This window comes from Lygodium microphyllum, chromosome 28 (assembly GCF_053477565.2).
Source record: "Lygodium microphyllum isolate KBCC chromosome 28, Lygodium_microphyllum_v1.1.10, whole genome shotgun sequence".
NCBI classification, from domain to species: domain Eukaryota; kingdom Viridiplantae; phylum Streptophyta; class Polypodiopsida; order Schizaeales; family Lygodiaceae; genus Lygodium; species Lygodium microphyllum.
In genome coordinates, this window is record NC_141162.1 from 37,843,103 (window position 1) to 37,987,281 (window position 144,179).

Consider the following 144,179-nt stretch of genomic DNA (forward strand, 5'->3'; position numbering starts at 1 on the left):
CTCTCTCTCTCTCTCTCTCTCTCTCTCTCTCTCTCTCTCTCTCTCTCTCGTTTAATTCTCTTGAAAGTTGGCTTTTGAGTCTTTCGAGACTGAATACTCAACTTCCTCTTTCTCTACACATTATAATTTTGTGATTGTAGGTGGACCCCTCAAATGTGGTGCAAGTTGTTACCAACAATGCATCCAATTGTTGGTGCATGGGCCGTTTGCTTGAGATCGAGTTTCCTAGCATTGTGTGAACTCCATGTGCAAGTCATTGTTTAGACTTGCTCATGGAAGACATTGGAAAGCTCAAGTAAGTGAAGAGAGTGGTCCACAAAGCTACATTAGTTGTCACCTTCACAGTAAAGGAGAAGGTGCTTGCAATATATCACGAGCATAGCACACTTAAAGAGTTGAAGAAGCCTTCTTTAGGTGAGTTTGCTTACATGTGGTGGTGGTTGTAGCTAGAGCGCCTTCATGTGATGAGCATGGATAGTCTAGAGCCGATAAACACTTCAACCATAAAATATAAATCAATGTACATTAGGAGGTTAATAAGGAGGAGGAGGATCTTTGTGAAGCTCTATAGAGAGCTTGTAGCAACAAACACTTGTGACACTCGCAAGAAACGTACTCATGGCCAAGGAGTTCGAGTAGGTGGCAGTAGGGGAGTGGTCTTTCACCACCCTTTGGCATTGAGGAGGGGTGGTTCAAGTGGTTTGTAGACATGTGAGGTGCAACTCTAGTAGCTCTCATCCTATGCCTCATGATAACATCCTCTCCTTTACTTACACAACCATTGCCTAGGGAGCCATAATTTGATGACGATGGTAACCTCATCAATAAGGATGAGTATCTTTAGACTCTCTTGATGAGCACTTAGATGGTTTTGATGATGATGATGATGATAGTGATGCCTCATCATAGGCCCCTCTTTTTTTTGTATTATTGTATCCATTGTGACCCGTGTATGAACTAATTGCATCACTTGTTGTGCATGCAATTGCGAGGGCCTAGCATATGCGAATTCTAGCTTTTAACCTCACGTATTCATCTTATTTTGTAATTGCATTGTTGTTTTTACTTTAAACATGTGTTCTATTATTTATAGTCTTTTTAAAAATCAAGTTAATTTCTTTTTCGTATGAATATCATATTGTACCTTATAAAATCTGAAGATACCGTTTAGTACCATATTTTATCGAACTATACGGTATCGCACCTTTCGTATTTGGCAACTATGATAGACATGTTGCTACTATCATCAAAGTATCAAAAGGCCATAGTTCTGCATGTAGCCCCTGGAGCTGTACATATGCAAGTTCTCTTAGAGTGATGTGAATCCTTATGCCGACCTAAATCTTTCATGAAGAATAGTGGTCCTTTGACAGTCATATTTACATGTATTCTTACAGTCTCTACGAGTTTCTACCAAAGGTGAACTACTACTCTGATCTGGTTATCCATGCATGTGTAGCATTGAAAACAATGTAGATTCATTGAGAGCTCATTGTCCATGCAAATATGTTTCCAAAGCATCTAAATGCTGTTGTAAGGCCTCAGGAGAGTCTAAGATGAGCACAACATCATTAACATAAACAAGATGGGTGTCAACAATCCATGGAGGTTTGCACCAGCAATCTTCTCAATGTAAAGACTGAAAAAGGTAGGTAATTGTGGGAACTCCTACTTCACCCTAATAGTGCTAGTCATTTCATCTCCTTTTGATGCACGCACCCTTCCTGTCACTGATTCCTAGAATGCATATATATGTCCTTGTATATCATTTGGCATCCTGCTGTCCTTCTCATAAAGCTAACCTGTGGTACCATGTCAAAGGCTTTGCAGAAATCTACAAAATAAGAATAAATCCCCTTCCCATGTGCTTGTCCCTTAATGATCACTGTGAGTGTAAGTAGATGATTTGGCATGGTAAACCCTTTCCTGAAACCAGTCTGCCCTGTATCTCTTTGTCAGTTTCTGCCTGTGTTCAATGCCTCACTCATGCTCAATGACAGAACCATAAATTTTTGTCAAAAAATGGCGAGTCATATAGTCTGCTAATTGCTGGGAATCATGGGGTCTCCATCCTTGAAAACAGCTACAGGTATGTGATCAACCCAACTGCCTGGAAAACCCTTGCAAATAGTCCTATCAAATGTGTACCAAGACTAGATCAAACGTATCAGGGGTGTGCAGGAAATGCTCTGCCACTAAGCCATCATGATCTTGGGCTCTCGCTGTCTATGGTCCAATGGCATCTATGACCATTTTCTATGTAAGGGTGCTATTGACTGGCCTGGGTATCACAGGGGTTGCACAAGGAGAAGATGCCTATAAGGGCTGTTGTAAAAAGGAATCCGACATAAAGGGGCTGAGGTATGCGTCTCATATGGCACATGGCAACAGCTCTTATCTATCAGTGGTGGTGAGGTCATGGGCACAATCCTGGTGGGCATAGACATCTCAGCTGACACAATGCTACAGATTTATCCAAGGTAACTGACTGGCCTGGGTATCACAGGGGATCTATCAGTGGTGACGAGGTCATGGGCACAATCCTGGTGGGCATAGTCATCTCAGCTGACACAATGCTACAGATTTATCCAAGGTAACTGACTGGCCCACCAAACACCCACCCAGAAAACACACACAAACACAAACAGAGTAAGCAAGCCATATTAATGTTTACACAAGGAGAAGATGTCTGTGAGGGCTGTTGCAAAAACGAATACAACATAAAAGGGCTGAGGTATCTTGGCAGGTGTCTCATATGGCACGTGACAATAGCTCTTATCTATCAGTGGTGGTGAGGTCATGGGCACAATCCTGATGGGCATGGTCATCTCAGCTGACACGATACTATAGCTTTATCCAACGTAACTCCTCTTGATGATGACTTGCTACATGCTGAGGCTAGCATGTGGGGAGGGGGAGGGGGAGGGGAGAGTGCTATGGGGCTTGGGAGTCTAACTGAATGACTGTAAAGAAGCCTATGAGGGCTCTCTGTTTAGGTGGGTCTAGCTGTGCTGCTCTTCTACTCATGAGTATCTTTGTGGCATTTGAGCTCAAACAAGAAGAGGCCCAAACATCTCTGGTTCTGAAGTTCTGTGACCAATGTACACGTCGAACGCCTTCCGAGAAGAGGCAATGGAATCTTCTGCAGATCTCACAACACATGTGCAATAGCATATATAATGCTCCTCTCTGACTGAACCTGCTGAGAGCATAATGAACATCCAGTCCTCTTGGGTTATCCCCTTGTATTTGCGGAAGTGTATCTATCCAAATGGCATTCTGGATATGGTGTGAGAGATGTGCCCATATAAGACAGGCATGTGATAAAAGCCTCTCAGAAAAGATGCACAACATCATTCTGGGAACAAGCCATCTTCATGCCTTAAGATTGAGTGTCCCATCCACGTCCTTTCTGCATCCAACTTCACAATGTCCATTCTGATCACCCTGTTCCATTGCAAATGCTGAGATCAAGACTGGGGCAATCAATGTCATAATCAAAGGGCGAGTGCATCATTTCTCAAGCCATGTAGGCCATTTTCACACCTGGGTGTACCGACATTGGGCATCATCCTCATATCTGCTAAACTGCTGAGATGATGTGGGTACAGTGAGACTTTCATGATGGTTGGCAGCCTATGGAGAGTGCTAGTCATGATGATATCATGAACAAATTGGAGCAAGCTGTTTGTCAGACGTGATATTCAAAGCAGAGATGGGTGCTGCCCTTGTAGTTAGTAAGGCTTTTTTCCATGCAATGACTTGTCTTCAGTGAACATGGGAGCTCCCCTAGCAGAGATATCCACGTTTTTGTCAAGCCCCTGGCTTCCTCGTATGCAAAGGTGGGCCATTGGAGCATCATATAGTAGTGTTGGTGTGAGCGATGTGTCAAAGAGTGACAATTTGGTCTGGAATTCCCGAAAGTGTATGCGTGCACACACTCTCAGGTGCACCTAGGCCTGCAAACCCCCTGTTAACTGAGCTTCAGTTGCTTCTTTGATAGTGAGCTGTGATCCTCTTGGAAGGCAACCCCATGTATACACATAGGATCTATGTAGCTCCAATGGCCCCCCTTTGCATGTGAATTGATTCTCAGATCTAGTAACCCATACTTCTGTCATGTTGACGTCAACTATCTAAGTTTTCTGATGATTCACTGTGATTTCTATATCCATATAGAATGATTTTAAGGTATCTACGCAGTTCTGTAACCCCTCAGGAAAATTTGAAGTGAGCTCAATATTGTCCACATACAACAGAATGGATATATAATCTCATCAAAGCTCACCCCTAGTCTGTCTAATCTGTCTGTGTAATCTGAAACATCCTAAATGTATATCCTAAGCATCCCAGCATGCAATTTGTCAATGACATCTAATACCATCCATAGGGTGGAAAAGCCACTATGATCTGGCTGAGTTGCTGGCGGGTGAGGTAGATGGTGATGCTTTGGTATACCATGTCTTTGTCTTGCATAATCATACCATGCCTCAAGTTTTCTGCTAGACATACGGTTGTGCCTGCATTCGCATTTTGCATGGATCCCACATGAGGTGCATTCATACATGGTGATCCACATGTAAATGGTGTATTCACTCATCAATATGGTTTGTGCAGTATTCTTTATTTCTTGAACATGAAAATAACCACTGTTTGGGAAATTTGGGATGTTTTTGGTGTTGCCACATAGGCTTGACATGATTGTAATGCTTTGGTAATTATATAGTATACTTCTTGGTGTTGCCACATAGGCATGGCATGATTGTAATGGCTCAGTGATTACTGAAATAATATGAAAGCATACTTTCTGCCATAACAATATTACATTGTGGGAGAGACTATTAAACATCCCTTGAACTCTAATAATTATTGGGTCCAAATTTTTAAGAAAATCCGAAAAGTTCAAAATTTTCAGATAAGGCCTTCCAAGGGCAGGCCAAAAACAAAATCTGAATACATAGAGCACACACTGAAACTTTTACAATGCAAGCCATAATTTTTCTTTTTCCCATGAAGAGAAAATTCCATTAATGGAACCTCAGCGATAATCATCATGAAAGAAAATATACACAAATTGAATACATGAAATGAAAAGAAGCATAGGGGTCAACAACCTGAGCCATGGTTTGTGGTCAAGTCCAATCATAAATGAATGCAAATTCTACAAATATAGCAAGCCAAGACACAAATGGCCTATTTCAAGGAACGAGAAAAGATTTGAAACAAGTTAGATCAAAATGGCACAATTACAAAGGTTCTGTAAGAATTTAAAACTTGTTTCAATATTAAAGGAAGGTCGGAAAGGTAACTTGACCTTTCTTTAATATCATCTTTGCAACATGATCAATCCCTTGGAGCCTCTGGCTGATTCAAAAGCACTTCTATTTCTTCAAGGGAACGACCCTTCGTCTCAATAATAAAGGTGTTACTGAATAAAATTGCCAAGAGAGAGACGACTCCAAAACTCTTGTACACAGTTGAAAGTCCTAGATGCTCGACAACATCCAGAAAAAAGAGACCAATTGCGAAATTGCAGACCTGTACATCCAAATACTAGTCAATGGTCTCTTGCTTTCCTGCAGGAAGATCACGTTCTAACAAAACCATTGTATTCACAACAGAACAGTGTCCTCTTCAACAAATTAGACCATAAGCATTTTTCTTTAGAAGGATTTGATCTACACTAAGTTAAGCGTGACCAGTTTACCACAAGACCATGAACTGCTTGGAAAAACTGAGACCAATTCAGAATGTACAATAGTGTCAGCCCAACGTTTTCCTTCTGCTATTAACTATTAACTTCAGCTATGCAACACTCCAAGCAAAAAAATAGAGAGGGAAATAGAGCCTTTTACCCAATGCACACAAAGGCTTACAGCCATTGTCTTTGCTCGTGCTTGTGTGCTAGTTAACTCTGGAATGATCAGTGCTGTAACTGGACCTGCACCTAGAGCAAATGTGTAAACGTACCTGCAACACCAGTTTCCGTGAGGTTGCAACTCAGGAATGTTCCCAAGTGTGAAACCAGAGATATGTAAAAAATAAATTGGGACACACTGGAGTGAAGATATTGTGTGTAAGACCTGACTTGTTGGGCAGTTTCAAAACTGAGCAAAACATTTCAATCACTTGTCTTTGTTTCAAAAACGTGCAGACTGACCTTGCCATACAGTAAGGTGAACGATCTCTAGTGAAAGAAAATAAGTTGTTTGTAGGAGAAATATTTCAACAAAAGTAACTCACTACATTGTCAACCAGAATTAGAAAGGAGTACAATTATCTTGACTAACAAATTCACAATCAATGAAAATGATAACAGGGATGAAAGAATTGGATTAATCTTGCTGTCCAAATCATTAATGATAGCAATAGTCTACCAACTAGCAAGGGCCCAACATAAGAGGAGTTGGGATCATCTGCAGACAACATCTTCAGACTTTGCAATTGATAAACCAGACAAGCTATATTGCTTTCTTCAATGTGGGCTCTAGTAGAGGACTTCCCAGACGAGTGGACCATGCATACCATCATACCCATCCACAAGTCTGGAGACCCCCTAGATCCAGGTAACTACAGAACCATCATGGTGGGCCACACATTGGCCAAAATACATGGAGTGGTGATAGAGGCAGAGCCGAGTGCATATGCAGAGAGTTGAGAGTAGTAGGACCAGGCTGGGGGTTCTCTACACTTGACCACATCTTCACCTTGAGGAGAATGATTGAGCAGGGAAAAATGAGAAAGAAGAGATTTTATTGCTGCTTTGTGGATTTCTGGAAAGCCTTTGATACAGTTCCATGAGATAGACTATTACAGAGGTTGTAGACATTGGGGATCCCATCAGATATGATTTGGGGCATCTATGCACTATATAAGAGGGTTGTAGGTCGAGTGAGATGCTTAGGAGAACTTTCAGACATGGTCTCTATCACCATTGGAGTGAATTAAGGATGTCCCCTCTCCCCCACACTCTTCGGTCTCTACAAAAATAGAAGATCACATCACATAAGGAGGCGGCGATGGGGTGGAGATAGCAGGTATACTTTCTCCATTATGCTTTTTGCAGATGATATTGTTCTAGTCTCTGAATCATAGTAGGGTCTACAGCAACATCATCACACCCTTCATGACTTTTGTACATAGTGTGGATTTACGGTTAATCTTGGGCAAACCAAGATCCCGATTTTCACACATCAGCTCCAGTGAGGAGGAGATTAGTCTTCACTCTAGGAGCCCAATAGGTGAGGTTGTGGACTTACATGTCTACTTAGGGATCACTTTCACTACATCTGCTGGGAGATTCACCATAGCACATATAGCCACAGACGGACTCACACGAGGGTACGCAGCATCCGCCATGATGAAGAGATAGTACCACCATGCACACTTCCAAGAGCCTCACCATGGAGATGGCTATTTGACACAATGGTCACACCAACCATGATGTATGATGCACCTATTTGGATCTCTAGCTATGGACACAGATCGGGAGACCACAGATCTATGGACACATAACGGGAGACCTTAGATCGTTATGCTTTCATGGATGATCTGTAGCAAACCATCAGCACCACATGAGATAATTAGAGACGAGTTTGTTGCACCCCCCATGATGATGGAGGCCCTTTTTCAGACCATAAGCTTCATACACAATGTATGTGACATGCATTCGGATAGACTATCTAAGAGGGCCTTCAAGGCCTCTAGGCGGCTAGCTCAGAAAGGACAAGAGACTTCATGCCCCAAATTCATTGATTTGCTTGTTCCTCCACTTGAATTTTACTAAAACCAGCTTCAACCTTGTTGAATCCAAGTCTTGGAGCTTCCAATTTCTGGTACACTTCTTGATGCTGCTGCTAAACCCTGATTTCTGCTGCATATTAGGGTTTATAGCAAAGAAATCTGAAATTTCTCAGCCTCTGGTGATCTCAATGCTGTAATCTTTGGAGCAAGGCTGTAGAAAGGCTAGGAGATGAGAGAGAATGCTAAGGAGAGAGAAAATTCAAACTTTCTTCATGAAGAACTAAAGGAAATCTGTCATTTACTGCTACTGCCCCGTCTCAACAGTTTGTAGATACAAATAACTAAAGAAAATCAGTCATTTGCTGCTGTTGCCTTGTCTCGACAACCTAAAAATGTTGTCACCTGCTGTTGATTGGTCTTCTCCCCCCTCTAATGGCTGTAAATCAAACCAGCAACATCTCCTCCCCCTCTCTTGCAGGCTAAATACACTAAAATGCCTCTCCAGCCTCTAAAGACGTTTTTTAGTCTTGCATGGGCATTTTTGACAAGTGGCAGCCTTCCCAAATGGTTTTCCCAACATTATCCATAATTAAATATTTTCAATCTTTAAATACTAAAAATTAATCTGATAATTATTTTGGTGCCTAGAAAAATAGTTTGACTAGCCAATAATTAAATTGGCTAGCCAACTTACATTCCTGAGTGTCTCTGTGCCATCTTTGACCATCAAATTGACGTTAGCTACCATTAAACGCCACTTCTCTAGTGTCACCAACTAACACTTATGGACAAATGAATAACCTAGGCCAACAACTAACACTAGATACCACCAAATACCTATGCGGCATAACTTATAGTAACTTTTGTCTTTGACATCTCGTGATTTCCTCAGGTCCTGGGCTCGTAAATTTTCTCTAACCCTAGTTACACCTCACATGTGCAACATTTACTTAACCATGCGATTAAAAATTAATCCACACATTAAGTGAGGTTTCAAAAATACATGTCCTCATGATAGCACACCTGAAGACCTTCCATAACCCGTAGACCTATGTAATCTGCTGACTTTTGAGCTGCACTCCAATCGGTGTGCAAACAGCCCTACTCCAGCTAATGTAGTAGACTCCGAGTGCTCCATTAGGTGTAGATAGGCAGGAAGGTAAGGGCCCTGAAAACGAGGTGACTAGCAAGGTGTAATCTTTGTCATGTGAGGGCAATGGCTGATCTCAATATGTCATTTATTGATGAAGCAATTAAAGGAAGAAGAAATGGTGCCATGTATGGACTTGGATCTAGTAGGTAAGTGCAACAATCATACTGTAGATGATCATATGCAGGATGTTGATGGTCCCAACATGTCATTTATTGATGAAGCGGTGTCAGCTATGGGTCCGGATTCAGAGGAAGAAGAAATAGTGCCATGTACGGACTTAGAGCTAGAAGATAAGAGTAATGATCATGATATAAATGATCATATGCAGGGTATTGATGGTTTGCCTTCTAACGCATCTTACACACCTGAAATGCATTCATATGCTCAAGTTGCCAATTAGCCGAATGACTCTCAAGATTTGGATTGGGAGCATTTATTAAGCTTTGCACACTTTGTGTTGGGAGAATTTGTGGAACACAAGCAACATAATCTTACGGGTTTTGATGAAGGGGATGTTTTGGATATGCATGTGGATACCAAGATGTTACAGTCTTTTTCTACCTTTCACTAACAAGGTGTTATTTTGTTCTTTATTGCTAGCATCCCATGCTCTCTTGGATTCATCAATGGTTGCAGACTATTTTTCAAGAAGATTGCATCATAGTCGTTAGGTACAAAATGTACGATACCATACAGTACGATAAAATATGGTACTAAATGGTACTTTAAGATTTTTAACGGTACAGTACGATATTAGTACAAAAAGAAAAATCATATTGGGTATTTCAAACTAAAGATGATAGAATAAATGTGTAAAGTCTAAATAGCAATGCTATTAGAGTATACAAGATGATTACTTGAGGGTAACATGCCAACACCTTTATGGTATATGTCTCACATGCAATATGCGCTACAACAAACAAGTTACAAGTACATAGATGGGACTAGATATATTACGAGGACGTGAAATTTTGAGATGCTTTACTCTTGTTGATAACAGTTGATTAAGTTATTAATCGAACATGTAAGGTTGTTTAAGCACATGCGATACACATGGCAAATATTCCATAGTAGCAAGCTAAGGACCCCGAGGATACAGTGGATATTGAGCTAAAAATGCATTAGCTTGACTTAAACAACCCCAAAACATGCTTAATTAATGAAGAAGACCTCTTGTTTTTTTTTTTAAACGCAATCCTAGAGAGTTTTTTTTTTTGCAAATAAAGTGTGACTAATTATATTACTTCAGAACAAACCTGAATACAAAGAAGTGTTCATGCTCAACAGACTAGCTAGAGCTAATGATGAGCTACTGATATATCAAGTGTACAAGCCTCTCAAGGCGGTCTAGGGGGAATGGGGGTAAGAAGCCATGGAGGGGGGGTGTATCGCCATCTGGGGCTGCCTGTCTGCATCATGAATAACAGGTCCAGACCACCCCAGGTGCGCATGAAGTGAAAACAGAGCTCCTGACAAGCTCAAGACTCGCCCTGCACCTGGTCCCATCGGCCACGGAGGGAATGGATGATGGAGATCTAGAGCTCTGCCAAAGTTGCATGCGCTGAAAGTCTCTCCCCGCCAAAAACCTCCTGACACCGCGCCTTCCAGATGTGCCATCCAGTAAGACTCCCTACAATCTCCCATACCTTAGAGCAGTCTGTTGTGGGCTCAGTACCTAGCGGAAGGGTAGAGCCTCCAAGCCGAGCACTGGGTATGACCCAACCTCAATGATGAAGATTGTGTCCTACATCCCAGTCTCATACAAAATGTTACAGCCCTGGCTGACTGCCTGCCAGTAAAAAAGCACCCCAAGAGATACATCCAAGGCTGGGTGCTATACGGCGGAGAATGCGGCATGCTCCTCGCCACATGAGCTGCGTCGCCTCACGACCAAAGGCAATGCTTGGAGTTTCCAGAGACTACTACAGGCAGCGTTTACAATCGTCATCTTTCTGCATTTGGGCTAACCAGCTCCCCACCGCTAGGCCTCCATGTGCCAACAATCGTAAGAAATACGATACCCTCCTCGGCCTCCACCTATCCCATAGACGACGCCAGAAAATCCATCGGAAAGCATCCGTGATGCTGTGCTCTGCCCAGTACCTACTACGCGAGGGCGCCCAGTCCATGTCCTCCTGCATCAGGGCGCGTCTACCAATCCTGGTTGTGTATTCCAGGAACCTCGGTGGCTTCTTGGCAACCGCAGAGGCCGGCCATAGCCACTCTCCAGGGTCCCACTCTAGCTCATTAAGTGGCCTGCTCTCCAATATCCAAAGGTGCCACTCTCGGAACTCCTCCTAGAACACATAAGGGTTCAGATGCCATGTCTTCCCCTGAAGGCCAAACCACCCGAATCCTCCTCCAGAAAAGCCATTTATCCCCTCATCCTACTACCCTCTGTCAAGAACCAAATGCCCCTCCTGTACAGTGAAGAAGGTCCCCTATGGAGCACCACCCACTCTACGTGCCACCTTTAGGGAGATATCTACCTCACCGAGCTCTACCGGCTCTCGTAACACGGGGTTAAGCCACTCTTTAGGTATCGCAACGTCAATCTCCCTCCTCAACTCTGCTCCTCTCTGGCAACCTAATGCTTGCTGCAACACCTCCTGCTCCACCATCCTGTACACCTCCCACCAAGTCCTGATGGTACAAGCCGGGCCGACCTCCCAACCAGCACACTGGATGTGGGGGCGCTCGCCAATCTGTACCCCCTCCTAATCTCTTATCTGGGGGTTCCATATCACCGGCTGGTGGTCTATCTCCTCCTGGCACCCTGGGGAGCTCTAAATAAGAGCCTTACGGAGACCCTGCCACACACGAAGCAGGCTGCGGAGGAAAGAGGATTTGGGGGGCTTGATCTGAGCCGTCGTGAAGATTCATCTCAAGGACGGCCTCCAATTACCGTCGAGCCTCGGTCTGCACTCCTGGAGGCCCTCCTGCAATATGATCTTCCATGTCTATCCTCTTGATGTGAGACTACGGACTACTAGCTTGCCTAGAAGGGCCAGACTCTAATATTCTGGGTCTATGATTCCAAGCCCTCCCTCTGACCGATGTCGAATGATGGTCGCCCACGCCACCTTGGCCTTGGAGTCCCTAGATCCGTCTGACCCAACCTAGAGTAAGTTCCGCACTAGGCGGCGAAGCTGAACTACACAGGACGAGGAGAAACACCAACACGAGGCGATGTACCATGCCATCACTAGAAGGACCTGGTTGACCACTAGTGCTCAGCCTGCTAGGGAAAGGCGAGCAGTACTCCAATAGGTTAGCTTCCTCCGAATAGAGTCGAGGACTGGAAGAAACTGCTGGGCTGGAGTGATGTGGAGTCCCACCTGGAATCCTAGGTAACGGACGGTCTGCCCTCTGCACACCCATCTAAATCCCAAGCGAACGCCCCACTCTGTGCTAGAGTCCAGATCTATAAGGAAACCGACTGACTTTTACTAGTTGATTTTCGCTCATGGTGCAGTGCAGAACACCTCGAGAGCTAGTCTCACTCTCTCCAGTATCAACTCATCGTCCTCTATGTAGGGTGCTGCGTCATCTGCATACTCTGAGTCTAACAGTTCCGTCTCCTCTCTCACCGGAAGTTGGAGGCCGCGTAACCCGCTCACACGTAACCTGAGAAAATGGGACATCGCCTTTGCAAAGAGTAGGAACACATACGGGATCAGAGGACAGACCTGCCGGATAGATCTCTCTAACTGAAACTCCTCCCCTCACTTGCCACCTATAAAAACCCTGCTGGTAGCCGATTTGTTAAGTGCAGAGACCCCACGGATCCATGCCTGGGGGAAGCCCAACCTCACCATGGTGCCCTCTAAAAAGTCCCAGTTCACCTTGTCATAGGCTTTCTCGAAGTCCAAGAGTAGTACCGCCAGTCGTTGACCACTGTGCTAGGCCCACTCTATCGCTTCAAAGAAGGTGAAGACATTGTCTAGGATGCTCCAATCCTGGACAAAGCTTGTCTATGTGTCATGAATAATGTCTGGAAGCACAGGGCGGAGACGCCTACAATCATCTTTGCCAATGCCTAATAGGCCACTGACAACAAGGTAATCGGTCTCCACTAGGATAGCTCCAAACGGTCTCCCCCTCTAGGAAAGAGACTGATAAGACCTGCCGATAGACTCCCTGGCATCCATCCTGAGCTGAAAATCTCTTGGAAGCCCAGCAATAGGGGGTCCTTTACCACCTCCCACTAGGTAGTGAAGAAGGCTTTATTCTGCCCGTCTTGTGTATGGAAAGCCTCCTCTAGTTCTTTCTCTGTGAAGGGGGCTAGGAGGGAGTGTCCCATCTCCTCTATGACGACGGATAGGATGTGATCCCAGACCTGCTGTCTACATCGTTGTCCTTTGGCTAAGGCTGTCTCTTGTTGGAAGAGACATCTATAGTAGTCGGTGGCAATCTCCATCACCTCGTCTGGGCTAGAGCAAATCCTCCCATACTGATCCCGGAGGCTGCGTATCTACTCTCCTGATTGCAAGGCTAGTGCACTTGGAAAAACTCCTTGCACATCGTGTCCCCCTTCCATGTCCAAAAGGTTGCTGAGGTGCGGAATGAGAACTGCGAGTGTCTGTCCTCTAGGCCGGAGATGGCTGCTCGTACGCGCACCTCTTGTGCGTGGAGGATGAGATCCCCTGGTGCCTCCTATAGTAATCTCTGTGTTGCTGCTAGGTCCTGCCGCAGTGCTCTCTCCTCCTCCCCGCTCTGTTGCCTAACCTTTAGGACTGCCTCCTGGCAGATACTACTTGCCTCGGCTAGGACCTCTGCAACTTCCTTTGCGATCCAGTCCCTCCTGCCCCACTTCCTAGTCCAAATCTGCTCAATCTAACTCTTTACCTCCTCCCTCCTGTAGACCAAATCAGGGATCCAACATGATCGTGTGTCTAGGAAAGATGCTGGGGGGTCAAGTGTCAGGAGAACCAGGCAGTGATCGGACACAGTGGTGCCAACCAACTGCCCTACCTAGCCTCCGCGAGAGCATCCCCACTCTCCCACATAGAACCTGTCCAGCCACTCCAACAGGACTCCTCCTAGCCGCCTATATCCCCAAGAGAAATCCAACGACCTCTCCCTCCTGTGGAAAGCTGGGTCTCTCCAAGCATCGCGTGCTCCTACTGCCAATAGGAAGACCTCCCATGCCTCCTACTCCTCCCCAACCATGCCCTGGTAGTTTCTGCCCCTGCCCTGCTGGTCCTCTAAGGCTTCCCAGTTGTTGAAGTCTCCTCCAACAATCCAAGAGTCCACCTCTGGGAGTCCTGCTCTGATCTCCACCTAGAACTTGCTACATGCCCTAGCCTCAGTAGGGGCATAAACATTGAGGACTCCAAGGCACGAGTCCCCAATTTCCAATCTGATCCAGAGCACTCTTCCTGCCACAATCGTCCCATGTCCTATACATGGGCAGTGAGGCTCGGGCCAATAGAGATGCACACGCCTCCACTCCTATCGTGGGCACCAATGGCGTGCTCCTAGTAAGTGTGTGAGCTACCTGGGAGTACCTTTCCTACCCGCTGGGCCTGGGCAAGAGTGAGCTTGTGCTCCTATAAAAGTAGGATGTCGATCCGTCTGGCAAGGGTAGGTTGCAGCTCTTGCCGAACAATCAATTTCCTGGAACCCACGTGCTCCACTATAGTGGAGACTATTCACATTCCAGGATGCAAGATGTATACTCGTGGAGAAACCTACGATTAACCGAACAAACATCTGTTCGGTGTGGAAGTTGCTGACGAAGAAGAAGAGCTATGGGGCACGCAGGTTTGCTTTGCTATAGGCCTAGACAGTGAACTCCATTCCCCCATGGTGGACCTTGGGCGCGCGGACCATGGGGGCATAGAAACAGGGAACGCCCGTTCCGGGCCTTAGGAACGGATTAACGCGTTCCGGCATGTGTCTACCAGCGAAATGCCCCTAGAACGTTCCTGTCCGTTCCCAGCCCCGTTCCTGCCCGCATTCCGGGCTGTTCTAGTAGCCGTTTCCTGTTTGGAACGGTCGTTCCCTGGAATCAGACTGCACTATCCCCAAAATTGGGGCATTTCAGATCAGGGATTGCCCCAAATTTAGGGCTTTTTCAGCAAGGATTTGGGGCATTGGTCTTGAATGCATTATTCCCAATTTTAGGGCATTTTAGATCAAGCATTGCCCCAAATTTGGGGCTTTTTGAGCAAGGATTTGAGGCATGGAATTGGCTGCAATGTCTCCAAAAGGATTGCCCAAAATTTGGGGCTTTTTCAGCAAAGATGTGGGGCATTGGACTTGGCTGCAATGTCCCCAATTTTGGGGTATTTCAGATCAAGCATTGCCTCAAATTTGGGGTTATGTCAGCAAGGATTTGGGGCATGGCATTGGCTGCAATGTCCCCAAATTTGGGGCATTTCCAATGTGTTGACTGAATATATATATATATATATATATATATGCCGTTCCCCCCATTCCCGTTCCCCAATCCTAAGCATTCCCCCTGTTCCAAGGGGGTCCCGTTCCCCGTTCCTAGTAACTATGCATGGGGATGATGGATGCACCTGGTGGTACCACCAGGGCATCTATCAACCAGGTTGAAAGGTGGGACTCTGTACACTGATAGAACTGGGCCGCCTGTGCCAGAGGCCACTCGATCACATCTATTGGAGCTCTCCACTACGGAGGGGCTCGAAAGATAATGCTTAAATGTGGGACCTTGGCCCCAGCCCACCAATTAATGTGCATCATGCATCTTGGCCATTGCTGGGAAAAAGTGTCAATTCTCCTTCTCCCATTTCTCCCATCCGCTAGGAGATGTGGTTGCCACCTGGCTCTTCACCTCCTCCTCTATCTGTGTCATCGTCAAGTCTCCTGTATGAGCGGTCTGACATAAGAAAGTGTAGTGGTGCTAGTAGATGGACCTTGCCGCTCCTCGACTTGTGTACCACGAAGACTCCCTCCTCCAGAGGTAGTGGGAACTCTCTATGCTCCACAACTCTCAGGTAAGACCACGGCCCACTACGAAAGAACTCCTGTGGTAGCAGCTGCGCCCGTCTCGGGAAAGTGTGTCGGGCAGCCTTGCCGGATGAGCTGGTAGCGGTATGGGGAGGGCTAGGCTACCAATGAGAGAAGGATGTCGGCGTGTGGGGCTCCTCACCTCCTGTGGTTTTGGGGGGGGGGGGGCGGGGGGGGGGGGGGGGGGGGGGTGCGGGGCGGGAAGGGTGAGGGGGATGTGGGCCCTGGAGTGAGAAAGTCTGTGACGCCTTCGTGGGAGATGGATGTGTAGGCCTATGGTCCTGCCGTGTGGGTCGAGGAGAGGGGGCCTGTGTGGTGTTCTGCCGAGGGGGTGATGCTCGCCCTCCTACTCCCTGCTACCATGGCTGTGTCTGCAGGGCTGACTGTGGCTCCCCCTACTATCTCCCTCTCTCACGTCTCTCAATCCATGTAAATACATCTGCGTCCACCTGTGGGCCTGTCAATGAAGCTGCCTTGGTTCCGAAGCGCACGCAATCTGTTGCCCGATGCCTAAAGTCATGGCAACGCAAGCACTGCCCTGGCTGCCCAGTCATAATAACCTGCTGCCTGAAGGAGTGTCCTCCTGCCTCGATCTCTAGAAACTGTGGTATATTCTTTGTCTCTTCACTCCCAGCCGTACCTTTGGGACACCTGCAACTGTCATTGCATCCGCAAAAGCAGCACGAAGGACGGCGCTGCAGAGTCGTCCAAAGTCTTCCACTAATTGGCGATACTCTATCGCCATTCTGGGGAAGAGTAGAGTGACCGGTGTCTAAGGAAACTGTTGTGGAGCACGAATGCCTCCATTGTGAAGCCATTGTACCAGGGGACCATGTAGATGACCCCCTTCGTGGAAGCATAGGGTGAACCAACTAGTAGCTCACGGGCTGCATCTGCTGAGGTGAGTCGTACCATGAAGATCCCTTGACCCATGAGAACCGCCTCCACGATCTGCAATGTGCCGATGCGCAAAGTGAAATGAAGCCAATCTCGAAGCTGGGCCCTGGATGGGAAATGTCCTACTACCTGACCAAAGATCAATGTTTCTTCTAGCTCCAGCTCTGTGACATGAACGGCTAAGAGCTATTCCTCAAAGAGGATGACGCGCAAGGTGTCTGACTGGGGGGCACTCGCAGAATGCACCAACGTCTGACCAGAGGTTTCCATTGCACATCCCCGCTGAGGACCTACCAAACACTCTGTTGTGATGCCGGAGAGGGGAGTATTGCTGCAGATGGAGGGAGCAACAGGGGAGGGATGTTGTTTTTCAGGCGGTGGAGGGGTGCTGGACTCCACGTATTGCTGGCTCCCTACGAGGACACGCGGGTGGCCTACCGGGCGGGGCTGCCAGGCGAGGGAGGCTGGGACAGCATTGAGGGGGAGCTGGGTAGGGGGGGAGCAGCGCATTTGGAGAAGTTGGGGCGCAGTGCGATGGTAGCCAAGCTGGAGGAGGGTGCGACATCAAGCAGGCTGGAGGAGGGGGGCGCCAAGACAGGCAGGCGAGGGGGAGACGCTATGGAGGCCAAAAGGGGGGGCGTGATAGCATGTCGAGCGGGGGGAGGGTAGACGCGAATGGCGAGCAAAAGCGTTGGGGGAGGGCCGCGATGGCAGGTAGGTGGGGGGGGAAGGGGGGGCAACGCGACGGCGTGACAGGAGGTGGGGAGAGGAGGTGCGATGGGAGGCATCACGTGTTGGCAAGGAGCTTCTGGAGATAAAACATGTGCGATCCTAGAGAGTTAATAAGTTCCACATGCAAAATCCTAACTTGGGTGCCTCAAACTTTCTATAAATATGCATGCAGCCCACCACTCTTCATCAATCTCGTTTTTGCAGGTTTTAGGAGCTATAACTTCGCTGCCCACACCCCATTCACAGAGTACACTGCGGTCAGATTTTCCACCAGCCACCTACCCATCTGGCGCCCGATCCCAACCTTCTTCGTAAGTTTGTTGTTGTTGCCAGGTCCTAGGAGCTGTTGCCTATAGTTGGGTGTTGTCACCTACAATTGGATGCTGTCACCACCTATTGGCAACTATCACCATCATCTTCTCTCTCCTTTGAATGGTGCATTTTGGTTTTCTGGCTGCTGCCTTGAGATTCTCTCACCACTATCTGCTGTGTTTGCACCTAGCAAGCTATTGTGCATATTTTCTCTCTCCTCAAGTACCTACGTTTCTAGTCTTTCTCTCTCCTACACTACTGTCTGCATCAGATCCAGCCTACCTTGGCAGCACTTGCTAGTATTCGATACTCAAAGGTTGCCTTTTGCTGCAATCCAAGATCCATTCAGAGTACAATACACTCTACAGCTCATAACCTCTGCCTTGATTCCAGAGATACGAGAGTTCGAGATTTAGTATTCATTGCATATTGTATTTGCTGCATGTGCATTGTATATTCATTATTCATTCACTTCATTATTCATTTTGTTCATTGTCTTTGAGTTATCCTAATCCTAAACCTAACTATGTTCTGAGTTTATCAGCCTGTGCTTTGTCGTACGATTGGTTTTATGCTTTTTGCATTTAGAGCATTTCTTCACATGGTATTAGAGCTAGATACTCTTTGAGAAACCTTGGCCTTTGATTGATATACTTTAATTGCGAAAGCAAGAATAACAAAAGGGTCAAATGACTTCGAACACATTCACAAACACCACTTCAATCTCCATAGCCAAACATGGATAGAAACGATCAGGAGTGGACCTCCCAGCTTGCTATTGCCCAATTTGACATGGACAGAGAACCATTGAACCACCATGGAGTCCATAGACTATATCGAATTTCTCCCACTAAGTGTGAGCTCATCCTTATGCGTAGGGCTCAACAGGAGGTTGAAGGTAAACCTTAGTTTTCTTCTTTAGATTTGGTGCAAAGAACTAATGATCTTGCAGGACCTTCAGAATCTCCACTATGAACTAGCCATCCGCAAGTGGAACCTGGCTAGGATTACACATCACTTCCACAATACCACTTTTCTCCAAAGCTAGCTATAAATCTTACTATTTCAAATTCTATGCAACTGATTTTGTATTTTCTATTGGATTAGGAGAAGCTCATCAAGAAGGGACTCTTCAAAACAAGCTTTGGTTTGTGAGTAATGAGGAAGACAGGTGTTTCTTCGTGAACCCAAAACTAGGTAAGAAGCTAAAAGAAGAACTTGTAAGTATTATTACTCTTCCTTTTCCTTCAAATGATTTTATTTCTCATGGTCAATATGGAGTAGGTGCTATTGAGCTAAAAATGCATTAGCTTTACTTAAACAATCCCAAAACTTGCTTAATTAATGAAGAAACCTAGTTTATTTAAAAGAAACACCATCCTAGAGAGTTTCTATGTCCCATAAGCACAAACCCACTTGGGAGGGCCCAAACTTTCTATAAATATGTATCCTGCCCTCCATTTATTCCACAATCTCGTTTTTGCAAATTTCAAGTGTTTCAGCTTGTTGCCCACACCCCGTTCGCGGAGGACATCTTAGCCAAAACTGTCCATTGCTGTCTACATCAGTTGGCACCTGATTTCCAGCCCTCTTCACGCAATTTGGAGCTGATTCCAACCAAGCGATTGTTGTTCCTACACAGGCCTGCTGCCATACAGCCTGCCACATCATCACAGCCCTGCGTTTGCTTCCTGCAAGTTGTCGCCCAGCTGTCCTGCTTGTCAACTGGCAATTTTCTCTCTCCTGCAAGCTGTCCTACTTGCATTTTTAGTATTTCTCTCTCTTGCTGGCTGTCCTACCTACGTTTTTAGTTTTTCTCTCTCCTGCAACCTGCATTTTTTAGTCTTTCTCTCTCCTCACTGCCGTCTACATCAAATCCAACTTCTCAGTGCTGCGTTTGCTGGTGTTCAACATCCGGAGGCTACCTTAATGTGATTCGGGATCCGTTCAGAGTACGACACACTCTCCAACTCATTACCCCTGCCCTAATCCTTGAGATATAGGAGTTCGATGTTTAGTATTCATTCACTGCATAGTGTGTTTGCTGCATGAGCATTGTATATTCAGCAGTAATATCACTTCAGTTATTTTCTGAGTTCATTGTCTCTGAGTTACCCTAACCCTAACGGTGTTCTTTTATCAGTCTGTGCTTTGTCGTACGATTGTTATTTGTGTTCCTGTGTCAGAGTTTTCTTTACATGGTATCAGAGCCTGGTACTCTCTAAGAAACCTAGGCCTTTGATCTGAAAGCTCTCCGCAAAAAGCAAGAACAACAATAGGTTCAAATGACTTCGAACACATCAACACCAATTCAATCTCTAGAACAACCTATGCTGAGAATCGAGAGAGAGTGGGCAGAACAACTTGCTCTACAAAGTTCCGACATGGTGAAAGACACTTCTGATTCTGATTGGGCAGGAGATCGTGACACCCGACGTTCTCATAGCGGTTACCTCTTTACCTTAGGCATGGCTCCCATTTCTTGGTCAAGCCATAAGCAAGAGACGGTGGCGGCTTCCACAGCCGAGGCTAAGTACCAAGCTCTCTTCGATGGCACCACCGAGGCCATCTACCTGAGGAGTTTACTGGCGGCACTTCATTTCCCATGTGACTCCCCCACCGTTGTCTATTGCGACAATCAAAGTGCCATTGCCCTTGCGAGCAATCTGATCATTACACCACAGACGCGGCATGTGGGAGTCCACTTCCATTTTTCTAGAGAGCAAGTTGAGCGAGGCACCATCCGCCTAGAGTTTGTGCCTACATCTGACAATTTTGCAAATATTTTGACCAAAGCAATCAACCGACTGGTTCTTCAGTACATGTTACCTAGGATCGGTTTGGGTATACCCTCCCCTACTTCTTCAGCTTGACAGGGAGAGGGTGCTTCCCTCTTGCTTTCCCTTCTAGTTTGAGAGGGGGCAACTTCTACTATTGCTAGTAACAGTGATGATACTTAGAATTTTTTTAGACATTCATTCACTTATTGTATTATGGACATTTGTAACTTCATCTGCACTGTCAGGATGATCTGATTGTAAAAGGGCACTTAGACAAGTTAACAATTTCCCTACGAGGGCACTGTCCAAGTGGCACTGTTGCATTGCATCTTGCGTGAGCATGACATCTTGCATCACCCTTTGCATTACTCCATGCATTGGCATTCTATTCATGTGAACATGCATCTATGCGCATTTATCCCTTTTCGATCTTTTGGAGTGGTTGACTCTGGATCAACTATTTCGTAGCATTCCCCATGGCAGTCTCCAAGGCAGTTTTTCCTTAGCTTGCTTGCCTGCTTTACTTGTCTTGCTTGCTTCACATATTTACTATATCCTCAGCCTTTTTTCTTCTTCACCGACACCCAATAATGGTAGGGATAGTGTGCTTGTTTTGTGAAGATCTTGGGTCTGACAATCCTTTATCATTCTCCCGTTTGGGGCATGGATACTCAATAGGACGAAAATTGATTTGAACCTCCACTAAATGCTAACCTATCAAATTCCAAAACAAACAAAAAAAAACCCCAAAAGATGAAAAACAATCCATAGCTGATTCCATCCGCCTTTGTAGGGCTTGGTAGGCCACTGGGCAGTTGACGTGCAACCTTTGTTCGATGCCCTGTCCTCTCCAGGGTGATCACTTGGGTTCCCTTGGTAAGATTACCATCGCCTCTGTAGTCTTAGTAGGCCACTGGGCAGCCGACACACACCCTTTGTCCAATGCTTTGGCTGCTTTGGGGTGGGATGCCTTGGACTAAAAGATCTTTCTCGTGGCATCAATGTTGGGCCTGAGAGGGGATGCTGAGCTAAAAATGCATTAGCTTTACTTAAACAGCCCCAAAACTTGCTTAATTAATGAAGAGACCTAGTTTATTTAAAAGAAACGCGATCCTAAAGAGCTTCTGTGTCCCATAAGCACAAATCCACTTGGGAGGGCCCAAACTTTCTATAAATACGTATTGTGCCCTCCATTCAATCCACAATCTCGTTTTTGCAAATTTCAAGTGTTTCAGCTTTCTGCCCACACCCCATTCGCGAAGGACATCTCAGCCAAAGCTGTGCGTTGCTATCTACATCAGTTGGCGCCTGATTTCCAACCCTCTTCACGCAGTTTGGAGCTGATCCCAGCCAGGCAATTGCTGTTCTTGCACAGACCTGCTGTCGTGCAGCCTGCCACATCATCACAGCCCTGCGTTTGCTCCCTACACGCTGTCACCTAGCTTTCCTACCTGTCAACTGGCAGTTTTTTCTCTCCTACAGGCTGTCCTACCTGCGTTTTTAGTCTTTCTCTCTCCTCCAAGTTGTCCTACTTGCGTTTTTAGTTTTTCTCTTACAGCCTGCGTTTTTAGTATTTCTCTCTCCTGCAAGCTTTATTTTTTATTCTTTCTCTCTCCTCACTATCGTCTGCATCAGATCCAGCTTCTCACTGCTACATTTGCTGGTGTTTGATATTCGGAGGCTGCCTTGTTTCGATTCGGGATCCGTTCAGAGTATGACACACTCTCCAGCTCATTACCCCTATCCTGATCCTTGAGATACAGGAGTTCAAGGTTCAGTATTCATTCACTGCATAGTGTATTTGCTGCATGAGCATTGTATATTCAGCAGTTATATCACTTCAATTATTTTCTATGTTCATTGTCTCTGAGTTACCCTAGCCCTAACTGTGTTCTTTTATCAATCTGTGCTTTGTCGTACGATTGTTATTTGTGTTTCTGAGTCAGAGTATTTTTTTACAGGTGCATCTTCATCTAGTGCATTTAATGAACAAAAGGAACCTACAATATTTCCCACAACAACATTTATCACATCCATTTTGGCTCCCACACATCCCTCCCTCATGTTCCACTATACGTTTCTTTCAGCCTCCATTAAGTGCACTATGTTTCCACAACACACCACACCAAGGGGTCCTTCATTAGGCACAACCTTTAGGACTCCTTTCTCTCATTCGGGTGATGTCCCTTTGATGGGAGTTCATTCTCCCACGCACACTTTCGAGTTTTCCCCCTCCAAGGCATTCTTCGAGTGTAGATCATTTGGTATCACAATTTGCCTCTATGGCATTACCCAATGAACCATTTGATCATTTTGTAGTGCCTACCTCCGCAATAATCGGCATTCATTGGACATTAGCAGCCTATTTCGTCGCATCAATTTGGATCATGAGCTCCAAATTTCAAAATCATAAACAAGGATGACTTGAAAGTCAAATTGACTGAGTATCGCCGAGTTCTCAACCACTAGGGCTCCTAAGTCCCCGGACGACCAGCTTACCCTGTTTCTTAACAAGCTACCAAGAAAATATTTCCATTTTGTCCAGCAAGTGATTTCACAGCCTCAAATGCCCACATTTTATGAGTTTGAGTGTCAGCTATTGCATTATGTATGGTTGTTCGATCAAATTCATAACACATCCTCTATAAAGGGGACTCTTGTTGCATCTTCTCAGAGGAGGCAACAAGACAACGATACCCAAAACTCGAATCAAAATCAAAATCAAAATAGGGCTAAGTGAATCCTAAGGAAACAATCAATCTACACTTAAACCGGGATGGCCTAATGTACCTAAAAAGAATAGGCATTGTCAACATTGTCAAAAGGTTGGCCAATATTATGAGGAGTGTCACTCTAACGCAAGAGACACATAGCCCAAATCCAAGAATCAGATCCCCGCACCCCACTCGAGTAACCCCCAACAAGGAAAGCAGGGTGGTGATAACCCTAAGCAAGGGCAATGGAGTGGCTAGAGCCACACCGCCGTCATCACAGTCGGTGAAGCAATCAACTCCAAAGGGTTTGTCTGATTGGTCTGCACAGGTCCATATCATTTCCTTAGAGACATCAGATGCGAGTCTCGTTTACATTTGTGAGTTGGCTCCTGATGAGGAGCCTACAAAGGCCCACTCATCACAGCCAAGCACGTTAGTACATGTTTGGCTTGTGGACAATGGAGCTGCCTATCACATGACCCCTAGAGCGGACATTTTTATTTCCCGAGCCCCTAAAGCAGCTAGGAGTGTCCATGTAGGAAATAACTCCTCGGTCAGAATTCAGGCCCAGGGTCACATCAATTTTCCCATTGACCAAGGTCCAAATCTCGCTTCACTGGATGAAATCTATCATGTCCCCCAACTTGGGGTGAGCTTGTTGTCCGCTCAGCAACTTTGCCGATTGGGGCGAGTAGTTTCCTTCACAACGACCATAGTCGAGGTCCTAGACTCTTAAACTGTTTTATTGATTGCTCGCGGCAAGGCATAGCCTAATGGCCTTTATCACATGACCCACTTTCTTACTGAGCATGATTCGAAGTTCCATCGCTTCCAGGATTTGGCCACCACACGAGAGCGTATGGACTTTGAGTGTCTTTGGCATTTTTGCTTAGGACATCTTGGCTGCGACTCTCTTTATGAGTTGTCATGTCAAGGGATGGTTGAGGGTCTTCCATGCCTCAAACTATCTCGAGAGGTCTGTAAAGCATGTTAACTAGATAAGCAGCATCATACACCCTTTCCTCAACAATTTATTACTCATGTTGCAAAACCCCTTAGACTCATTCATGTAGATCTTTATGGTCTCGCATCCATTGCCACCTTAAATGCCACACTGTACTTTTTGACAGTGAATGATTTCTCTAGATACATGTGGGTGTACTTCCTCAAGCACAAGTTTGATGCTTTCACTTATTTTAGTGCTTGAGTGCTGCTGGTCCACAACCAAATTGGTCGTTGTGTGAGTACTATGAGTGATTCTAGTGGCGAGTTATCTCCCAGGAGTTTTCTAAGTTTCCATAGGAGCATAGCATTGCATGCTAGCTCACCTCTACCAACTCCCCTGTACACAATGGAGTCGTAGAGTGTAGGAACCGAACTATCCTCAATATGGCATGCTCTATGCTGTTCGCAATAGAGCTCCATGTGCGCCTTTGGATCGAGGCTATTAACACTTCAATGTACATCCTCAACCAATGCTCGACTACGATGGTCCCTAAAAGGACTCCATATGAGGCATTCTTTGGCTCTCGGCTTGTTATTTCACACTTCAGAGTTTTCGGTAGTCGTGCTTACCTAATGACAAGATAGGAAAGCTCACCCCTTGAGCAAATCTCTTGATTTTTGTGGGCTATTCTTTTGAAGCGAAAGACTATCGTTTGTTTGATCCTCGAACGAACAAGGTCGTCTTTGATGAGAGGGACATCATGCAATCCTTTGCACTAGACTCTTCATCCTCCCCTTCGCTCACATCATTGAAGATCGTGCCTACTCATTTGGATCTACTGCCCGCTCCTAACCTTCATGCAGATACTTAAGCTCCCTGGCCTCCTCTGCAAGACCCATTACCTCGTTGGTACCAATAGACCATGTCGGATTCAAGGATCCTTCTAGAGGATCTCACTCCGAAGAGCCCTAGAAGATCTGCTCGGCTCACCCCTCATCCTTTAACTTAGTCCTAAAGATCCACTTTATCTCGATGACCTTCTTGTGACTAGGATGATCCACCAAGGTCTAAGTCTCATTCCGGTCAATACTATCTAGTTCCTGTTCCATAGCCTCACACCATAGAGGGTCCTAAAGAGCCTCCTACCAACTGTCAGCTTAGAATGTGTAATGTATTGACTATGAAGAAACCTTCACACCTATTGCTCAACTAACATTATTTTGTCTGTTGGTTGTGCTCGCCACTCACCACAGTTGGCCAATCTATTAGATGGACATCAAAAGTGCTTTTCTGAATGGTTATTTGGAGAAGAAAGTCCATGTGGAGCAGCCTCCCATCTTTTCTTCCGCTAACCGAATTAACAAGGTATTTCCCTTGTAGAAAGCTCTTTATGGGCTAAAGCAAGGGCTGAGGTCTCGGTACCACAAGATGGACAAGTTCTTATGGAATCACACATACCATTCTACCCCCTAAGATCCAAATCTCTACGTGTATACCACTAGCGCGGGGGTTAGCTATATCTTGCTATATGTTGATGATATACTACTCACTGGCTCAGATTCTTGGCTCTAGCAAACATTAAGGCATAGCTTTGCACTACCTTTGAGATAATAGATTTAGGATTGTTGTCTTATGTCTTGGGGATGGAGATTATTAGATCCGAGAGAAATATCTTTCTGTCCCAGTAGAAGTACGCCATATAGCTGGTGGAACAATATTGCACTGATCAGACAGGCCAATAGCCAGAAATACGCTATATAGCTGGTGGAACAATATTGCATTGATCAGACATGGCCAATAGCCATGCCTCTAGATCCCACTGTCCATCTGCACAAGGATATCTCAGGTTCACCTTTTGATGATCATACTTATCGTTCTACTATATAAAAATTACTTTGGTTAATTCGTACTAAGCCAGATCTTGCATTCGCAATTCGTTTGCTTAGTCAGTATTTTAATGCACCTAGAATGTCTCATTAGACTGCATGTCTTCATGTTTTAAGATATTTAAGGTGTCTATAATTTTGGACTAACTTATGGTCATGGTTTATGTTTACAAGGATACTCTGATTCCAACTAGGCGGGAGATCTTAACACTAGATATTCTCATGGAGGCTACCTCTACACCTTGGGCACGGTACCTATCTCCTAGGCCAGCCGTAAGCAAGAGACGGTGGTGGCTTCCACAACCGAGACAGAGTATCGGGCTCTCTTTGATGGCACTATGGAGGCCATCTATTTGAGGAACTTGCTAGCTGCACTTCAGTTCCCTTGCAAGTCGCCTACAGTTGTCTATTGCGACAACTAGACTGCCATTACCCACGTGCAATCCTATTATCTCCCCTTAGACACAACACGTAACGGTTCACTACCATTTCATCAAAGAGCAGGTTGAGCTAGGCACTATTCGCCTAGAGTTTGTCCGTCAGGCGATAATTTTACAGACATTTTGACCAAGTCGGACGGTCAACTAGCCGGTCCTATAGTATCTTCTATTGCGGATCAGCTTGGGTACACCTCCTCTGTTTCTTCAAATTGATGGAGAGAGGGTGCGTCCCTCTTATTTCTCCTTCCAATTTGAGAAGGCACGGTTTCTTTCTCTTGATAGTGACCATGATGATGTTTACAACTTTTTACTTTTAGAAATTCTTTTATTATGTATTATCTATTATGGACATTTGTAACTTCATCCACACTGTCAAGATGACATGATTACAAAAGGGTGCTTGGACAAGTGAACAATTCCCCTACGAGAGGACTGTCCAAGTGGCACCGTTGCATCACATTCTACATAAGCATGAATATTTGCATTCCCCTTTGCATTACCCCATACATTGGCATTATGTTCATGTAAATATACATCTATGTGTATTTATCCCTTTTCGGTTACCCTTGGAGTGGTCAACTCTTGATCCACCATGTGGCATTGCATATGGTAGTCTTTGAAGGCACTCTTTCTCTATGCTTACATGCTAGCTTTGCTTGTCTTGCTTGCTTTCTCATCTTACCTTTCTCTCTATATACTCTCCATATGATTGGCGCATACACACACACAGAGGAATCCCTAGGCAATTATCCTAGTAGTGTGTGGGATTGTTTTTTGTATGAAGATATTAGGGCTATCCATCCTTATTTTCCCATACTTCGGGATACAATGACTCAATAGGACGAAAACTTATTTGAAACCATCACTTAATGCTAAATCTTTTAAACAGATCACACCAACTGCCCTTCACAAAAAAAAGAAAATTAAAAAATAAAAATAAAAAAGTACATTATTGATTCCATCCACCTTTGCAAGACTTGATAGACCCCTAGGCAACCGATGAGCATCCTTGGTCCGATGCCCCGGCCTCGCTGGGGTCATCACTTGGGCTCCCTTGGTAAGATAACCATCGCCTCTATAGTCTTGGTAGGTTACTGGGCAGCCGACGTGCACCCTTTGGCCGATGTTGTGACTGCTTTGGGGTGGACGCCTTGGGATAAAAGAAAATATATATCAAGGGCCTATTTCTCATGGCTCAGTTTTGGGCCTCAGAGGGGGTGTGTAGAGAGCGATCAACCGCCAAGACCCATGGACCGCTTATTGTTCAAGTGTTCCAAGCCGAGCACTAATGGCTACCTCTCACACAGCTAATGCGCCATCCATCTTTACGAGTGTAGTGAGCTTACCTCCACGCCCAATCGAGTTGCCTCCTCTCCCGAGCACTCGGTAGCTCCACGATCCAAGTGCAAGCTTCAAAAAAGCTCCAGCCTCAAGCTCCACGCTCCAAGCTCCATCGTCGCGAGCAAGAGAAGAGAAGAGAAGAGAAGAGAATAAGAGAGGAGAAGATGGAGAGCTTCTCCACCACGGTTTCTCACCCTCACACACTCACTCCCTCACACTCTTACACTCCCTCTCTCAAGCACAAGCTCAAGCAAGCAAGAATAAGCAGAAGAAGAAGAGGAGAGCTACTTTTGGCCACACACAATAATGAGCTTCTCATTCACTTTTCAACTTTATATACAAAACCCTAAATCCCTTTTGGGCGGTCATCCCCTTATCCCCTTTTTTACATGGCCGGCCGTAGCCTTAGGCAATTTTTCCCATTGTCCTCCTATCTTCCTTCCTACTGCCTTTCTACCTTTACAAATTGCACAGGTGAGAGCTCGGCACTCTTAAAATGAATCATGGTGCGTCTTGCGCTCTTTTACAAAAGTGTTGACATACACTTTTTCTTGTACACCTTTCTCCTTGATTTAGGACTATTTTGCACTTCTTGTGTTTCCATATTCTTCTTTGGCGCGCCTTTGCCTTCCATTTCACTTTCTCCTTGCCTTGTCTTTTGCTTTAGATTTTCCGGATTTTCCACCTTGTTCATTTGAGGGTTAACATAACCCCCTCCTAGACGAGTGCCAGTCCCATGGCACTCACCGTCGTAGATAGCAGGCTTTGGCATGCACTAAAGACGTGGGTGGAAGGGACTGCTGTGATTTGTCTTGGAGTTTTTGTGGTGCAGATGGTGGTTGGTGGCACTTTGTTGGCCTAATTGGTTGGTGATAGGGTTGTTGAAGTTGGTGAAAGGGCTGGTTTTTATTGGGAGTTGCACTCATAGATTGGCACAGGTGATGATGTTCTGGGGATTCTACGGCAGGCGACGATTCTTTGGTGCACTTGCATGATGATAAAGAATAAGAATTCAGAGTTGAGTGTTGATGAAGAGCTGATGGTACTTTGGTTGGAGTCTGTAATACCTGCAATAGAAAACCTCTCATATATGGTCTCTCCCTGGGGTAGTGCTAGTCTTCTTATCGTGCGCAAGACATAGATTGATTACCTTGGGAGACAGGTCGAACTCTAAGTAAGCTGAGAGTATTGTCCTGCACTTAAGGACCCAAACTGTGTATATTGTGTGGGCAGATATTATGTGAGTGCACATGCATACTTAGATATTACATAGTTAGAAGACTGTTGGTTTGTTCCTCGTAGCAATGGGTAGATGAAGAAAGGGTTTGATAGGATGGGAAAAATTGTCGATGTTGAGAAAAACTACACTTGAAGGCTTCTTGAGACATCATTTGTGCTTTTGACAACACGATGTAGCATAATTGAGCTCATTGATGTCTTAGCTTTGATGGCTGGTAGCTCCGTATAGTGGGTGATGAGTACAGTGTACTTTCCATGGTCTTTCATGCATTGCTTACCACAATCGATTGCAATGGTATTGAGGTGGGGTGCAAAAAAGGAATCGTGCAAATGGGTCAGGGTGGCAGGTCTAACCATGGGCGAGACAAGCTCCCTAGGTATGTCCTGCCCTTGATATGCCCTGAACAATTGTGGGGAATGTGTAAAGGGCTAGGGGACTAGGGACGGAGCTAGCGGACCAAGGTCACTAGGCGTACCTAATTTGAGGACCCCTAGGTGTTGTATTGTGATTGTCAGTGCTTTTTTTTTTATTTACATGAATACAACCATTGCAATACGTTGAGGCTATCAACCTTTCATTTGGATTGGGAAATATCGAGATTCAAAGGCTGTGAAAATGGATAGTACAACGATGATTGTGTTACTAGCCTCGTTGCTTGGGGAACAGTCGTTGAGATGGGAAGATACACTTGAGATTTTGCAAAACCTCTTTGTAACGTGCGATGTCGGTACAATTGAGGTAACAATTGCCATGAGCCAAATATAGAGTTTGACCCAAAAGGAGAGAGTAGTTAATGACTAATTTGGGCCGTGCGATGTGGGCGGGCTGCAAGGGTGATTTTCGCTTTCGGTAGTGAGGTTTCCATCATGGCTCTTTGTGGGGTTGGTGTTTTGAACACTTTCGTATAGAGACATGTGTCATCCTGTCTCCACTTGACAACTCGTGAGGATACATGCAAGTCATACGTTTCAACTATAATAAACAGGTGTAACGCAAAGAGACATCACTTATCTGAATCCCATGGTGTTGACTTAGATGCATATCGCCTATGCTTGATTATCTCTTTTTGTTAAAGGCATGAAATATATTAAAAGTAGATATGAAAAGTTTGCACAATTGGAGAATCTGCCCCTTTTAACCATCTAATGACAAAAAGTCATGGCCAGATAGCACTTGGTAACCATCTTATACAAAATAGGGGGTATTCTATTTGTATGAGGCGGGATGAGTTCGGGTGACCAGGCGACTGGGGCGTTGAAGGTAGGGGATTCCTATCAGGCCGGGCAAGGGAGATATTAGCTGGGACCCAAATGGTGTAGTCCCTAGCTACTGTCGTATCAAGAATGCTCTGAAACAGTTCAGCAAATTCCTTCTTGTTTTTAGCTTCCTTCTCCTCTTTCGAGCATCTGGTGCCCGAGCGTCTGGGGAGGGTCTGCACGTCAGTGGTCACTACCCCCCGGGTATTCCCTTGAGCCTTCCTCTTCCGCACTTGGGGAGTGTTCAGCCAGAGTCTTGGGTGATATCGCTTTGGGCCTCATCTCAGCGCATACCTATTTAGGGCGGGCAGATAGCGTTCCGGTGGCGGAGCTTGTGCCGCATGCTACCTTCTACGGAGGAGAGCTTCTTTGCAGGCTAGATGCATGGGATGCTCCATGTCGGGATACTGTGGAGGAACCTGTAAAATTTGAACCAAGGGTTAGACCTTGAGACAGGGCAGAGCTATTTCCATGAAAGGAATTAAACAGTGAATTATCAAGCGCATATGACGAGACGGGGTGAGATGAGGCATGTAGTGTTTGCTGCAGAGGGACGCCCCCGTGATGATATTCGTCCTTCCTCAAATATGGGGCGGATTCCAGCCGGTAGCAAATCTTTGCTCATGCCAAGTTGCACAGACTGGTTGTGATGGAATGGCGCAAGGCTCATCCCCAGAAGAATAGATCGAAAAGGGGGAAATCCTGTAGAAGGGGACGGCGCCCCGTCTACACCCTCAGAGATGTTTGCTAGGGCTTCCCATGGTGGCAATGAGAGTTGCATGCCCTCCACCTGGAGGCAGAAACGGTCACGACTTCTAGACACGTGGTGAGGGGAGAACCTAAGGAGCTCAGCCTGTCAAACCCAAAATTTTCCACCTATGCTTGACTATCATTGCTTGTGTGTGTTGGTATTATTTATACACAGTCACAAAACTCATTGTTTATTTATGTGCAATTTATGTCTCCATGTAAAAACCAATTGTAGAACTCAGGATTGTACTGGAATGTGGCACACGCATCCAATACTCGTAGCAGCTTACTCAATAACAATAGATATTTTGCAACATCGAGTAGCATGGTACCTTGTCCGAGTCTACTCGCAACATGTAGCTCCTTCTCAGTGAGAATCTTATCAACCATAGAGCTTTCTTGGCTAGTTCCGGCTAAGTCCATACCCCTAATGGCTATCAGTACTCGAAAGGAAGTTGGCACCACATAGGTTAGCATCCAACTCAGCCAAGCACTCTGTGACACTTCTATGTTCTATGAAGACTTGCTTGGTTACTATCTCATACAAGGTTCTGGGGGTTTCCCTAGGCTTTAGCGTAGTTGGGGGCTTAGGCCTAAATAAGCAAGATTGGTCAATGCTAGGATTGCTTATGTCCTCGGGGTTTTTATGTTTCTCCTGAGACTTTGTTGCTATTGTGTCATGGTTCTCCCTAAATGTGACTGGTATAGTTTTGTCACCCTATTATGACAGTGTTGTATCCACTCTTGATTGGTCAATGCAAATTCTGCTGTCGATGGATTGAGTATTGCAAGCAACCGTTGATGGTAGTTGTTGCTTTGACTTATCAAAACACATGGATGCGTTTGAGGTTTCACCGCTGTTAGGAGAGATGGCAATGGATTCATTGGTGGATGGACTCGATGTTTTATTCCTCAGCTCTTTAGTGCTCTTAGTCTCGATCCTCTTGGCATCTACCGCCACTTGCAACTGCCGTTGTTTTCATTGTTTTCTCCTCTTTTTCTTGGGAAATTGAGGTGTATCCTTTACATACTTAGAACCCTGAACTAGGTCAGCTGTTGATGTGCTTGGTTGGGCCTGAGCATTCTCTTTTTCTAGTGTGTCCTCATGGGACATAGCCACAGCCTGCTGAACAACCTCGCTAGGTTGTAAGGGTAAAGCCGTCTCTCTTTTTGGAGAGTCTAGCTCTTTAACTAATTCTCCTGCTTTTAGCCCCTCATACAATTGCATTGGCAGTTACTCTTAGTCGGGGGACATTTGTTCTGGGCTCTTGCCCTTACCCATTGGAATATGCCTCCATTGCTTCTTATCAAAGCGGGTGTTGTGGTTAGAGCTGTTTTTCTCTTGCTCTGGGGGTTCGGTTGACTCTAGTGTAGAGCCAGGAGATGGTTTAGGGTTCCTACCATATAGGCTTGGATGAAACTAGTTGAAGAAGCCAGGGTTGTATTGATGGGAAACATAGAGATCTAGGATTGCAGAGACTTGAGTGAGGCAAAAGACATATGCACTAACATCAAGAACCATGCTCTCTACTCCTAGCCTGCTAGCCACGTGTAGATCTTCTTCTAGAAGCAATTTATCATACAAGGGATGTTTTTGGACAATGGCACAAAGCTGAACCTCATGGACCGCTGCCAACACTCGTAATGAGGTTGGGGCAACGTACGTGGGATCATGTATTGATGTCCAAAGAGCTTTCCTTTGCTCAGTGAGTGTCATTGGTTGGTGGCCAATTTTGGTTGCCAAACTTTGGTCGGAGTACCATTTCTCCGCAAAGTTACCTTGTCCTTTCCCTTTTCGTTTAATTGCTTCAAGCCTTTCCTTGTTTATCTCACATTGAGCAATATAATGTAAGGGTATCAAGCGCAATTCTCTATCCGTGGCCTTTGGAATGTTCTCTATGACTTCCTCACCAACAACTACATAGCGGGAGCAAACGTGTTGTTGCTCGTCCCAAGTCAAGGGTTCCGCTATGAGCTCTGTGTGCTCTGGTGTTGGACTTCCAATATCCCCATGGACGTACGCACGTGTGATGGCTGTCAGCTTGTGATCAAGCTTCATCAAGCACTTCATCTCTAGTTCATTGGTCAGATGAGCCATCTCCTTGGCCAAATCTTCAAGAGATTTCTCCTAAAGCCTAGGCTTTAGGTGCTTCGGCAGTGCTGGAGGTGTCAAGGATGTTGGTTGCGACACCTCTTCCACAAGTGAATTGCTAAGGACACATTCTACAAGAGGCATCGTCACAGCCAAAGGTTGTGACTGCTGCAATTCCTGATTGGAAGGAGCAACGGCTAGTTCGATGGACTAACTACTATTGGTAGACTGCGGTGTTAAGTCCTCAGGCAGATCGGAAGTGGTCGTGTCTTTTTTTGCCCTTTGAGCATTCACTTGTGCAAATCGAGTTGAGCTAGTCACAATGGATTGCACAGGCATGTCCTTAGGCTGAGAGCTAAGGGCGGTGTCATGTCCCACCTCTTGGACATTTGGAAGCTTAGATGGAGATAGAGATCGGGATTGAGTAGCTGCACTTGGCAACTATTGTTGTGCTTCCTGTGTCCGTTTAGGGGAAGAGGATGTAGGAGATTTAGGACTCCTAGGTGGACTTGGCACTGGCTGGAAGATTTGCTCATGGCTGTTAGATGATTCTGCCATTTGCTTTGTTGAGCAATCAACCTTACCATGAGCAATGTTGCGCCTATGATGCTCATTATCCTCTTGGAAAATCAAAGGCTCCTTGGGCACTAGTGGCTTTTGTGTACCCTCAACGATTACATATAATATCTGCTTATTAAGCACACTAGGCTAAGGACTACCTTTCGAATGGTCCTATTTGGTTTCTTGATTTCAATCGTGAGAGGCTCAGTCACTCCAACGTTATTGACCCGAGACTTGGATTTTCATTTAGATTTCCTCCTTCGCTTCTTTGCTTTTGATACAATCTGGCCTTCAGCTAATAGAGGTGGTTTAGCAGGGGGATTTGGTACCCAAATCCATTGGTTACCTGCATAATACCCTTGAGCACGTAGCAACACTTTGGATATCCATCGTTGCGTTGTGCTAGCTCTCCACCATCGATACCTTCGTCTATAAGGCTTGGGCTTCTTTTGCGATCTTCTATGATATTTGTAAGTCCAAAGCCTATCCTTGGCATTGTGTCCTAACCTTCTTGTTTCAAGCATAGCCTCGCTCACTGGTTCTCTCTGATCAACATGTGCTTGTATCAACTCGTTCAACAAGTCCTTGCTCTTGTTACTAGGCTTGCCTAGTATGTTAGAGCATTCCTTGTCTTTTCCTCGAGGTTTAATGAGGTCACCCTTGCTAAAGGTTGTGATTATCCTCACACCTGGTAGTGTCAAGTGTATCATCTGCTCTACATAATCAACCTCACACTTCGTCGCCCTTTTGAAGGGTCGTCCTAAGAGGGTTTCCTTTCCACAATCTGCACTATTTGAAGAAACATGGAATAGGATAGGCAAGCTTTCAGTTCCAATAGTTACAAGGATTTTGCACTTTCCTATAAGTGCTTATGGGTGTCCCCCATAAGGACTAAGAGTTACATTAGTCGGTGTGAGCTCTAGTTGGCCTAGTAGGGTCCATGTTTCATAGGTCAAGATATTAAAATCAGCTCCTTCATCAATGAGAGCATTGATACTATCCACTCTTTTTGCGGTGAGTTTGACCCTAAGATAAGCAAGCGGTACTATGTCTTCATCTTCTGGGTCTTGGCTTGTAAATTCAAGCCTTCTGATACATGCCTTAGAGTCCCCAACTGCACAACCAGATGTGGATTCTCTACTAATGTCTTGGGTTGTCTGTGCAGTGTCATTCAAGGTGCATCTATCGTCAAGACTGTCATATCTACTCATCCTCGCAACTGTAGCTTAATGTTATTGCATTCTGTTTTGACTAGATACAATCCGAACGCAACCTATACATGTTTTTATGGTATGGCCTTTTTGCCCTTGTTGGCTAGATCGGGCCATTGAGGTTCTAGGGTTTCTGTTCGGGTGTGGGCTTTTGGTGGTTGTTTTGCAAGTGAGAATCTATGCTTGTACAGAGCCCTTAATACACTAGGATCTAATTTGGAAGACCCGTCCCGGCGCACGTTTTCTCTCCAATCTACTTGGGGAAGGTGCTGAGGGGACTGAGCTTCCTTTGCGGAGGTTTGGGGAGGGCAATTCCCCCCGGCCCATAGGGCCATTATGTTAAATACCATGCATAATCTGAAGGACCATTTGTAGCCAAGTTTTGAACTACTTGCTCTAGATTTCAGCCCAGTCATAGATCTATGATGTGCTTTTGGCTCTATATGGTCTTTGGGTCTGTATTTTTTTATTCTAGTTTGTTGGTCCGATTCCCAGAATCGGACTGACCGATTCTGGATGGTCGGACTTTCAGAGTCGGACGGTCCGACTGGACTAGGTCCAATTCCGAAGAGTGGTCCGATTGGTAGTTGGGTCCAAGTCCTATGGTTGGTCCGACTATAGAGTGATCCAATTGTTGTGCACGTCTGACCGGACAAATGGGGTGTCCGATCGAATGGCGGACAATGGTCCGATTGGGGACGGTTGTCCGATTTGGACGGTTGGGTATCCTCGATTCTGGAATGACCGATTCTGGGTAGTCCGATTTCGAGTGTTCGATTCTGGAATGGTCCAATTTTGAAAATCGGAGCGGGTATGTCCAATTGGACAAGGCTGCTGGTCTGATTCTGTGATTTGAGTATTGCAATTGGATGGGTCGAGCGTTCAATCGGACGAGTTGTGTGTTCGATTATGGATTGTCCAATTTTCAAAATCAGACAGGGTGTCCGATCGGCCCAGGTAGGTTTTTCCGAGTGGTCCGACTCTGGGAGTCGGATAGATCACTCAGTCCGATTCTGGGAATCGGACATTGTGGGGGGCGTCCGATTCCGCGGCCGAAACACGTATCAATCACTTATTTGCCCAAAAAAAATCTAAGACATGTCGCTAGTGGCTACCAGAACTTCTACGAATCAAAGAGGGGTGTGGGCCAAGGGCATTCCATACCTGAATCTCATTGGAAGTCCCGATACACTCCGATCAATCTGATATAGACCTGGACCTGCGAGCTCTCTCTCTCTCTCTCTCTCTCTCTCTCTCTCTCTCTCTCTCTCTCTCTCTCTCTCTCTCAAAAGCTCTCCTTAACCTTTCAAATGCAAAATAAGGTCTTCCTTGCCACTCCTGGCCTCTCATTAACCTGCCCAAGTCTGCATTTACCTTAGTCTTACTCCTCTCACCAACATTTGACCCAAATTTTTTTTTTTTGCCCTTCTTTTCCCTGTTTCGGCCTAATATAGAGCAGCAAAAACCTTGTTGTATGCTCACACTATTTTGCTCCTATCCTACCTAAATGTAAACAAAAATCATAAAGAGAACATCTACACTACTCCAACCTTCTTTTCCAAATCTGAAAAACCAAAAACCTGCTTGCTAAGGAGATCCAATACCTCTTCAAACTCCCTCGCTTCCTACCTATCTACCTCAAGCACCAATTCCGGGAAAACCCTACTTCAATGCTCAATTCAAAGCGCGCAAGCGCTCAAGACTTGAATCCGTTGGTCCCGACAACTAAACCAAAATGTAGAGGCGATCAACCACCAAGACTCACGGACCACTTATTGTTCAAGCGTTCCAAGCCGAGCACTAATGGCTACCTCTCACATAGCCAACGCACCATCCATCTCTACGAGGGTAGCGAGCTTACCTCCACGCCCGATCGAGTTGCCTTCTCTTCCGAGCACTCTGGTAGCTCCACGATCCAAGTGCAAGATTCAAGCAAGCTCCATCCTCAAGCTCCACGCTCCAAGCTCCATCGCCGCGAGAAAAACAAGAGAGGAGAATAAAAGATAATAAGAGAGGAGAAGATAGAGAGCTTCTCCACCACGGTCCCTCACCCTCACACACTCACTCCCTCGCACTCTCACACTCCCTCTCTCAAGCACAAGCTCAAGCAAACAAGAACAAGCAAAAGAAGAAGAAAAGGAGAGCTACTTTTGGCCACACACAAAAAATAGCTTCTCATTCACTTTTCAACTTTATATACAAAACCCTAAATCCCCTTTGGGCTGTCATCCCCTAATCCCCTTTTTTACATGGCCGGCCGTAGCCTAGGATCTTTTTCCCATTGTCCTCCTATCTTCCTAGCTTCCTTCCAACTGCCCTTCTACCTTTACAAATTGCACGGGTAAGAGCCCAGCACTCTTAAAATAAATCATGGTGTGCCTTGCGCTCTTTTACAAAAGTGTTGACGTGCGCTTTTTCTTGTGCACCTTTCTCCTTGATTTAGGACTATTTTGCACTTCTTGTGTTTCTAGATTCTTCTTTGGCGCACCTTCGCCTTCCATTTCACTTTCACCTTAGCCTTGTCTTCTACTTTAGATTTTCCGGATTTTCCACCTTATTCGTTTGAGGGTTAACATGGTGTTGAGCTAAAAATGCATTAGCCTAAATTAAATAGCCCCAAAACATACTTCATTAATCAAGGAAATCTCTTACTTTAAAAAGAAGCGCGATCCTAGAGAGTTACTGTGCCCCACATGCAAAACCCTAATTGGAGTGCTCCAAACTTTCTATAAATATGCATGCAGCCCACCGCTCTCCATCAATCTCCGCCAACATGCAGCTAAGTCTAAACAGGTTGCTTTCTTGGCCATCTTCCAGTCTCTAATCAAGAAAGAAAGGGGTCCTTACAAGCTATTTAAGGCTGGGGAATCGATATATTTCAAAAGCTCCTTCAATGTCCATCTGAGGATCCACTACTTTCACCCATCGTCAAAAAGGGTGCTTTGGATTGCTTTTTTAAATCGATGGCCTTCTGGTCATTTCAAGCTAATGCTAAATTTTCACACAACAATATCGCTGCCTACCATCTCTACTACTAAAAGTTCAAGTAAAAGTTGAGAGGGTACTTCAAAAAGTAGATGACATTGAGTCATCCACAAATACTGTAGTCTGCTATCATAAAAGGCTAGAACCTATCACATCCAAAATATTACCACATCATGAAACTAGGAATCATCTAATGTTAGCTAACTTAAATCCAAGCATTTATCACAACAAACTACTTCTGGAGTTTTTGATTTACAAATAAACTACTACAGAGTTGCTGTGGCGAGAACCAACTTACTGGACAATTCATCTTGGGTGATACTAAGAGAGATGCTCATAAACAGGGATGCAAGACAAATACTTGCACTTGTGTGAAGGGTTGCACTGCTCATGTCCTCCTGATTATTGATCCTAAAAGCCCTTATGCTTAGACATACTAAATCCACTATCAAGGCCAAAAAAAAAAAAAAAAAACATTTAACCAGGTGCCTCGATACTTTGTAATAATATAATTTTCATTGGTTTGTACATCCTCTAGGAGAGTATTGTAATCTGGCCACGTCATCCTCTAGAAGACTTTAAATTCAGGAGGCTTCATCATTCTGATCAATGCAACAATCTTATTTCATGTAAGGAACAAATTTATGAATGCCAGTTCTGATCATTTAAGAATCAATGCTACTGTTAGTCGGTTCATAAATTTATATGTCAAAGAAACTGAAAATATCAGCTTGTAACTTACAACAAGGTCCCTGCAATAGCAAGCATATGAGACATTGATTCGTCTACTTTTCCATCCAGTGAAAATACCAAGATTGCCATCGAGATTGCCTACAATAATACAAACAAAAACATTCTTACATTAAAAAAGCCATTGAAGTGACAGATGTTCAATATATTAGATAATTTTACTTCCAAGCACTTCGATCTGTTGAGAAAAGCCATATTTTACAGACTAACGTCATAGCTATCACCCTACGTGCATATAAGGTCAGATATTTGTGTCATGTTAGTATTTATTATGGTGCAAATGGAGCTGAAATATTGTTTAATAGCATTGCATGGCTTTTTGCAGGCACCTTATTAACATGTATCCTGCTTTAAGATTCATCTTGCAAATCATGCCAAGGTGCGATGTCTTAATGCGATTGAGAATTTGGAAGTAACAGTGTATGGACTAAGAGCCAATCTGCAAAACTAAATGCCTGTTGGGATGGGTGCTTTCCATCTTATATTAGAAGGATGGCTTATGCTAGTGGGAGTTGTACATGACTGGGATAAATGTACAATCACATTGAGTGGAGAGGGATGAGAAAGAAATACAGAATAGTTAATAGGAAACAACTATGGAAGGAGGATAAGGAAGATGAAACATATGTTGAAAGTGAGCATAACAAGAAGAGTGAAGAAGAGTTCATACTCCGATCCTAGTGATGCTGATGTATCCATATTATCTTTAGAGCTTAATGAAACAGAGAGCCCACATTTCAATTGAATTGTTCTAGGAGAAAAGAGCTCATTGGCGGAAATTAAGGAGTTTCTTGAACCTAAAAAGCACTTGAGTCCCATAACCTGCCTACATTGTGCTTCCAAATATGCCATGTAAAGATACTACAGACTAGATCTTATTGGTAATCAAGGACTACATTGACGTTATACAACTTTCGTAGCTCATGCCTGTAAGGTAAGGCCCCTATTGCCATGGCCCATAATAAGCAGCTTTGCACCTAATCCTAGTTTGTTAGTTTTAAAGTTGGGGAGAAACAAGATCTGTCTATTAGTTATTATGCTATCAATGAAAGGGCCAAAGGGTATAGAGCCAAAACACTAGACTACATAGGGTGCTAATAATTATTGGACCATATGAAGAGATTTAAGGGGGTACTCACCAGGATTTGAAAGGGGTGGCTGCCAACAGTCAAGACCCAAGGCCTGGACATGATCTCTCAGTAAGATTACCACTTGTTCAGTAGAGTGATTGCCAGTTTTATTATGTGCTAACTGCTTGTGTGGTCTACCAAGTGTTACTGTAGCTGACATGTTTCCCACTTGGTTGCTTTGGAAACACCGATACCTTATAATGGGTTTTGACATATGCCTGTAAGGTTAGCCTAGTAAAGAGTACAAAGATTGAGTGAGGTGACATGAGCCCCCACAGCTCCCACGGCTGATACTATCCCAGATCAAACATCTAGGACAGCGCTTCACTTGTAAGATGGTGGACCACCTTGCAGCAGATTGCCCCAGGATGCAGCAAAGGAGGACTACTAGGCCTCACCGAGACTCCTTTAACCCATGCCTTGTAGGAGCGGCAGAGGAGATGAGCTGCTAGACAGAGAAGATGACAAAGACACAGACAAGGAGAGAGAGAGGGACAGGAGCAACAGTCTAAGGGATGAATCACAACATAGAGTTGTTAGGCACCCCAGGCCTGTTGCATATAGGGACCTGACTGTGCCACCCCAGGTGACACATAGACTGCCTGAACCCCTTTCTCCGATGCTACAAGTGACAGAGGAGCAGCCCATTCAGTCACCTGTGATGCCACCTAATATAAGATGCTCCTATAATTGAGGCCTCCACTGAGTAGCTTGTATCTTAGGTCCCTGATACTCAGCAGGAGGGAGAGATATCGCCAGCGCCAAGAGAGATGATACCATCTACTCATGAGAGGGAGGGAGGGAGCAAGGAAGAGTTTCACACATATTCAGATGCTTCCTTAGACTCCATTGAGTTTCCCTCTCTTCATGAGGCTGCAGAGATTGCAGCAATGAGACACAACCGTCTATGATGGAGGGTCCTCTGTGGGAGGGATTCAACTGGCCTCTAGGGAAGAAAAGATATGATATGGGAAAGGGGCTTGAACTATGAACATGGTACATATCATGCCATCTGAAAAACCAAACACAATCACAGTACTTACCTTCAAACAATAAAGATCAACTGCAAAAACAACCATCTACAAGCTACTGCAAAAACAACCATCCAAAAGCTACTTGAAGAGGTAATCTTTATCAACAAAGATGTAAAGAAGAAGAGGTGAAACTTTTCTTTTCCAGTTCAGAAAAAGGCAGGACGGCAAAAGGATCCTTCTAATAAAGAGAAGCAAGCATGAAAGGAAGCATAAAACTACCTGTTCCAAATTCATTGTATATTTGATCATGTATAGCTTACCATGCCTAGATAACTCCCCATGAGACACTTTCGACGCCCTTGCTTGTCCATCAAATATAATGCACTCAGCGCCCCTAAAAAATAAGCCATGTAGTTTTCAGAACACATGAAAAGAAACATCTTGAAGCACTGGTAAACCACTTACCAAGAGAATTTGCAACCGCCACAGTTGCACTTGCAGCCATGCTGTTTGTGATACCAGCATCTCGGAAAGTCAGGGAAGAAAAATACAGTACACCATTAATGCCTGCAAACTGCTGCAGTGTAAAAAGTGCACTACCTATAGCAGGAGCTGCATTAAACAGAGCATACAGAGCATAAGGGACTGTTGATAAAAGAATCCTGAAATTTCAGGGGAGAAAGTACAATATGCTGTTAATCTATACATACTGCTGTACTGCACTACTTCATAGCAGAAACAGCACTATACACAGCACAAACTAGGATGTTGTCTATGCGCATGCGATAAGATTGAGTGGACACTCCAATGTTCCATAAAATAAATAAAAATTTCATTAGCCTTGTACTCAACATGTCCTTTGTGCATATATAGGGAGATGCTATTTGCCATGATTTACTGTATTACTGTGACCTTTGATATAAAATGTTGTGCTTTGTAACTTGGTGATAATTTTTAGGAGGAACTGGTAGTTTTAATAGAATTTATCTACTTGGAACAAAAGGGAGATAAAGTGAAGTGCATCATACAATACGACTCTGCAACCATGTCATGTTGAACCTAATATTTGTCTAAGAATTTCCTTGAGTGATAGGTGTCTAATTTCATCAAGAGAGGCACTTTTAAAATGTCCTTTGTAACGACGCAGAGTCTACTTTCGCAATGCAAATGCATTTTCAAGTTGTCATGACTTACAATGTCAAAATTCACATCTAGCAAAGGTAGATGACTGCTCAAGGAAATTGGTGCTGTAGCAGATATAATGTGACAAAAAGATTGCAAAAATGACTAGAAAGTTAGGTGAATGATAAGCATTATTTATTAGATTTTTAATTTGTTTGTCTGAGCAAAAGATCCTTGATCAAGCTTGGCAACTATTTACCCAAGTTCCAGATCAAAAACATATGGAGAAAATTTCATAATCTCTGGAAAAAAAACCAGGTCCTAGGTGCTTCTATACCCAAAAAAAAGGCTCGTCTCTCTACAAGCAAAAACACCTAGAGCAACTAGAGTTATCTAATTCAAGTATAAATCAGGGGCAAAGAGTTGTTCCTAGGGCAGCTACATAGAAGATGTAACCAACCTTTTGTGTATCAACTATTATCAAGATGTATTGGCTCAATGATTCAAATTAATTTGATACTCAATAGACCTTGAAAGGCGATTTGTAATATTATATTTTTATTCAAGGGTAGCCAATGGCCAAAACGCCCTATAACTACACTTGGGTTGTCATCGACAAGATGCCCAAGAGAAATTAAAAATTTTAGTTAGGCAATTGAATTGACCAAGAAACCCAACTAGCTAAGGCTTTTTCACTCAGGTAGTCACATTGACTAGAATTTCACATAATGAATGGTTTCAAAAAGTGAAACTAGCAACGCTTTGCTTGCTTACATACCATATGGATTCAAGCCATACATACCCATAGATGGTCCTTGACCAACTATTGCATGGAAGACAAATCCACCACCAAAGTATCCTCCATGTCCCACGTTAGTATCCATGCCTCACTATCCAAAACTCATTGGAATGGCACTAGCAAGTTAGCATTGCATTTGCAGTACTTGCCCCATTGGTATCATTTGCTTTTGGTCATTGCTAACATTATGTGCATCTTGAGGTTGAAGTGGCTCTTCTTTTGGAACCTCATGCTATCCCAAAGCTTTGGAAGACGTTTTGCGTTTAGGGTTTGCAGCCCCAAAAAGGGGTGCCACCCTAGACTGGCTGTGCCTACTTATAGGCCACTCTCTCATTCATTCCTCACGGCTGATTCATTCAGTCCGTCACCTCTTCTCTCCAGCCTCTCCACTACCCTCACATCCCTTCAGGAGGATATTGCAGGAAAATGCATCCACAAATAAATAGGAGTCTTCTATTTGTGCATCCTTAATCCCCTAATCCTAGCTAGCTACTCTCTAGAACTCTCATCTTCCATGGCCAAATTATACCTCAAAGAGAAATCAAAAAGAGAGGGTTGGTATAAGCTTGAGCACATGGCCAAGCTATGAGTGAAAGAGATCTCAAACAGAGAGGGATGATATTAGCTTGAGCACATAACCAAGCTCTGCCTCAAAGAGATCTCAAGAGAGTTTAATCTATCTTGTCCATAAGCCAATCTCTCCTACCTCAAATAGATCTCAAAGAGAGGTTGTTATAAGCTTGAGCACATGGACAACCTCCACCTCAAAGTGATCTCAAACAAAGTGTCAATATAAGCTTGAGCAAATGGCCAATTCTCCACATTGTCATACATTTTGCATTTCTGTGTTTGCTATACCATGTCTTACTTGGTATCACAATAGAGGTGTTCTAAGAGCTAAAGATCGTCACTCTTCATGAAGAATGAAGTTTGGCTTGCCAAAGCAAAAGCACACCTTCTAAAATGTCTTCCACATTTCCACCAAAGCAAACCCTTAGAGCCTATGACATCGGCTCCAAGGGATTGGTACTCTCAGTTTACTCTCAAGAATGAAAAGACTGATCTTCCTCCAGCAGAGATTCGACTTGGAGTTACCCCCTATGCTCGTAATCCCACATCACCCTCGCAGACCAATCCACTGACCGAGTCTATGACCTGGAGGATGTTGCACATTGGCCAGAGATCTATGCCAATGTGGATCATGAACTCCCAACTGAAAGAGGACACATCAATCTGGGAAACATGAGATATCCAATATCAACCATTCCACCAAATATAGTGCAAGATATGTATGATACAACTTTTGCAGGTTCTTCATTTCATTGCTTCTCCTCAAATGCAGGTAATGGGTGTAAGTTATCATGAAGACCCAAGCCCATACAAGCATCAGATAAAGCATCCGGAACATTCTCTACTTGTGGCACATCACATCTATCATCCTCTATAGGCATATCCTCGAGATCATGAATTGTCTTAGAGACTGCAACTGTAGCCTGCAAATCATGTGCATCAAGCAAGTCACCAATCTCCCTGTGAATCCCTGCATCAAGTAAAACATGAGCTTCATAAGCCTCTCCATACGCACTAAGAAAATCTGCATATGCAATGGCTGACTCCTCCATCACAAGCTTTTCAAAGGCATCCATGGTATGACTAGTCAATACGTCAATAGTTTCTATTGCATCCAATAGTACATGAGCCTCATAGGCTCCCTCATAAGCACTCAGAAAAGCTGCATATACCTTTGTGTCACATGCTTATTCTGATGAATTAGCTTGCAGTGCTTCATCTGCATTTAATAAAAATCACTCTTCACAACTTCAATCCCACCATCCCACCCATTACCAAATCCCTTCTGCTTTCACTACATTCACAAACTCATCCATTCCACAATTCACCACACTGGAATTAGGCACATATCCTATAGGTCATATTCCTATCCCTCAACTGGGTGATGTCGGTGCAATGTTGGTGGGAGTTCCACCCCTAAACCAAGCACCAATGGGGACCTACACACCAGGATATCCCACCCATGCATCTGTTCTCCTAACTTGGTACAAACAAACAAGTAGACTCCAAGTAACAATATCACTGTGTAAATGATGTACTAACTTCCTTAAATATCAGGCATACCATAATTATTCTATCTGGTGCCTTTTTACGTTACATCTGTCTTTTGAAAGGAAAAGCTTGAAGGAAAAGTACTTTACACAATAGGTGTGCACCTTTATAATATCGTTTTGAAAGAAGCTCAGGCCATGATATCTCCATATTAGGATTTGCAGAGTCTGAAGACCTCCTAAGTTCTTCTAGTGCATTGTCTACTTGAGACTCTCCCCATAGCCTGGAGATTATCTGTGCTGCTTCATCCCACCTGCCAGTCTATAAGTAAATAAGCTGTGTAAAAACTTTCAAATATGCTCTGATTCTTAGAAAACGTTGCTATTGCTATTTGCTATTTTAATCGTTCAAATTTCCTCCCAGATCTAAAGACCACAAACATGCCTCTCCCCCTTTGAAAAATCATAGAAACTACCAACCTTACTGAGCCATCGAGGACTCTCCACTGCAAACTGCATGCCAACTATGATAAGCACTGCCGGTATGATTGCTAACCAAAAGAGTGTTCTCCACCTGTATTTCAACAACTGATACGATCTGACTCATTTTTTTCCTACAAATCAGGTTCCCTCAAAAGTCAACTGCACATTAAAATCCATTACCACAAAACTTTACGCATGCAGGAGTTAATCGTATTATGTCCAATTGTGACAAGCACTGCTGCATGATTGCTAACCAAAAGAGCATTCTTCAACTATCATACAACATACGGTACAAACTAACTTATTTTTTCCTACAAATGGGGTAACTCAAATTTTCAACTACACTTCAAAATCCATAGTCATATGACATCACACATCCAGGATTAGTAAAACTTAATTCAAGCTTGAAATAATCCTATTACATTTTATCAAATGAATACAGAGAGGGGGACGTTTTTTTCACCTTTTATGAATAGAATTTTGCTAGAGGACAAGAACATTGTTCATCAGGGAATTGGTAGAAAGTTTCACAGCAAGCACTACTTTATTACAGAACAGGACAACAGAAACATATATTTCCATCCTCAAAAAATCATGAAGCAGCATAGAAATTGTGGAAACTCATTGCAAAAGGACTATGACAAGAACAAACCATACTCATATGCTTGTAGATGGTAGCCTCTCACATGACTTCATATATTTTAGTGAACACCTCAAAAAAAGCTCATCCCACCTTTCTCCCCCTAAAAAGTAAAATTCCACAGATGTACTGGTTTTATGCTTCCTCCTTTTGACTATGCAGCTGATCTTCCACTTGCTAGGACACCAAGGCACCCTCTATGTCTTTTTTTGGCTGCTGCCTCAATTTTGATTTAAACTAAGATTACAAGTGTTCTCAACCCACACATGTAACTTAATTACACCTAAGTCACTATTCATGGGCCTAGGCACTTCAGTCATAAGGACTCATAGCACATGTATCCTGCACATAACCACATGCCTTTAGTTCGCATCATCTAGCATACATACAGGTGGTAATGTGTACATCCTTCAGAATTCCCATTGTGTTTCCTTTGTTTGCCACATGAGACATGCACTAGCATTTAACATGTTATAACATCATTACAATACCCCTGTCGTGCCCCCATACTACACAACTGTTGAGCAGAAAACCAATCTGTTCCTTAACAGAACAATTTGGAAACCATAACATGTAGAAAAACGTCATGGCAAGAAGGCTCTGGGCTGCACGGCAGTTTCATACCATCAAGAAACAAGGCCAGAACAGCAAGAATAATAGGAAAACATGCAAACTAAAGTCAGTACACAATAACACCCTCTTCTTGTTTGCAATGCTAGAATCAGTATAATTTAAAACCATGAGAATACAGAAGATGCTGAAAAATCTAGTTAATGCCTGTTTAGAATGACAAATACTGACTTTCAGCCTTTTAAGTAAGCAAGTGTAGGTAGCTTTCATCCTGGCCGGAATATAAGTTAATAAGTAAAAAGAAGTCGTCGGTAGACAGCTAGAGGAGCTGGAAATTCTTGTTAATATCTGTCTAGAATAGCAAGTACTGATTTCTAGGCTAAGCAAGTGTAGATAACTTTGATCCCAGCTGGAACACTTGTTAGAAAATAAAAAGAGTGGCTGGTAGACAGCTGGAGGAGCTGATAGTAAAGTTGCTAGGAAAAATGCATGTACAGAGACCAGTTGGATAGTGAAGATCTTGTGTTCACTAAAAACAATTGAAGCATTTGTTTGAGACAGCAACAACATCTGTTATGCTTTTTAATGTTTATTTAAGAGATTAAGCACAAAACCATAAATGTGGAACTTACTCAAAAGAGGACTTACCAATGTGGATCAGTCTCTGATGGGATTCCTAGCAGTAAAACTGCTACCATGCCTAAGCATGTACCAAGCTGACATATACTTCCAAGTGCACCTCGAAATTTGGTTGGAGCAATCTGTGAAAGCCATTATGATTCTCGAAGTCAAATTGTGATGGCAAAATGTGAACTTTCCAATAAAAATGGCTTCATAGAAAAAACTTAATGGCAGTGGTAAAAATGGAGCAAAGATGTTATGAATGTATTGAGGCCTTCCTCTATTGAACCACTTCTAAACAAGGACAAAATATGAGATACATCTCAAAGTTGCAACTTTATTTGGAGGCACAAGATGCATTCTTTGTCTAGAATACAAGATCGGCAAAAACATCAGTAGCTATATGCATGTCCATATGTTGGTATTAAAGGACATCAACTACATATTCAGTAATGAAGAAAATGAGAGTGGAGTAAAGGGACTTGACCATGACATCACGCCATTGAACATTCCCTCTGATTGGCTGTCACTATTTCTGGTTCGTTACACATTTTCAACCATGGCTAATCATGCTCCACCATCTTCACCACAAATTTTTGCTGCTCCCTTAGTCAATGGAATTTAATAGATTCGGAGTTACTTTTGGGGTGTATGATTATGCCTGTTTGCACTGATTAGAGGTGCTAGAGCAAGTCGTTTGGACAGGCCATGTGAAACTTGTGTATATTGGAGTAGGGTGATCCCCTCACCTGGGGCTCTTGTCAAGAAAAGTAATCCTTATTTCTCATTTTACAAGGTATTCAGATTGTTGGGAATATGGCAAGTAACACTCGCTCTATAATCTCTCTTCCTCGACCAAGGCATAGATGGGGTTTTTGTATGCAATGATACACAACCATGTGCTTGAGCCTTGCATCTTGCACAGCATCTTCAGCCATACTTGCCTTGTCCTCCAATACAAAACTGGAATTGCTGTTCCAAAAGTGATGGCCTAGCAGTTAACACTTGGCCCATAATCATGAGGTTGTGGGTTCAAGGTTTGCTGGGTGCATGATGCATCACTTAGTTTGACACCTTACATTCACATGGTTGTCCAAACCATTGCCCACTAGAACACTTGGTCGGTTCTCCTCCTTTGTAGGGGTCCCAGTGCAATCAAGCTCCACTGTTGGCTTCCCAGCTATTCTGTTTGTGCATAGGAAAAACACCAATGTGGCTCTTGCCCACTCTCTCAACTAGTATTTGGAGGAGAGTCCTAGTTGATCAAGCTCCATTCTTCATTCAGCTTGCTAGCTATCCTATCTACACATAGGGAAAAATGCCAGCATGGCTCTTGCCTAGCCTGCTGCTCATTTACCTTTGAAGAAAAGGGATTTTCTTTGAAGTTGTCTCACAGGGTTCTACCTAATGGTATTGAATTGGCAGCTCAGTCAATTCCTCTAATGGTATGTTTAAGATATTCAAATACCAAGTAGATAATTTCTCACTTCTTGTGGTGGTGCCTTAAAAGCCTTCATTTTAACTGGAGGAAATGCTGGAACTCTCGCTATGTAGCTCATTAAGATAACTCTTTTCCACGAACCCCTTCTTACCCGCTATCCTTCTCAAATTTTTCTTTAAAGCAACCTATCTATGACTCTACATTTGAAATTACTTTAAAAGAGGAATTGTTTTTGTACCATTGTTGTTTGCATTAAATTTCATGGGTGCTTTACCCCATATATTGGGGACCTCTCATTGTAATATAATCTGTTGGTTCCATAAAAGAATGAGGACATGAAAATCTATGTGATTTGTGCACGCATGTTTGTGCATTTGTAACAATCTTGGGAAGTTGACCTATAAATTTGGTGAGCTCCTAATGTAATTATATACAACCTCGTACTATTTTTAGGCCAACTATGTGTTGATGCCCTTTGATCCATGATCTAGGCTTCCTAGGCATTTAAACTGTCATTAAATGTAGTTGTTGCCCCTAGAATCCTAGGCACTAAGTGACACTAGGGTTAGGGTTTCCTGCGACGGTTAAGCCGTTTAGGGTTTCATTTTATTACAAAAAGACACTATGTGCATCATTAGCACATAAGTGTGGCATTTTCATCGTGATCACCTTGAGGGTCATACTCTGTCTCATTCATTAATACATTGCTTCTCATTTGCAATCGAGTGTTATTGTGCATTGATTATATCTTTCATTCTCGCTCATTCTTTATTAAATTAATTGCACAATTACTCCATACTTGGGCCAACAGTGGTATCAGAGCAACTTACCTCCATTGCCCATCACTTGCAACCTTAGCCAGCTGCAAACCAAAGCCATTGCCATTGCACCAACTTTCATCGCCCCAACCAAGTGGTCCTAACAGTTGCACATCAACATGCCACCACTGTCACCTCCACTTGGTCTTTTCAGCAGATGAACACCATCAATATCAAGATTCGACAACCCTCTGCTGCAACTGTAGCTTGTGCACCTTTATCACCTACAAGAGTTGCCACTAGTCAGTCAAGTACTTTATTGGCTATCCTACAAGTTTGTAGCCACTGTTGTTGCCGCCTGCACCCAACAGCTCCTCAAAAGTCGCCTTGTGCACCTCTACCTTGTGCCCATAAGCCTATCATCTTGTCTCAGTTTGCAAGGACAACCACCTACCACCTTCCGCATCGCTGGCCCTTGGACCTACTTGCAATGTCACCTCCCTACTTTCACGTATAGCGTGCCTGTACACAAGCTGCAGTGATCAACGACCTGCCTCCTCAGTTCCAAGTTGTCGCCACCTACAGGTGGCTTACTTGGACCTATCAGGTACTTGTCATCTACTTCACATCACCCATGCCACCTCAACCAATTGATACACTAGGCTTCTACCTTTTGCATTACGTCAAATCATGAATTTCCATCTTTCTCTTTTCGACTAACAAATTCAATTTCTACATTTCATTCAAAATAATATGTATTATCTTTTCTCTTATACCATCGAGTCCCTGTTTCCATTTGAGCCCCTTCACAAGCACAAATTTAGGGCTTTTCTCAATTTGCATTCAATTTGTGCCCAATATGAAAATTTGGGGCTTTTCATCAATTTTCTCAAATTCATCATTGAATTGAATAAATTTATCCCTGATCGTCATCAATTTGGGGATTTTTGTCACACATCTTCAATTTTATCGCCAAATTTGCAGCTTTTCCAAAATTTGACATCTTCATCGAATTGAGGCCCAATTCATCATTAAGCACAATGTTCAGCATCATCCAAGTAAAAATTTCACAAAAAATTTTTAAATTTCTCTTCAATTTCCTAATAAAATTTGCAGCTTTTTTTCATTCGAGCTCAGTTTCACCCAAATTTCTTTGGAAATTTGGGCTTTTCTGAAATGCATCAAAATCAAGGCTTCGTGTGGCTTCAAATGCAGCATTCAACATCAATTAGGTAATGATTTCATCCAATTTCGGTAGAATTGGGGGATTTTGCCCAAATTCACCTCTGAGAAACATGAAATTTAGGGCTTTTGCCTCAACTTTCTTCGGCCTCTCAACATGCTTAAAAATCATATTATTCCACTATTGCTCATGTTTTTTCCTCACATTGAAGACAAATTCTATTATTTCAGCACATTTATTGGAGAATATTCTGAAATTCTACTATTGTTTCCAACATGGAGCATTTTAGTCATTAATATCTGATTTCATCATATTCTTGATTGCTGCCTTGTTCAGGTGATATTTTGTTTCTGAAAAGTAATGTTTTCAGCATCTTTTTCTCTCTCCTCAACAGGAAAAGAGCAAGAAAAATCTATTTATTTTCATATTATTTGGCTCCAATATATCATCCAACATCTCTTCTATCGGCGGTCTATCATTATTTGGGTATTTATTTTATCTTTCTCCACTTGGAAATTGTTATTTTGTTGCTGATTCCGACTCATGGCTAGCAATAATAATGATTTATTGGGCATGCTTGGTGCCGACGACAAGCTTAATGGCACCAATTATCCTACGTGGACATATATGATGTGGCACGTTCTTGTAGCAAAGAATCTATGGCATATTGTAAATGGCACTAAGCAAAGGCTGGCTTCTCCAACATCGGCACACGTGAGCTTTGAAAGGAAAAAAGATCCATAGAGGCTCAATTAGAGCCCTTAAAGGAGACATGGGTAAAATATGGATGCACAATATTACGCGATGGATGGTCGGATATACACCGAAGAAATGTTTACAATATTTCGGTGTCTTCATGCAAAGGCGCCATGTTCATTAAGGCCATCAATGCCTCTATCTCAAGCCTTACCATCACAAGAGCTTTTATTTGGGAGCACATACAATAGGTCATCATGGATGTAGGAGTCCAAAATGTGATACAAGTGATGATAAGTATTGGAAGCAATTGTGTGTCTATAGGACGTATGCTTGAGGAGGAGTTTCCTAACATAGTATGGACTCCATGTGCATCCCATTGCCTTGACTTGCTTATTGAAGATTGTGGGCAAATATCTTAGATAGATGACATTTTCAAGACGGCAACAAGTATGGTAAGATTTGTGAAGAAGAGGCCATCCGTCACAAGCATATTTCAAACCAATAGCACACTTGAGCTATTAAAGCCCTCTACTACTAGATTTTCTTATATATTTATTGTATTAGAGAAGTTGATACGGGTCCGTCCAAATTTGATACGGACCATTGCATGCCAAGAATGGCTCATATGGAGTAAGAGAGAGTCTCCAAAGGCTCTTGCTTTTAGGCGCAATATTTTAAATTAGATTTGGGGGTTGAGGCAAAGGCATTTGTGAAAAGTTCCACTCCTATTTACACTATATTGCACATCACTGATATGGAGAGGAGTACTTAGGGCCTTCTATATGAGTATATGGATAAAATTAGCGAGGCCTTGCTTCGCAACAGCATTTTGCCCCAAGACAAGTAAGTAACTTATTTTATATATGATCCATCATCCTTTGCTCTCAAGGATTGATGAGATTCGTGCAATGTGAAATACGCGATGGGATTAGTTCCATAAACCAATCCATGCTATCGCACATATCTTGCATCTCCTTTAGCGTAGCGAGGAGCAGTACACTAGCGAGAAGTTAGAGAAGGGCTTCATGGAGTACATGAGGCACCTCACAAGGAATGATATAGATATGATGAGGAGAGTACAGAATCATAGCAACTAAGAAACGTGTTTCAATTTAAAACTTACAAAACATTCCTTAAAGTACGAAACATTTTTTAGAGTAAAAAATAGGGGGTTTTTTTTCGCAAGTTGGAATCCAAAACATGGTTTTTTTGACAAAAACTATTGGGCAATGTTAAACATGATGAGGATGATATATAATGACTTATGAGTGCTTAAGATTTTGAATGAGAGATTGATTTTCTTGTAATTTTGTTTAGCTATTGAACATTGTCAATCTAGTATCTGTTCTTGACTTGAGAGTTTATTATTATACGACTTTAGTCTCATTTATGAGTTATTTATAATGTATTATGATTCATTTTCGATTTTGACATTTTGTCAATTTGTTTTGAAATGAGAATCATGATGTTGCAACTTGACTCAGTCCATATTGTAGATAGACCATTTACATGTTTATTTCAATTTTCTTTGTATGATATATATGAATCATAATGTTTGAGTTCTAATCCATAGTATAGCTTGTCCAAAGGCTAACTTTGACAAGTGACAAGTCAATAACGGATCATAGATATATAACATATTATTCTCAATTGACTATATAATCACTCAAGCTCAATTGATCATTCTTTGTTTAAGAGAGAGTTCCATAGAAATTTAGAATCTCTTTCCCTAGTCAAAACTATTAAAAATCCCTATATAAAAATATCAGTGTTTCTTATTTTACCCCCTCTTAAAAGAAACTTATGAAAAATGTTTCTGAGGTCTCGTTTCTGACTTCTATGTAGAGGATGATTTGCTAGCATTCTGCAATTATTCTCTTCATTTTGGCCGACACACAGCTAGGCTTCGAGAGACACAGCTTCAACCTATCTCTTAGTGGGAGAAATACGACAATTGTGCTTCTACTTTGGTGTGTGACTGGTGACTTTTATATTTTGAATCTTGATAATATAATGCATTATGCAACCTAGGTAACAAGTTCTATAATCTATTGCTTACTTAAATGTTGATTTTGTGGCTTGCCTATTAGCAATTGCCAATTACTTAACCTCAATCTCTTAAATTTAAATAGAAATGCATTGTCATTTGTGTTCTATCGCAAGATTATAGTTCAAGGCTTGCTGAGAGGAACTGGAGCACACGGACCCTTTTCCATACCAAAAAGAAAAACAAGCTCACAACTACCCAGCTGGAGCATTTAGTGTTTTGCCATTGCAATCTCTAGCTTCTTGAGAGAATTGCTCTATTCCCCAGGCCTTCACAAGCAAATTGGTAATTATTAGTATTATATATAATTAACATTTTAACCTTGACACTTGACATTGCTTGGAAGTTTACAAAAGTACATAAAATCAGAATTATTCAACATGAAAATTCCACGTCAGTCCATGCATAATTGCTTGCTGTAATAAATTACAGCCAGGTACAAAGAGAGCAAACTGTAGGCAAAATGAATGCACCAAGTCAACCAGTGACTATCAAAGCATAACCAACATCAAGCAGGCATAAATCAACATGTGACAGTCATACAGACATCGAGCAAACACCCAAGCATATCAAATGAATCCATCAATAAGCTAGCACACCCCCTAGTCGGACGAGAAGATGGTGCACGAATCCTCAAAGTCTAGATGAGTCGTGACTCATGATACACGGGAGTCAGTTTAGCGTTCCAAACTGCAGTTGCCATATGTTCATTGATGCGTTGATACTTATTACCCACTAGTTACTAAAGTCTAGAGACTAGTATACAGCGCTCAGTGCTCACGAGACTTTGGAGTTTTGACAAATTGTTCACATGACATAGTTACATGTATCATTGTATCTTGATTTCACTTATTATGCATCTTGTTCCACTGTTCTTGATGTCAGTCTCCACTGTTCTTGATGTCAGCCTTCACTGCTCTTCAGATCATAGATGATTCATGAAACCTAAATTATAATTCATTTTGTTGCCTTAAGTTTTGAAAACTGAGTCTTAATTGTGTTAAGCTATCTTAAGTTTCAGCCATTGAGTCTCGACTCCTGAATCTTCACTAGTAAGTTGTGACATGTGTAATGAATCATCATTTCAATCATATGACATGAAGACCCAAAGTTTTCCATAAAATTTCGATATATGTTGTAGGCATTGATATATTTATATACCCACATAATATTGTATTTATTTTAGTGTACGATGCGAAATGTCATTTCCATGTTTTCAAAATTTGGCAAAAACTCTGGTTTTTCTTGTTTCCATTTTTCTTGTTTCCGAAACTCCCCTATACTATGTTACGCGCCATCGCTCTTATGATGGCATGGACTAGCTCCAAGTCTGCTTTCTCAAATATGAGGACTTTTGGTCCCCCCATTGGCTGCTAGACAATCTTCAAGACAGCAAGCAACTTCTTTCTGTAGCAGCCCGCACACAAGTCTCTGCTCACAAGGAACACGGTAATCTTCTTGCATGTGCATTGGTGGCTACAGCATGCAATGAAAAACCCTTATGCTATAAATATGCTTTTTCATATGATCGTTGGGTGGAAGCAATGAAGGCAAAGATTGATTCCATCCATTAGAATGACACTTGGAAGCTATGTGATTTACCTCATGGCAAGTATGCAATAGGTATCAAATGGGTTTACAAAATTAAAAGAACGTCAGATGGTTCTATTGACAAGTACAAAGCTCCACTCATTGCTAAGGGCTATGCCCAATGGCAAGGAATCGACTTTGAGGAGATCTATGCCCCTACCTCTCGCATCACTACCATGAGGAGTATCATTGCCTTTGCCACCCACTTTCATTGGGAGGCGCTTCCAACTAGACATCAAACCACAAAGTTTGTCATCTCAAGAGGGCTTTGTATGGTTTAAAGCAAGCTCCACGGGCTTGGTATGCCCACATACATTCTCATCTATTGCATCTTGGATTTTAGAATAGCCCTACTAAGGCTACTCTTTACATATGACATCAAGATTCTGATTTTATTCTTCTATTACTTTATATTGATGACATGCTTATCATGGGGATCAATATTGGTCAAATTGCAGCATTGAAGACTAATTTACTGCAAACATTTGCCATGACAAATCTTGGTCTACTTCACTATTACTTGGGTATCTAATTTGCCACCATTGTGAAGGTCATCATCATGACACAATCCAAATATATGGGACAGCATTTTCAGCACTTTCAATTTGAGGACTACAAGCCCATGTCTACTCCCTTGGAGCCTCGTTTCAAATTCACTTCTGATGATGATAGTGGATCCTTTGACACTAGTTTATATCAGAAAGCTATTAGATGCTTGATTTATCTACGTCACACGAGACCCGATCTTCAATTTTCCGTCTCCCAGTTAAGCAAGTTTATACACAGCCCTTCAATATTTCATTGATAGGCAATGAAGGATATCTTAAAGGCAGCCAAGATCTTGGCCTTTTCAACAAGGCCGATTCTTCACTCTCTTTGCATGGATATTCAATAGTGATTGGGCTAGATGTTCAAATTCTCATGTCTCTCATAGTGGCACCTGCTTCTTCTTGGGTACATCTCTTATTTCTTGGTTCAGCAAGAAACAAACTACAGTCGCTACTTCCAGTTGTAAAGCCAAGTACAAAGTAGCGTTCACAACCACAGTAGAGTGTGTTTGACTTCGCAAGTTACTTGTAGATCTTTATGTGCACCAGACAGCTTCGACACTACACTGGCAACCAGAGTGCTTGGCCTATTACGTGGACCCTAGACCCCATTGTTCCATGCCCACACAAGGCATATAGAAGTTCATTACCATTATATTTGCCAGATAAAGAGTTTTCTTACGTACCACTCGAAGACACCTTGGTAGATCTTTTCACAAAGGCTCTTCCTTGGCCAAGGTTCTAGGCTTTTCGGAAAGCCTTAAACTTGATTCCATTTGTTCCATGATACTCTCTTAGGTTGCTATATCCACTTGGATGAACTCGTGCAACCATGGCCTTATATTTTCTTTTATTTTCTAGGATTTTGTCATTGTTTCTAGATCACTCTCTATCCAATTCATGGAGGAGCATTTGTAGGCCATGTCATGGGCTACACATTGATGCCCTTTAATCCATGATCTACACTCCCTAGGCATTTAAACTATCAATAATGCAATTGTTCCCCTAGTGACACTAGGGTTATGGTGTCCGATGACAATTAGGCCATTTAGGGTTTCATTTTATTATAAAAATACATTTTGTGCATCATTAGTACATAAGTGTGGCATTTTCATTGTGATCGCCTTGGGCATTGTACAATGTACTCTCTCTCATTCATTAATACATCACGTCTCATTTATGACGGAGTGTTGTTGTGCATCGATTAATTCTTTCATTCCTGTTCATTCTTTATTAAATTAATCATGCAATTACTCCACACCTGGGCCAACATTAATCTGGTTGTTAGACAGAAGGCTCCCAAAGATTGCATCCTTGTCTTTACATACAATTGTTTTAGCAACCATCACAGCCACCCACACATTGTTCTTATCCAAGAACAAACAAATCATTTCAGTATATTGACCAAACATTTCTCATTAATTGTAATGGTTCAAACTATGGGATCAATGGTGCATCACTGCATTAAGGACAACTAGTATTAGCAAAAATGGTCACCAATGTGGCATGCTCTACTAAAGTTTAAAGCAAAGCAAGGGAAATTCAAAACACTAAGCTCCTTGGCCTTAGTTTGATGCCTTAGGTAGAATTTTAGCATAAAACCTGCAAGATGTTTAAACATGCCATGCAACAACTCAAGTTTTACCTCAGATATATAAACAGGTACTAGGCCAGTATTGACCCCAATGCCTATGCCCACCAAAAAACGGCCCACAATCATTGGATAAATGGATTCAGCACTGGCACTGCATCCAAATCAAATTATTTTCTCAACCACTTTCAGTTCCTGCTTCTGACTTCTAATTCTTGTGAGATTTTCAAGTTTGAAAGATAAATATGTATTGGTTAGAATGTGCTAGCTTTATACCCTAACATTCCAAGAGGACACAAACTCTCTTTCTTTCATCATTTTGGAATTTTAATTAAAGAAAACACAGCACTCAGTGAAGATGCTTTAAAAAAGGGCATTGAAGCCATACCTTAAAGCAGCTCCCATTATAAGAGGCAGCATATCAACTTGGAATGTCCTCCTACGCCCAATCTTGTCTGCAAGCACACCGCCACTTATGCTGCCAAGAAATGCACCAAGTAGAAACGTACTTACTACAAAGCCCTCCATGATGGTGTCGCCTTCAAAATGTAAATCATGAGCTATAGATGTCAAAGGACCATTCATAATCCTGTATCATAACATGGAGAAAACCAGTATCACATTCGTAAACATTTCTGGATTATATGCAATCTTAGCTCACTCACAAAACTTGCAGCAACTTATAATACTGAAAGACAATTCCAAGTGTGGTACTGTTTGACGCACACTAAATTGGTTACTCACATTAGTAACACAAAAGTGAAGAGAATCTTCAAAACTGCACAGTAAAGGCAGCATTGTTAAGAATTACCCTGTAGCCAAAAGTCTTTCTTTATAACAGGAATAATAAAACAGCTGATCAGAACAACTAGAATAACTGCTGACCATTATTAAGAAATCATTTCATCTTAAGAACAGTCTTGAGAATGTTGTAGTTCACTTGCTTGTGCTAGAACTTACACTAAGAGATCTTGTAGGTGTACAGGATGCTATATGTATACAAGAAAGAAGAATGACTTTTAGATACTAGGTTCTTAAACAAGTTTCCATAACACATATTCTTCTTATATGAAGAGTTTCAAACATACTAAGTCCAAAAAATAAAGTTCTATTCAAACCACCTTAGTGATTGGATCTGGTTCAATACCACAGTGAGTTACAACCTAAACCTTTTGATGGAGGCAGCCTGGATATGTTATCAGTCATGTTATTTCCTGTCTTTCTCCCATCTCTCCCCATGTCCATTCTCTTGGTTGCAAGCATCAGCTTGAGTCAGATGAGGCATTTGGCGCTCTAACACCGATCATATCTATCAGATCTTTCACCTAGGCATGCCCCTTTCGGGCAGCCTCTTAGGTACCTTCCCTAGATTTTCCACCAAGCATGTATGCTACCCTTTTTCTTTTTGTGGCCGATCTGCCCTGCTTTGTCCCTTCGGACAGCCAGATGACCTTTTCCTTGCTAGTTAGATGGTCCATGAGTAGGTGGCAGCATGTTTGAGCCTCCATTAGGCTAAGCAACACCTTTCTGAGACGTCCAACTTGTTTTACATTAAATGGACCATCCTTGGTTGCAGGTCAGCTATATTGGCTGCTGGAAAGCCAGTTTTAGACTACATCATCTCTTCTATACCCTACTTGTTATGCCCTTGGACATCATGGATGGGGCCCCATAGCATTGGCCACTAGGGATCACTGAGTGTGAATATTGTTAGGTTAGGATTCAGCAGCATGCGTGCACACGCGCACTTGCAGTGAACAAGTGAACAGCAAGTGAGGAGAGTTGTTGGAAGGTCACATCCACATGAGAATGATAATGGAAGTACAATCCCTAAGGCACTAACGCATTGGCGGGTGTTCACACCTGTCTTCTAGCATCAACAGCCTACTTCTCAGCCATCCATCACAGATTTGGACTGTTTCTAGCCATCTCTACACTGCTGCTCAACTAGGCAGGTGCTGTCATCATCAAATTTCTGCATTTACTGCTGCATGCTTCCCAAGAACTTGCGTTTCAGCCAGATCCACTGCCGCCTGCAGCTAGCAATAGCCTGGACAGCTGCATTTTACTCATACCGCTGCCACTCAGCTTGTTTTGGACCTCCAGGAGCTGCATTTGCTGCATACTGCTGCCACCCTTCCTGTCCATGAACGCATTTTTAAAAAATGGAACAGGGAACGGAATGGAATAAGAATTGCCATTCCTTGTTTACATGAGAGGGAGCTGAAACAAGGGAACAGAATAGGAACAGTAGGGAAACCAACATGAATGGAAAAATGGCCATTCCCTGTCACTATGTCATGAGCTTCCATGCCATCATTTCCCTGCTGTGTTTGCAATTTACAGCCTGTTTTAGGCCCATGACACTAATCCAGCATGCTACTGCTATGTTTGCTGCTACCAAACACATTTGGAGGCTGTCCTAGTGCATTACGGGATCCATCAAAGTACAACGGTCTCTCCAGCTCATACTCTCTCTGCCCCAGTCCTAAAGGTACAGGAGTTTGCGGGTGAGTATTCTTCACTGCCATTGTATTACATTTAGTATTCATTCATTATCTTTCATTGTGTTCATTGTCTCTATGTTACTCTAACCCTAACTATGTTTCTTTATCAGTCTGTGCATTTGCCGAACGATTGTGTTGTGTTTTTTGTGGTAGAGCATTTCTTTACAATCTGTGCAAGATGGATCCTAGTGGGGTGGAACATTGGTATCAAAGCCTCTTCTTGCTCTCCAACATAGGTCATGATGACATGCACAAAAATAAAGCTCATGGGACTGTGATGATCCAACCTGATATGGCCTCTCCATTCCTTGATAGGCCAGTATATCATGTGTGGAAATGGTTTGCATTGTTGTTAGTTAAGTTTGCTCTCCACTACCATCAAGTGTTTCAAGGGTGTCCTTCAAAGTTTTCACCTAAGGACATGGTAGTACCCTCCATTGGGCACAATGGTGAGAGTTCTTTTTCAAATAATTTTTGGAATTTATTACGCAAGTTACAAAAAATAAGGAAGAGAGAATGGCAGTCCTTCAAGTCAAGCTAGACAAGATGCATTACACACTAAATCTTTATTAGCTCATTAAAACAGCCTCAAAACTAAATTTTACCAAAGTTTATGTGTTACATAAGCAAACATCTGAACTTTGGAAGGATCCACATATATAAATAGGAGGCTACCTTGCCATCATCCCTTGTTTTGCAGGTTATCCAAGTCCTTCCCAGCCTCCATCCATCAAGCACCTCATTCAGCCTGCTGTCAAGGTCATCTCCACCTATATTGCCCTTCAGCCTGGCAACTCCTCTCAGCCATCATCATCTACAGCATGCCATTTTTGTGTTTTCAGCACTTCTCTTTGTTAGTCTCTACTCTAATTGGTGTTACTCAACTCGGGATCCATCTCCAATGGACAATACACAATGACACCTCCCTCAGTCCCCCTCCCACAAGAGCCATATGTTGTTGGATAACTCTACTTCTCAGCATCTTGTACACTCTTTTATTCATTTACAACATTCATTTATTCACTTCAATGTTCTCTTTCTTCTCTGCTTGTATTTTTGCATTTTGCGTTTGTGTTTAAGTTCTGTATGTTTCACTCATAGACACACACTCAATGTTTTCTTTTGCAAACCCTAGCATATCTCCAAAGTCCACATGGTATTAAAGTTGGTGCTCTTCTAAAGAGTTACCTGAGGCTATAGTAGATTGCTTGGTTTGATCTTGATTACACTGTACACCACGTGTTGATTCACAATAGCTCAGTGAAACCAACCTTCCTTCTCAAAGAGGTTGATAATGACCTGATTAATCAACAATTACAGCAAGTAATTGATCTGATAAAAATGAGAGACACAATTTACCACTTAATCTTGGACAATGGACAGCCGGTTGGCCCCAAAATTGGCGCCCCTTGCGGTATTTCTTTAACTTGTATTGAAATCTGGATGGAATACATTGAGATTCCTTGAATCTCCTTCGCTCTCCAATTGCCTCTTGCTGTCAAGAATGACCAGCAAGCTTCCAAACCAATGTTCCCCTTGGTTTCCTTGAGGATTGGCCTTCAATTGTGCTGCTTGGTAACAAATTTAGTCTCAAATGTCTGCTGGCTGAATGGCCACTTGAATCTCCTAAAATTAGCCCAATGTCAATTATTTAAAATCAATTATTTGGGCCTTATTTCTGAGTGCACTTCCTAAGGTGGTTGTTAAACCCTAATTTCTGCTGTAAATTAGGATTTACAACAGAGATTAGTCAATATCTCCACCTCCAATGGCTGATTTTGCTAGAAATGCTGAGCAAGAATGGGAATACTCTAAAGGATGACAGAAATGCTAAGGAGAGAAAATTCTGATTTTTACCACAAGAAAATGGAGAAAATCAGCTGCTGCCCTGTTTAGACAGCCACGGAAATTGTCGCAGACGACCAACACCTCCCAAAACTGTTGTCGCCTTGCAACAATAGAGCCTTGGACTGCAATCACCTTGTCTAGAAGCCTCCCCTATGGCTGCAAATGGTCTCCAACAACAAGTGACCTGATCACATAGCCTCTCTCCAACTAACACATTGCAAAATGATCCTCTGTGTGCGTGTGCGCGCGCGCACGCATGCTAGCCTCCAAAAATGTGATGTAATAACTATTATGGCCTAGAAAAATACTTTGACTGGCCAACAATTGAATTGCCTAAGCCAATTTATCACCCAAGTGATCCTGAGCACTCACTAACCCAAAACTGGCATTAATTAATTAATTAACGCCAGTTCTCTAGTGTCACCACTAATATTTATGGCTAATTAATTGTTCTATGCCAAGTTTTGACACCAAGTACCACCTAGTACCTATCCAGTATAACTTATTACAACTCTTACCTTTGGCATTAACTAATATCTCGAGGTCCTAGGTCCCACATTGTGAAATAACTGACCTACACATGTGCATGTCACATTTGCACATTTGATTAACTTTCATTAGATGCTAAGAAAAGCATAAAAATTTCACGTCCTCATGATACTCGGACTATTCCATCTTCAAATCCTCTAATGTTTTCTTAGGCTACTCTTACAATGGAGGCTCTGTTGAGACACTATGATTTTAACTTGGAGGACAACACTCCATCTATTAGCCTTTCTTTTAGAGATCGTTAACCGAGGCCTAGCTCTTTTCCATCTCACATTCTTTCACAAGGTGCATCTTAGTTGGAGCACTTTGTTAACAAGACTAATCAACTCACTTGAGGAAAGACTATCTGCTTGGGACAACCAAAAGTCCAAGATCTTCACAATCAAGCCCAGTGCACAAGTTCATATAATCAATTTTTGTGGGAATCTGATTACATCTATACTGCACCTTTAGTTATGCAGTGACCAACTATAAGTCACCATGCAGACCCAGATTGGACCAATATGGAGTAGAAAAAAACTCTATGATCAAAGATGTTCCACAAAGTAATCCTTTATATTCTATTTCACTTGTGTTTGAGTTTGGTGCTTCACATTCACCTTCACATTTCCCTCCCTTCCCTCCTCCCACTTTCACTTCACATTTAGATTCCTCTACATTCAATCTAGACCTCTATTTTGGACATACCATAGGTTATCATATCTTAGCAACCTTTGTGTATCTTTCTTTCTTAGGATGGCGAAACATTGGATCATCAAGCCGCAAGTTATCATCCTCAAGATCGCAAAGCAATCAGGTCGACTATGCACACGCAAATCATAGGGGAGCCGTATAGGTGAACTCACTTAGGATCTTTTCCTTTGCATATGCTTGCCATCTACATGAAGAGAAAAGGGGGGGAGGGGGGTAGCAACCCCCCCATCATCTGTGTGCAGGTGGAGGATGGGGGGCTGCCACCCCCCTTTTTTTACACATTATGATGATGTAAGCATTTTATGTGAGACGATTGGCACATAGGCTACGATATGAGAGAGAGAGAGAGAGAGAGAGAGAGAGTGTGTGTGTGTGTGTAGACATTTCATTACATTTTGATTTTAGGCCATCCCGAGACACTCAAAGTGTACCACTTTGCACCTTAGTACTTTGTTGCCAAGAATGCCATATGTGCACTATGCATCTCTTCCAAGACCATCATGGCATTACATGCCTAAAAGAATAGACTTTGTACATTTTGCTAGAAACCCCGGCCATGAGATGACAATTGTCACTCAAAGGCCAAGGGTATTAGACCCACACCCCAAATCACTCCATCCACAACTAATGATATTCTTGTGAGATGGAAGGATCGAGGTGCAGCTGAGATTCAGTAGACAGTGTGAGAGTGAGAGACAGAGTGAAGCACGACACCCAAGAGAATAGACTGAAAGAGTGTGTCCAGAAAAGTACAAAGTACAACCCTTAAACCTTAGGGTTATAGGGGGTGTTCACACCCGACACACACTAAGTGCCCATAAGTGTGTAACATAAGCACATAAGAACATACGACAATAAGACTATAAGTCTGGGGAAAAAACCTCTCCTACCGAGAGTAAAAAGTGCCCCGGTGTCCTACTAATCACCGACACTCCCATATGAGCATAGGCGTAAGTGAGGCGTGAGTCAAATACCCAACAAACCCCCCTGGAGTGAAGAGTGATCAAAAGTACAAGGATCATCCGCCACCAAAGGATATCAAATTTAAAGCATCGTGAAATGCTTCAAATTTGTCACGAGGAAGAGCTTTGGTGAAGATGTCTGCCACATTACTGGTGGTAGGACAATAGACAAGGCTGATATCACCTGCATGTAGCCTCTCTCTGACAAAGTGATAATGGATCTCAATGTGTTTCGTGCAAGCATGAAACACTTGGTTCCGTGCCACTGCAATGGCACTCTGACTGTCAGTGAACAAAGGAGTAGGCTCCGTAACAGATACATCCAAATCAGCTAGCAAGCGTCTAAGCCATACGCATTCAACTGTGGTAATGAAAGCTGCCTTGTATTCAGCTTCACATGACAATGTGGCAACAGTGGATTGTTTCTTGCTAAGCCAAGGAATGCAAGAAGAGCCAAGAAAGAAACAATTGCCACTAGTGGAGTGACGTGTATCATAATCACCAGCCCAATCAGAATCACTGTAAGCATGTAACTGCAGTGGTCCCCCCCTTGGCATAAAGCAACCCAAGAGATCGAGTACCCTGCAAGTAGCGAAAAACACGCTTGACAGCTTGCCAATGTGACATACGTGGCTGATCTTTCCTATACGATTAATTATATAAGCACCTGCCTAGGAACAGCTCATGATAGGCATCGTAATATAGGGCAAATTGACCCTTACTAAATTTATACTTCTTAGCGCAAAGATCATGAAACATTTTCATCCTCTTCTTCCCTACTTCTTGATGTAACAAGCCTTATGATCTAATCTTGTTAGGATGTGCAAGGGAAGTAAACCTTTCTTGCAATGCTTCAAGCTCTAGGAGCTTGTTTCAAACCATATAGTGCCTTTTTGAGCTTGCATACCAAATGTTCTGAGCCTTCAACTGCAAAACCAATGGGCTGCTGTACATAAACTTCCTCCTGAAGTTCTCCATGTAAAAATGCAGTCTTGATATCTAGGTGATGCACTGTCCAACCATAATGTGCAGCCAAAGCAATCATAGACCTGATGGTCGTCATACGGGAAGTAGGAGTAAATGTCTCCTCATAATCAATGCCCTTTTTCTGTGCGTAGCCTTTAGCTACAAGCCGTGCCTTGTATTTATCAATGGATCCATCTGCTTTCCTTTTCAGTTTGTAGACCCATTTCGTTCCAATGGCTTTCTTCCCAAATGGCAAGGACACCAAATCCCAAGTTTGATTCTTAGTAATAGAATCTAATTCAGCTTGCATTGCTGCCATCCAATGCACACTGTGTTGTGCATCCTCATAACATTCAGGCTCTTCATTATCAAAAGTACTTGCTGCCATAATAAACTCCATGGTATGTGCTGAATCATGCAAACGAGTTTGCCTTCTACTACGACCAACCATGGGTGCATCCAAAGGACTATCTTGCATAGTCTAGAAATACCATCTAGGTAACTGTCTAGCATCCTGACTGTGTGCAAGCTCTTGCTGAATTTCAGTTTCAGCATGATGCTGAATATTCCGATCAGCCAATGGCTGAATTTCTGCACTTTCCATAGGAGCAGCTGGTTGAACATTAGGTTCATTTTCTGAAGCTCCAACTGAATCACCAAAAGTAATGGGCAGCAGCCCTTCAAAAACATCACGCGCAGCCTGATATGTGTCCAAATCAGCCAAGGATAATTCTGATTTTTCATCAAAAACAGCATCCCTGCTGACAAAAACCTTCTTTGTAACGGGATCATAGAGTCTGTAGCCTTTGCTTTCATTGCTATATCCCATAAAAATGCACTTAACAGCCTTGTTGTCCAACTTTTTTCTAAGTACCTGTGGAATATGGGCATAGGCAAGACACCCAAAGGTATGAAAGTGACCAACAGAAGGTTTACGGCTGTTCCAAGCCTCAAAAGGTGTGATGGTCTTCAAGGCTTTGGTAGGGCATCTGTTCAAAATATGGCAAGCACACATGACTGCTTCCATCCAAAAACTATGAGGCAAGCTTTTTGCCTTCAGCATACATCTGGCCATCTCCATGAGTGACCGATTCTTCCTCTCTACTACCCCATTCTGCTGTGGAGTATAGGCAGTAGTATACTGATGGACTATGCCTTTCTGCTGCAAAAAGGAATTCAGCATAGAGGACATGTATTCCCCCCCTCGGTCCGAACGGAGAGTCTTAATCTTGCATCCAGATTGATTTTCAACAAGTGCACTGAAAGCCAAAAATGCATCATACACTTCTGACTTCTTTTTCAAATAGTAGACCCAGCAAAAACGTGTAAAGTCATCAATGAATGTCACAAAATAATAACAACCGCCCAATGACATGGTTTGCATAGGCCCACAAACATCTGAATGCACCAACTGCAATCTGGTTGTTGCTCTGAAAGCAACATCACGAGGAAATGAGAAACGATGCATTTTCCCTAAAATGCATCCCTTGCATAAGTGCTCAAGAGGTCTCTCCAAGAGAGATAAGCCATTCAGCATCTGAGTACGCTACAAGAGCATCAAGCTACCAAAGTTTACATGCCCCAAACGAGCATGCCATAACTCCGCCTGTATCATAGCAGGAGTAAGAGTGGATGTCAAGTATGCTGTCTGATCTACTAAAAGAGCATCCAACTCATATAAACCATGACACAAAGATCCTGTCAAGACCAAAGTCATGCGTTCTTTATCTCTAACCATGCAACGGTCATCATCAAATGTGACCTGCAAACCACAACGTGCCAAAGAAGAAATAGAAAGCAAATTCTTCTTGATTCCAAGCACAAACAAAGCATCCTGCAGGCGGAGAATAGAGCCATCAATGGCTGTGAGCTGAATCTCCCCAATACCACGAACAGGGTATGATGCATTATTGGCACACTGTACCGATTTTCCAACGGGGGGTGCACTAACTGAAGCAAACAAATCTCTGCGAGATGTAATATGTCTAGAAGCACCACTGTCAAAGAACCAAGTGTCAATATCCTCTGTAGAGCTAAGTGCTCTATCGGCCCAAGAGATGTCATAACTGCAAGTGTAAAAACAATAGTCCTTGTCCACAACAAAGGACGCGGACTCACTAGCAGTGGAAGGAGTAGTAGAAACAGACATTCCTGACTCCTTCTTCTCTTTGGCAATGCGCTTCCTGCACTCAATGATATAGTGGCCGGGCTTCTTACAATAATGACATTTTCCTTTTTTAGCTTGCGTCCCCCCTTGTGTCTGATTCTGCAATGTGCCCGAAGTGCCAGAACTCTGTGGAGCATTTTTCACCTTGCTGTTTTTGCCTTTCTGTCTTGCCACAAAAGTCTGCTCAGAGACTATAGCATCCACACCACTATTTTTCCTTGTTTGCTCCTCCTCTAGAAGCAAACTAACCAGCTGAATAAAAGTGAGTGGGTGCTCAGCAATCCTCATGGTGAGGTTCAATGCAATATGAAAAGACAAGTACGAAGGAGGTAAGGAATTCAAGGTGGTGGATATCAACTGTGCATCCGAAAAATACTCATCTACATTCATGAGCTGCTCCCTCAAGTCCTGAATCTTATTTAAGTGATCCTGCATAGAATCACCCTCATGCAACTTCAAAGTTTCCAACTCTTTCTTCAAGAAAGAGATCCGAGTCTCATTCTTTCCTGCAAACATATGCTCCAAAGTCAACCATGCATCTCGTGAAGAAGATGCCGAACGAATGTGAGGGATGATGAACCGCTGAACTGCCAGAGCAATCAGCGACAAGGCCTGTGCATCACGTGTATCCCAAGCTTTTTGAGCTGCAATTCTTGGAGGAAGTGGTTGAGGTGGAGCGGACTGAGGTCCCCGTTGTCCACGTGCACCATGGGGAGGAGGAGTAATGGGAGCTACAACTCCCGGTTGAGTTTCCTCTCCACTGACATAATCCCATAAATTCTTGGCCACTAATACATTCTTCATCATGAATGACCATAGCGAATAATTGTTTCCGTCCAATCTGTCTTCCTTGGATACATACGTAAAGACATCACCTCCCCGATTTGCCATGATGACAAATTTCCAAAGACAAATGAGCAATGTCAAAGCAGTATGGACTGAAAATCTGCAAATTTCTAGAAATTGCAGCAAACACACTTCTGCAATTAATGTGCAAGGGCGTACTCTGTCAAAAACTGTCTTTTAATGCACGCTTCCCAAGGTGCAAACAGTGCTTAGCAACACTGTTATATCAAAATCCCCAAAATTTTTTGCCAAAATGTCTGTCAAAACAGTCTTTCTGTGACTGTATCAGCAGTTCATATGCAACTGTCCTCAAAATACACAAAAGCCCCAAAATTTCTGATGAACCACTCCAGAAATTTGCATCAAATTTATCGCACACCTGTATCCTGTGCTGTGCCTGCCGTGTATGAACCTCCTCTTCCAGAACTTTGTTCTGGACTAAAAATAAAAAATTTTGTTAAAAAATACCTGACGTGGACTGCAGGCTGACGGGGCAGTGTGGCAGGTCGCTATCAGAGCGGGCGGATGGGACGCTCTAGCAGACGTTGACGTTGACTGGGCGAGTTTGGTGACGTCTGCAACTGGCGGCGCAAACTAACAGTCCGTCAGGCTGAGGGGCTGACAACTGACGTGGCGCCTGACGGCTGACGGTTGACGGCGCTGGCGATTGACGAGCGGGAGGCTAAAGACGAGCAGGCTTGTGGCGACTGTGCGCTGGCGACTGGAGGTGACGACTGAATCTGCGTGCTGGCTGACGGACAGACACAGAGACAGGTGGCGTGCCACAGGCTGGCGGAGCTGGCGGAGCTGGCGGAGCTGGCGCTGGAGGCTGACGACAAGCAGGCGACTGTTGACGGACGGCACTGGCGAGCTGGAGGCTGACGACGTCCAACCCTGCTGGCAACTGACGAGCGGGAGGCTGGTGTCAAGTAGACCTGATGGCGACTGACGAGCGCCCTGTGCACGCTGAGCAGACGCAAGGCTAAGGCAGCTGAGATGGCGGCTCCTCCAGGTGCACTGGAAGCACGCAGGTACAGGGGGAAACTGATGGGGGCTGCAGAGAGTGGGAGCTTCAATCTGCAGACTACAGACTGCTCTGATACCAAATGTGAGATGGAAGGATCGAGCTGCAGCTGAGATTCAATAGACAGTGTGAGAGTGAGAGACAGAGTGAAGCACGACACCCAAGAGAATAGACTGCAAGAGTGTGTCCAGAAAAGTACAAAGTACAACCCTTAAACCTTAGGGTTGTAGGGGGTATTCACACCCGACACACACTAAGTGCCCATAAGTGTGTAACATTACATAAGAACATACGACAATAAGACTATAAGTCTGGGGAAAAAAACCTCTCCTACCGAGAGTAAAAAGTGCCCCAGTGTCCTACTGATCACCGACACTCCCATATGAGCGTAGGCGTAAGTGAGACGTGAGTCAAATACCCAACAATTCTACCCATACCAAAGTTGAATCCAATACCCATCCCCAAACCAATCTCAACCCCTTTCGATAGTGGTAGTACCACTTCATGGCAATTGAGAGGAGGTCTTCCCCAAGGAGATAGCACAGTTCCTCCACCCCCTGGTGCCTATGTTCACCATGCTTGCCATTGGTGAGGTGGATCTTGGATCTCCCCCTCGGTCTCAATGCCTTATGGCATCTCTAACTAGTTTAATCATTACCTCTCATTAGGCTAGCCGCTTAGAAGTCCTAGGTCATCCTTAGGAACCTTAGGCTTGTGAGACTCACTTACTTTAGGCTTAGCCATATTTTTTCAAGTCTTTCACTGCATTCTATACTCGCTTAGCTTTCTTTTTCATTTAACACAACATCCAAAGCACCTCAATATGAGACATCTAATATATAAGTTTCTTTCTTGATTCTTTCATGTTGGGTTTTGTATTTCAATTTAGGACTAACATTACAAGTATTTACTAGTCCTAACTGGGCTGAAGGTTCGGGCTTCCCTATGCTACTTAGTCAATATAAGAGCCCTCTACCGAGATCAAGTACTAGCATGTTCCATATACTAGATGAATAATTCTCCTTTGGCTCTTCTAGCAAGGAGTGTCAAATCTACCTTCATTATTAGTCTACATTTTGGTTCTTGACACCACACACTGTCCGATATTAGATCCTCCTCTATCTTCGGCATCACCATCCAATGGTTGAGAACGGGTTTCTACCCTTTCATTGGTAATTACACATTTCATATGTCTTCAACATCCAACTCCCTTCCTAGTTGTACCTATCCTTTGCATTGCATGATCATCATTATCTTTATTAAAGGGTGCTTGAGCAAGTGAATCTTTATAAAGGATGCTTGAGCAAGTGAATAATTTTCCCATGGGGGACACTGTCCAAGGGGCACCTAGCTACTTGTGCATTCTCATCATGTAGCATTCATCTATGCATCTCATTTAGCAAAGCATCCTTGGGCAGATCCTAAGTTGTTTCCACTAGTGGTTCTACTATCACCCCACCTCCCTACCTCTTCATCATTTCCTCTCACTGATAGCTTGGACCCATTGTTGGGATAGTGTTCTATTTTGTGATGCAGGATGTAACCATCCCTTAATTTCCCCCATGAGCACACTTATTCCCCAGAAAAAATAATAATAATAATAATCAAGTTCAAAGTGGCTCCATCACCCTTCAGCCTAGCGACTCCTATTGGCTGCATTTTGCCCCAGCATGCTAATGCCATCATCATCTATAGGTCATTTTTGTATTTTCAGCACTTTCCTTCATTAATCATTTCTCCAATCAACCGATGGTTACTACACTCAAGATCTATCTCCAGTGGACAACACACATCAACACCTCCATCAACTTGCTCCCACAAGAGCCATCGGCTATTGGACAACTCTGCTTCAAAGCATCTTGTACACTCTTTCATTCATTTAATACATTCAATTATTCACTTTAGAATTCTAACTTCTCTTTCTTCTGTGTTTGTGTTTTTTGCATTTTTCACTTTTGCATTTGTGTTTGCATTCTCTATGTTTCAATTGTGGTTGTACACTTAGTGTTTTCTCTTGCAAACCCTAGCATACCTCCACACTTCATGCTAGTTGAGAGCCCATGGCCGATGATGTTGAGGCTGATATAAACTAAGGTGGTACCTTTTGGAAAGGGAGGTAATCTTTTATCCAATTAAAAGGGTGTGCCCTTTGGCTTGGCGGTCATGATTTTACCGTCCCAAACAAACTAAGCCTTGTTTTGACCTACTAGTCCCATAAATGTTATGCGTTGTTTTTAGGCCTCCTGAGACCCATCTACCATTACGTGCATGTAAACACACCATCCGAATGGCCATTCCAGTTGGTTGGTCCCGTTTAGGACTAGATGCATGTTTTGTTTGGGAGATCGTCATTTTAGATTGCCTGCGCTCATTAAACACCCATTTAGGCCTAGCATATCTCAATGATTGCCTATGTCCTATTTTGGGGTAGGCATGCCCTTTTAGGGTAGATCAATGCCCTTTTGCATGTGGCAAGCATGTCCCATTTTTTATGTTTATGGACTACCCAGCACTCCCATGCCTTTAAGATTTCTAGAGCTCACAATCCAAATTGATGCAATGCGTCCTATCTTGAGCCGCATAGCGGTCAGTCAAGTGTGGCCAATACTCGGATGCTAAGTTGAAATGCTGAAGCTAAGAGTGAAACTCAAGCAACAAGCCCTACATGAGCTCAACAATAGCAGAGACGTTATGAGCCTTCAATGAGCGGATGACCTCGTATGGAACAAGGGCAGGGCAGGGGATCAGGTTGGGGTTCCAACCCCTACACTAAATCCCATAAGTTCTGAGAGTCTTAAGGCATGCCTCATCAAAGTTGACCAAGTGGTGTAGTTTGACCTATTGAAATAAGTCTTGTCATTAAATGTATGCTTGGCAAATGAGATACTAAAACCATGAGGTGTCTGTAAAGATGGATAGATGGGATGAGATGGAGGTGGTGGTGGTGGATAAGGAAGAGGGGGTAAAGATAGATAGGCAAAAAACCCTCAATGCTCAAGCATGGACTAGGCCATCTTCAACATGGTCCAATTTTGTCACTCCACTACAACATACCCTGATTGTGTGTCGATGTTGGCAAAATTTGTACAAGCACCATACTGCATATAGAACCCATCAAGTATGTGAGAGGTGAACTCTCCACCAAGATCGGCTCAAAATCCTCAAACCTTGAATGTAGATTGATTTCTACAAATGTTTTCAACTCACAAAATTGAGAATAAGTCTCTAGTTTGAGCTCCAAGAAATAGGGCCAAACATACCTTGAAAATCATCATCTAGAAGCATAAGATATTCGGTCTTGCCCAAGGATGGCGTGCACATGGGGCCCCACAAGTTTGTGTGGACAAGCTTCAAAGGTATAGAAGCCATACGAATAGACACCTTGCGCTCGATGTTGTTTTTCCCTCAAACAACTAAGGCAAATAGATGGGATTTTAGAAGGGAAGTCTGGCAAAACCATGCCCTTCTTGTTGGCCTATCAAATTGAGTCAAAGTTGAGGTATATGTAGTGGGCATGCCATAAAAGCCTTAAGTACAAAAAAAATGGGCAGATAGGATAGTGAGCTTGTAAAGCCCACCCTCCAAAGAACTAGACCACAGAACATATGTAGAAGTATCCTCCACCATAACCACCTCTTGCCTAAACACCATGCAAATACCTAACTCCATGAGACCATGAATAAAAAGAAGATCGAAGCCCCGACTTTGCCACATAAAGGACTTTAACTATCGAATCCTATCTATCAAGAAGTAGAGAAATGGTATCCATGCCTCAACAAGCACCAATAAATGGTCACCAATGCTAATGAAGCCTATTCTATAATGCAAATCTTGGATCTAACTATGTTGATATATCATGTGACTATGTTCTATTGTCCACTAGCCAAGTCTTCCTTGAAAAAGAAGCAAGGGCAATGTCATCCACCTTCGAAAGATGGAAAAAAACTACCTTCATTGGCCTAGCCAATGTAGCCTTGAAATCCTTTGATCCATCCTTGCCCCAAGTTGAAGATGGGGAAATTTCTTCCAGTATTTTTCCTCCAAATGTGTCGTCTTTCCAAGATGCAAACACTTGGGCTAACTCTTAGACTTTTTGTCCTTCTTCTTCTCAGGCTGCTCCTTTTTTTCTTGCCCTTCTATTTTTGACCACTACTTGAAGATGTGCTTACCACAAAAGCACAATTAGTTGTCCTTGTACCAATGGGTCATGTCTCCTTGTGCAAGCCTCCTACTCCAATATCATAGGCATAAGCTCGTCCCACATAATGGTATACCAAACCCTAGGGGTGAGACTACTACAGCAAACATCATACTTTGGTGACAAAAGATGTGATTAAAGGTCACAGTCATGTCCTCCGAAGAAATCTTCTTCCCTATGGATACAACCTTGAGGGTTATGCAACGTGCAAAAGTCCTAACCTAGTAGAGGGAAGATAAGTTGGTCTAGATATCTATTGCAAAGAAAATGCATCTAACATGCACAAAAACGGAGTCATGACAGCTGATGAAGAGAAATGACTGGCTTGAAAGTTGAGTCTGTCCCAAAGGGCTGCCTAATCAAGAGTGGATCCAATCTAGGGGGGTCCAACGTGGGGTGGAAAATAGGTAGGGTGACAAAATCCCATACATCGAAGGTGTCTCGGATGCATTCCACGTTGCATGACCACAAGGCATAGTTGGTGCCATCCAGTTTCTCCTTCTCAAAAAGATATGGCAAAACAGACACTTGCACAAATGCTACCACAATGGCAAGACAAGGACCCTCAATCCCATCAAGGATAGGAGGGATAGAACCTCAAAGGGATAGTGGGAAGAAGAAGGATGCTGATCATGGTTTGTGTTGAGAAATAGACAAATGATGTATGCTCCAAGAGGAGCTGCCCTAAATCCCATATGCACAGTGAGGAGAGTGGAACAACTCAAAAGTCTATAAAGCATTGTACTTGACTATGAAATGAATACAATATCATGATGCTTTGTACTTTCAGTTAAGTGTCTGTTATTGTCGATTCTACACAAGATTGTGTTTATGAGTCCAAGCTAATCTATCTTGGAACCTAATTCACTTGTGTAATAGTTTGTCTCTACTTGTCCATGTCATTATGAACTTGGTTTACATCTTTGATCCACCATAGCTTGTGTCATGTCGTAGATCCACATCGTTCAACATGGTATCAGAGCCCAGTTGGGCATGGCACAGCTCATACTCTGAACCTCTAGTCTCTCTTCACCTCTGGTGATCTCTAACCAGCTCACATTCAGCTCATATCTCCAGTTTCAACTTCAAATCTCAGTTGGACCTTGTGGCAGCCATAGCCAGACTGCACCTACCCACCTTGGAGTACTTGGATCTCTCTCTACGGGCCATATCTTCAAGTGAATCCTTCTCGAAGTATCTTCCCTTGCTCCAGGCGCTTCAGCCTATCACATCAGACAGCAATATTAGCATCCACAGCAGGCAACATTGCGTGATCTGCAGAAACAGCGCAGTCTGAAACTGCGTGACGGTTCGTACAGCTACACGCACAACACACAGTGCAATCGACGCAACAACCATAGGGCTTTTGTAGCCCATGAGATAAGCTTCATGGCCATGTAAAAATTTCTGAGAATGATCAAGTGTGTAATCCACACAGACCAAAAAAGTAGGCTACTACATAAACCCTAATCCAGGAAGCCATAGCCATCAAGGTCCAAGCTCATTTTTTTCTTCAAATTCTTATTCCCTTCAATCTAGGGGACACACTGCCACTCTTACCTGAGTCTGAACTCAGTTCACAGCAAGATTAACACTTTAGATCAACAAGCAAGAAGAAGATCAAGCACTGACATTCAATACTAAGCTCAAGAATAGTATCTATTGATACTCAACTAGTGTCAGTTGACACTGATCTACTTGTGACACTTCACAAATCTCCCTTGCTGGTGTTTTTCAGTAAATTGGAGCTGCTCAACATGGCAGAGCTTGAGCAAATAGCAAAGTTCAATGGAGAAGGCTTCCATGCCTGGAAGGAAAAGACCATGTATCACCTAATGCGGAAAGACTTGTGGGACCTGTTTGAAGATGATGCAAACAACAAGAAGGAAGATGATGAAGACGGGTTGTTGAAGAAGACCAGTTCAAATCCAAAGAATGGAAGAAGATGAATAATAAGGCACTAGGCATCATTGCCTGGGGATTAAGTGATGATGTGCTACATCATATATCTAGCATTAGAAATGCTAGAACCGCCTGGGAGGAACTTGATAGAATGTTTGGTACTCAAGCAAAGAATTCAAAGGTAAAACTTCTCATGCAGTTTTATAAACTGGATATCAAAGACAGTGCTTCTATGACCATACACATTAATAAGTTTAAGAGTTTAAAAACTCAGCTTGCATCTCTTAAAAAGAATATTGATGAAGATGAAGCAATAGCCGTAATGCTTACAAGTGTAAACAAGGATCCATATGAGAACCTTGTGTCCACTCTAAGTAATGTTCCGAGTCTCTCACTCAAAGATATTGAGCACTCACTGCTTGATGAAGAAAGCAAGTTTAAAAGTAAAGATGTAAAAGAAACTAGCCCAAGGGAAAACCTCTTATACACTAGAGGAGCTACTGGACCCAAAGGAAGAGGTCGAGGATTCAACACCGACAACAGGAATCGGATGACATGTGATTATTGTGGTAAAACTGGCCATATTGCCAGTGAATGCTTCCACAAGAAAAGAGCACAGCAGATGCAGAATAACCACCACCAAAATCAATTCATGAATGAAGAAGAAGAAAAAGATACTTCTGTTACCATCAACAACCATGATAAACTGTTTTAAAGAATATGTTTCCCTTAGTGTATTTGATTTGTAAAAACCCTTGCTAAGATATAAAGTCTCAAGCTTTAACTTGACTAGGCTGCCTATGAGCTAGTCTTCCGGGCCATGTTATCATGTAGGGGGGGCAAAAGCCAGCAAGTGTAGGGACTCATCATTTGAGGGGGGGTGTTGAGAAATAGACATATGATGTATGCTCCAAGAGGAGCTGTCCTGAATCCCATATGCACAATGAGAAGAGTGGAACAACTCAAAGTCTATAAAGCATTGTACTTGACTATGAAATGAATACAATATCATGATGCTTTGTACTTTCAGTTAAGTGTCTGTCATTGTCGATTCTACACAAGATTGTGTTTATGAGTCCAAGCTAATCTATCTTGGAACCTAATTCACTTGTGTAATAGTTTGTCTCTACTTGTCCATGTCATTATGAACTTGGTTTACATCTTTGATCCACTATAGCTTGTGTCATGTCCTAGATCCACATCGTTCAACAGTTTGCACCACAGTCCACATCACAATGTTGTCAAACTTTACGATAATCCTCTCAATCTACAAAATCAAGTTGGCCTTTGCATCAATCCTCTTGATCTCAGCAGTCACGTTGATCTTCATTACCTCAGCAATCGTAACACTAGTGCTCACAATCAGACATCACTTCAGCAGCCCTCATGGTCTCCATCAAACTAACATTCCACCTATTCCTACCAATCATACCAATCTGCCACTGATATCCTTCAAAAACTTGCCCCCACCCCCCCCCCCCAACCCCCAGAAAACAAAAACAAAAAAAAAAAAAAAAAAAAAAAACTCAAAGAAAAGCTGCATGTTTTCGATGTCAAGGGGCTCCAAGAGGTTGAGAACCTGCTACAAGGGCTGAGAAAAGCTCCAGTTCCACTCCTTTGCAGCGATGGTACCATGTGAGAGTGAGCAATGGAAGTAGATCAAAACCCAAAGAGAGAAGAGAAGACAGAGACAGAGTGCGACAGAGTGAACACATAGAAAGAACGAACAAAACTGATCTGATGTGAAAATGAATACAAGGCTGCTACAGTGAGTCCCCCTACACACTGCTGGACTACACTAGTGAGGGTGGCAGAATGTACGCGATGAGATGGAGGATATGAAAGAATGCAGGCGATGAAATGGAGGATAGAGGCGATCAAAAACATGATGATGGAGGGCAAAAGCAGCAGCAGCATATAAATCGGTAATTTCCCTAAATCTGGCAGACCAGCTGCCAAAATGGCCGACCTGGAGATCAGTCCGACCAGATGCCTAAAATGATTAAAAATATAGTCTGCTTGGCTGCTACATGACATGCTGGAAAAGCACCTTCGAGGTGGACAGAAATGACCACAAACAGTCCTGCCAATGAATGCTAAAGCTGGACGTGACAAATGCACACATGAAGACAATGTGTCAGCTCCTCCATCTCCATCAAACTCTGACAAAGCTCACAACCAGGAGATGACAGCATGAAATACACAGAATGTGAATGAAGATGACAAATAAGGATGGCTTCATCAGATGTTTTAGGCCTTCCCAGACAGCAAAACTGGATTTTAATGTCAAGTGTAAGGCACCTCAAAGATCTTTAGTGAAACACAAAAGTTACCTACATCAAACATGCAACATATGCCTTGTAGCATGTTGGGATCTTGCCATACAATAGAATTGTTAATGTATAGTGCTGAGGCTACCTCTAACTAGACATTGCTCACTTGACATCAACCCCATTCTACCCTGGCACACACAAGCCTAAGCAAAGAGAGCCCAGAAAACCTTTTAAATCAAACTTTTAAGGTGAATTGACAAATGCATCTCCAACGGCTACCAAGTAGGAGAGATACTGATCCTACAAACTGTAGGCACAAATAAGAAACTTTAGCCTGAATCAACTGGGCTTGGGTGGTCAAGGGCTTCTGGAAGGCTAACTGACTGAGTCTAGCATTGTAACTGCTGACAAATTTATCAATCCTGTTGCCTGACGCCAAATACTCAAACTTGGTATAGAGTACCTAAAATGGCGAATGCATGTTTCACACCTTTAATACCCATAATCCTATGATGTGCTACTGTGCACATAGTATGGCACCCCCAAGTCAGCTATGGAAGGTTAAGAACGAGGACAACAGAGGAGGTTGTATTCACATATAAACCATATACTCAATTAAAGCAATCAAAAAGGCCCACATTAAGGTGGTTTGTGACGACAGATTTAATAACACTGCACCTTGCATTGTAAATAGAATATGAACTAACCCAATGTGGTAGCCAAACATGAAATTTGCCATGGCAGCTGTCACAGCATGAGGAAATGCTGGCAGCCACCCCCAGTCAAGCCCTGACGCTGCATCTTGTAGTAACTTGATGTCACCATCACCTCCTTGTTTACTGATTTTGTCGTCTAAAAGTATCTCTACAATTAAAACCTTAAGTTAGTTAGTTAAGGAAACATACCCACTCCCATACAACTAAAAGGACCAAATGTCCAATCATACTTTTGATCTTCTCAAACACCATTCATGATATTTGACATGTGCCATAAACAACAAGCAAAATTAATGCTGCTTTTGTGAATTTGCAAAGACCCAGCTGCAGCACACAGGGATGACCAACGGCCTGGGGCTGGAAATCATATTAGACAGAGCCCTATGGCCTGTATTTATTCAAGAGACTGCAAACATCATCTTAGACACAAATTATAATATAAACCAAATCCTTCCATGTGTGTATTACCTTCTTAATAAAATTCGAGTGAATGTGCTCAAGTGGTTAGTCAGCACAAGCAATTGCAGTGACTAATACTAATGCTAGCTAGCTGATCAAAGCCCAGATTAACTGAGCAGTTTGAAAGGGAGCATCACAAATTGAAGGTGTGCCTATGCACGAATCGAAGCTGCCTGATTCAAGCACGCTTGACTTGATAACCTGTTTTCTTGAGTTGGATGTTTTATATGTTGAGGCTTGGAAAGCAGAAAAATGTATTTAGGACCCTACTATGATGATCCCAAAGGGGGAAGAAAATGAAGAAACGAAGAATTGTAATCCATGTTCTTTTCTTTGAGCTCCTAAAAATGGGACTAATTCTAGGATCTCAACCTCCTTTTCCCAGTAAATTATCAAGAGATAGAGAGCGTTCAACTTGGCCGTACTTTCAAGCTTGGTGGAGGTACCAGCAGCAATGAAGCATTACAGCACACAGATTCATCCAAGACAGGGGGATCAATGGACCTACAAGGTTGTAAGTGTGGTCGGCTTATGGAACAAAAGGTCTCAGAAAGCCGTGATTCAATGTGAGGATCTCTCAGGAGGTGGAATTCGAATTCAAAGGGACGTCAGCTTATTGCAGTTGTGGTCGGCTTATGGACCTAAAGATCTCACAAAGACGCAATTCAATCAAAGGATCTCACAAAGACGGAATTCGATGAGATTTCAACTAAAATCCAAAGTGACATCAGTTTCTTGTACAGGAGACCTCTTTGACAAGGAAATTTTGGGGGAAGGGAAGCAGCGGACCGGTCTGTGCAGCAGTTGTTGTGGAAGAATCCTCGGTTGCTGAAGCCTTCAACAGCCGATACTTTCTCATGGAAGCGGGGGAGGAGCGAACGGCGATCCGTCTCCGAAACGCCATGGCTCGCCATGGGGCGGCGGACTGCGGGGCTTCAGCGTGTCTGTAAGGAGAGGAAGGAGGGGCCTTTGCGAGGATGGCCGCGCTCAGAATCATGTCTCAGGCTTGCCGAAGGAGGAGCAAAGAAGACGCAAACCAATGGAGGGAATCATGCAGTGAGCCTTCCCTCCTCTCATGAATAATGAATGAACTGGACCAGATGGCTATACGCCTGACACGTGTGATCCCCCCATCGTACCATTACCATAAACCTTTAAACAGTTTTTTATATTATTCTCTGTCTGGATAATCTTGTAAACGACCGGGCACCTGAGCAGTGAGCACTCTTTATGAAAATCATTTTTGGCAGCTACTGTTGTTCACAAAGAAAACCAAGGTTTAATGTAAAATAATTGAAAAATATAACATTAAATCAAAAATTTTAAAAAATTAAACCTTGAAACCCTTAAAATTTTTTAGTTATAAAAATGGTAAATGAATGTAATTTGATTCAAAACCCCTTACAAAATTTTGAGTTACAGGTTTTCATGTCAACTACCAAAAATGTTTTTCGTAAACATCGGTACGTGCATGATACAAAAACCTTTCGCTCAAACTTTGGGAAGGATTTTTACAAGTGCAGGGAACACAAGAGTATTAAGCTCAATCACAATATCTACCATATGTATAACTAAAACTTTTGTCAAGGTCAAGTTTTATTTCTTATTCTTTGTATTTTTTAGGTTTTTTCAAAAAAAAGAAACTCATTTTACACTAAACCTTGGTTCTTTTATGAACACTATGCGTGACTCGTAACATTCACCAAAAATCAAGGTTTCATATTAAATGAATTGTTGAATTTGGAAAAAGATCCTAAATTTTTTTAAGAATAGGTACTTTAATTTCAAATGGTCATCTTGAATGGTCAATATTTACATTAACAATTTTTCGGGTGAGAGCGGAGGTTTGAGATATCTTAGCTCTCGTTAACATTCTCCTTTTCTGCCATGTGAACCCCCTATCAACATGCATGTTGCACTTCTCCTCCTATTGAAGAGTTGCTACAATATGCAATCCTTTGAAGAGAAGTCTCCCCTCTGCACTCCCCTTCAAAGGGAGAGCCATGCAAATGGTTTTCGCCTCTACCCCCTCCCCTCCAATGGGAATGAAGATATGGCTCGGCCCTGAAGCACTTTGTTGGCTGGCTCCATCCCTCCTGCAATCATGGATCTCTACATGTTTCTTTTGGCTCCATTTTAGGCAACCCAATTTACTAGCCTCAACACAATATTGCTATAGGCCCAAGAGATCCTCATTAGTGATAGCACTGTGTTGTAGCAAGATATGGACCATCAATCAAGTATGGCAGGTATTATCAATATAACCTAACAAGGCATCTCCCCTCTTGGAGTGCATTCTCAGCTCCATTCCCAAGTGGATGGTCCAAGATGTGAGTCGATTCTTTCTCGATTCTTGTTGGGGTATCTCATGCAACTCTCTCAAACCCCTATCAACAATTCTAGAAGTACAAGGCGAGGTGGAGGAGGCAAGGGAGGTCCAACCAATACCCATCATACCTAGTCCCCTTGAATCGTATTGACAATAATAAAGATGCATGCAAGATGCCAACTAAGGCCACCATCATAGTCCCTCGTAAAGATATTAACTCTTGGAATGTTTCTCATCATGCAAGAGCATTAATAAGGCTCCACTATGAAGGCATTTCCTTAGAAAATATTTTAAGCCATGGATTAAAAATAACTGGGAATCTTAGACTACAAATATAACCAAGAAAAATCAATGTAAACGATTTACAAGATTAAGTTTTCCTTAGAGTGAATGGGCATATGTAGAAGGTTTGGGGAAAGAAACCTTCTAGTGAGGAAAAAAATGTACCTCAATAGTCCTAAGTGTATTCACACATATCACTACCAAAACATGGTAATAAATCCCCCCTAGGAGTGTTACAAGGAACAAGAGTTGGCACTTGTGTATAGGGAAGTGACACACCTAGTAGACTATAATCAATCCACAAAGGAGAGTAAGCCCAAAACTTTGTGAAAAGCATTGAAGTTCTCATAAGGTAAAGCCATTGTGAAAAGATCGACAAAATAGACCAAGCTAATCTCCCGTGCAAAGAGTGTCTCCCTGACATAATGATAACACACCTCAATGCGCTTTAGTGCGAGCTTGGAATATTGGGTTCCATACAACCACCAATGTGATTTGATTGTCAATGAAGATGGAAAGGAGTCTCGATCATTGATTATGATCTTTGGTAGTCCATGTAACTTGAATACTTTTTTTGATAATGTAAACGCCCCGAACAACGTAGTATGCTTAACAATTATGATATTCGCTTGTTTTCAAGATTTAATATAAAAGAGAATGAACACTTAAAGCTAAAAATGAAAATTACTCACAAAATTATAGCCATGAAAATGTAAAAGTAATGGAGACAAGATTGAGGGTTGAAGATGGGCAACCCCCCCCCCCGAAGGAATGTATTTCTGCTCAACCCAAGTCCCTTAGGGAAGAGCTCAGTTACAATCAACCTGAGAGTGAGAAAAAGGTAATTCTCACTCTCACAAGATCATGCAAAGATGTACAAACACACATGCATTATCTATTATGCAATGATAATAACCGATTTCTTTACAGTATGAGAGAAGAAAAAGGGGAAATCAGCCTTTCTCCATCGTTGATCAGCAGTACATGGATAGGGCTTGCTTCTTGTTGCTAAAATGGAAGAAAAAGCTCGAGAAGGAGGTGCTGTGATGAATTTACAGGCTTGCTGTCCTGTAAACAGCAGTGATAGAAGAGGGCATATGGAGGAATTTGATAATGGAGAAGTGGGGGATGATGATGGGGATGGATGGGACCAGTTTCTGGCTATCTGTGGGTGCTGTACATGAGTTTACAGCAAAGAAAAATGATGATCAATGAAGAAAAACGAGCTCTTATTTATAGGAGAGGGGAGAGCTAGTACAAAAGGGGAAAGTGGAGTAGCACAAGACAAGTGTCCAGCCACATGTCATGAGATGTGACAAGTGGTGGGACACTTGGAAACTTGTGTGACAAGTGTCTTGACACTTGTCTCTTCTCTATGGCCTTCCTTTTTGGGTTGAATACTGTCAAGAATAGAAACAACCAAATTTAGTAAGCACAGTCAGAGTACAGAACTTACTATTTTGAGAATGACATCCCTATTTTTTAGGACTAGCATTTTTAGGCTAATTCGAGGCTCCTAAATTTTAGGGACCTCCTAAAATTTAGGGATCTCCTAGAATTTAGGGACCCCCCCAATATGGGTATCATATGAAATCTTTTTTCGTGTACATCGCAAAAATGGTATCCGAATCTTCATGTGACTTTCCTATGCAAAGAAATGTGCATTTCAAGCTTTCAGCCCACACATGCACATTATACAAGCATTTCATGATCATGCCATCTTGTTGATTGTAACTGTCTGTTCTGGTGGATCTAGCCCACACTTCAAGGCATCAATCCTTTCTGTGTGCGAGTCTAACCCTGATATGCGTGAGTTCTAGTCACAGGCGCCCAATCGGGTCATATAGGTGGAAGTGTGAACTATCTTTTCTCTAACCCACCGTGTGGGTCCACCATAACCTGTGGCCACTCATCAGTGGCCAGCTCCAATGCACTTTTCTTTATATCTAATTAGTGCAAAGGAAATAAATTTAATAAATCATTATATAGATAAATTAATGAAAAAGGATACAAATTCTGTTTCTATAGAGTTGTGACAGATAAAGGCTTGAGCGATATCAAATGACTTATAGGTTGTTTTGATTGGTATCAAGTGTGCAACTTTTATCAACCTGTCAACCACTATTGTGATAGAATCATAATTCACTAGTAGGAGTAGGTAATCTAACAACAAAGCCCATACTTAGCGACTCCCATTTCATTTGTGGAATGTCTAAGGGTTATAACCCTCCCAACATCTTCATTCTTTTGGTCTTAACTCTTTGACAAGTCAAGCAATGGTTGTAGCTCTAGATATTTAGCTCCCCAAGTAAATCTATAGGTGCAATCCTAAATTTTAGTAGTTAGGTGGCTAGCCAAATTCGTGGCTATATAAAATAATGTTGAAATAAAATTTGAAAATTTTATCTAGTAAACTTATGTTATTCAAAAATATGAACATTTCATATTTTTATACTTCCAAAGGTTGGTGATTGGATTGAGAGATATCAACCCTACAAGTCTTCTTCCTATAAATGTGGCAATGAGAAATTTCTCCTTGATTGAAGGATACTTTATGCCCATGTGTTGATACTACCAAAAAGTATATTCATAGGCTAATGTTATGACCTTACACACATGCTTTATATATTCCATTACCATTGTAATATCATCCTTGATCTTTGATATCCTAAAAACATTGTTCACACCTTGGTGAAGAAATTGTGTGAGCTTGTATACTTTACCCATATAAGGTAGTGGTAGATGAAGGTGTGGAATAATGAGAAACTACCTATAAGGTAGATTTGGACTACCAAAAAGTACATTCATAGTTTTTTCTTAACTTTCAGACATGCTTTTATATTATATCATCATCATAATACCATCCTTGACCTTTGCTATCCCAAAAGCATTGTTCACACCTTGGTGAAGAAATGGTGCGAGCTTGTACACTTTAACCCACACAAGGTAGTGATAGAAAAGGTGTGGAATAATGAGAAACTATTTACAAGGTAGATTTGAATTGAGGTGTGGTATGATTCTCAAATCCAAAATAAATACTAAGGCCTAATGCATCATCTCTTTAAATGCTAAGTGTGATGCTCACAGTTTAGCTCTTCGCAATCTCCACTCCAAGTCTATTTCTTTTTCTATACTACCTTTGTTCTCTCTCCATGTCTTGTATAGATTATCTTGATCACATGATTGTTGAGGATACATGGATTTCTTAGGTGATGAAAATTCTCTTTCTTTGCACTCTAGGTTAAATGTGGCTCCTTCATTCATATAGGTAGATGGCCATAGTCTTGTAACTGTGTAATCTTTTACAAGTGGCTCTATGAGGCAGCATATAAATCAAATATACATGAACCTTTTGGTGTAATCTTTAGCATAATTATAGTCCATAATAGGATGAACATTTTGCATATTGAAACTTGGCAAGTTGATGTGTGGATTAAGAAAATTGTGATGTTCAAAATAGTCACTTAAAAATATAGCTCTTGAAATTTCTTCATAATTATCTCCATAACTATGGAGGCACTTTCCATTTTTCACTCATATGCATAATGCAATGTCTTACATATGATTGTGGGGTTAGATACATAATATTTGACTTTTCCCATGACCCCGTGGCATTAGAAACATACAATTTCTCACATAGGTAGAGATGATGTGAGATTGCACATTTCAACAATAAGCAATTTGATCAGCCTAATGTGTTACAATGGGCTTATTATCCGAATCCCCTCGAGTAGAGGATCTCATCTTAGTTACCATAGTGGTAAGAATATTGTTTATCTATTTAGCCAATCCATTCACTTGAGGATAGGTGCAAACTTCTAAATGAATGCTCAAATAGGTTGACAAGAGGTGTTCAATCACTTCATTCGGGAAGTATTTCCCTCACTCACCAATCCTATAGGGTTATCAAATCTCAAGATCACTTCCTCCCATAGGAACTTCACACAAAAATATTAATATTGTTCTTAGTGATGGCTCTAGTTTCAACCAATTTCATAAGATAATCTATGGAAATAACAATATACCATAGCTATAGAATATTGAGTAAATGGACTAACATGTCCAATGAAGTAGATACTCTACGTCTCAAAAGGTCTTGATAAAATAAGCTGCATCTTTGAATAGGATTCGCCACAATAGTTGGGATCGAAGAACTTTGTGCACAATTATCTTAGCATTAAAATGTCCTCCCTTCTATTCCACCATTTGGTTTCTAAAGTACACCATCAACTTTATGCTCACAAATAAATCCATTGAGGATCTAATTTACATAGGTATTCATGTCTTACTTGCTAAGGTCTAAGAGATTAATTCCTATTGCAAGTAAGATATGGTCTAAACAATTATAGTAGGTCTAAGAGATTGACATTAATTCCTACTGCAAGCTCTCCATAAGTTACTCTTGATACATGGTCTATCATGTAATTGTATTCCCTTTTCAGTACACTATTGAAAGGTCAAAATCAAGCAAAAATAAAACTCAATGATCAATTCTTCCTTTTGTGCATGGCTTGTTACAAGGCATAACAAGAGTTGATGATTAATAGAGAAGGTAAATAAAGTGGCTATAAAATAATGTGTAAATTTTTAAAGCATCAATAAATGCATAGAAGGTGATGGCCCAATCTAGGGCTCGTAGTGTTGGTATGCAAATTAGAGCCTTCTTTAGCTCTTCACGTGCTTTCTAGCATGCCTACTCATGCATTTCTTACGTCACTCACTTCATATATGTGAGAGTGATGTAGATCTTGTGGTTATTACTATATATATGGATGATTTGATCATTGTGGGTAATAGTGAGATAGAGAACAACCATGTGAAGGGTCTCCTCAAGGCTGAATTTGAGATGAAAGATTTGGAAAAGTTGTGTTTTTTTCTTGGTATAGAGATAATCAAGAGTCTAGAGGGTATATGGTCATCACAGGGATAATATGTATTGGATATATTGAAGAATTATAGTATGGCTGATTGCAAGCCTATTTCTATACCTTTGGATATTAATGCTAAGTTTAGTGCACATGAGGGTGACTTGATTGAGGATATCAGTATATATCAAAAGATTATGAGCAGCCTTATGTACTTCCTCTTGCAACTCCCCCTACAAGAAGGCATTTCTCACATCCATTTGGTGCATGATCCAACCCTTTGATGCAGTCACTATTATGACACTTCTTAGAGTGGCCAGTTTAGTCATTATAGTAAAAGTCTCATCATAATCAATACCATGAGTCTACACATATCCTTCAACAACTAGTACCACCTTATATCACTCAAATAGATCCATCTACTTGACCTTGTAAATCCATTTGCAACCAATATATTTCTTACCTTCAAGTAAATGTACCAACTCCATCTACTTGACCTTGTAAATCCATTTGCAACCAATATCTTTCTTACCTTCAAGTAAATGTACCAACTCCCATGTGCCATTATCCTTAAGTGCAACCATTTTTTCACCCCTAACACGATCCCAATACCCATTATCCATTGCATCCTCAAAACAAGTGGGTTCCACATTTTGCATAACCTTAACCATGTATGCATAGTGATGAGCTACATAGCTATTATATGTCAATCATTGCATTTTCTTTCTTACTCTACTCGACCTATGTGGACCTATGACTAGGAGACGTTTGTGGTTCAGTCAATGTCTCTGATTCCTAACCTATTTTTTGTATAGCCACACTCTCGTGTTCATCAACCCCAACTATAGTCTGCACACTACTATACCAACTACTCATTTCATTAAAAACAAATCCCCTACTAACTATCAACTCACTTGTAATAGGGTTATAACATCAATATCCCTTTTTTTTAAAAAGAGAATATCCCATAAATACGCATTTTTCTACTTTTGGATCCAATTTATTGCGTAACTCATCAATAACATGTACATATGCAATACATCCAAATACTTTTTAGATGGGATTTGGCTTTCTATCTATAAACTTCTCTTTGTGTGTCATACCATGTACATAAGTAAAGTGGATATCTTGTTCATAATGTATACATTAGTAGCAATTGGTTTAGTCCACTAGTAATAGGATAAGTTTCTTTCTGACATCAATATATAGGCCACCTTTGCAAATATGCCTGCTTTTTTGCTCATCAGAAACTCCATTTTCCTGTGAAGTATATCTACATATATACTATCTCTGGATACCATTTTGCTGCAAGAAATTAAAAAACTCACTGGAGAGATATTCTCCCCCTCCATTCAAACTTAGGTATTTAATATGCAATACTATCTCCTTCTCAACCAAAGCCTTAAAGCTTTTGAAGTGAGTGAACACCTCACTTTTCTCCACATAAAGTAAACACGTACTTTGCAAGTATGATCGTCAATGAAGGAAATATAATACTTGCAACCACTCAACGTTGTAGTCTTTATAAGACCCCATACATCAAAATGTATCAATTCAAGTGGCTTCTTGCCTACATATTTTTCATGTGGATCACCCCCGTGAATCCTAAACTTGGGCAAGCCATCCACAAGCTATTTTGATTGCATATCTTTCAGTCACTACACATTCACATGACCAATCCTCTTATGCCAATTTTCAATATTAGCCACAACACCTGAACCTTGTGCAAACATGGCATCATCCATTTGAGATAGACTTACATCAAGAGTAAAAAATCTACAATCTGTATAACAACTGCCATCAGATGTGAACCAAACATGCAATCCTTATGCTACCATCTAACCAACAAAAACCAAGTGTTTTGTAATTTTTGGTATATGCAACATGTTAGCCAATGACTTAGTTTTATCATCCTACATACTCAAAGGAACATTTTCAACATGAGTAATGGGGTGACGTGTATTACCCCCTGTCTCCACATAGCTAGGAGACTCTAGACTATACATCTCTCTAAACTACTCTTTGTAAGAAGTTATGTGGTTAGAGACACATGAGTCTATATACCATACATCATTCTTTGATGGACTATCAGTAGTCATAGTATTCATAAAGTGCTACATAGCAAATGATTATTTACTTATGTGATCATTGTTTTTGCTACTAATGTATAATTATCTTGCTACTTTTTTTCATTTCTAGTTTTAACCTTGTTTTTAAAGAAAATTTAAAAAGACCACAATGTCAGTACTCCCTACCATTACCACAATTATGTTGCCTATTAGAAGACCACAATGCCAGTACTCCCTACCATCACCACAATTATGTTGCCTATTAGAACCTATAACTTGACCTCTTTGACCCCCCTTTATTGGGATTGTCCTCCTCTATTTTGTTGTGCATTATAACTTTGACCACAGCTACCACCTTAGCCTCTACTATGACCTCTACCTCTGCTAATAGAGTAAAACACCTATTTAGATTTGTTTCTTCTTTGAGAGGAAGGGAAATTCTAAGGCAAGGTTCTTCTCCTCAAGTATTAGTATAGAAATCAAGTTTGCAAATTTAGGAGTATCATCCCTTGTATTCATAGATGACCTAAAGCTCTTGTAGTCATCTCCAAGTCCATCTAAGTATGCACGCACAGTAACAACATCATCAAACACCACACTAATAGATCCAAGAGCTTCCACAATACTCTTAAGCTTCAATGCATAATCATTAATGGACATGTTCTCTCTTTTTACTTGGTTTATCTCTGACTTATTGAGTTGCATCTTTCTAGCTTGTGTTTACTTCGATTAGCCTTGCTAGATCCTTCCATGTAATAGCACGAGTATCAAATTTCTACAAATAGCCCATCATGCTATCTATAATATTAATAGATAGCCAATACATGAATTTGCTATGTCTTTACTCCCAATCTTTCCTAGCCTTTACCTATTTTGCAGTAGCATTTCGAGTAGGAACTTTAGGTGCTATTGCCATGTCTCCTTCAATGTAATTCCAAAAATCTTTGCCCTTCAAGAAATTTGTCATCCTAAACTTCCATGCAAGATAATTGTTCTTATCAAGCTCCTTGTGTTGATAATTTGGTAGAAGTTGTTAGACATTTTGACAAAATAGACAATATTGTAGAAAATTACAATTTGCAAGCAAGCTAATACCAAGTGCACCATAACTAAATATGAAATCTCTTTTGGTTGCATAATGATAATTACAATTTGTAATTTGTATGTAAATTCCTTCTGTTTCTACAACCCAACAAACACTTGAAACCTTACAGATTCAAAATCTATGCCCTAAGTACCTATAAAAACGGTCGACACAGCTGAAATTGCAATATACCCAAAAACTATTGTCGGGACTACTTATAGGTTCAGAATGGAGACTAGACTGACCTCAGATGTCAAAAATCACAGAAGGATAGTCCTAAATGATTAATTTGTATTATATATGCTATTCTTCATGCTTACCAAGTTTCATTACAGTTGGAGACTACAGCCCTACCAACCTCAGGGAGCCTCTTGTAGTTAAATCAAGCAAGGTGAAAGAGCTTCTTACCCATTTCTTGCTTGCTTAATTTTATGCTCCAATAGCTTTACCTCAGCCTTCAATTAAGCTCCGCATAGTCGTGGGATGACTTTGACACCATGAAAATAAACAAGAGAGGAGAGAAATAAAATCAAGAGCATACACACTAAGGTAATGGATACTTGAGCACATAGAGAGATAGGGCTGAAATCATCATCATCATTTTCTTCTTCTTCTTCTTCCACACATAAGAAATAAGTTTATAATATGATAAAAGACTAATATAAAAGTATCACAACATATATACATGTGGTCACTAAGTGTGAACCCACTAAGAAATTAAGAAGTGGTACAATGAATATGCCATAACTAAGGATTGACTATGTGAGCATAGTCCATTTGTAGAATCACTATTGTATCCTCATGTCAGTCACCTAACGTGCCAGTGAATAATATTCTACCACATCACCAAGGTGTCTAGTGGGTGCCATCTCATGTATAGCTTGACATCTCAATAGTTGCTAAGTAAAAGAAAGGAATAAGAAGAAGAAAAAAAAAGTAGAGAAGAAGAAGAAGAGATAGGTAGAAGAAGCAAAAAGGGAAGAGGAAAGTAAGGGTAGAGAAGAGCATAATAAGAGAATAAGATCAAGAAAGTAGATTGTCTTGGTAAAGAAAATGAAGCCTGAGAGTGTAGTGATGATGTGGTAGAGAGTGAGAAGATGTTGAGGAAGAGATAGGCAATGGGCTGAGGTTAGGTTGTTTGGTGGTCTCCTTTGCTCTATTTTCGGCTTATTGAGTTGGCGAGGCCTTTTTTCCACTAGTAATGGTAGACAACATTTGCAGTTGATTACGGCAAAGGGTAAGTGACGGGTGATTAGACCTTTTATTTAGTAGTAATGACAGACAACATTTGCGTTTGGTAATGGCAAAGGGCAAGAGATGGTGGCAGAATTAGGCAACCACACACTAACTTGGTGTCTCATCAATCAGTACAATCAATAGGACTTTTGACTTGTTGAGATGTTAAACTCTACATAAGCTAGCATCCACTACATGCCTTGGTGATATGGCAAGATATTACTCATTGGCATGCTAGGTGACCAATATGATATGCTAGTGATTCTAGAGTTGAACTATACCCATTTAGTCCACCCTTGGTTATGGAACATTCATTATGATACCTCTTCTTTCCTTTAACACATTCACACTTAGTGATTTTATATACATATATGTGGTACTTTCATATTATTCTTTTATCACATTGTAGACTTATCTTTTATTGTGTGAAAGAAGAAGAAGAAGATTTCAGACCTCTCTCTCTGTGTACTAAAGTCTCCATTGTTTTTGTGTATATGCTCTTGGTTTCTCCACCTCTCACCTCTTCTTGTCTATTTTCATGGTATCAGATCTATCCATGGCTATGCGGAACTTGATTAGAGGTTGAGACGAAGGTGTTGGAGCACAAAAGTAAGCAATAAAGCAATGGATAATAAGCTCTTTCACCTTGCTTAATTTACCTTGTTGGTCAAATGGTAGAACATGGATTGTAGGTTTGATTCACATTTGATGATTATTATGTAGAAGATCCTAAAAATTATTGCAGGTTGATTACAAAGAAAAAATGCCGGCATATTGTTTTCTCTTGATGTAATTTTGCATGGAATGGATGTTGCTATATTTGTACAAGGTTTAGGTGTTGCAGATGATATTGACATTTGACATAAGAGAATTGGTCATGTGAATGTGCGGTGGCTAAAATACATGTAGTCAAAATTGGTTGTGGATGGTTTATCTAAGTTTAGAGTTGATGGGATGCATAAAGCATGTAAAGCATGTTAATTTGAAAAGTAAGTAAGGTATGCATTTCCATAGGAAAAGCATGTATACAAGAAACAACTTGAATTGATACATTTTCATGTGTGGGGTCCTACAAAGACTGCAACCCTAAGTGGTTGTAAATATTATGGTTTCTTCATTGATAATCATGCTCGCAAAGTGTGGGTTTACTTTATGCATGAGAAAAGTGAGGCGTTTACTCACTTTAAAACCCTAAGGATTTTGTTGAGAATGAGACAAGGTTGCATATTAAATTCTAAGGCCAGATGGAGGGAGAGAATACCTCTCCAATGAGTTTTTTGATTTCTTGCAAAAGAATGGTGTACAAAGGTAGTATACATGTAGATATACTTTGTAGGAAAATGGAGTTGTTGAGTAGAAAAACAGACATATTATAGAGGTGGCTCATGCATTCATATTAGAAATAAACATATCCCATTACTATTGGATTGAAGCAATTGCTAGTGTTGTATATATTATGGACATGACGCCACATGATATGACACTTGAAGAGAAGTTTACAGGTGGAAAGCAAAATCTATCCCATCTGAAACTATTTGGATATATTGCTTATGTACATATTCTTGATGAGTTGCAAAGTAAATTGGATCCCAAAGCAGAAAAATGTATATTTGTGGAATACTCTTGGATAGAAGGGATATAGATATTATAACCTTGTTACACGTGAGCTGAGAGTTTGTAGGAATGTTGTTTTTTATAAAATGAGTAGTTGGTATAGTAATGTGTAGAATGTAGTTGGGGTTAATGAGAATGAGAGTCTGGCTATGTAGAAAACATGCCAACAATCATAAACATTGAGTGGACCACAAGAGTCTCCTAGTCATGGTTTTGATGATAGACCTTGGAGAAGTAGATTGAGATCATAGGTTACTCCACCAAGTACATCACAGATATAAAAAAAAGGTAAGGAGAAAGTGGGGAACTTAGCTATTATGACAAATATGTATCATCAAGTTTCTCTCATGTTGATATTGATTCAAATGGCTCAAAGTAGAGTTTGGATGAGGAGTTTGGGATTTTGTCTTTTAAAACACCTCATATGTGGAAGGTACAAGAGAATGCTAAAGCACTTGGTAGTGATTGAAGTCCATGTAGGTCAAATAGAGTAAGAAAGCCAATGTCTGATTGATATATGATAGCTATGTAGCTCATCACCATGCGTATATGGCTAAGGTTATATAGGATGTGGAACCCACTTGTTTTGAGGATGTAGTGGGTAATGACTATTGGGATCTTGCTATGGATGAAGAAATGGCTATAGTTAAGGAGAATGACACATGGAATTTAGTACCTTTACCTAAAGGCAAGAAAGCTATTGGCTACAAATGGGTTTACGAGGTTAAGCATAAGTCAAATAGATCTATTGAGTGCTATAACACAGGACTCATTGCCAAAGGGTATGCCCAACGTCATCTAGATTATGTATGCATGCTTTGTAAGGCCTTGCATGGGTTGAAGCAAGCACCCAGGGCATGGCATGACAGGATTGCAAAATACCTTAGCATCATTAGATTTTGTAGAGCATAGGCTAATCACTCAGTTTATATATGTAAGAGTGATGTATGCATTGTGGTCATTACTATATGTGTGGATGATTTGATCATTGTGGGTAAGAGTGAGACAGAGATTGACCATGTGAAGAGTCTCCTCAAGACTGAATTTGAGATGAAGGATTTGGGAGAACTCTGCTATTTTCTTGGCATGGAGATAATCAGGACTCCAAAGGGTATATGGTTGTCATAGAGATAGTATGTGTAGGATATGTATAAGAAGTATGGTCTAGCTAATTGCAAGTCTATTTCTATAACTTTGCATATTAATGCTAAAATTAATGCACATGAGGGTGATGTGGGAGCTTCTCGCTCGACCATCAAGACCCACGGATTGCTTATTGTTTCAAGCATTTCAAGCCAAGTGCAATGGCTACCTTTCACATAGCCCTACACACTCTCACACCTATGAGTGTAGTGAGCTTACCTCCATTCTTGATCCAGTTGCCTCCTCCCTCAAGCACTTCGATAGCTCCACAATACAAGGTGCAAGCTCAATTCTCAAGCTCCAAGCTCCATGCTTCATTGCCGTGCATGAGACAAGAGAAGAGAATAGAAGAAGAAGAAGAGAGGAGAAGATGGAGACCTTCTCCACCATGGTCTCTTACCCTCACACACTCACTCCCTCGCAGTCCCTCTCTCAAGCAGCATAAGCTCAAGCAAGCAAGAACGAGAAGAAGAAGAAGAGAAGAAGAGAGCTAGTTTTGGCCACACACAAGAATGAGATTCTTCATTTACTTTTTTCCTTTTATACAAAACCCTAGTCCCCTGTGGGAGCTTTTGCTTAACCGCCAAGACCCACGGACCACTTATTGCTTCAAGCGTTCCAAGCTGAGCACTAATGGCTACCTTTCACATAGCCAACACGCCATCCATATCTACAGGTGTAGTGAGCTTACCTCCATGCTGTTTGAGTTACCTCCTCTCCCGTGCACTCCGGTAGCTCCACGATCCAAGTGCAAGCTTCAAGCAAGCTCCATCCTCAAGCTCCACGCTCCAAGCTCCATCACCGCGAGCAAGAGAAGAGAAGAGAAGAGAAGAGAAGAGAAGAGAAGAAGAGAGGAGAAGATGGAGAGCTTCTCCACCCCACGGTCCCTCACCCTCACACACTCACTCCCTCACACTCTCACACTCCCTTTCTCAAGCACAAGCTCAAGCAAGCAATAAGAAGAAGAAGAAGAAGAAGAGGAGGAGGAGGAGAGCTACTTTTGGCCACACACAAGAATGAGCTTCTCATTCACTTTTCAACTTTATATACAAAACCTTAAATCCCTTTTGGGCGGTCATCCCCTTTTTCCCTTTTTTACATGGCCGGCCGTAGCCTAGGCCCTTTTTCCCATTGTCCTCCTATCTTCCTAGCTTCCTTTCCACCGCCCGTCTATATTTACAAATTGCACGGGTGAGAGCCTGGCGCTCCTTGAATTAAACCATGATGCGCTTGCACTTTTTTACAAAAGTTTTGACTTGCACTTTTCCTTGTGCGCCTTTGTCTTCCGTTTCTCTTTGCCTTGGCCTTTGTCTTTGTCTTCTGTTTTAGCTTTCAGGATTTTCCACCGCCTGGCACTCTTTTACAAGATTTCAGGGTGCGCCTTTGTATTTTAAAATGCACATTTCCCCTTTTGCATTTGCCTTGGATTTTTTAAGGTTACCCTTGCGCTTTTGGCATTTTCTCCTCTTCTTTCTTCAGTCGAGCTATCTTTTTTCCGCCTTTTCCCCGCATCTTTTTTATTTCCTTTTGCGTTCTTCGTGTTGGGGTTAACATCCCCTTTGGGCACCCATCCCTTTTTTACATGCTCGACCATTTAAGCCTAGGTCCTTTTTTCCTATTCCCTTCCTATTTGCATTGTGCCTTCACCCATACCCATTTACATTTACAAATTGCATAGAAGGAAGCATGGTGCTTTTTTACAGGGATTTAGAGTGCGCTTTTATATTTAAAATGCGCATTTCCTCTTTTGCACTTGCCCTGAACTTTTATGGTTGCTTCCCTTACGTTTTTGACCCATTTGTCCTCCTATTTCTTCAATTGAGCAGACTTTTGATGCTTTGCCCTTTATTTTCTTAATTTTCTTTTTGCTTTCTTGCACTGGGGTTAACATTAGCCCCCTCCTAGCCGAGTGCCAGCCCCATAGCACTTGCGGACACTTGTTGATGGAGGGCTTAGGTGGTTGCAGGGTTATCATGTGGGTCGATGATGGGGCTTCGTGGAGATTGGCTGGTGGAGAAGAAGTATCACAAAATGGATGTGAGGTTGTGGAGTCTGAGAGTACAGGCTCGCTCCTGTGCAAAGTGTATGCATTAGTGGGAATAGGGTAAATTAGAATGGTGGGAAATGGAAAAGAGGGCCTAGGCTACGGCCGGCCATGTAAAGGAGGAAAAGGGGATGACCGCCCGGAAGGGATTTAGGGTTTTATATATAAAGTTGAAAAAATGAATGAGAAGCTCATTCTTTGGTGTGTGGCAAAAGGAGTCCTCTTCTTCTTCTCTTCTTCTCTCCTTCTTGCTTGTGTGTGGGCACTTGAGAGAGGGAGTGTGAGAGTGTGTGAGGGTGAGGGATCAAAAGGGTGAAGCTCTTCACCATCTCCTCTCCTCTTCTTCTCTTCTCTTCCCTTCTCTTCTCTTGCACGCGTGGCTATGGAGGATGGAGCTTAGAGATGGAGGAGGCTTGAGGATGCTTGCACTAGCATCTAGGATCGTGGAGCTACCGGAGTGCGCGGGAGAGGAGGGTACTCGATCGAGCATCAAGGTAAGCTCACTACATTCGTAGGATCGACGGCGCGTCGGCTAGGTGAGAGATAGCCATGAGAGCTCGCTTGAAACGCTTGAAAGAATAAGCGGTCCGAGGGTCTTGGCGGTTGAGCAAAAGCTCCCACATTTTGGTTCCGTTGCCAGGACTACTGATTCAAGCTTGAGCACTTGCGCGCCTCACATCGAGCATCGAAGTAGGGTATTCATCCCTGAAACGGAGCTTGAGATAGGTAGGAAGTTGGGTGCTTTTAATCTTCGGAAAAAGTAAGTATTTTGGATATTTTGGTTGTTGATGATTGGAAAGCATGGAGAATCTATTCCAGTTTTTTGTCTTCAATTTTTGTTGCATTTAGCGTAGGTTAGAGCTAGGAGATCGAACCGGAAAAGGGTAGGGTTCATTGTTTCAAAACAGAGTAAAAATAGGGAAAAAAGTCATGCAAATGCGCAAAATGCTTGCTAGTGAGGACTAAGATCGATAAGAGAGGGATCAGGGGTGTCAACACCACAGCTGGGAGGGCATATAAGAACCGGGAGGCCAAAAGAGAACTCATTTGTGCCATTTCAGAGTGAGAGAAAGAGAGAGAGAGAGCTATGAAGCCCCAGGCTGTGTGATTCGATCGCAGCACCGACGTACTCACCGACCCATTCAGGTATATCAATCCATTTCTCAAATCCCCTAGATGGTATTTGGAGGTTTGTGCTTGTAATAGTTGAGTAAATCGCAAGAACCGGGCAAGATCGGCATCGCAAAGGTTTCCGTCGCGCCATTTTCGGCCCATCCGGGCTATTGCTCCTAGGCTGAGGCCCAGAATCGGCCTTTGGCCCCTTGCCATTCGGCCACTTGACTAGAACCCTAGTCGGCATTCGGCCCGTCCGAGTCAACCCGTCCGAGAGATTCTCTTCGGACCGCCCGAGCCATAACTTTTTGACCACGTGGCACATTCGGCCTGGTGCCGTTCGGCCCGTCCGAGCGACCCGTCCGAATTCCACAATCGGAACTCGGCTACACCCGAGATTCGACCCTCGGTCAACCGCAGTTTGACCTGTCTGAATTAGCCTGTCCGAATCTGTCAAACCCGTCATTTTGCCCGTCCGAGTAAAACTCGTTCGAGCCAGATTGGAGATTCGGCCCTTGACCCCATGCCATTCGGCCCGTCCGAGTGACCCACTCGGACCCTGCAATTCAGACCACTTGGTCCGAATGCAGCCTTTTGTCAAAAGTATCAGAAATTTGACCCAACCGGGAAACGCCCATTAGCACAACTTGTCGAAACCCTTCGGGCATTCAGAAGTTGATTCTGGCACCCGTACTAAGAGAAATTATAGTACATAGCCGCTTAGCGGTGGGCAGTAGACAGTTGAGGGAGCCACGGACTAGAACGCAAGCCGCTGAACCACGAAGACCCGATCGATCAGAAGTGAACAAGGAAACAAATAAGGAACCCTAAACCCTGACCAAACGGCCAGAAAATGGACCCACAAGCCTATCGGGCCAGAAACGAGCGAGAGTGAGTGGGGCGCCGGGGAATTGCTTGCTACACTCACATTGGATTCTGCACTTGAAGTACACTTAAGGAAACTGAAATCCTGATTGGGCACAAGTGCACGAGGACAACACACTCACCGAGTAGCGGTAAATTGAGAATTGTATTCAGTAATTTAGGGACCTCACTCAGATAAAGCGCTCAAGGAACCCACCAATAGGAGAGGACCCAGGACATAGACAGACACGCAAAGCATAGAGGAGAACCAAGCAAGGAGCGCCAACAACAAGGACCTGCCATGACTAGTCAACCTGATCAACAGCGCAGTGAGGCGCAAGAATTCGACCATGGCGGAGGAGGGCTCAGACCATCGGTTTACTGAGGAGCTCGACATGAGCACATTCCCAGATGCTATACAGCAGATGGTGAGCAGTTATGATGCGCATGCCCGGTACGAGCACCATGGCAGAACGACAGATGCAATCATTGCAGACCTAGAGGAGGAGAGAAGGCTAGCCCGCAAGGCATTGCAAGGCATAGCCGAGTATAATAGGGATCAACAAGCCAGGAGCCTGAGGCAAATCATGGAGCTGCATGAGGTACATCGAGAGTGCTAAACTTGGCTGGCTGGAACCGTACGAACAAGGAAAGAGCACTTGAGGGAGACCTGACGCTGAGCGAGCTCCTCATGAAACGACTGCTCGATAACACTGCAGTAGAGCACAGTGCCACTGCACTAGCAACGTCGCTGCTTGCAGGGTTAGGGGCAAACCATGGCTCAAAGAGTTAGGCCAAAATACCTATTGTCGCCAAGCAACTCGACAAGTACCAGCCATATGATGATCCATACAGCTTTGTCGAGCAGTTTGAGCAAGTCTGTGAGGCCAATGGCCTCAACGACCAGACTCAACGTTCACAAGCATTCGGACTTTGCTTGAGCGATAAAGGTAGGACATGGTATACAAGCCTGGATGCCATAGAACGGGCCAACTTCAATAACCTCAAGGATCTTTTTGTCAAGAGGTTTGCCGAGCCCGGATACTTCGACAACCTGCTAGTGCGCCTAATGAACGTCAAGCAGAAGGAGAAGGAGGGCATCCGCGACTATGTGACCCACGTGAGGAGCCTTTTTAAAAGAATCTCTTTAGGCAAGCGATCGACTGACAGGGCAGTATCGACATCAGCGGAATTCAAGATGAGGAGTTGTATAAGGCACTGGCACGCAACTCAAGCTTGCAGCGAGATGTGGTGGCTAGGGTTTTTGAGGAAGCCATCAGAGTCGATGACCAGCTGAAAGAGCGGAGCTCCAGGAGCTCAAATCTAGAAGAAACCAACCCGCGGAGCTTAGAGAGAGCGCCAGCCTCTAGTGAGCGGTCAAACCCATCATCCCAAGATAAGGGGAAGGCCACCGAGACAGACCAAGGCCTGCTGGCAGAGGTCAGAATGGAATTAACCAAGATACAGGACATGCTGAGACGACCAAAGCGGCCACACATCCAGTGCGTGTACTGTGGAGGGAACCACTTGCCGGCTGAATGTCAAGACGCTAGGTCAAGACCTTGTGCCAACTGTGGGAGGTTCGACCACGATGCCGCACAATGCAGGCTACCAAGAAGGTTTCCATACTCGCAACCCTACGGCCAGCCTTATCTAGCTAACAGGCCATAGCCATTCTTTGGAAGGGGAGCCCCATTGGCTCTACCCGCGCCTAACGATATGAAATCCGCCGTCCCTAGAATGGACATAAACCCCACCGGCATTCCTAGACCGCCTGGTCCTTATGTGACCCACCCACCCAGCGACGCTCCAGTTCATTACGTGGAGGAGCCAAACGATGAAGAGACTTACATTTACCCTTACGTCTCACATGACGACGAGGGTAATGCGGTCCTCATGGACTATCGACCCTGCCGGTGATGGCGTTGGGAAGAGGACGGGGTAGAGGCCTAGGAGGGCAGCCACATGATCCAGTCACTTGTTGGACTTGCGGACACCCCGGTCATGTCTCATCGCGCCGCCTTGAAAGAGAGCAGCAAAACAGGGACAAGGCGGATCAAAGGTGCGTAGAGTGTGGAATCACCCATCTTTTCGTTGATTGCCCAAAGCGGAAGCCATCCTCTAGCATAGCTAATTTTCCATCCGTCCCATTAGGGCTGTTTGGCATCGAAAACCCCGATGGGGAGGCCACACCTATTCCCTTGCGAGTCATGACCCGAGCCCAAACCAAGCAGGCCGACATCTCTCTGCCAGGATCGAGCAACCTGGACGCGGCCTCAATAGGGAAGAAAAGCTACAGGCGGAGAAAGGAGAGGTCGGACGCTAAGGTCGCATTGAAGACCGAGAGTGCTATGACTTTAACTGCTGGGAAGAAAGTCTCAGACGCGTAGGCGGAGACTTTAGCCCCTAAGACAACCGAAAAGGGAAGCGCTAGGATAGGGGAATACCCACACCCCAAGCGACAATTGGAGGCCATAGAAAAGGTGAAGGAATTGGTGAGGGAGGCTCAACAGCACCTCAAAGATGCGAACCCATCACGGAGGACGAGATCGATGATCTGTCCAGCATAAGCACGCCAAGGTCACCACCTCCACCTAGGTCGGCCGAGGCTACTGTGCCACAAACAGTGCCACTAAGACCAAGCTCGGACGCAACAGAGCCGTAGATCAGCCATGGCCGTTGGCCCGGACAGCTTAGCTTAAAGGAGGGACAAGCACTTAGCAATCTCCTGACCATACTAGTGACCACCCCCGTAACATTTGGCCTAGGAGATCTGCTTAAGCAGCGCCCCTGCCCTATGGCAGGACCTTAAGCAGTGGGTTGAGGGCTCACAAGAGCAGGTCACGGTAGACCCGCAAGACCAGGATGCAGAAACACAATTGCCCAGCCTCACGCTACACTCTATACCTAAATCCTTGCACCTCAACGCCTTTTGGGAAGGCTCTGAGATGCACGCAGTCCTGCTAGTCATAGCCCTGGGTGACTCAACAAGGAAGGGAATCGTAGACACGGGAGCTGGGGTTAGTGTGCTTAGCCATGCGGTGCTACAAACTTGGGGAAACCCGCCTGTTGAAGCTGCTAGGTTTAACGTTATGCTAGCAAACGGTATGAGAGTGAAACCATTCGGGGTCTTGAAAAATTGGCGAGTGAAGATCGCAAGAGTCTAGTTCTCCGTTGACTTTATAGTCATGAAGGGAGTGGACTATGATGTCCTATTAGGCCGACCTTGGATGCGCAACGCTAGAGTCATCGAAGATTGGGGTAACGGCTTGATCTTCCTTGGCAATAGAACTAACACCGTAGAATAGAAATTGACACTTGGAAAACCTCACCAGTCGACCTGGACGCCATCTCAGCTATGCTCAAAGGGAACACTCAAGTCAGGAAGCCCTATGAGTCCTTGACCAAGTATATCCCCTACCTAGAGGATGAGCGGGATTGGATGCACATCCTCGCTACAATTGACCTACCGTTCTCCGACCAGGAGGCATACGAGCAAGCTATCAAAACGGTCGGCAAGGCAAACGGAACACTGTCTACGCCACTCTACATGATGGCAGCAAGCCCCCACGAAGGGCTTGAGCTTGTTACCTTCCAAGTGCCTTCCAAAAAAAGGGAACTCCAGGGAATACTGGAGTACTTAACGGACCGGCTAACAGGCAACGCAGCCGCCAACGTCAAGCCGCTCCAGGACCTCTTGGAGGAGTCCGAGTGGAAGTGGACCAGGGTGCACGAGCTGAACCTCAGGTATAACTGGGCCTTGGTCCCCGACCAACTAGACGACCCAGAGCAAGCCTTGGGAGAAGATGAGCAGTCGAGCGATAAAGATTCCTGTGACGAATACAAAGATTGCCAATCCTTCAGTGATGAAAGTGAGGGTGAAGTGGATACCATAGAGTATGACACTGAAGGACGAGAAATTGAGCAAATACGGGCAGACGCCAAGCCGCAGAGGAGACAGGCCCTTAAAATGGACCAAGGTGTCATATGTACAAAATGTGATCGGGCTTGGTTGGAATGCATAGGAGCCGTAGACCTTGAGCGAGCCGGCCTCGCCCAACCTGGAACGACATCACTGCTTGGAACCGAATCGCCATCTGAACTACGGCCACCAGGGGAGACCACCTCTACTAGTGAGGATGGGGGGTTTAACTCTGAATCGAAAGTTACTTTTGATAGCGACCCAGAAATCCCTAGGCCACCCATGACCAGACGCACCAAGGGGGACTTACCTGTCCACCTGAGGCGCAAACGGTTGCGGAAGGATGAGGCAAAATGCCCCAAGGAAGCACGATCAGAGGAACAGAGAAAGCCGCAAGACCTCCCCAAATGCTTCACTAAATTCAAAAAAGGGGATAGGGTAGTGGTTCTGCTAGGTGCCAAGCGCCAAGGGCAAACAAGCGAACCAATCGAAGGGCCAGCCAAGGTCAAGGAGGTAAACCTAGCCCGGGGAGGGGAAGTACCACGACCGGTGTTCATTGTCGAGGACTTGAGTACTGAAGAGGAGTTCAGTCTTGTCGCTCTTTTGCGGGAGTACATAGACGTATTTGCTTGGTCCTTAGATGAGCTACGAGGGGTAGATCCGAGTGTTGTGACTCACAACATACCCATGACGTCGGATGCAATGCCGGTCAAGCAGCGGCCGTACCCCATGAATCCAAAGCACACTCATGCTGTCAAGGAGGAAATCGACAAGCTGATGAGAGCTGGATTCATTTACGAAATTGAGCACACAGACTGGGTGTCACCCATAGTGATCGTGATGAAGAAAAATGGCAAGATTCGAGTGTGCGTCAATTACAAGAAGGTGAACGCTGCTACAAAGAGAGACAATTACCCCTTGCCATACACCGAGCACATGCTGGAGAGGGTGGCAGGTAAGGAAGCTTACAGTTTCCTAGACGGCTTCTCGGGGTACAACCAGGTGCAAGTGCATCCTGCAGACAGGCACAAGACCGCCTTTGCCACTGAGTGGGGCATCTTTGCTTACGTAGTCATGCCCTTTGGGTTAACCAATGCCCCTGCCACCTTCCAATGCCTTATGTGCACCATATTCAAGGACATGCTTCATAAGGAGTTGGAGGTCTTTGTTGACGACCTGTATGTCCATTCGACCTGGATTGAACATCTAGACAAACTCTGCACGGTATTTGAACGGTGTCGCTTATATCGCCTCTCCTTGAACCCCTTGAAATGTCAGTTTTGGGTGAAGCACGGATGCATCTTAGGACACGTGGTGTCAAAAAACGGCATTGCCACGGACTTCTCGAAGGTCAGGGTTATCATTGACCTTCCACCCCCAAGTAATTACAAGAGGGTTCAATGCTTCTTAGGTCACACAGGATACTATCGTCGGTTTGTACTGAACTACGCGCTGATTGCTAGGCCATTGTACAAGCTACTAATCGTCTTCGAGTGGACCGAAGCATGCCAACGGGCGTACGAACAATTGAAAAAGGCTCTAACGACAGCACCGATTCTGTGAGCCCCGGACTGGACCACTACCTTCCATGTACACATTGATGTCTCTAAGTTCGCCGTAGGAGCAGTGTTGTGCCAACCGGGTGAGCATACACCCAATCAGCTTCGCTACCAGGCAACTCACTGAGACAGAGATGAATTATTCAACAACGGAAAGGGAGGGACTAGCCATGGTGTTCGCCGTGAAGAAATTCCGGCACTATCTACTGGCCACACCTTTCATTTTCTTCGTGGACCATCAAGCCTTGCTCTACTTGGTAAACAAACCTTGCGCTACAGGACGCATAGCTCCTTGGCTCCTCCTGCTCCTAGAGTTCGATTTCTCCGTGGTGGTACGAAAGGGAAAACAGCATTACATGGCTGATCACATGTCCTGTATACCCACAGGAGAAGCAACTGGACAAGGCATCATTAACGAGTTACCTGACGCCCACCTATTCCACCTGACTAGAGAAAGATACCTATTTAAGGCTGATTTGACGCCATACTGGGCAGATGACATAATCCAAGTGCTCGAGCACGGACTACCTGAGCGACCTATAGAAAAGGCACGACTTAGGCGTTTGATATTGAAGCTCCAGCCCTACCAGCTGATTGCATGCCAACTCTATAGGTTGGGGCAAGAACGGGTTGCTGCAAAGGTGTGTGTGAACATGAGATGCACGATGTGCTCTCAGAGGCGCACAACGGCATTGCAGGGGGACACTTTAACGGAGACACAAAAGCACGGAAGGTGTTGCAGTCCCAACTATGGTGGCCCACACTTTTCCGCGATGCCAAGTGATTTTTCAAGCATTGTGACGAGTGCCAGCGGGCAAAAGTTTTGATTCGTAAGGATCAAATGGAGTTAACCCCAATTGTTGCTCGCCAACCCTTCGAAAAATGGGAAATTGACTTTATAGGACCAATAAGCCCCGCAGCGCAGTACTCGCAAGCCAAGTACATCGTAGTGGCCACGGATTACCTCACGAAATGGGCAGAGGCAAGAGCAACATGAAAAAACGACGTTAGGACGACTGTCGAGTTCTTATGGGAACAAGTGATCTCGTGCTTCGGTTGCCCCATCGAACTCGTTAGCAGCCAAGGCACACACTTCATCAATGAAGTGATAGCACATCTCCTATCCATCTTTCTTATCATCCATCGCAAATCCTCGCCATACTACCCTCAGGCTAATGGCCAGGCAAAATCGACTAACAAGATTCTTATTAACGTCCTGACTAAGGTGGTCTCAGCCTCAAGAAGCGATTGGGACAATAAGTTGATGGCCGCCTTGTGGGCCTACCGCACAGCTTATAAAACAGCCGTCGGTCAAACCCCCTTTAGGCTGACCTATGGGACTGAAGTGATTCTACCGATAGAATTCTTTGTTCCTAGCCTGAGGATAGCACTCCAAGAACGATGGGAAGGGAAGGAAGCATGGACGCAATGCCTGACCGAGCTGGAATGCCTGTCAGAGACTCGTCTTCTGGCCACCCACGCTCTCATCTGCGAGAAGGCTCGACGAAAAATGTGGTTTGACAAGCATGTCAAGCAGCGAGTTTGAACAAGGAGATCTTGTTCTGCTATACTCAGTGAAAGGACACAAACAAAAAATGAAGTTCCGAGGACTAGGCCCTTTTAGAGTACGCATGATTGGTAGAACCGGGAATGTTGAGTTGGAAACACTTGACGTTGAAGGAGTGGGCTTTTTTAACGGCAGCCGCGTAAAGAAGTACTATCCTCCTCCCCATCCATTACATGAGCCACCCATGCCAGCAGCCCCGTTGAACGTCCGAATGGCAACTGTAACCGATCTTACGGATCATGACAAAGAAGCAGTAGCACCGGCGTATCTACGAATCACAGTCACAGCCGACACGGTGTATTCTTTCGACGCCTTGATTGATGAAGGGGCCGACTACAACATCTTGACGCATGATCATTGGACACGCATTGGTCAACCAATGCTACAGCCCACTAATGTCAACCTCACCCCATTTGGGGGTGCTGCCTATTCACTCCTAGGGAAGTGCAAGGCACTTGTTTCTATCTAGACTGAAAGTTTACCAGCCTTCTTCCATGTGTTGCCTAACACCAAGGAAGTCAGTAATGTGTCACTATTGGGTCGCACCTTCAAGAAGCTAACGCATTGTAATGTGGATTACAACCTAAACCGCATTCATCTTGCCATCGACAGCACCCGAATAGTAACAACCTTCAGCAAGGGCTGTCATGATTCCTCCACCATCACGACGCCGCCGGTAGAAACCTCCAAAACCACACCCCAGACCCAGTCTAAACGTACGAAACCTGTGGCTTCGTGCCACGCACTCGACCCAAAACCCAAATACACCAAGAACGCCCACAAGGCCAACAAGCTAGGACTTATGTGGGTGCCAAAATGGCAAGAACCGCATTCGGGTACACCGCCCAAACGGGACCCTAACCGCCAGAAATGTCAGTCATTCCGGCCTAGGAGGCAGTATAGACGCTATTGCCATAGCCAAACGACCATCCTGCGATGGATTTGTAAGGATCTCTTGCAGACACAAGGATACTACGAGGGCAACCCCTCGATTTGGGTGCCTAAAAATGGCCAGCTAAAAAGCTCATCTACAAGTCATATCACCCTAGAAAGGAAGGTTTGCACACGGGGTAGCCAGCACATAATGAGCACACCATTACCAGCAATGGCTAGTAAGCCTCAACTTGTCTATCGACCAAAGCAACCGCCACAAGCCTTAAACCTGCTTACTCCAGAGGGCTTGAAAAATCCTATGACTGCTCGCTCAGAACCCAGCCCAACCCCCAGGCCCCCAGAGCTCCCTACAACACCTCAATGTGTTTCTGCGAACAAAGCCCAACCTGTGACACTGATGAGGTAGTCACCACTATCCAGTCGGGACTGCACCAAGCCCATCAACGGGTCTTAGACCCTCATACGCGGTACCACCTTTCCTTTCCTTGGCTAACGACCTTGCCGCGACCTCTGGGGATGACTTAATAACCTGCATCAGGATATTGGATGACACTTTCACCACATTCGCTAGAAGCTATGAGCGGCTAGACCTAGGCCTCCTTGACAGAACCCTTGCTTCGGAGGTTCGTGCCTTACCCTGCACATGGGCAGAATACGAACTCATAACTACTAAATCCCCCAAGATTGCTGAAGAACTCATAGCAAACAATGAAATCTCAAGGGAGCAAGCGGCGCTCAGACGCCTAGTTCCTTCATATCGAAAGCCTCCCCGCTCTGTTCCTGAAAGCAAACTGCACGAGCTCATGCAGATGGCAAGCTCGCCCTCCACGTTCTTACAGCAGTGGTTTGCTCTGCGAATCCAATGGGAGAAAAAAGGTTGCCGAATAATGACCAATGCTGAGCAACGCAGGGCAATTAAGACCATTGAATACGACCCCACTTATGCGGCACCATCTCATTTAGGGTTTTGGCCATCACCCGCAATCAGCACCTAGACGACCATGTGCTTGCCCACCCCTATATTTACCAACTCCTCACCAAAGAGGAATTACATGTCACTAGCCGTCTTAATACTGGGGATCTCTTTCATGATGTCTTGACCTACATCTCCCAGGTCTCTGTCCAACCGGCTGCTCTCGATTGTCATGTGCAACTGGAATACAACCCACAATTCTATACGTGGTTTCTTCACACGTAAATTCCTACCCCAACAGCACCAACGCCACCCTTTAACTCCCAATCCTAGGAAGGATTCTTCTCTCAGTCGGAAGACACGTGGTACGCATGTACGTGCAAAAACCCGATGAAAAGAAAAGTGGGAAATACGGTGGAGGGAATCAGATAGGAAATGAATAAAAAGGGGGGTATGGTAAAATAAAAGGAGTGAAATATATAAGCATTGGAGTGGAAAAAATGGCTTCCAAAAATTCAGTTAACAGTTTAAAAATAGCAAAGCGCTATATGGAAAACACTAACGGAAGTTATGAATTATGGCAGGAGCAAAAAATGTCGCAGCAAGACCGAGCCCATCAGCTCCCATTCACTGACGAAGAAAGGGAGCTATATTGTATCCAATTGGAAAACCGCGCCTTCGGTCAGCTGAAGTTCCGAACCATCCACAACATCGGAGTCGTGGTGGCAAAGGAGGAGGCAGCCAGAAGAGTGGTGGAACAGTGCAACCTGACAAAATATATTGAAAAATTCTTGCAGGAGCCTGATCATTTCAAATGCGTGGAGTTCCTCAGGACATATAATTCGGAATAGGAAGCGGGCACTGTAACAGTAGGCTGAGGAGAGGGCGCAAAGAAGGTACCGGTCCGATTGGACCCAGCCCTGGTGGAAAAAGCTCTGGGATTGGCACCGAGGACTGAAAGGTGGCAAAAAAGGGATGTTTACGCCTTGCTAAAAATGAAGAAGGAAGAGGTACTTTACAAACGACGGCATAAGCATCCAAGACATCCCCGATGCTGACGCCAGACTATAGGCAAAGTTGGTGCACGTACTCTTCTCCAGCCAACGATACAACTCTTTAATGCATCGGATTAGTGTGCCCATGCTGGAGAATGTAGCGGCCCACACACTAGATGAGGTGGACTGGAATGGCTACGTGCGGAAGACTATTGATCAAGCGGCCAAAGCACTAGCCCTGGGAAGTGCACCAACAGGAGCAGACTCTCCTGCTTCTAAGGTAACGGAAAGGAAGAAAGCCTCCTCCAAGGCCTCTTTCATCGGCTACGGAGGAGTCTTAACTGCACTAATTAAGGAGGCAGTAAAAGCAGCATAAGAGCCAGAGGAGGGAGAAGGAGAGACGCCGGAGAAGTCGCCCCCTCGACACGACAAAGATAGGTCCACCGACAGGACAGAAACAGAAGAAGAGGGGGAAGGACCAACTAGTAAGAGGGCGATCAGGACAACAAAGAAAAAGGCGGTGCAAAAGAAGAAAAAGGGTGATGAAGGCAGGAAGAAAGAGAGGGAGGACTTGGAAAGGGCAAAGAAGGAGTCCCTAAAAGAAGCAAAAGAGAGAGAGAGGATAAAAAAGCAGGAGGAGCAGAGGGAAAGAGAGGAGTTGCAGAAGGCCAAGGAGGCATCCAAACAAGAAGCTGAAGCAGAGAAAAGGAGGGAAAAGGAACAAAAAGGGAAAAAGCAGGAGGAGCAGAAGAAAAGACAGGAGGAAAGGAAGATGAAAGCGGAGGAAGAAGAGGAGGAGCTGCAAAGGAAAGAGGAGGAGGACCTGGCGGAGGCCACACGACGGTCCATCGAACAACAGTGCCAGGCGGACGAACTAAGGAACCTAAGCCCATGCAGAGAGGAGGGGCTTGGATCCAGCACACAGGTGCCAGAATTCGTGCCACCCCCAGTCTCTGAAGGCAAAGGCAAGGCCCCGCTTCGTCCAATCCCTACCCTCTTGGTACCTCCCACGGAACTCACCACCGTCACCCCCAGCATCCCCACTAGCGCTGATGTGTCGAATTTCGTGGCGTGGATGCAATATTTTATCAACAAAGAAATGGGCCAGGGGCGGAGCACAGAAACTACGGCCACAGGACAGAAAAGGCCAGCCGCAGATGCAGAGTCCAGGCAGGAACCCAAAAAGCAAAGAGTTGAAGCCTCCACCTCGCGTATTCATGCAACGATGATGCCACCGGCTAATTACGATGAATACATCGCTGAGCTGCTCTCCCAGTTGGAGAGAGCAAAGGAGGAACGCAAAACAGCCGTGGCGGAGTTGGTAGCCAAGAAGGAAACCATGGCCACTTTCCAGCTGGACAAGACAAGAATGGTGGCCTTGCAGCAGCGCGAAATTGCAGAGCTAAAACAGGAACTGAAGGCTAGGGATGAGAGAGAGGAACATTGGAGGCAGTTACTTGAGAATGAGACGCAAGAGTTAGTGAACATGCAAAGAGGGCACAAGCTTCTCATAGGGCAGTACGAGGAGCTTGCTACAAAAGCTGCTAAGGTGGATGCACTCAGGGAGGAGCTGAATGCTAAAGACAAAGAAAGGCAACGAGGCATGGAGGAGTAGGAGGAGGAGCTCAAACGCCTAACAGAGCAGCTAACCTATGAATGACAAGAACGAGAGAGGCTGGTCAGGGAACTCGAGGATTATGGACAGAAAATCATGATGTTGACCTTGAGACAAGGGGAAGGCCTGGAAGTGATGAACAAGAGGGTAGAGGAGTGGGCCGCGCATAACGAGAAGAAGGTGAAGACACTGGCGCGCCGCCTTGCTTTAACAGAAAAAGAGAAAATCATTGCGGAGAGCAAGGCAGAGGTAGCCCTAGTGGCCTTCAGCGCTCAACAGAAGATCTTCCTCAACACCATCTTGGACGTCACCCACACAGCACAAGGAGGGTCGCTGGAAGCAGTACAGAGGAAGCTTGGCATGGCGAGAAGGGATCTACACGTAGGACTGCATATGCCACCATTGCCGGCGGAGGTGAGGCTGAGTCTGGGGGAATAGCGGGAATACCTGATGAGAGCCAGCCTGACCCCCCAAGAAATAGATGCCCTAGGGTTCCAGGAAGAAGCAGTACTCGCAGAACGGCAGGGGGAAGAAGCCGAGGTGGAAATTGATGTGAATCGCTTCAGGGAAGATGTGGTCCCGCAACCCCCCTCGCCACAGGCCCAAGATCCACCACAAGCAGACCCAGCTGCAGAGAGGAAAGCCATCTCTAAAGAAAGGCGGAAAAAGCTGGTGGAAGAGGCACAGACAAAAGCTGAAAGTCAAACCAGCTGTGCTACCATCCGCGCCTCTCCCTCCGTGCCCAGATGATCTCCCGGCGGGATTCCATGCAAAATTGGTGGTGTGGGAGGTGCAGGAACTAGCCAAGGAGCCATTCTCCTTCAGTTTCCTCCTACCCAACAGTCTGTGGAGGGTCCTGCCCCTCAAAGTGATGGACGAGGTGATCGCGGTCGGTGGCCGGCTGGGGAAAAGATGGCTGGAAGAGTGGGAAAAGACCCCAACTTCTTGGGGCACTGAACCGAGCGACTACTGGCACGATAAAGTTTTTGAAATCCCCTACACTGTACAAAACTATAGGGACCAACCCTTGTGGAGGAGGCGAGTATGCGACATAAGCATGCTCGCATGGATGGCTTTTTGTAATACCCTGCCGTTCGAGCGAAACGACCCTACTTATATGGCGTACCCTCGAAGGGTAGGTGTAGATTTTGATGCCAACCTCCATGGCGCTATGACTTCCCTGTCATTTATAACTCCACTGTAGCATCCTTCGACAACACCCTTCTTTTTACCGCAGAAAGCCTAGATGAATCCATGATGTGCTTGCAGATTTTTCCTCATGCCTTGACCCCGCCTTCATAACCACCTGTAACTATCTTAGGCTACTTAGGCTACTCCTTAAGCAGGACTCGACTCCACAAGAGTGTGGCCTGCCTCCCCTATTCTTCGACCCTAATGCTATAGATAATTGTGCCATGGCTCATCTCATGATGAGGGCTACTCTCCTCCCTTCTTTTTGCCTAGCCCTCCTAGAGGACATGAACGACATCCAGTTTACTAGATGCAACCATCCCTTTCTCTCCACTACCTCCCTACATGTCCGCATGAATCTAAAGAATTACATGCAGAGTCGCCAATTTTTGAGCAAGTCTCTCCGCCCACCTTCCCCTCCTCATTCCGACTAAGATACTTGGGCCTATGTCTCATTCCAAAAAAAAAAAAAAGCACCTAGGGATCTCCCTAGCCCCCTCCCCCACTTCATGCCTAGGGCACATCAAGGGCAGGACTTTCAAACTTGTCACCCTAAGGCTCGCACCGCACCACCAACGAAGAACAAGCTGGGTCCTCAAGTGTGGGATGTTACTAAGGGCTTGCCCAAGGTTAGACCCATCTCCCAGTTTCACTGCCACGAGCACAACACCCTATACGACAAGTAGCACACCCCTTAGGGAGGGCACAATCTTTTTTGCAAGTTTTATCGACTCTCAAAGGCTGGCTACCCGCGGAAGACTGTCACCCTGGCACCCCTTAAAGACCCCAAGCGTACCGGTCTCCAGCCACCCGCCTGGTGCTGATGGCCACTATGATCGAACCAGCTCAAAGTTTGCCATTGGCATAGATCTTGGATATGTATCGTCCAACGATCCATGCCCTACCCTCAAGATCCACGGACAACTTATTGATTCCACTAGCCCGAGGACTTTCAGATCCAAGGCACATATCTTCAATCATAGCCATAGGGATCAAGCCAAACCGAGTTCAAGGGGTGTTTACCAGAATAAATTCCCCCACACCATCATTGCATTGCTTCAAACGCTTCTCCGACTCACAAGACGACCACCTACAACAGCGTGATGGATGCCGAATGTCTCCATGGAGCTTACCATACGCCGGACTCGCTTCGAGTCATCCTAACCACCTACCTACCTGTTCTGCCGACTAGCCGACCTAACGCGCCCCTTGTCCCACCACAGTGCCATGGGAATGGCACTTGGCTAGGAGGGGGGTAATGTTACCGTGTTTCCGACCACGTTACCGCAGGACAGAGGAATAAAAATTGGGAAGAAGGAAAAAGAGCAAAAAAGGTGCAAGAGCAAAAAAGGCGCCTTGGCTGGCAACCAATCCCTGAAAAATTCAAATATTCGGACACGACCCTCAAAAGGCTTCGGTGTGGGGCCACGGCAATAAAAGGGGAAAAGGCGCACCATTAAAATATGGGAGCGCCCCCAAATCTGTGTAAAAGAGTGCCAGGCTCGCTCTTGTGCAAAGTGTATGCATTAGTGGGAATAGGGTAAATTAGAATGGTGGGAAATGGGAAAGAGGGCCTAGGCTATGGCCGGCCATGTAAAAGAGGAAAAGGGGATGACTGCCGGGAAGGGATTTAGGGTTTTGTATATAAAGTTGAAAAAATGAATAAGAAGCTCATTCTTTGGTGTGTGGCAAAAGGAGTCCTCTTCTTCTTCTCTTCTTCTCTCCTTCTTGCTTGTGTGTGGGCACTTGAGAGAGGGAGTGTGAGAGTGTGAGAGAGTGAGTGTGTGTGAGGGTGAGGGATCAAGAGGGTGAAGCTCTTCACCATCTCCTCTCCTCTTCTTCTCTTCTCTTCCCTTCTCTTCTCTTGCGTGCGCGGCTATGGAGGATGGAGCTTGGAGATGGAGGAGGCTTGAGGATGCTTGCGCTAGCATCTAGGATCGTGGAGCTACCGGAGTGCGCGGGAGAGGAGGGTACTTGATCGAGCATCAAGGTATGCTCACTACATTCGTAGGATCGACGGCGCGTCGGCTAGGTGAGAGATAGCCATGAGAGCTCGCTTGAAACGCTTCACTATGCACAATGAGAACCTCTGTTACAAGTCCCAAATCCATCACTAGAAGTTTGGATTTTGTGAGTGGTAACTAGATAACTCTCTGACTTTCACTATGCACAATGGGAACCTCTCTTATAAGTCCCAAATCCATCACTAGAAGAGCAAGCCATATAGCTTCCTTGCACAATTTTGTTGTTGTCAGATACTCAACTTCTAGGATAGATAAGGTCATACACTATCCTGTTGGAGAAGAAAGACCTCTTGATGTCCTTCTTTTTCAAAGTTTGCATCTAAGTACCTAGTGATTGATTCATCTTTCATCCCAAAGAAAATACATAGCCCCTTTAAACCATTCAAGTAGCAAAAGATCCCCTTCATTGCCTTCATGTGCTTCTTGCCAAGATTAACCATAAATCCGTTGATAACTCCCATTGCAAAAGCAATTTTTGGTTGAGTAGCTATCAAAGCATATATCAAACTGCTGTCTAATGACACCCAAAGAAGCATAAAAACAAGGCACAAAAGAATCCAAGCATGCATCATATTTTTATTTTTTGTCAAGAGAATAATACTAAGTTGTTACAAAATCACCAAAAAGAGATAGATACATGAGGGGGCCACATCCACATCCATTATAAATAAATGGTATACACAAAAGTGTTACGTGCATGCATTTGTAAAGGGTAGGAATACTCAAAATTAAAGGCCAAAGGCCTTATAATATCAAATGTATCAAAGTTTCAAAGAAATAATAAAATACGAAGGGGTGTGCTTTTTGGAAAAGAGGTGGGGTGGAGTGCACGAGTGGTTATGTCCCTCTCTCCCTTCCCTCTCTTCTCCAATCGCATATTCTCCTTTTTGGTGGTGCAAAAATTTGTTTTCTCTCCTCTCTCCTCTGTCTTTTGTGCAGAAATTTCTCTTTTCCCTTTTGTTCTTGTATAATGGTTGAAGCTATGGATGAAGATGATGAAGATGACAAATTGGTTCATTATTAAAAGAGAGATTTATGGTTTCTTTTCAATTTTGAGATTAATGGCAGAGCCATACACATAGATTTTGTGTGCTTTGTCCCCGGTTTTGTGGTTGATTATGTTCGTGGGAGGGTTGCTATCACTACCGTAGATACATAGCCTTCTCCTCATCATATAATCAAGAATTGCACAAAGAGTAGCCATTTTCATCACTAGTGAAAAGATATCATCGTACTTAATGGGATTTTCTTGCTTGAGTCCTTTTACTACTAATCTTTCCTTGTGCTTAGGCAATGCATCTCCTCTTGATATTCATCTTGTAAATATATTTATATGTAAGAGTTTTCTTCCCTTTTGGAGATGGAATCAACTCCCAAGTGCAATTGCTAAAAAAGATATTTCATTTCTAGCTTTGTTCCCTTCTCCCACTTGAGCTTATCCTCCTACAAGATAGATCTATGATAGCATGAAGGCTTATCATAATCAGTGAACATAACATAATCCATAAAAAGATATATCAATCCAAATGGTGGAGGACTCTCAAAGCTCCAGATTTTTAATCATAACCTTTTGTGGTTGCTCTTATCTACCATTTTAAATAAGATTTTCAATAGCTTTCCCATTTTTAGAATCTGTAGGTTAGCTAATATACATGTCCATCATCTTGAAAGATAAACCTTGGTACTTCAACCATTTTTATATTTTTCTTATAGACTTTATCTTCAAAAAATACATCACTATTGTGTATGGGCTTCTTAGTTTTGACCTTAATTTCACGATCCCATAATCAACATCTCATCTTACCTACATCGATGTACCCAACAAAGATGCATTTCCTCGACTTAGGATCAAGCTTCTAATGCTTCTCTTTGGGTATATGCATGTATGCCTCACAACCAAATACACTAAGATCTTTTCATGATGAAGATTTGCCAAATCATTTTAGGCAATTTTTGAGCCTGCATCTTGTTGGAGATTGATTTATTAGATGAATGATAATTTTTGCGGCCTTCAATGAGAGATTCATGAGGTAAACTAGGATTAGACAGCATACTAAATACATTTTCCTTTATAGTCTAAGTCATACACTAAATACCTTTTCTGAAAGACATCTAACACAACTCTTTTCTTGCATATAGGATAAAGTCAAACCTTTCATGTTATAATGTGAATGAGCATGACAAATTATGATGCGCCTTAAGTGACACTATAGATGTTGGTCCACATTCATCAATATGAACCAACTCTAACAATTGCCTATTCTGATGGGCCATGTAGTCTATGAGATGTCTTACTTTGCTTGCCATAAACACAATATTCACAAGCACAAAGATCTAAATCAGTACAAGAAAGAATTTATATTCATTTATTTCTCATGTGCCCCGACTAGTTATGCCACAAAGAAACTAATTATTTCTTGGTGGTGATAGGTACAATGTGATTGATCGTACTAGAAACATGCAAGAAATAAAGAGTCCCATACTTGGAACCTCTTTTTATTACCAAAGAGCATTTGCATATTTTCTAAGGCTAATCTCCAAACATGGTATGATAATGATAATCCTTTGCTTATTTAGTAGAACTTACAATATTAGTGAGCTTTAGCACATGGCATATGTTTTCTAGAGAAAGGTAGAATCATTAGAAAAGCCATTTTGCATTCTGCTATGGCCAAGTGCTTGGCAAGTCCTCACACCTGTTTGAAGTTGTGCTCTTCCCATTGATTGGCTCTCTCTCTCAATTCCTTCTTGCCCTTCTCCATGCTTTGAGACAACGTCACTACAACGTGTTGTTGTTCATTCCATACTTCCAACATTTGTGTTTTTTCCTTGTTTCCATGGTTCAACTACTCCTCAACTATCTTCTGGGCTTGTTGCACCACGGTGAGTTACATGGAAGTTTCTGACATCCTTTTAGATAGATCTTCATTCTTTTGCATGTGGGCTTCTTTCCTTCATGCCACTATCTTTTAGATTCAACCATGGTATTTATCTCTTCCACCTCCTGCTCTAGGTTCTCTAGCTCTTCCTGCAACCCTTGGGTTGCTTCTTTGATGGTTTCTTCTTTCTCTTTCTCCAAGCATTTGATTTCCCTTTCTAGTCTCATGTTCCTCCAACTCTAGGGCAGTCCTCTTCTTCGAGTTTTCTATTTCTTCTTGATATCTTCGTGCCCTCTCTTCTCTTGTTGCCTCTAGCTCCTCTGCGGCATCCAGGACATTTTTCATATCTCCTTGTAGCTCTTCATACAACTTTGCTAACTCTTGGATACATTGATGCATCCTAACGAGGTTTTGTTTCTCCTCACCTAGCCTTGCTTCCCACTTTCCTTCTTCTCCTTCCTTAGCTTTGTGCTGCTCTTTTAGCTCTCGGATTTCTCGTTGATGCTTTGCTACCTGGCAGGTTTCTTCCAACTTGAGTGTTGCTAAGGCTTCCCTTTTAGTCTCCAGCTCAAATAATGCCACTCTCTTTTCTTCCTTGACCTTTTTTAGTTGCACTAAAAGCTCTTTGATGTACTCATCATATGTTGTGGCCGTGGGTATTGTGGAAGATGTTGTAGTCATAGAGACCTCTGGCTTCTACCTCTTGGGATCCTGCCTCAACTCGACATTGACTGTGGCTAGTTCTTTAGCTCCTATGGTGCTGGGGACCACCATCTGGAGCTTTCTCATGCATCTTCGTTACCAAAAACTTCATCATGGACATTAACTTACTAGTGCCCATGGTAGCTATAGTCTATTGGGTAGTTGAGGTGGTTGTGGCATGGGATGTAAAGATTGATGGGAGGGGGCGCATTGGGGCCTTGCCCTTGCCTGATAATATTGAGACTACTTCTTGGATCTCCTTCCCTCTAGGGGCTCATAGTGGCTAGCTCTTCTATGCTAAAAGTCTCCTCCACTGACCTGTGCATGGCCACCATGTCTTCATCTTCCTTTCTCCTCAACTCTTTCATCTCTTCCTTTGCTTTTCTTTTTCTCTCTTCTTCAACCCTTCTCAATTCCTCCTCCACTCTCTTCAGCTCGGCTGCTTCCTTCTCCCTTCTCTCCTCTTCGGCCCTCTTGGACTCTCTTTGGGCCCTCCTCAGCTTAGCTTGTTCCTCCTTGGTCATTCTTTCTTTATTTCCTTTTGCGGCTTCGATGGAGTTTTCTTCTTTGGTGCCCTAGGCTCTCTCTAGCCAGATTGTGTCTCTTGCTCTTCCCTATCACTTATAGTCCCCTCACTAGACTACTCCTACTCGGGGTGTGGCAATTGGTTAGGGTTCTCCCCTACTTTCTCTTCACCTCCTTTTGTGTCCTTCAAGGTCTCTTGGATGATGGCCTCCATTAGTACTCCACCGAACTTGATGTTGGATACTTTGGAGGAGGACTTTTTCCCAAATGGCCTCTCTGTGGAGGCCGGGGACTCCCCGTCTCCTCCTCCTGCACCTGTGGTGGCCAAGGCTTTCGCTGAGTTTTCAATGGTCTTGCTCACAAAGGCGTTCCAGTCCACCTCAACTGGGGATCTAGCTACAATGCTTTCCATCAATGGTACCCCGATTCTGTTCATAAGGGCATTGTATCTTTGATTGGAGAAGAGGGCATGAACCATCTTTGCATGATTTTAATTTCAAGGTTTGGGGTATGCGCCAAGATTACCCCATCAACTATGTGCACGACAGTCTTTCTCACCCCATCATGTTATACACATCCCTCCTTGGGCATTTCTCAATCCTATTAGCTAAACCCAAGGCCTTCTCCACTATCATAGGGCTCAACTCCACCTCTACTTGGCGAGCTTCTTCTCCTCTTCTTATCGTCACCATGCCACAGTTTCTTTCAGCATCGAAGCTCCTCAGAAATTATGTGCACTTGTTGTAATCAATAGCCTGCTACCTGACCTTCTCTACATACTTCTATCGATTGCACTAGTCCACTAGTTGTTTTATGGGTGGCTCCTCTGTGATGGCATCTGCTAGGTTTAGGGTATGCTTGAATGTGAACTGGCAAAAACCCCTCGTTTCTACCATCAAGCCGTACTTTTCTTGCTCTTCCTCCAGGAACTCAAGCTTTCCACCTTTATCTTTCCCTGCCATTTTAGGTTCCTATCATATATCATAGCTCACCATTCATTTTCTTGAGTCAACTTCCACAAGGAGGTAGATAAACATATATGAAAGCTCTTAAGAATGTGGAATGCTTAAGTATAGAGTAAAATTTCCACTTCAAGCAATCCACACGATTCAAAAATATCCATGATAATTTTTCATTTAAACATTGATTGACATTTAAGGCATGTTTGTTTTCTTCTTTTCCAGTTTTCTTTTTATGCTTGTTTCCTTTCCACCTTACCTCATCCCTCCCCTAGGAATGATTTGAATCCTTCCTAGGATTGGAGAGCGAAGGGTTAAGGGCGTTTAAGTGCACGTAGGTAGGGCATTATCTTGCAGAAGCCATGCATAGTTTTGTGGGCTATATTCCAACTGAGCATATGGCAGTCCATAGCATTGAGGCATAATGCCTACATGTGTGATATAGGTGAGGACATCAGTGATGATAAGATCACCACAATCGATCCTACTAGCAATGTGTAGCTCTTCTTCAGTAAGGACTCAATCTAGGTAATGGTGGATTATGACATGATCTTCTAATGATAGATTGCAAGTGATGGCCAATACCTAAAAGAGGTAGGAGCTACGTAAGTGGGATCGTACTCAGAGATCTTAATGGCATGTCATTGCTCAACATTGGTCATGATTTGGTAGCCTTCTTGTTCCCACTAGAGTCGAAGAGCATACCACTTGCGTAAGAAGGATGAGTCATTACTTGCTAGCTTGTGAAGTTCTCTTACTCTTGGCTCATGGCAATGACTCAACTCTTTCTATAGGAGGTGATCGGCCGTTGTTTTGGTCTCAAGATATCCCGGCATTGGCAATCAATTCCTATGCGGGTTTTTACCATCATGAATTCGTATTCCTCCTAGGTGCATGGCAAGGAGCAAACATTCGACTCTAAGGATGCTAGTGGCAGATAGGGTTGAAATGAGCTAAACAAGGAAGCTTCTAGTGGCAGTGGGTCCTTAGGAGTAATGGCATCCTTAGGGACCATGGGTTGGGCTTGCGGCTCAAAGGATGTGCTACACTTAGCATGAGAAGTAGAAGGGTCACTAGGCTCCTTGGGGTTGGTCGAGTTAATGGGAGTCGGCTACAGTTTTGGTCAATGGACTTGCTCTAGTAACGATGGCTTAGTGATCTTGGGCTCTATGGGTTTAGTAGCTCTAGGCTCCGCAAGCTTGGGTATGAGGGTCTCTTAGGGCCTTGCTTTCTTAACTAATGTTCGATCTTGCATAGATGGGTTTGAGGGTGGCATTTGAGTAGTGCCCTTTATAGTTTTGGCTTTCAGCACCCATATCTAGTCATTACCCTCGTAATAGCCCTACACTTGCAACAAGGTTTTGGGAACCCATCACGGCTTGACCATTCATATTTGCCTATATCACCTATTCTATAGCCTCCTAGCTCTTGGGTGTGAGTTTCTAGCGTTGCGAGGTCATGTGTGCCTACTTCTAAGAGGTGGGACTTTGTTCTTAGGCACCCATTTGAGGGTAGACTCTCTGGTCTTTGTTGTGTTCTTGGTGGGTTGTTGTTGTCTTATCTGAGTAGGGTGTGACGAGTCATGACCCCCCTCCTTAGAAGTGGCCATGGGTTTCTTTATTGGTGACTTAGCGGTCTTGGGTTGAGAGCCATACAACCCTTTCTACAAGTTGTTACTATGCATATGTTGCCGATGGCAAGGTGAATGCCCTGTGACTCGTAGTCCACATTGCAATGGGCTTGCTTCTTAAAGGTGCATCCTAGTAGCGATTCCTTCCCTACATCTTTTGTATTTGGCAACACATAGAAAATGATGGGCATGCTTGTAGACTTGATTGAGACAACCACTTTGCACTTTCCCAATAGTGCATATGATTTACCCTTAAATGGGTTGAGTTTCGCATTTATGGGTTGGAGTTGCGGTCAGCTGATGAGGGTCCAATGTTCGTGGATCAAGATGTTGAAGTCAACTCCCTCATCCATCAAAGCATCGAAGGTGTGGGTCTACTGAGCAATGACCATTAATGTGCAGTAAGTCGATGCTACCACTTCCTCATCTTTGTCTTCAATGTTAGTGAAGTGGCAACATAGATGTTCACAAGTGATTCTAGCATTGGCAGCTCGTGTAATGGATGTGGGGGAGGGTAATACTTCTTTATGTGACAACCGTTAAAGAAGCCTATGCCCTCACCATCTAAGGTCTCGAGCTTTACATTGCCAGTTCGGTTAATGGTGCAAACTCGAAAAGGCCCTAATCCTCTAAACTTCATTTTTTGCTTATGGCCCTTCATGGAGTACAGGAACACTAGGTCTCCCTACTCAAAGTCTCATTGTTTGACATGCTTGTTAAACTAGCTTTTATGGCATGCCTTCTCGCAAATCAACGCACATGTGGCAAGAAGCCGAGTCTTCAATAAGCACTCTAACTCGACTAGGTGGTCCATCCATGCCTCTTTTCCATCCCATTTCTCTTGGATGGCTATCCTCAAGCTAATGACAAAGAAATCTAGAGGTAGAATAGCTTCAGTTCCGTAGGTCAACCTCTATCTTACACCCATTTTATAGGCTGTTCAATAGGCCAAAAGTGTTTCCATGAGTTTATTGTCCCAATTGTTGTGCGAGGTAGAGACCACTTTAGTGAGTACACTCACTAGGATCTTATTCGTTGATTCTGCTTGTCCATTAGCTTGAGGGTAGTAAGGTGATCACTTCTTATGGATGATCAAGAAGGTAGAGAGGAGGTGGGCAATCACCTCATTGATGAAATGAGTGCCTTGGTCATTGACTAACTCAATAGGGCAACCAAATCATGAGATAACCTACTCCCACAAGAACTTTGTCATAGTTTTGGCATCATTCTTTCTCGTAGCTCGTGCTTAAGCCCATTTCATAAGATAATCGGTTACTACTATGATGTACTTGGCTTGTGAGTATTGGGCCGCAAGATTGATAGGTCCGATGAAGTCAATACTCCATTTCTCGAAGGGTTGTCACGCTATGACAAAGGTGTCAACTCCATCTTGTCTTTACATACATAAATCTTAGTCATTTTGCACTCATCACAATGCTTGATGAACTTAGTAGCATCATAGAATAGGGTGGGCCACCACAACTGAGATTGTAGCACCTTGCACTATCGTATCTCTATTGAAATGTCCTCCAGAAATTCCACCATGCGCCTCACTCAACACATCATGCTCACACATGCATCTTCATAGCAATCTGTCTTGCCCTAACCTATAAAGCTGACCAACTATTAGTTGATAGAGTTGGATCTTAAGAATAAGTTGCCTAAGCCTGGCCTTCTCAATAGGTTTCTCGAGTAGACCGTGCTCTAACTCTTGGACAATGTCATCTCCCCAATATGGCATCAAGTAGGCTCTGAACAAATCCCATTTGCTAGATAGGCTAAAAAGGTGAGCGTCCATCAAGTCATCTGCTATGCCTTGTCCCCAACGGCTTCTCCTATGGGTATGCAGGACATATGATCTGCCATGTAATGATGTTTTCCCTTGCATACAACCATTAAGAAGTCAAACTCTAAAGAAGAAGTAACCATCGAGCAATGCATCTTGTAGCGCATGGTTTATTCACAAGATAAAGCAAAGCTTGATGGTCAACAAAGAAGGTAAAGGGTGTGGCCAAAAGATAATGTTGAAACTTCTTTATAGTGAGAACACCATGGCCAACCCTTCCCTTTCCATGGTGGAGTATTTGAGCTATATTTTTGTGAGCTCCCTGCTAGCAAAACTCACTAGATAATCAAGGTTGTGCTCACCAAGCTGGCACAAAACAGCTCCAATGGCAAACTTACACGCATCTATGTGTACATGGAATGTTATGCTCTAGTTTAGGGCTCGTAAAATCGATATAGTAGTGAGAGCCTTTTTCAATTCCTCATAAGCACATTGGCACTCCTTAGTCCACTCAAAGAAAATCAACAACTTATAAAGTGGTCTAGCGATTAGCGCATAGTTTAGAACAAAGTGTCGATAGTATCCTATGTGGCCTAAGAAGCACTGAACTCCCTTATAGTTATCTAGTGGCGACAAGTCGAAAATAACCCTGATCTTTGAAAAATCAGTGGCAATGTCATTCTTGGACACCACGTGCCCTAAGATGCATCCATGCTTCACCCAAAATTGGCACTTTAAGGGGTTCAACAAGAGGTTATAAAGCCTACATTGTTCAAAGACTGTGCGAAGCTTATCAAGTACTTTGTCCAGCTAGAGTGTACACATAGGTCATCAACAAATACCTCTAGTTCTCATCTGAGCATGTCTTTGAAGATTGTGCACATCAAGCGTTGAAAGGTAACTAGAGCATTCATTAGCCCAAATGGCATGACAATATAGACAAATACCCCCACTCAATGGGTGAATGTTGTTTTGTGCCTATCATCCGGATTACTTACACTTGGTTGTAACTTGAGAAGCCATCAAAAAAATCGTAAGCTTCTTTACAATTTACTCTCTTGAGCATGTGCTTAGTGTAAGGCAGTGGATAATTATCTCGTTTAGTTGTTGCATTGACTTTTTTGTAATTTACGCACATTCGAATCTTCCCGTTCTTCTTCATGACTATCACAATGGGTGATACCTAGTCCGTGTGCTCTATCTCATAGATGAATCTTTCTTTCATTAGCTTGTCTATCTCCTCCTTCATTGCATGAGCGTGCTTTGGATTCATCAGGTAAGGTTGTTGCTTTATTGGTGTTGCATCGTGGGCCATCGATATGTTATGTGTCACTACCCTAGGATTGACTCCCTTAAGCTCGTCTAAGGACCAGGTGAACACATCTATGTACTCTCGTATACGAGCAACAAGGTTGGCTTCTTCTTCCTCTGTCAAGTCGTCAACTATAAACATGGGTCAAGCTTTTCCCCTTCCCCTACTAAGTTGACTTCCTTGACCTTGGTAGGTCCTTTGATGGGCTCACTCATCCATCCCTGCCTCTTTGCCCCCACCAAGATTACTACCCTATCCCCTTTTTTAAACTTTATGAAGCATTTTGATCGGACTTGTGTTGTCTTTTGCTATTCAGCTTCCGACTCCTTCGAATGTCCCCTCCTCTTCTCCTTTAACCGCCTACGCCTTAGGCAAACTAGCAAGTCCCTTTTTGTGCATTTGGTTTTAGGAGGTCGGGCATCTCTAGGTCAGTTTATGTGCTTACCTCTGACTCAAAGTGGAACTCACAACCTTCACTGGAGGAAGGGGTCTCCCCTGGTGGTCATATCTCCATGGGTGTCTCTGTTTGGAATCGAGGTGTTGCTTGTGGCTGGGCTACTCCTGCTTGCTCATAGTCTATCACTCCTACATGTTCCAACCACATGCAATCTCACTTCATCCTCATGACTCCTCTTTCAATCCTAAATGTATTTCCCTTTCATGGTTTAGAGTCTACTTGTATTTGTTCTATCAAGCGTCCCTCAGTATCGTACTTTATCGTGTCAATTTCTGTTTTAGTTTAGAACAACAATCTTCGTACTCATCATCCAAACTATCTCCCTCTGACTGCTCGTCATCTCCTAGGTTCCGTCTCTAGCCTCACTCTCATCAGTGATGGTGACTAGGGCCCAATTATACATCAAGTTTAGGTCATGCATCTTAGTCCACTTCCACTTAGGTTTGTTCATGATATCCTTGAGAGGTTTCAAGTTAGCAGCAGGGTTGCGGGCTAACTTGCCTATTAGGTACTCCAAGACCTCGTGGAGTTCTAGCCTATTGCTAGGGACATGGAACATGACACGTTTGGATTGACTACAAGAGCTTCTAGCCATCATGTAGAGTGGCATTGCTAGACCTCGTGGAGTTCTAGCCTATTGCTAGGGACATGGAACATGACACGTTTGGATTGACTGCAAGAGCTTCTAGCCATCATGTAGAGTGGCATTGTAGGCTCCTTCTTGGGCACTCTCACTTTCTTTGCAGCTTGCTTGTATTCCTCTTCCTCATCTAAGAATGATAAATTGATTGTAGCAAGTACATGCATCAAATCTTGCTCATCCTCTTGGCAAGGGATATATACACTTTGTGAGTGGCTCGTAAGATTTCCTTACTTGCGCATCACCCTTCAACATGGCAGAGATGGCATCCAAGTCGATTGAAGTGGTCTTCCATGTGTCCATCTCCACTCTCACTACTTCCGTTCAGTTACCTAAGAAGATTAGACCGCTACCCCAATCCTCTATGACTTGCACATTCCTCATCCAAGGTCAGGCTAGCAAGATGTCGTAGTCCACTCCCTTCATGAAATGAAGTTCACAGAAGACTGCACACCTGCAATCTTCAACGGCCAGTTCTTCAACACTCCAAATGGCTTGACCTTCATTCCATTAGCCAGTGTAACATTAAACCTAGCATTCTCGATAGGTGGGTTACCCCAAGCTTGGAGTACTGCATGGCTAAGCACACTAACTCATGTCCCCATGTCCACAATCCCTTTTCATGTGGCATCTCCTAATGCTAGGACTGATAGGACTACATGCATCTCTATGCCCTCCCAAAAGCATTTACGTGTAACGACTTGGGTACTAAGTGCAGCATTAGACTACGTATCTGAGTTATCACATCATGATCATGTAGGTTGACTACCCCTTGCTCCATTGGTCCTTCAACCTACTACTTCAACCCTTGCCACAGTATTAGGTGCTGCCTAAGCATATCTCCCAAAGGCAAAGCCACAGGGGTTGTCACTAATGTAGTGAGGAGGTTATCAACTTCTTGCATCTCTCCTAATTTAGCACTCCTTGGCCATTTGCCCTAGCTAGTTCTCTCGATTTTAACCTTGGACGTGAAATTGGTGTGCTCATGCTAGAGAGCTCATTGATTTCATCCTCTAGGATGGGCTCAACATCTTTCAATTATTCTTGGGCCTCTTTCACCCTCCTTGACCTTCTCTATGGCTTTAAGATGGTGTTTTGGGTTGGGGTACTCCCCTTCTCTGCCATCTTTGGAACGGATGTTGCTACCTCTGCGTCAGAAACTTTCTTTCTTGTGGGTAGTGTCGTAGCACTCTTCATTTTAAGCATGACCTTGGCCTTTCTTTGTTTTAAGCATGACCTTGGCCTTCATCCTCTTCTTCCTTTGCCTAAGGCCCTTTTTCCCTATTGAGGTTGCATCTAGATTGATGGGTCTAGGTAGTTATGTCCGTCTGCTTCATCTGTGCATGAGTCATGATGTGTAACAAGATAGGTGTGTCCTCTCCGTCGAATGTTTCAACTCCAAATAGCCCCAACGGTATTGATGGGTCATTTTCGGCTCATTTTCTAGACTAGATGGTGGCTTCTGTCTAGGGCATTCGGCAAACAAATGAGTGATTCTACACTCTAGGCACCTAAGATTCGGCCTTTTCTCAATTATCTTGCTCCTATTCGGGGTAGCACGAGGAAATATGCCATGGGTGACCACAAGTCCGACAAGAAATCAGTTCTTGGGTTTGCCCCCCTAAGCCTCTATCCCTATCTCTCCGAACGCCATCACCGACACAGGTCGATAGTCCATGAGGATTGGATTTCCCTCTTCATCATATGAGACATAAGGGTTCATATACACATCCTCGTCATTTGGCTCTTCCACATAGTGGATTGGAGCATCGCTCGGTGGGTGGGTTATGAAGGGTCTCGGTGGCCTAGGTATGCATGTGGGGTTGATTTCCATCCTAGGAATAGTTGGTTTTGCATCATTGGCTATTGCTGGGAGAGGTAATGGGTCTCCCCAGCCAAATAAATTTGGTGGTCTATCCCCTAGGTATGGTGGGTTATACTACTAGGCATATGGAAATCTCCTTAGTAGCCTGCAATGCATGGCATCATGGCCAAACCTACTATAATTAGTGCATGGCCTGGATCTAGGCTAACACTCTACTGAGAGATGGTTGCCACCACAATGTACGCATTGGATGTGTGGATGTGTTGGTCTCCTTACCATTTCTTGTAGCCTTGCTATCTCCATCTTCATCTTAGTCAGCTCTTGGCTTTGATCTACACTCTTCCCCTTGTCTTGGGTGTGGGGCTGATTGCTCACTAGATATAGGAGCTCTCTCCGAGCACCTAGAACTAGCGCTATCTCAAGTTAATCTCTTGGAGCTCCTCTCCTTGAGCTGGTCATTCCCTCTTATGGCTTCATTGAAAACCCTAGCTAGGGCGTCTCTCTGTAGACTAGAGTTGCTCACTAAGGCCTTGTAAAGCTCTCCGCTGTGAATCCCATTGATGAACACCATGGAGATCACTCATTTGTTGGATCATTCGTTAGATGGGATTCTCTTAAAGAGACTTTGCACATGGGTAACGTAGTCCCTATGTCCTCTTTGTCCTTTTGACTGATGTTCATCAATCGGACTATGAGGTTGTCTAGGTACCCTACCTCAAAGAATCTCTTGATAAAGAGATCCTTGAGGTGGTTGAAATTGTTCCGCTTTACTACATCTAAGCTAGTGTACTAGGTTCTACCCTTGTCACCTAAACAAAGCCCGAATTCTTGGGAGCATTAGGCAAGGTCCGTGAGACCCTTGGCCTCGCAAACCTACCCAAATTGCTCTACAAAACTATATGGGTCATTGCTAGGTTGGTACTTGTCCAATTACTTGGCTACTACAAGGATCTTGGACTAGCTCTTGGAGCCCTAACTAGCTCCTAGCCCTGCAAGCAATAGCTTTGCTTGGTGGTTGTATTGTCTATGAGTCATTTGGTAACAAGTTCTCTCAGCATTAGGCAGCTTCCAATTCTCATTCTCTCTCTATGTTAGGTCCTATCCTATTTCTACTAGCTAGAGTGAGAATGCGTTGGACTTCTCGCACTTCTACATCCTACTACAGCTTCCTAGCCCTTTGCTCATGGTTATAGGTCACTATGCTCTATAGTACCTTTCTAACTAATCTTCTCTCCTCCTTGAGGTCTATGATGATCTCCTCTATTGGTCTACCACGATGCATTGCACTGGATAATGCATCGCATTGTCCTACCATCTACTGGATTTCGACTAGGAATTCTCCCACATCCAGCTGATCATCTCCTTGATTTGCACTAGCTCCTAACACATTGGCGACTTCGAGCTCCACAAGTCTACCAATTAGCCCAATCAAATCCAATAGCTTTGTGTCTTCAATGATGCTGGCCTATGATCCCTTCTGCTATTTTTGAAGGTCCTAGAATTGGGGCTCTCAGGCACCTGTCTATGTCTTGGGTCTTCTCCTACATGTGGATTCCTTTAGCTTATTAAGTATGGGTGCATTCCTTCTTATTGCAACTAATTCTCAAATTATTTGCATTGACTACACGTGGTGCTCTATAGTTCATGGTGCGAAATTAGGCTTTTGGCTTTTCAATACACTTTGAGTGATAAAATCAATGTGGAGTGCGAATGTAGAATGGAAGATGCTGCTCACGCTATTCCCCTTTTCGCTCGTAGCCTAATGTGGCTCTCAGCACATTCTCTGGTTGTCCTGAACCCGCCTTCATAACAACCTGTAATTATCTTAGACTAATTAGGGTCCTAATCCACCAAGAGCCTGCACCTCAAGAACGCCACCTCCCACCCCTCTACTTCGACCCCAATGCCATAGATAGCAGCACCATGACTCGCCTCATGATGCGCGCTACTCTTTTGCCATCCTTCTATATTGCACTGCTTGAGGATATGAGCGATAGTAAATTCACACAGTGCAACCACCCTTTCCTTTCCACCACCACTCTCAAAACCCGCCTCAATCTCAAGGGCTACTTGCTGAGTCGCAGATTCCTAAACCAAGCCCCTCGCCCTCCACAATCCCCTACCCGCCATTCGAATGACGAGGATTAAACTCCCGTCATGCCCTTGTATCACATGCATCTATGTATAGCCTCTTTAAAAAAATTTATAAAAAAAGAAAAGAAAAGAAAAGAAAAGAAAAGAAAAAAGCCACAAGGCAACAAAAGAAAAGGTGAACTGGAAAGAAGAGACAACAACAAAGAATAGCAAAGCCAAGGGATGAATCTACTACTAAGCAAAGATAAGAGAGAGAGGACTTCACCTGATCCGCTTGCAAATTCCCTTCGCCTTGTTGTGCACCACAGTCCACTGCACCTAGGGTTCTCCCTAGCCCCTTCTGCACTTCACACTTAGGGCACATCAAGGGTAGGACTTTCAGACCTGCCACCCTAAGACTTGCACCGCACCTCCAACGACACACGAACTGGGTCCCCAAGAGGAACACCAAGGAAAAGGGAATTCTCTTGCAAGAAAATCTATATTGTAACATCAACAAGCTTTTTTATTAGGTTTTATATAATCACAATGAAGAAAAGAACACCAGGCACAACAAATCTTCATGCAACATCATGTAGATCTCCCACGGATTTTATAGAATCAACCATATTCTTCAATATCTTCAAAAATCCATCAATAGAACAAAGAAAGCAAAGGAATACACCATCTTTGAATGGAAATACATCACATAGTATTCATCTTCAATGTCTTCATAGTCTTCTCTCTCAATCTCTCATATACAATCACTCTCTTTTAATAGAATTGGCTATCTTTGACTCTCTCTCTCTCTCTCTCTCCATCAATAATACATCATATCCTCACTACAATATCTCAATAATCACTCTCAATAATCCTTCTTAGGTCGTGGATACCCCTCCCAAGAGGTGTGTTTGATATGAAGAGGCACCAGAGCCACTACAGTGTCCTTTCATAGCTCACCACTGTCACTTCACTCCAGTCTTTACTTGAGTCTTCAACAGCTACTTCTTTCACTTCTTTTAGCTCTTTTGCACTTGTATTCACCTCTTTCCAAGGCTAAAAAACTTTCCCAAGCTACACTCTCATCCATCAGAACACATACAGAAGCATATAGAAGGTCTACAGAGGCTCATCAGAAGCTCATCAGAGAGTTACAGAAGGTCAACAGAAAGCATCAGAACCACATAACTTATACCAAAACCATTCCAAACTATCAAAAATCACTCAATAAGCTTTCAAAAAATCTCAAACCCTTTTAATCAATACTCCATCCCTCCTTATAGAGAGAAAACAGAACAAAACAGAACAAAACAGAAGCTCATCAGAACCAATCAGGACTAATCAGAACATCATCAGAACTTCACATCTCTACTAATAAACATCATGAGCTTAATAAAACCATTCCAACCTATCCAAAACACTCTCAAACCACTTCCAAACCAATCAATGATCTCATAAAATCAACCATTCAGCTCTCAAAAACAACAAAAATCAGCCAAAAAATAGGTCATTTCAACACTCAACATATCCCCATACTTAATAAGGAAGCGTCCTCGCGACCCAGGAAAAAGAGAATACAAGTTCATTCAAAAGCTCAACTTTGATCTTCAATAAATCTTCAAAAACAATCCATCCAACCACGACCCCAACTTATCACCTGTATCTGATATAAAAATACAACGAAAGGAAAACCCTTTATACATTAACACTTCTTATCAAATTGGAAATCACAACAAACTTGTAAAGGATATAAGAGGTTTCTTCTTCTTCTGCATCAGCATCTTCAACTATCCAACCAGCAACACCATCACCACAATTCTCCAAAAATGTGGCTCGCACGAAAGCCAATCGAATAGGCAACCACCACGATCTTATTACATAAATTAACCCACAACACAAACACTACACACAACACAACCATCTTAATGACTCCTCCAAAAAGAGAGATTTATCATTAAAAATCATCCACCATACATGGCAAAGGTATCAATGAAGATGATCCCTCGTGAAAGATTGGTGATTTCGGAAGCGATCCATGGATAAGGATTCATCTACAAATGTATTGGGAGGATTCTGAAAAAACTGAAGGCAGCACATCCTTTCCAACAGGACAAGGTATCTGCTAGGTAAATAGAGAGCATGAAAGTACAATATATCCAGTTGCTGGGAATCAATGCTCACATTGACATTCATGCACAACTTTGAAATAGGCTTTGAATCATTATGAGAATGCCTATGCATATACGCCAGGTACCAAGTAAAATGAGCAGTTAAGCGCACAGAAGGATCTGCAGACTGAGAACACTGCTGAGCAAAATGCAGATAATTCTGATAAGCCTGACTAGCACTTTTCCATTCTCCTGGGATCAATGGCCAATTGATTTGAGGTCCGGTAAGGGAATCATTTGAACTCCAGCCTCTTCTTCGAAGAATCTTCTGATCAAATCCTGGATACCCACTAACCAACTGAGGAGGATTAGGGATAGAAGTGTTAGGAGATGGAAGGGGGACTAATGAAAGAGGATGAAGTGGTGGATAGGCAAAATCATAAAATGAGGAATGGATTAAAGATGGATTGGCTGAAAATTGAGGAGATTCAGTTAAGAAAGGTGTTAAAAGATAAGGAGGAAAAGTGGATAGAATATCAGGGGATGGGGAAGGACAAGGATCAGGAGGTAGAAAAACTCTATCTTCAATAAAAGAACAATGGGTAAAAATAGGAATTTGAGGAGATCCTTGAGGTTGGAAAAGAAGGGGTAAAATGACTTTTGGGTTAGATTGAAAAAGGGAAATATAAGCATCATACCTATGAGCCATTTGTTGATAATGAGTTAGGCATGGTAAGGATGGACCTAAAGCTGACCTATGATGATATGCTTCAAAGAAAGAAGTATCAAATGGAGGTCGGTTGAAGAGATAGGCTAAAAGATCCGCCCTCAGTTGGTTAGTGTTCTGGGCATGAATTGAAGCTTTGACCTATCGGTGATTCAAAATGACAAAATCAACCATAGTGTGCCATGAAAACTCAGGACACTCAGCCACATTTGAAAAATATCCCTAGAACATCTCATCAATCCTCAACTCCAAATTGTGGACATACAAAGAAGCTTGCAATACCACATCTCTGACATACCAAGCCAGATCTTCCTCATCTGGAATCAGTAAATCACCCCTCAAATACATGTAGGACAAAAGCATGGTATCTGGAGTGACAGAGTCTTCAAAAACCATCCTCACGACTTCTATTAGCAAATCAGATGACCAGGTCCCACTCCATCCATCCTCTGGAATAGGTAAATCTATCGTGGAAAGCTTTATATGGAAGGCCAACTTCTGTTGTTAATAATGGACAAAAAAGGAATGATCTGGTGGAACATATTCTTGATACTGCTCAAAAGAAGACCATAGCAAATCCATACGAGATTGCAATCTTTCCACCTTGGCCTGAAATAAGAGACATAAGGTAGCCTGTCTTTGAAGAGCTGCCAAGTCTGCAGGGGATAAAAGAGAAACTGGCTGCACATGACTCTGTGTATTAGACCGAGACTGAGCCAACTGATCTTTGAGTTGCTGGATTTGAACATTGCTCTGGTCTAAGATAGCTGTGGTAGATTTCAACTTCTCTGCTTGGGCAGCTATCACCTCCTTCATCTCTTGACTCTCCTTCTGTAATTTATCCCTCTCCTCTGTTATAGCAACCACTTGAGACCTAGCTTCTGCCAACTCAGCTTTCAACGTAGAAATTTCAGCTTTCTGAGTATCCACTAGCTTAGTCTGCTGCTCCATTTGCGTACAAAGGTCAGAGAATTTCTCTTGAGCAGAGGCTAACTTAGTAGTGGTCTTATTCAATTCCTCCTTAGACTGCTGAACTTCATCATAAAATGAAGAATATAATTGTTGGATCCAGGCAGTCATCGAAAGTTCAATAGAACTCTGGATATCCTTGCACAGGAACGGAATAGCATCTCCTGTTACCAGGCGGTGAACAGAAGGAATATTAAGGTTAAGCATCCCATCTCTATGGGCTCTGAAAAGGTTTGGCGTCTAAAGGAATGCAGGCAAGCTGCTACAAGACTGGGCAGGAATTGTCACTGGAACTGGAGGAATAGGCATTGAATCAGGCACCCTCTTGAGGCGTTTTCTCTGAATGACCAGGGGAGGAGGAGAATCATCATCCTCAATTATCACTTCATCATCTTCATTATGAGGCAAAGGAGGAACTTCTGGAGGATCAACTGAAGGTAAAGGAACTTCCTTTGCAGGGGCAGCATGTAGTAAGAAGACATAGAGGAAGGACCCAAATGTAACATTAGTCACATTTCCTCGAGTAGCTCGGATAAAATGGTGATCCATCTTGGAGAGGAGGTAGGTACTCCAATCAATGGTGATGCCTTTCAAAATCATTCGGGAAGCTGTAAACAACTCCTTGGAAAGATAATGAGATGGGGATTTTGCAGGCATGAACCTGTCCTGAAGGAATTGGCAAATCTGTTTCCATAAGGGATTGGAAATCATGGAAACACCCACTCCTGACATGGTAATGACCTTCTTTGGATCAAGAATATCTTGAGTCTGCTTCTGCAACAGCTTCAAAATATCATAATTGGTAAACAACTGTCCGGCAGCAGGGACAGACTCCCCATGATACAGCAAACCAAGAGCCTTGCCTAGACTCTTCGGTGTCAGAAGAACAGTTGTGCCACGGACTGGACCATACCTCTTATTGTAAGAGGTTAGAAACTCATCACAAATGGTAGGATCATCTGGAACCAGTGGGAAAGAAAAGCTGACGAACTTGGACAAGCCCGCTTTAGCAACAACGTCCGAATCCAGTAACAAAGAATAATCATGGACAGCCAAAGGAACATACTGATACGAGAGGGCGCCATTCAGATGGTTACACACACACCACAAACACAGACAAACAAAGAGAATGCCTGCAAAGCAACAGACAAAAACCAAGGATAAGATATCAACCAAAGTGGTAAAACGTGACTCGACCAACTATCCCCAAGCAAACCACAGCCTAGAAAAAAAATTTGACATGACCTCTAGACACATGCGACCGAAAGTTTCATGCTATGCAACATGCAAACACCCAAATCCCCGTATCAGGCAATAAAGAAAAAAAACTACACACCGTATCCTTAACCGTAACAAAAAAACTGAACCAAAACATAACAACAACCCACACATATCAAGTAATCAGTTTTGATCATGGAGACAACTCCGAAGACTTCGCGTATCCATCCCACGAAACGAGTTCATTAAAAAGGGGAAATAAGTGCAGTGAGAGGGAATTAATTTAATGAAAGGTTTATTTTAATAAATTATTAAGAAATGGGTGAATTTTTATTAAGTAATAAACCTTATTAAGAAAAGGTGGTTCCTTCTTAAAATTTTAATTACCAATTATTAGGTTAAAGCGGTGCTTTAATCCGAATCCCGGACTTTGATACCCAGACTGGGTCTCTAAATGCAAATTCATTTATTAAAAATTAAGATGATGTGGAGCATTTTTTTGCCAGCACGTGCTCTTGTGACGGCTTCATTTTAATTAAAAATATTAAAGTACCTCTTAGGCGCACTTAGCGTGTGTTAAGTGAATGGCGGGTTGATTTTTATTATAAAATGGTATGTTTGGCGCGAGCGCGCGTGCCATGGTGGTGTTTAGGGCTCATGTTAAAAATTAACCGTGAATTTTGGGGTAGCGGAAAAAATAAAAATATAAAAGGAAAAATACCTGCTGGTAGTGGGTGTATGTGTATGCAATGAATATGCACTTCTCAATCCCAAAATATACGTCAGCAATCCAAAAAGAACCAATGTATCTGGATTTTTCTAGAATTTTCAGTTTGTATTTTGAATTAAAGAGGATTTTGTATGAATTTAGCATTTAATGAAGTATTTTTACCATAAAATAATCATGAAATAAAATGACACATCATTTTTAGCTTAGAAAATCTTCCAAAAATAAGTAAAAATATTAATGAAAATTTTAGGAATTTTTTGGAAATTAAATTGGAAAATTTTTACCATTTTTAATGAATTGTTTTTATTTTTTGGGTATTTTGAAAAGAATATTTAATTTTAAAATGTTTCTGAAATTTTTTTCAGAAGTGTTCAGTTTAGAAAAATATGGAAATTTACTGCAGAAAGATTGGAAAATTTTCAAGATTTTTTTGTAAATTTTTTTAATTTTAAGTGATTTTTAATGTTTTTTTTTAATTTTTCAATGTATTTTGAGGGTTTTCGGGTATTGGAATTAAAAATCCGGGAATATACCCAGGAATAGACTGCGTGTCAGCTGTGTGTGAATAGCCGGCTGCACACCACCTCACGGACTAGCTAACGCGCGTCCCCGCGCATGAACATCCGCGAATGGTCTCCCGCACACGAACATGAGCAATCACAATCACACGAACAACCACGGGCGCGTGTGTCAAAGGGCGGAGAACGGTATCGGGAGGTTTCCTCCGGTAGTTTCTGCGGGTGTCTGCGTCTCGAGGGGGGACAGGGATTTGGAGGGGGGTTTTCTACGGGTGGGACGGGTGTGGTGGGTTTCTGCGGGTCTGCGGGTGGGATGGGGGGCTTAAGAAGGGGTACGGTGGGTTGTGGGGTTGGTGGGGTGGGATTGGGGCTTGGAGGAGGGTGGGTGTGATTGTCGCAGGGGGGAAAGGGGGGCTTGTGGGGGGGTAGGGTGGTTTTGTGACTGGGGGCTTGGGTGGGGGTAGGGGGGTTTGTGACTATGGGGGGGGAAGGGGGGCTTAGGTGGGGGTAGGGTGGGGGAATGGGGCACGTGGAGGGAAGGACAAACAGGGTTGCAGCGCGGCGGGACGAAGGCGATGGCGGGGCGCCGACAGCGGACAGGCAGGAGGCCACGGGGCAGGGCGCGGCGTCGGGGGCGTAGGGCCGTCTGAGGCGGCGGGGGCGCAGGGCGCAGGCGGCGTCAGAGGTGCAGACGGTGAGCGGCCAGGCGACCGGCGGCCACGGATGGCGCTCGACGGCTACAGGGCGCGGGTAGGGGACGAAGGAGGGGTGTCGCGGCGTGAAGAGGGGTGAAGAGGGAGGGGGCGGATGGCGTGGAGGAGAGGCCCACGAGGAGGAGGCAGAGTATAAAAGAAAGACGTGCCCCCGTCCCGCGCGTGTGCGCGGGGCGGGGTAAAAAAATTTACCGTGACGGGATTGAAATAGCGCCGGGATGGCGGTACGGGGCACGTAGACGCGACTGGGGCACATGGAGACACGGGAAATTGAAAACGGGCGCGTTCACACGCGGGACGAGTCGCGCGAAAACACATAAAAATAAAGAAAAATTAATATCGCCCAATCCGGACGTCAAAACGAAATGCCATAAAAACAAAAAGTGGGCAGGACGGCAGGGGGAAGCAATATGCAACGGGGGTTCCAGGGGAAAAACAGGGCGTTCACATGCAAAAAACATAAAAAACGGGTCCAAAAACGCAAACGAAAATTAATATCGGAAGATCCGTGCATCGGAATGAGGTGCAGGAAAAAGGAAAAATGTGCAAAAAGACGTGCCTGACAATCTTATTATGTCAAAACATAGTTCCGACTGAGATAAGACGCGTTCACATGGGAAAAATCCAAAAAAGACCTGAAAATAGAATCAGAAATTAATATTGGACGAACCGCTTGCCGGAATGATATGTAGTAAAAAGGAAAAATGTCCCCAGGAAGGGGGGTACAGGGTTGTCATGTCAAAACGCAGTTCCGACGGAAGTAGGAGGGGTTCACATGCAAAAACACAAAAAATACACCCGAAAACACATTTAAAAATTTATAATTAAAAATCCAAAAGTCAAAAGAGGGTGGAGGAAAAAGGAAAAAGGTGGGGGAAGGCGCAGGGACATGATTGTCAAATCAAATTGGAATTCCGATGGAAACAAGGCAGGTTCACATGGAAAAATGTCAAAAAGATGCACGAAAAAGTCTCGAGAAATCGCAAAAATTAATATGGGACAAACCGTGCATCGGAAGGACACGGAGTAAAAAGGAAAAATGTCAGGGAGAAAGTGGTTGTCAGGGCTATGATGTCAGACCACGGTTCCGAAGCAAGCAAAGCGCGTTCACATGGAAAACTGGCTAATGTGCGCAAAATGCTTCAAAAATTAATAACTTGAAAACCGTGCACCGGAACGGGGGTAGATAAAAAGAAAAAATGGTCAGTTCAAAGGGAGGAACAGGGTTATAAGGTTGGATGTGGATGTTGGTGAACGTAGGGTGCGTTCACATGGCAGGACAGCAAAATCAGGGGAAGAAGGAAAACTGCAAGGGAACAGCCCCGAGGGTGGGTGGAAAATGGACGGGTGGGTGGGAAGGGACCCCATCAAGGAAAAAGCAAGTCATGGCATAGAGGCATTAGCAGGTGGAGGCATATGCAGAAGGGTATACAATGTAGACGCGCAGGGATGCGTCCCCACACTTAAGACCTTAACGGACAGGGTTAACCGAGCAACAGGGACCTAAGACCACACAACAGACCAACGCTAACGTCCCCACACTTAAAACATGAACGTCACTAAGAAACAGAAGGTAGGGTTAGAAAAACTTGGCCCATATTGTTGAGGATCAAGGTTGATTGTCGATGGCACTTCCACTGTCGTTGTCGGCTACAGGAGGTACCAAGGTTCACTCCCGCACACGTCCTTCATGGCAGGGACCATGCGGCAGCACCCAGGGAGGTAGCTGGTTAAAGGAATCGCAGGAAATTCGTCGAGGATAAGGAATGTTGCACTCAACTCACAGTCACTCATATGGAATGAAAGAACTGTCACTCACCCCATGACTAATATCACTCGAGGAAGAATGATTGAAACCCATATCTCATACCCGGTTCAGAAATCGACAAGGGAATGGTGTAGAGGGAGTATGCCAGGGTGCACAGTTGATGGTGCATTAGTGCGTCGAACCCGTCTAGCATAAGTGCAAGGAGGAAGGCAAGGGAGCCTTACAGTGCAGTGTACAGAATAGGGTGACGTGTCCTGTGTTGACGGTAGAGACCCATCCCGTGGATGCATAGGAAAACGGGAACATACCTGACTCCAAGTGTCGTAACGTCCCTCAATCCTCTCGGTAATTGATTGAAGAAACTCCAGTCACACTCAGCCCACCCTCTGTCTCACGCTCTGTTGATAGATACAGGAGGGCAACCATGTCCTGAAACCCATTGATGTAATCCTCACGGTCACTTATACCAAGGTTGTATGCCTTGTGTGCATTTGATGGTGCAACTGTGCATCCCGCCCTGTGCCAGCATACAATGCAAGAAGGAAGGCCAATGAGCCTTATGGTGCAGTGCACAGAAACAGATCATGCTTTGTGCATTGAGAGGCCCATCCTGTGCGTGCAACACTTCATTCACACTGCTCACCTCTCATTTGATTTGAAGGGAAAAGACTGGTCACTCACCCCACCCTCTGTCTCACGCTCTGTTGATAATTACAGAGGGCAACCCATACTCACTTTCCCATCCGGTTAGAATGAAAGCTCACATCACTCAATTGTTTGTCGATGAAGATCGCGTCGTCAGTTGTTGAAGAGGCGTACCCAGGGAGGTAGCCATCAAATCGAACGTTGTGTTGGATAGGAACATGTCATCTGCTAGAGGACAGTTAGACGCTCTGCAGAGAGACCCAGGACACAGCGTACCAAGGGAGGCAGCTTTGGAATTGGATCCTGGGGATATCAATTGATGAATCCACTTTCTGGACTGCTGGGTGTTGCCACCTTTTCCACAGCCAGCTTCTCGCCCAAGGGTGTTGACCACCTTTTCTTGGAACAAGACCTGCTATGACAGGGAATTGCTTCCTTTTCTCCCATAACAAATTTTTTTTTGCTTTTCTTGTTTATTTATTTTTTCTTTTCTTTTTCTCCTACTCCCGAGGGTGTTTCCGCCTTTTCTCGAAGAATAGGTCGGCATGACAGGGACCTAAGTCCTTTTCTCCCATGACCGATATATATATATATATATATATATATATATATATGTATATGTATATATATATATATATATATATATATATATATATGTATATGTATATATATATACGTATATGTATATATATATATATATATATATATATATATATATATATATGTATATATATATGTATATATGTATATATATATACGTATATGTATATATATATATATACGTATATATATATACATATACATACATATATATATATATATATATATATATATATATATATATATATATATATATATATATATATATATATATATATATATATATATATATATATATAAATTTTTTCCTTTCGAATTAAGCAAGGGAATGGTAGAAATACCACTTGTCAGAACCTACCTCGCCACTGCCGCTGGTGGAAAATAGAGAATAAGAGATCAGGGCTGGAAGGTGGGGCTGAGGGGACAGAGGGTTGTGTCCACTTCATCAGGAGTGGCTGAAGAACGGCTATCAGAAGTAGCATCATAAGAGTGACAGTGCCACGCCAACAAGGGAAAGGATCAGGTGACCGTGATTGTCAAGATCCCCAAGGAGGGAAGTACTTCTTCAGGCGGTATCCATTGATCAGGAAGGGATCATCAGAGGCATCAATGGTCTGTACTTGGACAGAGCCATTAGGGTTGACAGCAAGTACATTATATGGGCCCATCCACCGCTGTTGAAGCTTGCCAGGAAACTTGCCAAATCGTGAATCATAGGCTAGGACCAAATCACCTTCTTTAAACTCCTTGTGCTTGATGAAGCTATCATGGTAAGCCTTGCGTCGAGCTTGCGTGGCTTCCATGCACTGTAGAGCCATCCTACGAGTTTCATCCAAACATTCCAGGTGCAAGAGACAGCGTTGCAGTGAATCATCATCCCCCAAACGCTCGTTGATAGCCACTCTCAAAGAGGGTAATTCCAGTTCAACAGGGAAAACAACTTCTGTACCATACACCAGCTGAAAGGGTGTCTGTCCTATTGTTGCTTTATGGGAGGTTCTGTATGCCCAAAGGGCCTCTGTAAGTCGATCATCCCAGTCACGATGATGTGGGGCAATTGTTCTTGTTAAGATCGAGCAAAGGATGCGATTCGTGACTTCGACTTGGCCGTTGGCTCTGGGGTAGTAAGGAGTGGACTTGCAATGGCGGATCGTATACAGCTTTGTCAACTCTTCCATGACTTTATTAATGAAATGAGTGCCTCTGTCACTTACCAGCTCTATGGGACTGCCAAAACATGTGATGATATTCTCGTACATGAATAGGGCCATGCTGTTACCATCGTCCCGCTTTAGAGCTTTAGCTTCACACCACTTTGTGACATAATCCGTACATACCAGGATATATCTGTTCTGTTTCCTTCTGGTGGGAGGATCGATTGGGCCTACGAAGTCGATTCCCCACTTCTCAAACGGCTTCAAAGGAAGGATAGGTTGCAGTGGCATGGCACTTGTCTTGGTAGGTTTCCCCATTCTCTGACAAGCATCACATCTTTTACAGTAATCATAGGCATCCTTATGAATGGTAGGCCAGCAGTATCCTGCTAGCAGAGCTTTCCTAGCTGTAGCTTCTCCTGCAAAGTGGTCTCCACATGGCTCGTCATGGCACGCCTTCAGAATGATCCCAATCTCATCTCCTGCAACACATCTTCTGAGCACTTCATCTTTGGCTTTCTTGTATATTGCACCGCCTAACAGGGTGTAGGGGGCTGATTCTAACAGAAGCTTCTTCCTTTCCCGATTAGAAATGCCAGGAGGGTACTGCTGGGTTGCTAACAGATTGGCAATGTCTACATACCAGGGAGTTACAGTTTTGACCAGGAATAGGGAAGCGTCTGGGATGTCCGGATCATCCTGCTCCTCGTCTACAATCTATGGGATACGCGACAGATGATCAGCCAGAACATGGGAACAACTAGGTTTGGTAATTACCTCAAAGTCGAACTCCTGAAATAGAAGGAGCCATCTCATCATTCGTCCTTTCACGTCTGCTTTGTTCATCAGGAAGGACAGGGCCTCATGATCCACATAAAATTTAAAGTGGGTAGATAGGAGGTAGTGGCGAAACTTTTCTAGGGCAAACACCATTGCCAAACACTCCAGCTCTGTCACTGTATAGTTCCATTCCCTATCAGTGACTTTTCGGCTTGCATAATAGATGGGTTGATCCAGCTTCAAGGAGCCCTTCTGGCAGAGAACTGCGCCTAAGCCTTCAATAGATGCATCAGTGTGTACATGAAACTCCTTCGTCCAATCAGGAGGTTGCAGAATGGGTGCCTCAATCAGACACTGCTTTAGAGTGTTGAAGGCTGTGCCACATTCTTCTGTCCAAATAAACTCTGCATCTTTCCTCAGAAGCTTGTGCAAGGAGGTTGCCTTTGTTGCAAAATGAGCTATGAACCTTCTGTAGTAACCCACATGGCCTAGGAATCCCCTCAGCTGTTTGAGGTTGGTGGGTGCTGTCAGAGCTGCAATCTTTTCGATCTTTGCAGAGTCTATTGATATCCCTTGTGTAGAGACAATGTGGCCCAACAGAACTCCAGAAGAGACCCCAAAGATGCATTTGTCGGGGTTGAGGGAAATCCCATACTCCCGGCATCGGTCAAAACATTGTTCCAAATGTCCCCAGTGTTCTCACGGATCAAACTATAGACACAGAAGTCATCCAAATATACCTCAATAAAGTCGTATAGATGATTTTGGAATGCGGCCATCATGACTTGCTGGAAGGTATCAAGGGCATTACAGAGTCCAAACGGCATCAGTCGATAAGCGTAGGTCCCCCATTCTGTGGTGAAGGTTATTTTGGATTGGTCTTCTTCTACTATCTGCACTTGCTTGTATCCGCTGAATCCATCCAAAAGGGAAAAAAGCTCATGTCCTGCCACTGTGTCCAACAGTTGGTCTGTGAAAGGAATCGGAAAGTGATCCTTCTTCGTCTTGGAATTCAACTTGCGAAAATCCACACAGATTTGCAATTTGCCATTCTTCTTGGGTACAACCACGATGGGTGAGACCCATTCACTATTTGCCATTGGATAGATGAATTCGGCTTCCAGAAGCTTCAGCAGCTCTGCCTTCACCAATGTGGAATAATTCGGGTTCATTCGCCTCTATCGTTGCCATACTGGCTTGGCATCAGGCTCCAAGTCAATATGATGCTGACATATTGTGGGATCAATCTCCTTTAGGTCTTTGTAGGACCAAGCAAACACGTCCAAATTCTCTTTCAACAAGTTGTACAAAGTTGACAACTCCTCTTTTGGGAGGCTGCTACCCACCTTCAAGTGGCGTTCAGTGCCATCTGCATCCACAAAGGTTAACTGCCTTTCACCCTCTACTTCACGGATGAAGGTCCCGCGGACTGCTTCTGGATACAGATCTGACTCCTTCAAGGGAGTGGTGTCCTCTTCTGATGTTCCACTAGAACCAACTTCTTCTTTTGGTGGAGACTTAGGTTGCCTCTTGAGATGTTGAAATGGGATTAGAGCCGTGTCGGGTTTGGTTTCACGATTAGTTACCTCTTGGCTTGAAGACTCATCTTCTGAGGACGCGTCCAAGAATGTCACATAGCAGGGACCCTCTGATGCCTGTTGGAATCGTGAGACTGGTGCTTGTTGGCATGGTGCATCATCATTATCTTTTCTTGGCAAAGGTGGTTGAGGATGGCAAGAGCCACTGCTGAATGACAGCTTGTTCTTCTTAATCCATTTCTTATAAAGATTTTGCATATGAGAAGATCCATTTATCAGACCAAATGGTACCATCGCCATTCTGTCCCATAGCATGAGCTCGTCTGCTTCTGATGCTTCTGGAACTTCTTCTTCATATGTATTCTCTTCAGGTGGGATAGACTCTTCCGTCTCGCTTTCATAACCTTCTTCTTCCATATCATCTCCTTCCTCTTCTGTCTCTGTCTCTATCTCTGTCTTTGTCTCTGGCTCTGTCTTTGTCTCTGTCTCTATCTCTGGCTCTGTCTCTGGCTCTGGCTCTGGCTCTGTCTCTGTCTCTGTCTCTGTCTCTGTCTCTGGCTCTTCTTTGGCCATGTAATAGGGAGAGCAGTACATCCATGCTTCTATCTCACTGTCAGAAGTGATTTCGAAAATCATTCCTGGTCCAGGCAGGAAGTATTCACCCATTGATAATGGCTCTGCATCTTTTGGAAGTTGGCTTACAGTATGCACTGTTAAGGAACATGCCACTGTTTTCTTGGGAAGGATCTGTTTGATAGCATCTTCGTCTGCTGATGTTCCATCTGTAGCCTCATTAGGGGAGTCAGAAGATAATTCCAAGGAGGTGGATCCATGCCCTTTTTGAGCACCATATAGCTTCAGCACCACTTTATTGGGTCCTCTACCTAAGGTCAAGGTCTCTTTGAACCAATCTGTCCTTGCTCTAGCTTCAAAAAGCCATGGTCTACCCAGTAACAGAGGGTAGGATGTACCATAAGAGTTTGGCTTCACCACCAGATAGGTTAGCCAATAATCGTGTCCGGCTACTGTAGTCTTCACATATGGGAGAATGCCCAAAGGCTTGATTTTGCTCTGATCCGCCAGTCTGATGAGCCATTGGGTTGGTTGCACACCTTGTAGGCCTAGATACTTCATTGTCACATCCGTCATAATGTTCACTGATGAACCACCATCAATCAGTGCATTCGTAATGAAGCAGCCTTCTATCCACACACCAGTCTCTGGGGTACCCGGATCTAGGAAGGCGTTAGCCACATCCACTTCTTTTACAGGCTCTGGAGCTTTGTTGGACTTTGTTGCTGTTGAGGGAGCAATCCTTAATCCATCTCTTCTTGTCAGTATATTTTTGAACCTTTTTCGGCAACTGGGAGACAGCATCAATAATTGTCGGAATGTGAGGTTTGGTTTAAGGGTATCTAGATCTCTGACCAGATTGTATTCCTTAATAGGATCCACTGGCTTCTCTAACCAGTTAGGGAATGGGGCAACACCCATTTTCATTTTCCTTCTTTCTTCCAACAGGGGCATCATGGGGACTTCTTCTGCCACTTGTGGCACCGCCTCCTCTTCTATCTCTTGGACCTTTGGTCCTGTCTCTGGAATTGTCTCTATGACTCTATGTGGCACTGTGGTGCTCTGTACATTACTGTCAAGCTCTATTCTGTTCTGTTCGTCTGGTGGAAGATTGAACTTCACTGTTCTGGCAGGAGGATTATTTTCTTTCTGGATAGGTGGTTCCTTCTTCTTTGCACGCATGATGGCAACAACTTCCAATTCCACTAAATTGGAGGTAGGCTCTTGGGCCTTGGCCGGACTATCAGTGGCACTGTTTTTCACTAGGGCTGGGCTTGGACAGTCTTTTGCAGTGGGGCCTTCTCCTTTGCATCGACTGCATAAGGGCTTGTAATCCACTGACATTCTGGGATTTGGACAATTTGGTGAAATGTGTCCCTTTTCTCCGCATCTGTAACACTCCACTTCTGATCTCTGACCACCGCCAGAGTGTCTTCCTCTGTAACTTTGGGATGGAAATCTTCCTGGACCAAAATTAGGACCAAACTCTCTGGGCTTGGGTCCAATATTCTGTGTTGTCATTTTGGATTCCAACAAGTTGAATCTTGCATCTTCTTCCTTCCTTCTCCTATCATGCATCTCCTTCAGAGAGCAAATATCCTCTGTATGGTTCTTTCGCAAACACTAGGAACAGAAAGCTCCAGGGATGGTTGGTTTTCGTGTACATTCAGTGGCTAAATGGCCTGCTTGATGACACTTACCACACCAAGTATTTGACCGCATCACATCTCTTCCTGCTCCTGCCACATTGGATATGCTAGCAGTATTTACTTTCAGCGTTTGCAACTGCTCTGTAATCACATCCATCAACTCCTTTTTAATATTTGCAACTGAGTTGGATAAATAATCCTTCAAGCTTTCTCCTCCTGAGGTACTAGCAGTAGGGTTTTGAGGAGTCTTTGTAATCACTGCATAAACAGGTTGGGCTGGTGCAGAGGGGTCTCTATTTTGATTTTGATTCAGAGCTCCTGTTTGAACTGTTGGGGGCTGTTGGCTCCAATTGTAGGGTTCCACTGTTGCTGCTGATTTGGCATTGGGGAAATTGGTTGGGACCATTGTTGTTGTGGTTGAACCATCATTTGAGGCATGGATTGTGGCCACTGTGGATTCGGTGCACTGTACTGTGATACTGGGGGCATCTGCTGGTAGGGGTAGGGGACTGTCCGTGGGATTGTATTTGGTGGGTACATCATTCCTGGCATCAGAGGAGGTAGGAATCCTCTTCCTGGATTCATCACCAATCTAGCTTCCACTTCATCATACAGTCTTGCACCTTCTGTTGCAATTTGTAGTGTGGCTGGTCTTTGCAGCTCCATAAACTTACGGGCTTCTGGTTGTAATCCTCTGAGAAACACCCCCTTCTAAATGCCATCATCTAGATTATGGTTAGTCCATCTCTTTAGGATGGATTCCATTCGTGAGACATAAGCTTCTACTCTTTCTCTAGAGGACTGACTTAGGTTCATAAATTCCTCTCGCATCCGCTCTTCAAAACCTTCACACCTGAATTTAGTGAGGAAGGCCAACTTCAGGTCGTCCCATGTGCCAAAAGTTCCTGCTGCTTGTCTCTCATACCACTGAAACGCCGCGCCCTTGAAAGTGGCAGGGAATATTGCTAGCCAATGCTCAGGGGTTCTGGCATTGTTAGCCACACATGCTACCATAAACTCTGCTACATGAAGATCGGGGTCTTCATTGTACTCTTCCTTAAAAACTGGCAATGGGACTACATTCGCTGGCCTGTCATCAATATTTCTAGGATGGATCTGACTTGGAAGTGGACCTCCAGCAGGAGGAGGAAGGGCTTGATGTGCCATTGGGACTTCTGTAAAGAGTTCCGCAAGGGTGTCAAAGGCAGCTTCTGCTGCTGCGAGCTCGTTCTCAACTTTGCTTTTTGCTTTCTCTCTTCTCACGTACCTCTGGACTCATTCCAACGCTTGCCTCTTTATTGCGTCATTCATCAAGGGGTTGGCTCCACTATGTTGTTAGTGCTCCACAGAGGGTTAATAGAAGACTTCAGTCTCTGGAGGACTCTCTTGCCAACATCTCTTCTACTTTTTCCTTTTCAACGTCCCTGAATTCTGCTTTCATGCCACTGCACAGAGGAAGGTATTCGGTTCTGAAGGTGTCAAAATGCATACGTCTAAGCATTGTGGTGGTGCCATCATCATAGTAATGCCAGCTTCTGATGGTTTCAACAGTGTATGTTGTGAAAAACACTCTGTCTACCAACTTCCAGTGGGTTGCTAATTGAATAAACAGAAGATTGTCAGAACACCAAGCATCCCACGTATCTTGTTGTTGAGTATCCACGAACAAATTCCAACTCTTTTTCTTCTTGTCTTTGTGAACCTCCACAGACCAAGACTCCTGAAGCTTCTTCACAATCTCCCACTTGATGATGTCTGGAAACTTCTCAATGAATGCCAAATCTTCCATGGATGGTCATTCTCTCTGTTTCTGCTCTTCAGTTTGTTCCCAAACAGTTTGCCACCAAGATGTAAGTTTCTGCTGCTTCAACAGGAAGAGGAAACTGTCCACCACATAGAGCATGCATCATGATGGTGATCTATTTCCGCCATTGTGGGATGAACTTCTTGTGGAAAGTGGCTTTGGTTATGAGAAATTCCAACTCTTCAGTGGAAGAAGGAACTTTACAAACATCCATTGAATTCTTCTCTTCTTGGCAATGCCATTTCCTTCATTTTCAGCCTCTTCTGGTGCTTATTGATGGCAAGCTTCCCCGGCTGCGCACCAAAAACATGGAGCCCCAAGAGAAACACCAAGGAAAAGGAAATTCTCTTGCAAGAAAATCTATCTTGTAACATCAACAAGCTTTTTTATTAGGTTTTATATAATCACAATGAAGAAAAGAACACCAGGCACAAC

General features: G+C 43.5%; 1 protein-coding gene across 2 annotated transcripts; it reads right to left on the reverse strand.

The window, feature by feature from the left end:
* Positions 1–5,033: 5,033 nt before the first annotated feature.
* On the reverse strand, positions 5,034–79,250 carry LOC148011363 (putative plastidic glucose transporter 1). 2 transcript variants are annotated; one of them, XM_087670230.1, is made up of 13 exons: positions 78,929–79,250; positions 77,672–77,828; positions 57,418–57,618; positions 57,084–57,183; positions 47,200–47,312; positions 45,339–45,432; positions 45,024–45,180; positions 41,343–41,489; positions 41,198–41,271; positions 38,766–38,854; positions 5,856–5,970; positions 5,315–5,538; positions 5,035–5,193 (listed from the first exon to the last, which is right to left on the reverse strand). In XM_087670230.1, exons 1-12 carry the CDS (start codon positions 79,134–79,136, stop codon positions 5,344–5,346), a joined length of 1,650 nt encoding a protein of 549 aa, XP_087526356.1. In that variant the 5' UTR covers positions 79,137–79,250; the 3' UTR covers positions 5,035–5,193; positions 5,315–5,343. The 2 variants fall into 2 exon arrangements, with proteins under 2 accessions (XP_087526355.1, XP_087526356.1); XM_087670229.1 differs by having other exon boundaries at positions 5,034–5,538; positions 78,929–79,249.
* Positions 79,251–144,179: the final 64,929 nt, after the last annotated feature.

Excerpts from the sequence above, each read along its gene's own strand:
- LOC148011363 (XM_087670229.1), bottom strand. The coding sequence starts at position 79,136 with ATGATTCTGAGCGCGGCCATCCTCGCAAAGGCCCCTCCTTCCTCTCCT. Across the intron at positions 41,272-41,342 it reads GGCGGTTGCAAATTCTCTTG|GGGCGCTGAGTGCATTATAT; the intron begins GTAAGTGGTTTA and ends CTTATTTTTTAG. Across the intron at positions 5,539-5,855 it reads TAAGCCTTTGTGTGCATTGG|GTCTGCAATTTCGCAATTGG; the intron begins GTAAAAGGCTCT and ends TTGGATGTACAG.